Source organism: Carya illinoinensis, chromosome 7 (genome assembly GCF_018687715.1).
Source record: "Carya illinoinensis cultivar Pawnee chromosome 7, C.illinoinensisPawnee_v1, whole genome shotgun sequence".
Taxonomy (NCBI): domain Eukaryota; kingdom Viridiplantae; phylum Streptophyta; class Magnoliopsida; order Fagales; family Juglandaceae; genus Carya; species Carya illinoinensis.
Window position 1 is genome coordinate 15,940,467 of NC_056758.1, and position 144,179 is coordinate 16,084,645.

Consider the following 144,179-nt stretch of genomic DNA (forward strand, 5'->3'; position numbering starts at 1 on the left):
TAAGAAATCTGTTGCGTCCTTTCAAGCTAGAAAAAGAATAATTTAGACGTCGCGAGATTGAAAAATCGCTAGGCTTCAGAATCATCTCTTGTGCCACAATATCCAATTATTAAATTTCTAACCTAATTCTCGGGAAAATTTTAAAAACCATATATGGGAGAATTTATCATCATAAATCTCAACCATACTCTCACTATCTTAAGTAGTCATCTAGCCCTAGTCACATGTAAAGACATAACCTACTAAAACCGCAGTAACCTTTTGGGCTAGTCTACAAGGACAACTACCTAGACCATAGCAACCTGTTGGGCCAGTCTACAAAGACAACTAGACTACAAAGACAGCTAGACTACAACAACCTATTAGGCTAGCCTACAAAGATGGTTTATATAAGACTATTACAGTCTATTTTTCTTGTTCCATCAGTGCATTTACAGTTCTTACTGGGGCCACTGTAGTCTTTTTGGCTATACAGTGTATTTATAGTTCTTACTGGGGTCACTGCAATTCTTTCAGCCTATCATTCACAGTGACAATTCTAACTAAGATTACCTAGTTGGATTTTCTATTTTATCACTAAAAGAAATAAAGACTAATGTCTAAACATTCAAGTCTAACACTCATAGATGATAAAATAATCACATTTCCATATGTTCAATACACATATACATGTTATCACATTTAATCTAAAAAATTAAATAAAAGATCACACGTAATATAACATTATGGAAAAAAATAGCATGAATATAACCAAATATTCACATGTAATCACATTTAATCTAAAACATTAAATAAAAGATCATGTGTAATATAACAATATATCTAAGCATATATTAAAACATGCCCAAAAAAATTTTTTTTTTAAAACATTGCAGCACCACATGTGCGTGAAAAACATAAAAAAAATAAAATGGCACAATCACAGTTTACATGCATATGCAAAAAAAAACAAAAAACAAAAAAAAAACTAGAAGCAACTATAAAAGCTCTGATACTAATGTTAGAAAGCACAGCGGAAAGTATCTCAAACTCAACTTATAAAGTTAAGTTTCTCCAAATCGACAAATATCAAGTGTTTCCACTTAATGGTAAAGTGTACTACGTAATATAAAACTAAAGTAACATTTAATAAATCCACAGTCTAAATATTATTTTAAGAGAGAATAAAAGAAAGAGATTTTCACTATTCTGATGATTACCAAGAACCAAAAGCCCCCTACACGACTGGCCTTAAAGGTCAGCCTTAAACTGCCAATTAAATGGTAGTAACACATGACCTTTAAGCCATGCGTTAAACTGCCAATAACAGGTTGTTTGAATTCTGCTTAAAAGACAAGGTATTTCTTCTATGCCACTTTTTAGGACACCACTGCTATTTCCTCTAAGATATCATTTTCAGAATTAGAACCCATATCTTCTAAGAGCTCCACAAAGGTCATCCTGATGAGAGAACATTTTTCTATTTTTTTGGAGCATTGATTCTAGATATCTTGAGCTGCAGGATAGGTTCATAACGTAGGGATTACTAACTCCTCCCCCTCTAAGCAAATGGGATAGTTTGGATTATCCACAGCCTGCTTCTTAAGCAAGTCCAGATTAGCAGGAAGTCCTTTACAACAAACTCTCCATAAGAAAATTTTGTCAGCTGGGGGAATATTCAATTTCCACATAGCAGGCCAAAATTGTTTCCTGCTAGTACTGTTGGAAGACTGACCCTTAGATTGCTCTTTCAACTCTTTATGAAAACGGTAAGCACTCCTAATAGTGAATAGACCATTAGCTGAGCCATTACATAGCAGTTTGTCATAGTTGTTAATGTTGCAGCTTATAGGAACTTATCTAATGATGTCAACTTCCTCCCGTGAGAAGATTTCTCCAATAAGAGTAGTCTTCCATTACTCTGTGACAAGATCAATTACTCAATGTGTACTTGTAAAAAAAATTTCTTATTTAATTATTCAATCATGTGTACTTGTAAAAAGAGAACATAATACATCCTTAAAATTAGTTTTTTTTTTTTAATAATGTTGACATGGTGAAAATCAATAATAAAACAGTCATAAAGCAACTAAAGTCTCTTTGTAGCCTGCTCAATTCTAAAAGTTGTTTTGGTATTTTGTAATAAATACTAGGACTATTCACCTAACCCAACTCGAAAACCACTCTTCCAACCCGGCACGATCTAGAGCCATTCCGTTTGTCAATTAATTTATTAGTTGACTCGAAAATTTATTCAGGAAAATGGGTATTCCGACCTGACCCTTTTGTGTGTGTAATTTTGTGTAATATCTAGAAAAAAAATTGATTATAATTCTATACAAAAAATTTGAAATGGTTTGTTCCAATGCTCTTTTGTGATTTTGTGTAGGAGGTTGTGATCATGCACTAATTTGTAGAATCTATTTGTTTCTGAATTTCATTGTAATTGGAATTTACATTGTAACAAATGTCGTACTGTTCGTTGTATTTTCAACAGATGGCTATGTATTTCTTCTTGTTGTTAGACTTTAATTTTCTTGTCAATTATATGACTTTTGAGAATAGTTATAGGCTGAATTGCTATTAGATGTAATATTCCTGTTTTGTTCAACGTTTATGGGGAAATGAGATATAGATATTATCAATTTGAAATGAGATATAGATGATTACAACCTATTTATTACATCAAAATACTATTATAATCACATCATTTTCTATTTGATCTTTAGGTTTATTAATTTTCTAATTGAACTAGGAACCACACTTGCCCCATGAACATCCCTTATAAACCAAGAGCATGGGAAAGGAGAAGATCTTTGACTTGGTTGGATAACCCTTGATTGCAGTAACTTTGTATCGTTAAATACTAATGTTTATTTTCGGCCAATTTCTATTCAGGTATACTCATGCAAAGTATCATATGAAAGGCTTTCATTCAAGTCAAAAGATCATATGTAGAGATCCAAATGTGTACATATGAGATCCAACGAGTATCCAAGTCAAAAGTATTCAAGTCAAAACATTTCGGAACTAATAGATTCAAGCATGCTTAGCAACCTCAAGACCTCACATTTCATGCGTTAAAAATCAATCTCGAAAGATCCACAAGGAAAATCCATAGCTAAGCTCTCTCCAATTAGAGCAACAATCAACAGAAATCCACCGTCAACGTTCACCACATAATACTTAAAATCGAACTGCAAACAACAAGAAGATTATGCATCAATTATCTTGGAAGCATAAAAAACAAGCATCAAATGCATAATATTATAATACTATATAATCCAATCAATGACTTAACCAATCAACAAGCAAAAATGGTCTTATCCTTGGATTAGCTAGTTTTGGTCCAAAAGTACTTAAAGTAATCTTCAATCAATCTCATTCAAAATTGATAAGAACTCATGGGAATGGAATCCCTTGAACTCACAATCAATTTGAAGACTCACTCAAGCAAGCCAAAATCAAGTTCATAGAATAACCTAAATCCGTTGAGGAACTCCTTTCAAGAACCTATATTATATGAAAATCTAGACTTGTTGAAAAAACTGTCTCAAGAACCTAGATTACAAAGGAGGAATGCCACAAAAATTGTGATTTATCTTTAATAAGTTTAAAAGTTCATTAAAAAACAAAAGAAGATAAACTCAACTTACAATAAATAAAATTCATCAAATTTTATAAACTCTTAAAATGAGGCTACAAAGAGTATTTAAATATGCCTTCTCAAAACAAAATCCTAAAAAAAAAAAATGAGTCTTCCAAAAATACCCAAAGTGCATGACTACATTACCGCTACAGTAACTTAGCCTCTTGAAACCCTAGTTCAACAAAATAAAACATATGTGGGTTAAGTATCCCCAAGTCCAATTATTCTAGACTAATTCCTATAACTAATAAAAAAAAAACCTTTTAATGAGTTAAACAAATTCAAAGCCTCAATCACGTAAACTTAATAATTGGCCCAAATAATAAATCCTTAAATCCTAAGTCGTGTTGTTCATAACTCATATCACATGGATCAAAACTATATCTCTTTATCTCAAGCTCATCTTGAATATTGGTTTCTTGCTAGCTTTATTCCAAATGACTTGTACCAATACTTGCAAACTAGGTCCAATGGTGTCCACAAAAAATATTCTTCAAATTTATCTCTACATGAAAAAAAATATATGTTAAACATATAATTAATTGAAAGGACTATAAGAACCGGTTTTTAACTTGTAGCTTTTAGCATCTTTCATTATATTTTGGGAGTCATAATTAATGGAGGGAGCCATTAACCAATTTTGTGTAAATAAGAGTTTCAACTGTTGTTAGGGCCAATGAGCTATGAAATGAATCTAAGACACAATCTCTAAAGCTAAATGCCAACTTAGAAGCAACAATAGATAATGGAAATAGTTAACACATCTCGAGCTATATTGGCAATGATCGAATATCCGATTGAGTTCAACTTCTACCATATTAGAATATCAAAGTGGAGTGTCAATCCTTGATCACTTTCTATAAAATACTTATCCAATTCTGATTTAAACTATACCCCACATCTTGATGCTTGATATTGGTGATACATACTAAATAGATCATCCCCATCATTATAAGAAGTGCTGCTTTGGGTCTAACCAATATTTGACTAGCCCCTCCTTGAACTTACATTAGATTTTGAATATTACTTATACATCATTACTTATACATCCACTCAATCATCCTCCTTAACCAATCAACAAGTTCAAACGCTCACTCATGGCTAAGAATATTTGTAAAACAAAATTCTAAAACTTCCAACTTAAAGTGCGAATCAAGCATAGATGCAATTGTTGAACTCAAAGTTTCAAGTTTTATGTAATTATATATTTACACATTGATTTTGTTGATAACAAATGAATTCAAAGAATAAAGAAGTCTCAAATTCAAGTTGTCTACATAATGAAATCAAGCACATCAAGAAACAAAGCATGAGTAAGAATGGAGCAAGTTCATATTAAAACTCATAGAGTAATCTTGTAAATTTCTTAAAAATTCGAAATTAGGATTAAAACTCAAAATTAAAATTTTATCATAAAGCATTAAAATACATTTTCCACATGTGCAAGAATATTTTGAAAATTAAATTTGAAAATTTTGAAAGATTATTGATTGTTATATTTCACATGTGCATGACATGATTAAAGATTTGAATTTTGAAAATATTAAAAATGATTGATTGTCATCTTTTACATGTGCATGTTTTATTTGAATATTTTTAAAAGTGATTGATGCTCTTTTTGACTTATGTAAAAAGTAGATGATTTTGTTTGAAAATTTTAAAAATATTAAAAATGATTGATTGTCATCTTTCACATGTGCATATTTGAATATTTTCAAAAGTGATTGATGCTATTTTTGACTTATGCAAAATGTAGATAATTTTGTTTGAAAATTTTGAAAAGTAAATAATATTCCTTTTGTCATATGCAAAAAGTAAAAAAATTAGATTTGAAATTTTTGAAAAGTGAATGATGTTGTCTTTGACAAATGAAAAAGAAGAAATTTTTATTCGAATTTTTTGAAAAAGTGAATGATGTTGTCTTTGACATGTGAATTTTTTTAAATTTGAATATGAAGTTTTATATGCTTATAAATAGATCATTTGAGAGTTTCACATTTACAACACCAAGAGTATACAATATTCATTCAAAGTTTTTATTCTCTCATCTCTAAGCATTGAGCCTTAAACCTTATTCATTTTGAGAGAGATATATTTTGCGTTGTATTATTTTTATTTCACTCATTAATGAATGTTTTCTAATAACCTACTTACTATCAGCTCTTGTATTAGTAAAAATGTGTGTCTAATCCTTGTGCGTGTAGAAAGTATTCTACATAAGGAATAGTCGAATTACCACATGTAAGGTGATTGCAAGTGTAAAGGGTATTCTACATGGATCCTTTATAGCAGTTTTATTCAAATGTGTAATAGGTTTTTATCTTCACCTAAAAGAGGTTGAATAGTGAATTTTGGGATTCTCAAGAGGTAGCTTGAGGCGAGGATGTAGGCAGTGGGACCGAAACTCGTTAACATATTGAGTTTGCTTCTCTCTTACCCTTACTCTTTATATTTTTTGCTGCTTCGTATTTTATTTATATTTTATATTGTGTATTTGATTTATAATTGTTAATTTTTTAAATATAACTCAATTCACTCCCCCTCTTGTTTTACTCATCTGGGAAACAATAAATAACATTTTGTTCAATTTCTCAAAATTTTCCTAACACTTTACATATTTTAACAACATCCTTTCTGACATAGTTTTCAACATATTACTCTCAGTTATAGAAAATTTGTTCAAATGATTATAGATTGTAAATGTTTCTTTAATAAACAAATTTGAAGTTACGTAAGCTGAGTCTGGATCTCACAAAGTCACATTATAAAAAATATTCAAAAATCGTACAAAAACCTTAATAGTTTCTCAATCATGTAAAGTTGGTATTCTTTGTTCAACCTCACATAATACTTGAAAGCAGTACTTAACATTAGATACATTAAGTTCCACTTAGTTGGAACATCGAGACAAAGAAGCCCACAAGCCAAAATATTTTATTTTTCTACACATGATTTGAACTTGTTAAGTCTTACAGGGAAAAACTTCACATATTTCACTGCATTTCAAATTTTTACAATTAATTTATCAATTTTTTTCAATACATCTTGGATAATAAAATTCAAAATATATGCACAACATCTTATATGAATAAACTTATTATCTAATACCATACAATTTCTAAGTTTGACAATTTTTCTCAAATAATCTATGGCCCTAGTATTAGAGGATGCACTGTCGACTGTGATTGTAAATATTTTCTTTATGCCTCATCCAAGTACAGATGACTCAGTCTCTTTTCCTATTGTTATCCCTTTGTGATCAGAAACTTTGTTAAAATCTATAATTTTTTTATGCAAGATCCAATCATCATAAAAAAAATGGGTTATTATGCACATATAGTTAAGATTTTGAATTGATATCCACATGTCAATAGTGATGCAAATCTTTTAATCTGATGCCATGAACATATTTTTCAATTTTTCTTTTTCTAATATATACATCTTCATACAATCTCGCATAACAATAATGCGAGAGGGGATCAGAAATCTAGGCTCAACTATGGCTATAAAGTCTTTAAAATCTTATTTTTCTACAAATCTAAACAGTAGTCATCAACAATTCCAACACTAGGACCGCTAGTTGTACCATCCACCCCCGTTTTCCTAGTCTTGGTCATTTTTTATTGGGATTATTCCTTTCAACCCCATTAGTATTAAAGGCTTTATATGTTTGATTATAATACTTTGACCGGTGCAAAACTGCAAGTGCACAGTATCGTAGTTTTATAGTAAAGTAATAAGAAGAGTATCGTCCTCAGGGATTGGTACCTTACTCTTGCCAAATACCAAAATTATGCTAATCTCAATTCTATCTAGAGGAATCGCTAAGGTTTTTGTAGTAGCAAATAAAACTAGATCAACTCAAGAGAAATAAGCAAAGAAAGTAAAACTGATGTTTGAAGATCAAATTCAATAGGGAAGAAAACTTCTAGGAAATCGATTTCACCATAATTCTTCACTATGCTTTTCTCATCCAGCTAATTTAACTTAAACCTCTTTTGTCTATTAGCAAATCTCTAATTCATCCAAAAGCCTCTTTCGATAGTCAATTGGAATTGATTCTAGTTTATCAATTCACACAAGAGTATGCAAATTAAATAATCAAGAACGCAATAAGACCAATGATTTAATTACTACACAGGTTCATACAAGTCTTTCGATCTCTATACTTACCTATGCTGAAATATCCAAGATCTACCCTATGATTCCCTCTTTCGATAGCAAATCACAAGATTAATAATCATCTAATCAATGGCCAATTAATTAGAAGCATTAAACTCAGAATAAATCAGATAAACAAAGAGAGAATTGCATTAAATTAGCATGGACAAACAAGCATAGTTCGGAATTAGGTTACATCATTTTCCTAGAAAGAAGAAAATTTAGCTCATACTAGAATTGAAATTCAACATAAACGAATTCACCATAATTGTTCTGAGAAGATGGGAAGAAGAAAATAAACACTGAAAAATCCTCCTTGCAGCCTCAACTGGTCGTCAAAAGCTCAAGGGAACGATTCAACGCCTTTCTCCCGTCCGTGCTCGTGTATGAATCCAACGTACGTGCAATAAATTGGAATTCCGTCTCCAAAACAGATGAATTGAATCCCTCTAACTGTGTTTTTCTCTCCCAAGAAGTGTTCTCCAGTCAAAAACCGCGGCTCTAGAGTGAAGAATGGCCTTTTATATGGTCCCACGGCGGAAAATCTAAAATCTGTCAAAATACGATGTTCGCTCGAGCGGGGTGTCGAGCGCGCGTCGAGCGTTCGACTCTGCCTGATTTCGCTCGAGCGTCCTATCGAGCGCACATCGAGCGTTCGACTCTGCCTGATTTCGCTCGAGCGGCCAATGTCTCCGCTCGAGCGATCTTCGTTTTTCAGCAACCTGCTCGAGCTCCCTGTCGAGCGGCAGTCGAGCGTTTGAATCTGCCTGAATTCGCTCGAGCGGCCAAAAGCCTCCGCTCGAGCGAACTTGTAAAATCTGCAATATGAAATTTTGCAAGCCATCACTCGCATAACAATAATGCGAGAGGGGATCAGAAATCTAGGCTCAACTATGGCTATAAAGTCTTTAAAATCTTATTTTTCTACAAATCTAAACAGTAGTCATCAACAATTCCAACACTAGGACCGCTAGTTGTACCATCCACCCCCGTTTTCCTAGTCTTGGTCATTTTTTATTGGGATTATTCCTTTCAACCCCATTAGTATTAAAGGCTTTATATGTCTGATTATAATACTTTGACGATGAAGTACTTTGTTTTTTTATAATGACATAAAAATACCTTACCACAATAATCTCATAAGGCTTTGAGCTCATTGGGATCCTCAACTTTATCAATTCTCGCAAAATGTTGTCATACATCTGATCTACCCCATCTTCTTGTGATAGGAGGCCTCAAAGAGAGATTTTTGGTTCTTTTCCTTGAGATACTAAAAGACCATAAATTTGAACAATAATGTTCAGTTTCCATAAATATACAAACAGAGGAGTGAAGGATATTTAAGCAACATGCCTTGCCAAGGAAGTGAATGATCATTCGATAGTAAGAGACATGACAACGACAACACTGTAGACAATAGCAGAAATTGTCAATTGCAATGCCATAGATGCTACATGAACACAAATTTTTCTTTCTCTAAATGACAAAAAGGTAAAAAAAAGATGCACTTTGTACAACTTAAGCAATTATATTACCCAAAACAAATAGATCCAAAAATCATCAACCAAAAATCACAACAGTCAAACTCTAATACTTCAGAAACCAAAAATCCCACATAAAAAAAAAAACACTCATAGAAACCAAAAATCACAACTATTAGTGTTCCTTACCTTTGATCAGTGTTTTTCGATGCTTGTAGAGTGAGAACTATGACTTACAAGAGAGTGAGTTGCAAGAGAGAGCGAGAGCTGTGAGAGAGAGTGAGAACCAAAAAGAAAGTGAGACATAGAGAGTAGAGAGAGTGAGAGAGTTTCTGAGTTTTGTTCTTTTAAAAGTTAGGAGGGAGGAGAGACTACCTTAAACTAGGGAACGGCACTGTCGAATGAGAGAGAGGAGAAAGGAGTATTGTAACAATACTGTGATACCGTTGATTGACACCGTTTTTACCTAACGTGTAATGGTTAAAAAAAAAACTAAATGAGTTGGTCAATCCCGTTATTGTATTTGAGTGCAAATGGGTGGATTTTTTGGGTCGAGTCAAAAGAAGAGGCCAGGCTAGGTAAGCAGCTTTTTTGTTTAGTCTTAATAAATAGTATATTTGTAACCTTATTTCTATTACCGTTTCCTTTGTTTTAAAAATGTCAACCAAGTTAGCTCCAACGTCTTTATTATTATTTTTTTTTCCAGTTTCTCAGCAAGTCCAAATAAATCGAATTACCTTTAGGAGAGAACAATATATTCTATCTAAGACTAACCCGAGACATGCACTTTGATATTCTTGAACATATGACATTTCTACACCTTGATTTCCTCATAGATAACTAAGCAAATAATTTACAAGCCTAATATGAGTCCTTAAGCATCATATTATCCATAGAAACCCAACACTTTGGAGATCAACCTCATATCAACAATATTCAATCACCAAAATACTAACTGAGGCATGTATTAACTCTAGATGGCATTATAAACCCCAATACCTTGAATCTCATGCAAATATCTTTCATCCACACAAAAAACTCCATTTTGAAGCTTATAAAAGATCTTAATATGCCATTGAAGTTATAAAACTCCAATTTTTATCAAGCTTAGACTCAAACTAACAATACTAAACACATTGCTCACAACTGAAACCTAAAGAGATCATAAACACCACAAATTGACTTACTTCTTCCAGAAAATGCTTCCATTAGACCACTAACACAACCTCCTAATATCGATCTATTAAGAAAAGAAGCAGAGAAATATTACTCACCATCTTAAAAACTTTGAAGAGGAGGCTCTATTTGCACTGTTCTAACCAACAGTTCTCAGTTTTCACCATTTTTGTGTGATTTGCTCTTGATTTGAATGTGGTGCAACTAAAGCTTTTGTGTGTGTGTGAATAAAGAGAAAAACAAGGAACTAAGTGATTTTCATGTGCCCCCCAAAACAAAAGATAAGAAGGCGATTTTATACTAAAATTTGCCTCGAACTCTCTTTCTCCGTTGCTTCATAATTTAGTTGATGCATGTTGAACAAGTGGCGCATAGCATAAATTTAGCTTATACATGTCGAACAAGTGGCGCCTAACTAAACTTAGCTGATGCGTGTTGGACAAGTGGCATAAGTAAAACTTTAGCTGATGCATGTTGGGCAAGTAGCGCCCAGCTGTAGTTTTCCATGACTTCATTAATGACTCTTTATAAATGTTGTGCAATTTCTCACGAGCTCCATTATTGACTCATAAAGGTTCTATCAACCACCATTAAGCTTTAAATGCTCGAGTGCTATTGGGTGATGGTGGCGGCAATAGATGGGACCCTAGAGGATGGATTTCGCCCATCTCCTCGCATTCCATTTCTCAAATCTTGTCGAGCTTTCTTGTGAGAATATGTGAGATTTGACCTTAATAATTACATTGACCAAAAGCTCCTAATCTTATTAGTGACATGGGCAGCACACTAGGCTAGGGCATGGGGAACAAAAATCTAAAAAGTGTTCTTGAAAAGAATCCTTTTGCCAAGTGGTGTTCGTCCTTGGAAATCCGAAATCTTCTTCATATTTTTCATAATTGTTTTCCTAGGAAACCTAAGAAAACTTTGCATGCGTAGGAAGTGGCATTAGTCGAAACCCTTTAAAGCCTTCTTCAAGATTATCTTCTTGGGAAACCTAAGAGTTTCACATGAATGTGGCGCCAAGTGGCATGCTCTGCCATTACTAAAACTTATCTCTTACTCCTTCATCATTGCTTTCTTAAAAATGTAAGAAACATCCATACATGGGTGCCATGTGTCAAAGCCTTTCTATTCTCTCTTCTTCATGCCTTAGCCGAAATCCTTTTCTATTTCCCTCTCATCATTGTCTTTCTTGGAAACTTAAGGGACTTATTTGCATGGAGAAAAAGTGGTACCTTTCTTGAGGTGGCTAAAACCATAGGCATTATTTCATCCATTTTTGGTCTAGATGCAATGAACTTGCAGGGTTGAAAATGCATGACTGCCAAGTGGCATTGTGGGTGACATGTGCCCCAACAAAATAGAACTCCATCCTTTCTTCTTCCATCATTAGACCTTTCTTGAAAACTCAAAAAGTTCCTTTCATGTGTGCCATGTGGCACCCTCTTCACTCTTAGCCGAAAATGGCTTCTTCTAGAAGTTTTACTACATGTTTGCCAAGTGGCAAACCCTTGGCAAAACCGAAACTCTCATTTCCTAAATGTTTCATGATTATGGCCTTGAGAACGCAAAGGCCCCCTTCTTGCTTGGCTCCAAATAGTATCTGCCACTTACACACAGAACCCTAATGGCTTTTCTCAAATCCTAAGCCCCTTTATGGCCAAAATTCACTAGATCTTAGGCCTTCTCTTGGGCTTGGGTGCCTATCACACTAACAAAGATAAAGTCCACTTCACTCACATGGTTTTAGTCTTCATAATATTGGGCTTAAGTCCACTTAGGTCAAAACAGAAATTAGCCTTAACATCAAGAAGCTAACTTGGGCCGATATGTCACACAAAACATACATTCATAGTGCATAATAATCACTATTTATCTAGAAGCATCATATTTATATTATTTTTATTATTAAAAAATAGTAGAGGAATGTTGATATTTAAAAAAAAAAATTTATGTTTATAATGTTTTCTTTTAATCAATGTTGTTGTGATTCTTATTGCCATTATTGTTTCCTTTGTATTAAAAATGTCTACCAAGTTAGCTCCAATGTCCTTTTTTTTTTCTTTCTTTCTTTCTTTCTTTCTTTCAAGTTTTTTCTTTGGGTTTTTTAGAATAAAATTATTTTTTAAGGGATACTATCATCCCACTCCATACACTTTATATATTTTAAACTTATTATTTTATTTTTATTAAACTAATTTAATTGTTTTATTTATCATCTATACACCACATTCTTGTTATGAGAAAAATAAAAAATAAAATAAATTAAAAGAGGTGTTGTGTGTGATATGTAAGAATGATAAGTAGAATTATTCTTATCTTTTTGAAATTCAAGTGGGTAACTAAAGAAAACTAGAAGATCTTCAATGTTCACTGCATTTAGATGCATTCAAGAGAGATTGGATATGTCAAGGATCTATTGTTTATTCAAGTACGATGTTCTTTCTTTTTCATAAGAAAGAAGTGTTAAGTTTTTAGAAAAAAGAAAATCAAACTACGTAGATTATTCATTTGAGATTTTTCTGGACAAGAGAGAGATGTTTTTATTAGTAGAGTTTTAGACTCAACCTCTCATGTAAAGTTGATTCAAGCTATATGACTATCAGTTGGATAATTTTATCTTGAAGGAGATAAGTCGAGATGAAATTTACTGTACCGGTTAATTTAAAATTTTGTATACAGTTATATGACAATTAGTTGGACTATTATATCCTAAAAAAGACAAATTAAGATAAGGCCTTTTGTACCGATTCATTTGAAACTGAGTATACTAAAGATTGCAGATGACTTAAATCTTCTTACAGAGAATGATATTTATGTGCTTCAGTTCAAATTAATTTAATTTAAATGTTAATTTTATTATAATTTTTATTGTATTATTGTATATGTCACTTAGAAGTGGTTATTAAGTAAATTATTGTTTGGATTAATAGTTTTCAGGAAACTGCAATTACGATAAACCAACTGTCGTATGCTAAACAATCTTTGCTCGATGCTAACCGTTGCTCTGAATGGGGCGTGCTTTTTGTCAATATTTTACTTTTGAATACCAAGCATTTTGTTATCGAACACGGGAAGTCAAGACACGTGTTATCCAAAAACCCCAGCCCCGGCAGTCTCCCTGTTAAACCTCACTCTGCCCGATACTCCAATTCCTGAGACTTCTTATCCGACTGCTCATCAATGTCCTCCCTTTTCCTGATCCATACTGGGACTGCACTACCCTTCAAACCCCCACCACTCCTCTCTCCTCCTATCCCACGACGCGTTCTCGTCGTCGTTCGCTCTTCCGCAGTATCCTCTCCCGAAAAGCGAGCCAAAACTAGGAGGAGGAAGCAACATTCCAAGGACAATCATTCTTCATCCTCCGTCCCATCAGCGGTGGAAAAGAGTCTTCGCTTCACGTTCATGGAGGAGCTAATGGAGCGCGCCAGGAACCGCGACTGTCTCGGTGTCTCCCATGTCATCTATGACATGATTGCCGCTGGCCTCAACCCTGGCCCGCGCTCCTTCCACGGCTTGATTGTCTCTCACGCTCTCAACGCCGACCACCAAGGCGCCGTATGCCATCGGTTCAAACTACATTTCTTTTTTGGTTATTGTTTTCTTTATTAGAAAGAAAAATTCTATTTTCAGGTCGGTGTAGCGCATGCTTATATAACATAACTTCATTTAAAAAATAAAATTTAAAATTTGAATCTTACCAATCAAATTTTACTATTTAACCCAACTTGAGAATAGAGTAATCGTTTACGAATCGACTGCAATGTGAGGGGTAGATAAACTGCATCATCCCATATGGATTTACATTGCAATACTCCTGTTGTTAATAACCGTGACTTAATAATGACAAGCAGTGGGGCCAACTACGGTATTACTTTAAAATTTACTACAGCTTGTTATAACCTGACATCGAGGCAACATGTGTTGGGATAAAGTCTAGTGTGTAGCTTCTAATTGTCTGTGCTCTCTGCATCGGACTGTGGAGCTGTTTGATATGCATGATATGAGTGGCTACGTCAGTTTCTAGCAAAGCTATAGTTAAATTTCTGTAGTCCCCATGGAAGGTTCTTAGTTTCATCATTATATGTGTGATTATTCTTGTTGTGTTCCTGTTGATGAAGACAAATTCAATAACAACATTATCATTGCTGGCACCACTACATCATGTAAAAAAAATGGTATTCTTGTGTATTTTGCTCGATTATGAGTATTGAAGACTGAATTTGTTCTTACTCTGTTGCAGATGCAATCATTGAGGAGGGAGTTGAGTGCAGGTCTTCGTCCATTGCATGAAACATTTGTCGCATTGATTCGATTGTTTGGTTCTCAAGGACATGCCGCTAGAGGCCAAGAAATCCTCTCAGCAATGGAGAAATTAAACTATGATATTCGCCAGGCTTGGCTAGTTTTTGTTGGTACAAAATATAATCTTGTTTTGCTTATTTATCTCTATTTAGTTGAACTTTAGTCATTATCTAACTTGATCAAGTGCTTCTTTTGAGCAGAGGAGCTTGTTAGGAACAAGCATTTGGAAGATGCAAACAAAGTGTTTTTGAAGGGAGCCAAAGGTGGGCTGAGGGCTACTGATGAAATTTATGATCTTCTAATTGAGGAAGACTGTAAAGTTGGGGATCATTCAAATGCCTTGGAAATTTGCTATGAAATGGAAGCAGCTGGGCGGATGGCAACCACTTTTCATTTCAATTGTCTACTTAGTGTGCAGGTGACGCTTTTTAAATATTGGTTTCTCATTACACATTTCACCCCTGTTTGTGTGCTCACGTTAAAGGTTTTTGTGCATCTTTTTATTTTTTGTACAATATATGGCCCGCATGGTTTTTCTTGTAAACAGACTTGGTATTGAGCAAGGCTGTTTGTAAAATATTTTATGGCCATTCGGGGTTTAGCTTCTAACTTGTTGGTATTGAATGTGGTCTAGATCAGGTCTGCACTTTTTCACCTTGCCCATGTGTATAAATTGTAAGCTGTTTTAGATACAAATGGTTTGTAGCACAGAATATCGACACCCACCATTAATCTCTGAAAAAAGGAAGCAAAAAAAGAAAGATTGAAGGCTATTGACTTATCTTAGGGTGTGTTTTTTACTTTTATTAATTGCTTTTTATGGGTACCTTAGATTGGAAGACTTTATTGAGACTAACCAAATAGACTCTTCCTTAGATAGAAGATCTATTACATGATACTGTAATATCTTTTGGAGGTGCTTTTGTTACATGGAAAGTAAGAAACACATAATGATTTCACAATCATGTAGAAGTTGAGTAGGGCTGTGCATCCACATATGGATCCAGGTACATGGGAATACTCAGATCTGCATCATGATTTTTAAAACCGGGTAGATACCCCACCCGGGAAAAACCAATTAAAACCCGGGTGGGTATCAGGTTTTAGATTCTAAGCAAAAAACTGGTTAGCTGGATACGCGGGTTGTAACCGGGTATCCAGTTTTAACTTTTAATTTTAATTTTTAATTTTTTTTTGCAATATTTCATATGCAGCAAAATTTTAATGAGAAGAAAAATGGCACATTGAAAGTGCTAAAACAGGTATGAACATATACCTAAAAACTCTAATAAAAAAAAAAATACAAAAACAGATACTAAAATATCTAAAAAAAATTAAAAAAACAGATCTAAAATCGAAAAAAAAGTTCTAAAAAAGTAAAAGTGTAAAGATTAAAAGAATAAAAAACAAAAAATTTTACAGAAATATACAATCATTCTCTCTTCTTGTTGTTGTTGACTTCATAACCTTTTGCACATATACAATACTTGATGTTCTTCAAAGATTAAACAAAGAAAAGAAAGTCACATCCTCAGATTATGCAATATACAAAAAGGGCAATTCAAATTGTCTATATTGCATAGACAACCAAAATAATTCAATAAATTATCTACCTGTAATTGCACCACCACCTTCATCAAGTTCATAGCTCCACCATTTATCATCAACCCCGAGGGGTAGCTCAATTGGTCAGGCCTTGGGTTTGCTCCCCAATGGTCACTAGTTCGAGTCCCCTCAGGGCCACTGGAGGATTTACCTGGTCGTTAACTTCAGGGCCCCTTGGGATTAATCGAGGTGCGCGTAAGCTGGCCCGGACACCCAAGGTTATCAAAAAAAAAAAAATTTATCATCCAAAGCATCATGTCATTTTTACAACAGCAAGATGGCCATTCCTTCCAGTTTTGTCACATTGTAACTTCATCTGGAATTGTTGGAAATTAAGAAACATGTGCACATAGGAATTTCTAAATGTAGAGCTCAGAATGAAATAACTTGGAAACCAAATACCTCAAACAAAGCAAATCCAATCAATATGAACTTACCCAAAAGAAATTCACTCAATGTCTAACGTGAAAATTATTATCTTGTAGTTTCTCTTGTGAACATTAAAGCCAAGAGGCTTTGCAGCTTCCTCAATTTTAGACATGAAGGGAGATAAGTCAAATTTCCATATTAGAGCAATAAGCATGAAACTGCAAGTAGGAAAAAAGCATGTTGATTAGGACCAATTCTCTAAGAACTACTTATTAAGTTTGAAGTTCTGATCTGGATCAATAAAACAAAATTCACAAATATATGAAAGCAACGTGTAACAATTGAGATCATCAAACTCCACCTCAAACAAATAACAAACATTATGATAGAGAGGCGGCAGCGCCAAAGCTATCACTACGAGAGGCAAAGATATTTCCCACTTATCCCATCACATTCATAATTGCAAAATTTAATAACAAAATATAAGCATAATGAGACTACCAGCATAAAGAAAGACCCATCACATTCATGCAGTAACAAGGAAAACAGATAAGAGATACCCTTCCTATTGTGGCGAATGGGCTTGAAATTTTCCTCTTTGCTGAATCTGTCATCCGGTGCAGCAAATCTGTTCCCTTGGCTATTAATAGTAGGGTCTGCACTCCCTCTAATTGCATACATTTCCCAATGAGTGTTGTCATTGTTCACCACATGGAAGTACCCGTGCCTACATCTGCATATATATGTGAAAGAATATGTTCAACACAATATGAAAACAAAGGGCATATATGAATATTATTTACAATACAAGAACTACAGCATGAACAACATGAACACTCCATAAAATGTTTTCAGCATCTTCAGGCTTCCCAATGTCACTAGCACCAAAGATTGCTCAAAAAGCACCACAAACCACCGATGGAAAGACACAGGCATATTCTTAGATATAATAGTATCACTTGCTATAAATGATCAGTAGTTCATGTTCAGAATTGGCCCAGGCTCACTTACAGAGCTGTCAATGAAATTCTGGAACTTTGTCTTCCTCAAACACGAACCCTTCTCTGCAGTCAAATCAAAATATAAGCAAAATGAGATTACATGCATAAAGAAAGACCCATCCAATTTTGGTTCAATCCCATCCGAAAAATACCTATCCACCTCTGAGCCAAATACTGAACTGTTTTGCTCCTCAAAGTTTGCAAATTTTGAAAGAACTAGAAGTATTGTTTGCAAATTTTGCAAGTTGTGTACTGTATTTGCAAACAATACTAATTACACTACTAGAAGTATTGTTTGCAAGTTGCAAATTTTTATTTTTTTATTTTATCTTTTTTTTTTTTTTCTGGAAATATTTTAAAAATAATACTAATTACACTACTGTTTCTATTAAATTCTTCAATATACATCTATCATACTACTGCATTCCAAAACGACAACCCCTGATAGCAATAAACTTCTAATCATTTAGCCTATCAATATCCATCTTGATCCTTCTGGCTTATAATCATTTAGCAGAAAATACAGTCACAACTCAACCCAGAAATTCAAAAATCCCTATACAAGCATCATTTACATACAAAACCCAGCATTCATAATCAAACTTTAAACACAGAAACACAATTTTTTTTTTTTTTGATAAGTAAACAATTTTATTGCTCAATGAATAGGCATAGCCTAGTACACAATGAGATGTACAACGGTGTGCCCTTAACTATGTGGGCGCAATAGAGACAAGAAAATCATGTAAAGAGAGGCCATTAAATTCGAGACCTATAGCCTAAGTACAAAGAGTTGTAATCAAAAAGAGTTTCAGCTCCTCTATTGATGTCTCCTTGTCTTTAAATGTCCAGTCATTGCGCTCCTGCGACAAACACTAGATGATGCATATAGGGACCATCTTCCACACAACTCTGATTTGTTGAATGCCTCTTAGATTTTTCTAGCTCGCCATAACTGATGCTACTATTGCGGGCATAATCCAAGCTAGCTCCAGTTTGTACCTCATTCCATAACACTCTAGCTATCTCACAATGTAGTGGAAGATGGTCCAGAGACTCATCTCCTCTCTTGCACATGCAACACCAATCCGTTATGATCACCCTACGCTTCCTCAAGTTATCAGTTGTAAGGATCTTACCCAAGAATGGTAGTTGAGGATTTCCGCCCTATAAGCTTTGTGAGTGGAGTATACAAGATAATTTCGAAGGTTCTTACTAATAAGCTAAGCTCGGTAATGGAACAAATTATTTCTAAGCCTCAAAATGTATTTGTTCAGGGGAGACAAATCCTTGATTTGGTTCTCATTACCAATGAGTGCTTGGATTATAGGTTGAGGGAAGCAGTTCCAGGTATTCTATGTAAGCTTGACATGGAAAAGGCATATGATCATGTGAATTGGGAATTTCTTTTTTACTTGCTCGGGAGGTGTAGCTTTGGTGATAAGTGGATTTCATGGATTCAACATTGTGTTACTACCGTTCGCTTCTCGGTGCTAGTTAATGGCACCCCTGCTGGATTTTTTAACAGTTCCCTTGGATTGAGGCAAGGGGATCCATTATCTCATCTTATTTTTATTATTGTTATGAAGGCACTTGATCAAATGAAGGCTGCTGTTGGAGGAGGTTTTTTATTCGGATTTTCGATGGGTAATGGTACTAATTGCTTTATCATAATCTCACATCTCTTATTTGCATATGATACTCTCCTTTTTTGTGCATTAGATCATGGCCAGATTCAAGCTTTATGAGCACTTTTGTTATGCTTTGAAGCCGTCTCAGGGCTTAAGGTGAACCTTGGTAAGTCCGAGATGGTTGTGGTGGGTGTGGTGCCTAGTATCAACAGCCTGGCGAGCCTTCTAGGTTGTAAAGTGTCTTCTTTGCTTATGAAATATTTGGGTTTCCTGTTGGAGGTGACCTTTAAGGCTAGAGCTATTTGGCATCACAAGGTAATGTTTCATTCCCCAGGAAGAGTATTAGGAGGTCTCGCGTCCCTTCGAAAGCTACCAAGTTAATGTTCCTTTCCTGTGGAAGAGTATTTGGAGGTCTTGTGGCCCGAGAAAAAGTAGCTTTTTTCGTATAGACTGCTGCTCTTGGAAATATTTTGATCGCAGACAACTTGAGGAAGAGGGGGCTCATTGTGATGGATTGGTGCTATTTATGCAAAAAACATAGAGAATGAGTGGATCACTTTTTATTGCATTGTGAGGTGACAAGGGTGTTGTGGGATGAGATCTTTAGAAGAGTTGATGTTGCTTGGGTAATGCCATTGAGGGTGGTTGATTTATTGGCTTGCTGGAAGGAGATTCAAGGCTGTCCCTTAGTGGCGGCAATCTGGAAGATGATTCTGTCATGCATTATGTGGTGTACTTGGTCGGAAAGTTTTGAAGATAGGGAGCACACAATGGTGGAGATTCAGAATTTTTTTGTACACACGTTATTGCTTTGGTTTTCAGCCATTGTGCTTAATGGAAACAATGTTCATGACTTCCTGTCCTTAATCTATCAATCCTAAAATGTATTTAGGTGTTCTTTTGTGTACCTTCTGTGTACATGGGATATGCCCATTTCATTCGTATCAATAAAATTTACATCTTACGTATAAAAATGGGATTTTACCCTAGGAAGCTGTCCACACAAGAAATGCCGTTTTGGGAGGTGCCTTATGTCTCCAAATCCTTTTCCATGGGAACTGGCTATTTGGCTCTTGAGTGAGAGCCTTATAGAAAGTGTGCACCGAGAATGAGCCTTTACCTGCGGGTATTCACCACATTATATCTCGCTGATTGCTTGATTTTATGGAGTACAAAAGGCTGAAAAAGTCTTCAAAACTGCTCATTTCCCAATCTTGTGCCGTCCAAATAAAATTGATTTCCCAATCTTGCTCCCCCAATATCACCATGACTTCCGCCACTAATGCTTCCTTGGCATGTGCAACCCTAAAATTTGAAGGAAATAAATCCTTTAAAGCACAGTTTGCACACCATATGTGTGATACCTCATATGATAAGCATAATGGTAGGTGGTGTATGGGATCCCACATTGCTTGGGAATGAGAAGTTCTTGCTCTTTATAAGGTTCCAACGGGGCTCTAATTATATCATTGACTAATCCTTTTGGAATATAGATCATGTGGTTTGGACCTTTCATTGAGGCATTATAAATTATATCAAAACCTATCCCAACTAGAAATGTGGGATTTGAGCTGTGCCACATACGACGAACTGGTCTGACAAGGACGTTGGGAATTTAAGCGGGTAGATTATGATACCCCATATGATAAGGATAAGGGTAGGTGGTGTATGAGATCCCATATTGCTTGGGAAGAAGAAGTTCTTGCTCTTTATAAGGTTCCAATAGGGCTCAAATTATATCATTGACTAATTCTTTTGGAGTATAGGCAATGTAGTTTGGACCTTCTATTGGGGCATTACAATATGTCACTTCAAAATTTAATCCTTGAACCCTCACCCAGAACCAATCTAGTGTGGCGAGCAAAGACCCCCCATCCTATTCTTATATGCTTCCAAAATGCCACACCAAACGCCCCTCTCACTTCTACAGTACACCAGCCCCCCCCATAGGCCTCCAAGTAGCGCCCGTTTAAAAATTCTCATATTTCTAATGCCCAATCCACCAGTTGAGATAGAGGAACATACCTTGTCCCAATTGATTAGGTGGAATTTGAACTCCTCACCCACATCACTCCATAAAAGTCACGTTGGAGTTTCTCGATTCAGGATGCCACGCTTGCTGGGATTGGAAATATAGATAGATAGTAGGTTGGTAAATTAGACAATGTACTTTTAATCAAAGTGATCGTACCACCTTTTGACAGATACATCTTCTTCCATCCTACCAATCTTGTCTCTACTTTCTCAATCACCGTGTCCCATATTGAGGTATTTCTTGAAGCAGCCCCCAACGGGAGGCCCAGGTATGTTATAAGAAGAGATGCAATCTTACATCCCAATGTGCTAGCCAGTTGTCTTATATTATTAACATCTCCAATAGGCACCATCTCTGATTTATCAAAGTTCACATTCAACCCAGATTCTGCTTCGAAACATAGTAGAAGGGCCTTCAGTGCCATAATCTATTCTTGGTTTACTTCACAAAAGACAAGTGTGTCATTTGCAACAACAAATGAGATATATTAATATTTCCCCTATCCGGGGCTCCCATTGAGAAACCCTCCATGAAGCCATTATTAACCAAAGCCATTGTCATTTTGCTTAATGCCTCTATTACAATAAAAAAAAAAAAAGTAGTGGGGATAATGGATCTCCTTGTCTTAAGTCTCGTGTGCTATTAAAGAAACCAACTAGGCTTCTATTTATCAAAATTGAGAATTTCACCATTGATATGCTCCATCGGATCCACACCCGCCGCCTCTCCCCAAATCCACACCTCCCAAGAAGGTAAAGTAAAAAATCCCAGTTAACATGGTTGTATGCCTTCTCCATGTCCAGCTTACAAATGATCCTTGCAATGTCTGCTTTCAATCGACTGTCAAGACATTCATTGGCAATTAGAATTGCATCTAACATCTATCTATTTCTGACAAATGCATTCTGGGGTTTTGTAATTACCTTCCCCAATACCTTGCCTCGGCGATTCGTAAGCACCTTGGAGATTATCTTATATACCCCATTTACTAAATTAGCGGGCCGAAATTCTCTAATCTCCACTGCTCCAACCTTCTTCATTATCAATGCAATAAATGTGGCGTTGAGGCTTTTCTCAAAATTTCCAGCCGAGAACAACTCCTCAAATACTTTCATTAAATCATTCTTTACCACTTCCCAACATGTTTGAAAGAAGCCCATAGAAAAACCATCTGGGCCTGGTGCCTTGTCTTTGACCATTCTTCTCACCACTTCATGGACCTCCTCCTTCTCAAAAGGCCTCTTCAACCGAGAAACATCTTGTAGCCCAATTGAGTTGAAGCCGAGCCCATCAAGCGTAGGCCGTCATCCCTCCTGCTTAGTAAGTAAATGTTCAAAAAAATAAGCTACATGATTATTAATCACCTGAGCTTCCTTCCATTCAACACCATCAATTTTTAGAATATCAATGTTGTTGGTTCTCTCCTATGAGAGTTGGCAATCTTGTGGAAGAACTTTGTGCTTCTATCTCCTTCCTTCAACCACATTGCTATTGATTTTTCCCGCCAAGAAGTCTCTTCTAATAGAATGATCCTCTCCAAATCTGAGACCAACTCCGTCTTTCGAGCTAATTCTTCCTATGAGAGAGCCTGCTCCTCTTGTATCCTTCCTGCCTCTTGAATTTCCATCAACTTATTTTTCTTGCAATCCCCTATATCACCAAAAGACTAAATGTTCCAAAGCTTTAAATCTTTCTTCAAAGCTTTTAGTTTACCTGCAAATATGAAACTAGGGGTGCCTTTATATCTGATATGCTGCCCACCACTGTCTGATCCTGTTCACAAACCTTCTGATTTTAGCTACATGTTTTCAAACTTAAAGTACTGATGCCCTCTTTGGAGATCACCACAATCCAACATGATAGGCCAGTGATCTGAGCAGAGACGAGACATTCTCTTTTGACAAACATCTGGAAAATGACTTTCTCATTTTGGTGATATTAAGAATTTATCCAAGCGAGACCACGTCTAATTATTAGACCACGTGGATAAGCTCTCCACTATGGGGGAATGTTCCCTAGGTTCAAATAAAAACTGCACTCTGAGAATTCTGTCATTGCTAGCCGCAATCTTCTATTTCCGGACCATTCGCTTAAAAATCTTATAACATTAAAATCCCCTCCTATGCACAAAGGAAGGTCCTACCAACTATGTACTCCAGCCAATTCTTCCCATAGTAATTGTCTACTATCGTCTGAGTTTGGTCCATAGACTCCTTCAAATACCCACAAAAAATTATCTATCACACTCTTAAAGGAGCATGCCAACGTGTACTCCCCTATGAATTCCTCCATTTTCTCCACCACCCGCCTATCCCACATCACCAAAACACATTCTGACACTCCATTTGATGCCAAATACACCCGATCCACATGTACACAACTCCATACACTTCGCACAATTCTTCTAGTAATTAATTTCAGTTTTGTCTCTTGTAAACATACAATGTCTGCCTTCCACTCATGAAACAAGTTTCTTACTTGAGATGCTTATTGGCCTCATTGAGCCCGTGGACATTCCACGATATAATTTTGGGTTTCATATGGGGGAGGCCAGCGCCTTCCCTTTTGATATGTCCCTACTGGAGCTTCCCTCATAACTCAATGACCATGTTAGTCTTTTAAGCTCCCGTTGTTTTTTTGAGCCAACTTTCTTGAACTGCTAGTGCCCCACTTCAATGGTTGTAAGCAACACCATGAACTGTTCCTCGAAGCCTGCACACTCCATCCCCACACACTGTTGTATTTCCTTTATCTTGTGTAAAACCCAGTCTGAAACATTAGATTGATTTGGTAACATATAGTTCATAGGGATAGGCTCACCCTGTCTGAAACACAAAAATTACTATACAAACTGACATTCACATTCAAAACTCAGAAAAAGAGAGGAACATACTGATAGTAGCGAGAAAAAGCTAGGGCTTCTATGACATTAACGGACAATGACCTCTCAATGGCGGTGATGCTAGGGTTTCAGGGACTTGAGAGAGAGATGCATTGCTATAGTTTTGGCGACTTGATAGAGAGAGATGTATTGCTAGGGTTTGCTATTTCGAGGACTTGAGACTTTGAGAGAGAGAGATAGGGAAATTGCAAAGTGGAGAGAGAGAGAGAGAGAGAGAGAGAGAGAGAGAGAGAGAGAGAGAGAGAGAGAGAGAGAGAGAGAGAGAGAGAGAGAGAGAGAGAGAGAGAGAGAGAGAGGGGTTGGGGAAGTGGGGAGGAATTAAATTGGGGCTGGGGAAGTGGAGAGGAAGTATATTGGGGCTGGGGAAGTAATACAAAGCCATGTCGTTTTGTAACATAAAAAGTTTTTTATTTTTATTTTTTTTATTTTTATTTATTTAAAAAAAAAACCTGGTTATGGATACCTGATTATATATCTAGGTTCCATAACTGGATTCGGGAAGGTAAGATATGGACTTACCCACCTGGGTCCAATCCGGGTGGATGACTGCCCAGGTCCACCCGGATTTCTAGGTTCCGGCCTAGACCAGAAAACAAATCCGGTCCGAGTGAGATTCGAAATTGCATAAGTGATCATTGAAACTACACACCCTTAAAGTTGAGTATAGGGCAATGGCTAGCAGTTATGGTAAATCATATTGGTCACAAGTTTTTCTTCAAGGATTTTTTATTCACTTTAAAATCTGGTTTGGTTTGGCTTTGCTTTGTTTTTTTGACCATCAGGCTTCTCTTCATATGGTTTCATCTTATGGCTTATGAGAACCCAAGCATATTGAAGTTACTTTAATTTTATTCTGTATTAGATATTGAGTGGGAAGATCATTGCTCTATTTATTAAGTAAGAGAACCAGCTTGTCTTGTAGATGTGTTCATCAAGACTTTTGGTTTGCGCGGTTTTTTTTTTTTTTTTTTTTTTTTTTTTTTTTTCAGCTTGGGCATACATGACATATATTCTCCAACTTGAGGGGAAATGTTAGAGGTTATGACATTCTTGTAATAAGTATATCAAATACTGGTATAGACACGTATAAAAGTTAGTGTAGAGAGGTATAGGAAGTAATTTTTCTCCTCTCTAAGTTCTTTCACTAGCCCTACCATGAACAATTGTACTTATATCCTACATCTCCTAGAACTCTATCCCAATGTCTTCATTGTGGATTTTTCAGAGTGGCCCAAGATTGTAAAGTTGACGCCTTGACAGATTTCTTTTTTAATTTATTGTACACTGAGAATAAGGGGTGGAGGTGTAGACAAACTTCTTTGGATTCCATCCAAGAAAGGAAAGTTCATAATTTGCTCATACCAAGCACTAGTTATTCAAGATACAAATTCCTTCCCTTTTAAGAACATATTGAAGATTTGTGCCTCTAAGAGCAGCTTTCTTCATTTGGACAGCTTCTTTATGGGTTGGTGCTGTATGTGTAAAAGGGAGGGGTTATTATAGATCATCTTCTACTTCATTGTGAGATTGCCAGTGTCATGCGGTATGATTTCATTAGCAGAGTTGGTTTGACATGGGTTATGCCTAGAAATGTAGTAGATCTTCTTGCTACCTGGAGTGGATTAAATTATAGTACACAAATTTCTGTTGTGCGGAAGATGGCTCTGATTTATCTATTGTGGTGTGTTTGGAGGGAAAGGAACAATAGAAATTTCAAAGATTGTGAGCAGATATTTGATGAACTCAAAACTTCCATAAAACTTTGTTCCTTTGGGAAATCGCTATTGATTTCAATGGACGCCTCCATGATTTCCTTGTATTGGTCTATAATTCCAACTAGGTATTTCTTTTGTATACGACCCATGTACTTGGGCTATGACTGTTATTATTATCAATGAATTTTACATTTACTGATGGAAAAAAAAAATTTGTGCTGTGAAATATCTTTGCAGAGACAGACTGGTTTCATTATTATATGCCTTGGAATATATAACCTATACTTTGGATATGTTTTGAACTCTTGTCTATTGTGTCCCAAATTTTAAACTAGTCTCTCTCTCTCTCTTGCATTTTATACATGTTGATATGCAGCTGATAGGAATATGTATTGGACTTGTGTAAGGCCATGAGTGTTTTAATGTTTCCTATTTTCTCCTGCCAAAACACCCAAAGACCATGTCCTGCCTTCAATGCTTGAGTTCATTTACAACTTCATGTTTTCAAAAGTTTATGCTTTCTCTTGAATATGCCTTGTGTATTTGGGTTGCTCCCCTATATGCTTTTAATAAAATCAACTTACTTATTAAGGAAAATTCATTCGTGTTCATGAAACATACTTTAGTATGGTGGTTGAACTAACAGTAGAAGTATCAGCTGATATTTTTATCTTATAATAAAATATTTGAGAATGTTCTAATTCAATCTAGTTTTTGTGGTTTTCAGTTACAGATTCTGCAGTACTGATTGCTTCCATTTTTATTTTTTAGGCTACTTGTGGCATACCTGAAATTGCTTTTGCCACATTTGAGAACATGGAATATGGGGAAGGTTCGCATTCTCTCTTTCTCATTTCCTGCTTGTTTGCTAGAATGGTTATTGTTAGTCAGTATGCATTCACAATTAGTTGCACAGCATTTATTGTTTCAGATATTAGGGCAATTTAAAACTTTTTCAGTCTTTATTGCAGTATGGATACAATGAAGATGCACTTTGTATATTTCGCAATATGTTCAAATTAATTATTCTTAAGCTGTACTTTTCCACCTTTTCTCTGACTGATGTGGAACAAAAGTATTGATGCAAAAGAAGGAAAGACTACAGACAAAAGGTGAAATTCCTCACCAATACAATTGAAATGGAAAGAAAGTGAAAAGGGAAACAAAAACTATAACAACACAAGTCAATGTCATTTATGGGTCACTGGGTGAGAACTAAAATATTCAGTCCCAGTTCTTTCTCCTTTGCTAGCAGGTTGCTCTTCTTGTGAACTGATGGCACCGAGTAGTTTGTACTTTTGTTTTTCTTCTTCTTTTTTTTTGTTTGTGAAAAGGTGTAAGCTCTCTCTCTCTCTCTCTCTCTCTCTCTCTCTCTCTCTCTCTCTCTCTCGTTTGACTCTGGTTATTCTTTCTTTTTGTCTTTCTTTCATTGGGTGTTTTAGGGTATCAGTCTATTTCTTTTTTCTTTCCCTTGGAAACCTTTAACCACTTTGAAACACACATCAATAATTGGAGATGGAACAGCTTCATGGATTAATAATTAATCCCTTATTGACTTCCATAATGTCAACTGTACTTGATTCATTGTTTGAAACAAACTCCACAACCGATTTCTTTTTACCTTCACATTGTAGGTTTCCATTAGGTGAATGGATTCTCGAGCTTTTGTTTTCAATTATCCAAGGTTTATACTTGATTATATCTTTGCTTGTCTGGTGCTAAATTCTTACTGTTGTCTTTGCATACCAGATTATATGAAGCCCAATACTGAGACTTATAATTGGGTGATCCAAGCATATACAAGAGCTGAATCTTATGACAGGTGATCTTGTAGCACATCGGTATCAAAGACATGTACAACTATCCATAACTGAGTGGTTTTTGACTATCCTGGTTGTTTGTTGAAAGCATGCAATGATAACTTCATATTTTGGATAGCTCAAAATTGTTACTGAACCCTATCTGTAGTGGTGGGTCCCAAGAACATGGAACTCCTACCAATATGCAGATTAATGTCGCAATCAAGCTAACAACGTAACAATGACAATTTAACTCAATTTTGCTTGTTTAAACCCTGAAATGATTCTTACCACTAATAATCTAAGGAAAAGAAGGATCATTATCGCATACTGGTGTTGTATGTGTAAAGGAGGGGGAGAGTCGATAAATCATCTTCTGTTACATTGTGATGTAGCAAGGACTTTATGGAATGAAGTGTTCATTCGTTCGGCCATGGTCTAGGTGATGCCAAAAACGGTAGAGGCAGCGTTGGCCAGTTGGCCTAGCATAAGAGGCAGCGTTGGGGAAGATGATCCCTATTTGCATCTTGTGGAGTTTGTGGCGGGAGCTCAATGAGCGGACTTTTGAAGACAAGGAAAGATCTTTAGAGGAGCTTAAATTCTTATTTTTTAGAACTCTTTGTAGATGGGCCATAGCTGTAGATTTTAATGGCATGGCCCTTTGAGATTTTCTTGCCTCTAATGTGCCCACTTAGGTGGGGCATCAGAGTTGTAATTCAGGCGTTGCCATTCTTTGATCAATATAATTATTTATTTATCAAAAAAAAAAAAAAAAAAAAAATTTCTTATGTAGACTGTTTTCCCCTAATTATTAACAATGTCAGACTAAACTTGGGGGAAACCTTCCAGCCTCCCCTCATCCTGAAGCCCTCGCATCTTATAGTTTGAAACCTATGCCCCTTGCATTCTAGGGGAGACAGATTTGACTGCAAAGGCTGGTTGGTATTTCATACTTTAAGTACGAATTTATGCACAAGCAATTAGTGCTACCAGTGTTAAGAAAACAGTTTGTGATTGCAAACCAATTTGACATAAGATCATTGGACACAATAATCAGCCTCTCACAATTCCATACCATCCAATCCTTTACCACAACGATTGGGCAGTAGGTCATAAACGTGCACAGTTGTGCCTGTCAAGCTAGAATGCCATGGTTTGGGTGACTGGTGGCCAACGACCATAGACCTACTCATTACTGAACTTGTTGAAGAGATGGAATATAACCAAGGTACATCTTTTTAATTAGAGGTTTCATAATATTTTGCATAAAAATCACGAGTATGCCCCAGTGTGATAATGGCACGATCTGCCAATCCTTGGTTGGCATCTTTTGTGGTTGAGACTGGAACACAGTTTGCTTATATCCACTTCTAGACGGTCTAGTCTTTTGTTCATATTGGAAGCTTTGATTAAATCACTTTTGGCTTCTGTTTCCAGTAGTTTGATTAAATCACTTTTGGCTTCTGTTTCCAGTAGTTTGATTTTTCATTTGGAAGCTTCGATTCACTGATGTTGTTCATTAATTTTTTCTAGTTGGTTTTTAATAGTTATTATTGGTTGGTATTGTTTTGATAGCTGGCTAGTTACTTGGTGATACAAATGTTTTGGTTAGTTGCTGGTTCTATGTTGTTTGGGAGCATCCATTCTTGTGAATTACAATGGTTTCTCAGTGTAATGATGTTGGATCAATCTTTGGTTACCTTTGGTTGTGGTCTTTGTGGTTCTAGTAGTGGTTGATGAGGTCCCAATGTACATGGCGGACTTGTTTGAAATCTAAGCCAAAACTGAAAATGAAAATATATTGATGTTTTTTTCTTATTTCATGGAAGTACATTTTTGCTTGAATCTTCTTTGATAGTGGTATAGAACAATAGTATCATTGGAGTAGATACACAAATTACTTCAAACAAAAGAAGTTGAGTATGCGTAGTGGTCCAAGTAAAGTGAAAACAGAAAGGATTGAATTTGGAATATTTTATTAATATATCTGTTTTCTTGTTCTGGTTTAACTTCTTGATTCAGATACAATGAATATAGTTGTACATAAATTTGTTAAGCTTCTCTCACATGAATGAGCTATTGCTTCTCGCTGCATCTACTCTTTCTAACTTAGATGTGGCATCGTGTGTCTTACCATCCCCCTGATGCCCTTCAATCATCTTCTTGTCCCTTCTCTATATGGCATTCTCATTTAGGTCATCTCTCTCTTTGAAGTTGAGGTGTCAAGTTGCAAGTGTTAGTTATGTATTCTCTTTACTTTGTGAAGCATTTCAACTTATTTAAAATTGTTGTGTGTCTTCTAATCCTCAAGTTGCTAGTTGTGTTTCTAGTCCTTTTGACTTGATTTATTCTCATGTATGGACCCATTATGTTAAGTCCAATAAATTTCTATGAACTCTGCTTTTCTGTCTGTACACTTTCACGATGAGTTATTTGCTCTGGTGACCTTTGCCGGAACCATTCTTTGGGCCCTTTATCTTGAAAACAGTATCCCAACTTTTCCTCTGAGTAGCAGTGCCAGGTGCTTGCTCCATGTAGATTTTCTGCAATAAGCATTGGGGAGAAAAATACGTTTAGAGAGGCTGACACATAATATACTTGTAGTAGTCCATTAGTTGTGAAATATAGTTCAAACTATGGCTATACATGTTAGCTTTCATGTGCTCATCTGGGATTACACATCAAGGTATTATGTCATAATTATCGATGAAATCTGTGGATCACCTGGAACATCATTCTTGTTTACCACAAAAGGTCACTTTGAATGAAATCTTTGTGTGCCAGTAGAAAGTTTGGTGGTTGGAACATGGGACAATATAAAATCAATGGTGGATATATGGATATGAATATCAGAAATATAAAGATAATTGTCAACAGTGAAGATTGAGCCATTTAACTTCTAAGCAGGTTCTATTCCCTTTAATACCGAGTCAGAATAGGTTTTCTTCTCTTATACATTTGTAGTGGTAATGAAGCATTTCCATTAGATCCACCTAGTATTTAAGATAAGCCATTGTCGAATCCATGCCATGAGAGAACTATAAATATTTTAATTGCCACGAAGACCACCCAAAAAAGCTGAATTTGCTGATCCTCTGGGAACAATGCTTGGTCATGGCCACTGTTAATGAAATTACTACGACTGAAAGCTGTCTCTTGAGCTTTGGTAGATCCTTCTTAATTGATTGCCAAATGTTAATTAGATTTCCATTCTCTACTGAAGGCGTGACCAATGAAAAATAGAATTACAAGTTTGGAGTTTGGAGACATTAGAAGGACAAGCAGGATATATAAATCCTGGAGGATGCTTCATATAAACGCCTTTGTCAAGAAACCTATGAAGAATTTTATTTTTTTGATGTTCAACTGACATATAGGCCACTCTTTGGAAGCCACTAGAGCAAGAACAGTTCAAATAGATGCGGACTTGACAAGAGAGCTGATGCTCCAGCATGCTCTCTACATGAGATAACAAAATTTTAAAAATAGCAGATGGATGCAAATTCTGTTTGCTGACGAACAAAAACTCATCAACATATTCTCCACAATCTTCCTACACAGAAAAAAAAAAGAAAAAAAGAAAAAAGAACAGATAAGAAAACTCTCCACAAATTTCCTGACTTTATAATACTATCTATTTTATAATGAATGATATCTATGCTACGGTTTTGTCTAAAAAAGGGTTCAGTTTGGAAGCTTTTCTCTTGAAAGTTGTCTTGATTGTCCTGGTTTTAGTTACTATTTTCTTAATTAACTAACCTGAACTTGAATAATTTCAATAGCTTGTAATTTATAGTTTCAATATATTGGGCTGTATCAATTTATTTATCTTTGGGTTTTGGTATCACATGTAGGGTGCAAGATGTTGCTGAGTTACTAGGCATGATGGTTGAAGACCATAAGCGTTTGCAGCCTAATGTGAAGACCTATGCGTAAGCAGAGTCCTTTCCTATAAAGCTTATTTTTTATGGAAACCTTTTTCAATAATGGAGTTCAGACTCATAAATTGTTTTAGTGATTTATATTATTTCGGACTTTTCCCCCCCATCCTAGAGATGGATTTAGCTGTTAAATTCACCCAGTTACAGAAAACAATAGAGAATCACTCTTCATTGTCAGAAAATAATAAATGGATTTCTTTTGGTTAGGTTTGAATCTTGATAGACATCTTTACCTAACCTTCTTAACTGAATCAAAACTACTAATCTAGTCTCAGACAAATTTTCTGTGAGACCCCGTATGATAAGGGTACGTAGTGTATGGGTTCCTGCATTGCTTGGGAAGGAGTTCTTGCTCTTTATAAGGTTCCAATGGGGGCTCCACTTGTATCATTGATTAGTCCTTTTGGAGTATAGGCCATGTGGCTTGGGCTTTTTATTGGGGTGTTATAAATAGTATCAAAGCCTATCCCAACTAGAAATGTGGGACTTGAGCCGTGCCACCTACGACGGATTGGCCCGATGAGGACGTCGGCAATTTAAGAGAGGTAGATTGTGATACCCCATATGATAATGATAAGGGTAGGTGGTGTATGGGATTTTGCATTGCTTGGGAAGGAGAAGTTCTTGCTCTTTATAAGGTTCTAATAAGGCTTAAATTGTATCATTGACTAATCCTTTTGGAGTATAGGCCATGTGGTTTGGATCTTCCATTGGAGCGTTACATTTTTGCATACCAAAACTTTATTTAGAGTTGGTGTCAACCAACTTATAAAAAAAAAAGTTGGCGTCAACCAAAAATACACAATAGAAGAATTATCTAACAGAAAATTTTCGAATCTTTTCTAAGTGAGCGATCAGGGAAGTCTCGTATTAGTTCATAAATCATTAACAACCTTCTCCACAAAACCATCAGCTCCTAACCATATCTTTTCGAACCTCCACAATCCAAAAAAATAGGAAAATGATCCGGGCATAATTGATCATTTTATGATCTAGATAATGAGCATCCCAAGAAGCAGAAAGAAGGAACATGTCCAATCTCGACCAATCCCAATTGTTGGACCATGTGAACTCACCCCTGACAAGAGGAAGGTCCAAAAGATCCAAATAAAAGATGAACCTAGGAAACTCCTCTAGCGCCGAACTAATATGAGGCTCCCCAAATCACTCACTCGGGCAATTTAGGAAGAGATTTTTTTCGATAAGTAAATGATTGTATTCATAAGAATAGACATAACCCAAGTACACAAGATGACATACAAGAGGTAAAACCTATTTAGGAAGAAGAAATGGAAACAAGAAATTCATGAAAATCAAGGCCACTAAAATCTACAACTATGGCCCATAGAAATAAAGTGCTGACAAAGAGTAATGAAGGCCGCTTGTCTTCAAATGTCCAGTCATTTAGCTCATTCCATAGACACCACAGGATATAGATAAGAACCATTTTCCACACAGCTGTGATTTGTGAAATACCTTCTAAATTTGTTTTTCTTTTCTTTTCTTTTCTCAGGCCTTGGAGTTTTCTTTAATTTGGCTCAAATGTTAGTCACAATTTAGAGGAGAGTACCTATCAAAACCAATTTAGAGGAGTCATTTGTGGGGAGGGGGCAGGGGATTCAAAGATTAAGAATCCTGATATTTGTTCATGTATGTAACATTAATGACCTACGGGTAGGGGTGTTATAGTGTTCCCCCCCCCCCCCCCCCCCCCCCCCCAAAAAAAAAAAAAAGGGTGGGTCTTCTCCCTTGATTGGAGAGATGACTACTGGAATGCTGATCTTAATGGCCCAACAAGATAAAAGAAAAGAATTTGCATCCATAAAATAGATAGTCTGTTTTGAAGGCTTAAGGTTGGGTTTGGGTGTTGAGAAGTGTTGAAATATGTTGTAAATAGTAGTGAAAAAGTAGGTGAAAAGTAATAATATAATATTGCATAGTAGTAAAAAGTAATGAATAGTAATAAAAAGTAGGTGAAAAGTAATAATAAAGTAATGAATGGTAGTGGAGTATGTTGAGAAGTGTTGAGATACTAGAGTATCTCAACACTAAATCTGTTAAATTGAAGATAGAGTCTGTTATGAAGGCTTAAACCTGTTATATTGAAGAATAGGACCAGATACTTTAAATTTGAGAATATGTGGTTGAAGGTAGATGGGTTTATGGATAAGATTAGATCGTGGTGGTCCTCATATAAGATCTCGAGTGCTCCCAGTTTGGTTTTAGCTGGGAAACTTAAAGCCTTGAAAAATGATCTAAATGGAATATGGAAGTTTTTGGGAACTTAAATGACCAAAGGAATAACCTATTTCAGGAACTGCAACGTTTTGAGGAAAAAGAGGCAACTGGGGCCCTCCCGGTTGATGAGAAGGCAAGAAAAATTGTTGTAGTAGCTGAGCCGGAAAAAATACACTCATGGAAGAGATATCTTGGAGACAAAAATCTCGGGTCCTTTGGTTGAAGGAACGGGATAAGAGCACAAAGTTTTTTCATCGAGTAGCTAATTCCCATTGAAGAACCAATGCCATCGAAGTTCTTCATTCAGAAGGGAGAGTTCTTTCCGACAGAGTAGCTATAAAGGATCACATTGTCCACTTTTATGACCAGCTCCTAAGGAGAAATATCGTTGGAGGCCCAAGGTCGATGGGCTGATTTTGGATTCTATTGATCCACCAAGTGCAGCTTGGTTGGAGAGACTGTATGAAGAGGAGGAGATTCTTAAAGTGTTAAAGGGGATGGAAAAAGACAAGGCCCCAGGTCTAGATGGTTTCACAATGGCTTTCCTCTAGGCTAGTTGGGACATTCTCAAGGAGGACATCATGAAGGTCGTTCTCGAATTTCACTCATTAATGAAATTTGATAAAAGCCTCAATGTTTCATTTATTGCCCTTATTCTGAAAAGGGCAGGGCCGGTGGAGATGCAAGATTTTTGTCCCATAAGTTTGGTGAGTGGGGTTTACAAAATCATCTCCAAAGTGCTAGTCCAGCGGTTGAGCGCATTTATGGGGAAGATCATCTCAAAGTCCCAAAATGCCTTTGTAAAAGGAAGGCAAATACTAGACTTGGTCCTCATTGCTAATGAATGCTTGGAGAGTAGAGTCGGAGCTGACATTCTAGGTATCTTATGCAAATTGGATATGGAGAAAGCTTTTGATCATGTAAATTGGTATCTTATGCAAATTGGATATGGAGAAAGCTTTTGATCATGTAAATTGGGATTTCTTGGTGTATATACTTGGCAGGTATGGCTTTGGGGAAAGGTGGTGCCAGTGGATGAAGCGTTGTAGCACATAAGTGAAATTCTCTGTTTTGATTAATGGCACTCCCGATGGCTTCTTCAATAGCTCTCGTGGCTTGAGGCAAGGGGACCCTTTATCCCTTTTCTTGTTCATTTTAGTGATGGATGTTCTGAGTAGAATGTTGAAAGGGATGGCGGATACGGGTTTCATTGTCAAATGGATTGAATACCTCCATTGTGAGGATTTCCTTTCATTATAAAGGCACCAATGTGCAGTATACATGGCTAGAATTAAGCCTAAATTACAACAATCAAAATCTTTCTAAGTATGGAAACTAGGACTCTGTACAAATTCTAAGGAAGGAAATATATACAATTGTCTAAAACTAAATAAGGAAACAATGAGCGTATTATGCTAACATCCTCCCTCAAATTGATGCTGGTCAGTTAAGAAGCATCAAATTGCCCACAAGAAACTGATGACGTTGTCGTGTCATGTCCTTCGTAAACACATTTGCGATCTGGAGGTCAGTAGAAACATGAGGAAGTGTAATGATGTGAGTGTCCAATACTTCTTGAATGAAATGACAGTCCACCTCAATGTGTTTGGTACGTTCATGAAAAACGAGATTGGCAGCAATCTGAATGGCACTTGTATTGTCAGCATGTAGAGGTGTAGGAGCGGACTAAACACAACCAATTTTAGCAAGGAGACCATGAAGCCAGAGAATCTCAAAACAAGCAGCGGACATTGCACGGTATTTAGATTTAGTGGAAGATTTGGAGACACGATCCTGTTTCCTACTCTTTCAAGATATCAAGGAGTCACCAAGAAATACGCACCAACCCGTAACAGGTCGTCGCGTATCAGGACCTCCTGCCCAATCAGCATCACTGTAAACCACAAGACGAAGAGGAGTTCTAGTTGGGAAGAATAGGCCACGACTAGGAGAACCTCGAAGATATTGAATGATACGACGAACAGCAGCCAAGTGTAGATGACGTGGAGCCTGCATGAACTAACTAACGTGCTGTACAACAAATGAAATATTAGGTTGAGTAATAGTCAAATAGTTTAGGCTCCCAACTAATTGTTGATACATAGTGGGGTCAAGAGGAGATCACCCTCTTCCCGACGATACTTCGTGTTTACTTCCAAAGGAGTATCCACAGAAGAAGTATCTTGAAGATAAGCCAAAGTAATAAGATCCCGAGTGTATTTATGCTGATTCAAAAAAATGTCAGAAGGATCAGTATGGACTTCCAACCCCAAGAAGTAGGTAAGAGGACCAAGATCCTTCATATGAAATGAGGCTTGAAGATGCTGCTGCAATCAGGTGATCAGGGCAAAGTCCGTCCTAGTAATAACAATATCATCAACATATACTAGAAGAAGCACAATGCCAAGAGATGTCTTGCAGAAAATAAAGAAGAATCATAGTCACTCTGATTAAAAGAAATTGAAGCAAAATGGAGCGGAATTTATCAAACCATGCTTGGGGAGCCTGGTTCAGCTCATACAACGATCTTTTCAACTTACAGATATCTGAGGAAGAAGAAGAGGACAAACCAGGTAGAATGGTCACGTAGATCTCTTCTTTGAGATCACCATGAAGAAAGGCATATTTGACATCCATTTGATGAAGAGGCCAACCTTGGGAGGTAGCAACAGATAGAACAGTCCAAACCGTAGTCATCTTGGCAACCAGAGCAAAAGTCTCCTCATAGTCCACCCCATACTCTTGCTGATTGTCAAGTGCAACCAATTGGGCCTTATACCAATTCTAAGTCCCCTCAGAACGCAGCTTGATAGAATAGACCCATTTGCACCCAATGGCTTTCACCTGAGCAAGACAAGGAACAACATCCCATGTATGATTATCCTAAAGAGCTTGAAGTTCCTTAGCCATTGCCGCACGCCAACAGTCATGTTTAGCTGCCTTAGAATAACCTGACGGAATGGGAATGAAGGACAGAGTAACATGAAGAGAGGTATGAGAGAAACCATACCGGTCTGGTGGACGAGATACGCTGGTTGAATGGCGAGGAACTGTGATAGTATCTGGATCACCTGTAGAAGATTCAATCTAAATAGGCTTAGATGACGAACCAGGCTCAAGAAGGGGCAAAGTAGGTCTTTGTCTTTCATATACAAGTCCAGATTTGAATCGATCAGGGAAAGGAGTTGGGTCATCAAAATTAGGCAAAACATACATCTCAGGCAAAGACTCAACATGATAAGAAAAAAATGACTGATTTTCAAAGAACACAACATGACGAGAAATACGAAATCGGTTAGAGCATGGATCATAGCAAACATAGCCTTTATGAGAAGCACTATAACCCATAAAAGCGCACCTAACAGATTGAGCAGATAACTTATGACGGTCATGGGAAGGCAAATGAACAAAACAAATATAGCCAAAAGTATGCATATCAAGGTATGTAGGATGCTGATGATAAAGATGAAAGTAAGGACTTTCAAAATTCAAGACATTCGACGGCAATATATTAATTAAATAAACTACCATAGATAATGCTTCGACCCAGAATTTAGGTGGAACGGAGGATTGGAGCAGTAACGTACGAACAACATCCAACAAATGTCTATTTTTACGTTCAGAAACACTATTTTGCTGAGGCTTATATGGACAAGAACACTGAGAAATAATGCCTTTTTGTTGGAGAAAATTATGAAAGTCATGAGACATGTATTCACCACCTGAATTAGACCTCAGAATTTTAATGCCAGAAGAAAATTGTGCTTCAACATAAGCTGTGAATTGTTGAAAGACAGAGAAGACATCAGATTTTGAGCGGAGAAAATAAATCCAAGTATACTTCGTATAATTATCAATGAATGTAACAAAGTATTTATAATTTGCATGGGAGATAACAGGAGAAATTTCCCACACCACTATGAATCAAATCGAAACAACGTTCAGCATGACTACTATGAGAAGAAAAGGCAAGAGACTTACTTTTGCCTAATTTACATGTGGAACAATCAACAGAGAGAGGAGAAGAAAATTGATCTTTATTGCCCAACAAACCAAAATTTATGACATGAGATAAAATAACGGAATTAGGATGACCTAACTGTTTATGCCACATTTCACACTTATTGTTCATAGTGTTACAAGCAAATGAAATAACAACAGGAATGGAAAAATGCAGAGGAAATAAATGTCCAACTTTAGGCCTCCTCGCAAGTATCTTGCCCAACACCTGATCCTGCACAAGACAATCATCACGAGAAAAACGAACATCACGGTGGTTATCAATCAATTGATCTACTGAGATAAGATTAGTAGAAAGTTGAGGAGATACAAAAACATCTCTAACAGTGGAATCCACATCCCCAATAGCATGAATAGGTAATTGACTACCGTTAGCAATCTGAATGTGTGTCGAACCAAAGTCTGAAGATTGCTAAGTATATCAGAAGAACTAGTCATGTGATTAGATGCACCCAAATCAACAAGCCATGAGGGGGAAAAGGAACCGTTACCTTGCAGCCCTAAGGCTGAAAAAGCTGAAATAATCATCTACTGAACCTTCTCAGTAGTAAGAGTAGAGGAGTCATCAACAGTAGTAGAAGAAGTGGAACCCACAGCAGCCTGATAAGCATTAGCCTGACGATTTTGAGGACGAGTAGGACAATCTTTGATAATATGCCTAGGCTTCTTATAATAGTTGCATGGTTTCTGTGCACAGTTATTAGCAATATGGCCGTATTCTTTGCAGCTGAAACATTGAATTGTCCGCATTTCTTGTCCCTTGCATTTTCCTTGAGCAGTATAAGTCACTGCATTGGGTATCATTTTTTCATGCTGATAAGTGGCTTGGGTGGCAAGACGTTGCTCCTCACGAAGTAACTCCCCAAAACAAACATCCAAAGATGGCACGGGAGCATGATTTATCAAATTGGAGCAAGTGGCCTCAAATTTAGGGCGTAACTTCATTAAAAATTGATCTTGCTTGCTTTGCTCATCAACTTCCTAAGAGAGATTGTTCTGGTACGGCATAAATTATGTCAGTAAATTCTCCTTAGAGATTATTAAATCCAGAAAAATAATCCTGAATGGAGAGATCGCCTTGAGTATAACTAGCAATTTCGTACTCTAACTAAGACCGTCAGGCTGTATTGTCCTGATTATACAGCTTTTTAAAATATTCCCACATAGATTTAGCAGTCTTATAGGGCCTCAGATTAAGAACAATAAGAGGATCAACTGATGCTAAAATCCATGTCATCACCCTAGCATATTTGATCTTCCACTGAGCTAATTTAGGAAGCTCAGTAGGAACTGGATCACTCCCATCAATATGACCCCATAACTCATTTCCCATAACAAATAAACGGAATTGAAATTCCCATGTAGAATAGTTCTTACCCATGAATTTCACAGTGAAAGAATCGGAAGACATGATACTCGTAAGTGAGAAAAAAATTCACAAGTCCAAGAAAGAAGAATACCTGCCCAACTTAAATGTGCCGACAACCAGAAAAAAAACAAACTGCCGACACCCAAAGCTTCACAAGAACTTGCCGACGATAACCCACGAAGAAGAAACACGCACCAAGAGCACCGAATACCACAAAACAATCACGGAAATGGAAACAGAAATTGCCAACAAGAAGCCTGGAACCAGAAACGTGCAGTAAGGAAGCCAAAATCCAAAAAGGCACCAGACCCACGACCAGAATGCACCGAAAATAAGAGGAGAAACCGAAACTGAACCTAGATGGTGCTGAGTCACCATAATAGAACAAAAAAAAAGCATAGATGCCGTCGACAACCCAAAGATTGAAGCTCAAGAGAAAAAAAAATTCGAAAAATTCCTAAACCTAGTAACCTGCTCTTGATACCATGTCAAATGGATTCAATACCTCCATTGTAAGGATTTCCTTTCATTATAAAGGCACCAATGTACAGTATACACGGCTAGAATTAAGCCTAAATTACAATAATCAAAATCTGTCTAAGTATGGAAACTAGGACTCTGTACAGATTCTAAGGAAGGAAATATATACAATTGTCTAAAACTAAATAAGGAAACGATGAGCGTATTATGCTAACATTCACCTTGGGTTCCTCTGTAGGTGGCTCCTCATATGGTAGTCTATCAATCTCTCATCTACTTTTCGTTGACGACACACTGATTTTTTGTGAGCCAGATCCCGATCAGACTTGCTCTCTGAGAGCCCTCTTGCTTTGCTTTGAAGTTGTCTCCTATCTCAAGGTGAATCTATCAAAATCCAAGGCAATGTGGGATGGAATTGTTGAGAAGATTGAGTGCAAACTAGTGGGTTGGACGAGACTTTACTTGTCCAAAGGCGGCATAATCACTTAAGTTAAGAGCACACTTTCCAATCTCCTCACATACTTTCTATCTTTATTTCCTTTGCCTACAAGTGTGGCGTATAAATTGGAGAAGATTTTTCGTGATTTCCTATGTGGCAGTTTTGAGGATGTGAAAAAATTCCATTTGATCAAGTTGGATAAAGTATGCACACCTTTGTCTAATGGCGGATTTGGGGTTCGTAAATTGAGAACTTTCAACTAGGCTCTCATAGGAAAATGGTTATGGCGGTATCATAGGGAAAGAGATGCCTTTTGGAGGAAAATTATCGAGGTTAAATATGGGAGCATTTGGAGAGGTTGGTGCTCTAATGAAGTAAGAGGGGCCTAGGGCGTGGGTGTGTGGAAATTTATTCGCAATGGCTGGGAAGACTTGCTTCCTAATTGCATGTTTGCAGTGGGTAGGGGCACATAAGTCAGATTTTGGCACAACACTTGGTGTGGTGATGTTGCTTTGAAGATTGCTTTCCCCCCATTTTCAGGATTGCGTTCGATAAGGACGCCGTAGTTGCTGATAATATGACCTTCTCCTTTGACTCCACTCAATGGTTAGAAAGATTTATTAGAGCAGCACAGGACTACTGATAAAAAAAAATTAGAGCAGCACAGGACTGAGAAATGGGAGATATTGCTGATTTTTACAGCACGTTATACACTTTGAACTTCCATGTAGATGGAGAGGATCGTTTGCTTTGGACATCCACAACGAACAAGAACTTCTCAGTCCGATCCTTCCATAAGGTATTATCGACCCACCCCCCCAATGCATTCCCTTGGAAGTGCATATGGAGGAGTAATGCTCCCCTCAAAGTGGCTTTCTTTGGTTGGCTAGCATCTCATGGGAAAATTTTGAATATTGACAAACTGAGAAGGCGTGGCCTCTACTTAATAGATTGGTGCTTCATGTGCAAACATGACAGTGAATCAGTGGATCACCTATTTCTTCATTGCGAAGTAGTTAAGGTTTTATGGGATGAAATTTTCACAAGGCTTGGTAAGGCATGGGTAATTCCTAGAAGGGTGTTAGAGTTATTGGCACGTTGGAGAGGAATCCGGGGCAACGGGTAGATCGCGGCTATTTGGAAGATGGTGCCTCTTTGCCTAATGTGGTGCACATGGAATGAGAGGAATAGTCGTTGTTTCGAGGGCAAGGAGCGCACACTGGAAGGGTTTAGGGACTTTTTTTTTTTTTTTTTTATCACAATACCTTGTTACTTTGGACTTCTTCTATTGTATTGAACGGAACATCTTTTAATGACTTCTATGTTGCTTTTCGCAGCACTTAGCTTGTAATTAGGCTTTTTTTTGTATACTCTGTGTACTCAAGCCTTGCCTATTTACTTGGATTAATAACATCTTTTCTTGCTTATCAAAAAATAAAACATATATATTGAAGAATAGGTGTCTCCAAGGTTTTACACTGGGTCAATAATTAACATAAAATCTATTAATTGACTCAATAAAATTTAATTTTACCTGTCAATGAAGAAAATAATTAACATAGAATAATTAGTTCATCAGCTTATAGACTGAGTCTGTTGTACAATAATTATCTTTTCTTGGAATCATATGGCCATGATTGGTTAGTAGAATTTTTAAGGAATTTTTAGAAGTTTTGAAAAAAATTTTGAGACATTTTTTTATTGGATTTTGTGAAAGTAGTATGAAAAATGAGAAATCGTTTGGATTTTTTTTTAAATGTGTTTTTATTGGAGTTTGTGAAAGTGAATAGGTAGTTTGAAAATTGTCTAAATAAAATTTTTGTAAGATGTTTTTCAGGTTTTTTTAGGAAATATGAGAAAATTTGTATCTAGCGAGAAGCTGATTTATTTTTTTAGAATTAGAACTTTTTAAGACCATAGAATGTTCCTGCTAATTATGACCTTTTTGGGATTTAAAAGATGTTTGGATTGAAGTTGAAAAATTCTTGAATACAAGAATATTATTCATGCCCAAGGTCACAATTGTGAATTTAAATACAAGAACAATTAGGCACCTTTAATGTGATAAATAGGCTGCTATCAAGTTTCCATGTGATTTGGTATGATCACCATAGTTCTGTAAGTTGGGGTGAGACTAAAGCATCTATCTCCTCACTCAGGCAAAATACATGCTTTTACAATTGTAAAAATCCTGCTTTAGTTTAGATATAAAATTGAGTTATGCTCCTTACAAGCATTGGCGTTTAAAATACCAAGACTTTTTTATGTATGCTGATGTGGCAGACTTCCACATCAGCAGTCTTTTGTGTGTCAATAACGATGCTTGCAAATAGATTTATTATATATAATTTGAATTTAAAGTGCCTCCATATCCATTATGTTTCTTAGTGCTCTTATGGCCAAAGATGGAGTTATTTAGCTGGTTTTGCCTAAGATAATAACTTGCATTTGCTGTATAGAAATTTTGCATTTTGCGCAGATTAGAAATATATAGATTTTTTTTTGTAAGTATATCTTACAAATATATAGATATATTTTGTGTTAGAACTAAAACCTCTATAAGCTTTTTAACATTTTGATACAATTTTGAATTCAGCCATCATAATCTTTATAATTTAAATGATTAGTAAATAACATTGGGTTCTCATGTTCAGGTTGTTAGTGGAGTGCTTTGCCAAGTACTGTGTGGTACCTGAAGCTATTCGGCATTTCCGAGCCCTTAAAAACTTTGAGGGGGGAACAAAAGTTTTACATAATGAAGGAAACCATGGGGATCCACTATCTTTGTATCTTAGGGCTTTATGTCGAGAAGGTACACATGTTTTTTTCTTAGAATAAATTCCTTGGCCTTTAATTTGTTGCACTCTTTTTATTACATGTTGGCTACAGATTTTAAATCATACAAACCCCAAAATCCATGCAATTGTGTTGAAAAAAGGTTACTATCTGGAGCTATATCTGCAAGCAAGGTAGAATGGGAACTGTCATTCATATACTTCTTCAAAGACTTTATGCTTTTATGAGACCAAGAAGCAGATTCCTAAGATTCTTTATAGTGGGCATAACATTGTCCATCTAGTTCTTTTATATCGTCTCTAATGTCATCATTGTTAGGTCATTCATTAGTTGAATGAAGTGTAGAAATGCTTTCTTTTCTTAAGTTATCGTGTGTTATTAATCTGATACAAATAGGTTGGCAGACACTTTTTTCATGTTGTTTTCTGATGAGGCCATGAAGAAGAGTTCATGACTGTTAAAACTGTGTTATCTTCAATTTTGGCCTCAGAGCAGTAGCATTGGCTTGGCCAAATTCATCTTCAAATTTAGCCAATATCAACACTTTTTTATATTTGCCTATTCCATCAAAATTCAATCCCCACATTGGATTAGCCATTCATTCTATATATAATAAAATATTATTAATAATTATATTATAATTAAATTAATATTATAAAAACACATTTTCAAAGGTCATTTAATCCTAATAAAATTCTATCGAAATTTCTTAATTACTAAATATCTTAACCAAATATCTAGCAACATATGAGAATTCATGTAAAAAAAAAATCTTCACTTACATAAATCGAGATCAAGAAAACACCTTAATTACAAAACACCTACATAAACACCGAGAGGAAATCTATACTTCCAACACCATCTTAATTACAAAACACCTACATAAACACCTAGAGGAAATCTGCACTTCCAACACCATCTTAATTACAAAAAACACCTACATAAACACCTAGAGGAAATACATAAATCTGCACTTAGTTACCATGTACAGCAGCACAAAAAGAAACCCCTAGATTACACATAACAGCAGTTACAAGTGTCACCAAATACATCCAAAAAATCAGTCATGAAGTTCCAAAAAATAGTCTTCCATCCCAAAAATAGTCTTCCATCAAAAAATCAGTACCTGCTGCAAAACACAGAATTAAGCAATATTAATCTCAGGAATTTACCAAAAACAGCAACTACTAAGATTTCCAGGTGTGCAAAACCATCAACTCTTCAGTTTATTAACCAAAAACAGTAACTACCAAATATTTTTACAATGAACAATATATTACCAGGTGTGCAAAACAGCAACTCTTCAGTGCACTTCTCCCTCCTCCAGCTACTACATTTCATTCAATTCATTCCTATGTTTATCTAGGATTTCAATTTGAATTGACTTGAAGTATTCTCGCTGCACTGCATTCATGTTATCAACATTCAACATCATGATTTCCATCTCCATCTTCTTCTTCTTAAGTGAGATTATCTCAGCCTTGTCCCTATCAGCTCGGCTTGCCACCTCCCGTCGCTCAATCATCGTTATCCTCCTATCACTTTCCATGTTACTTAATTTTTCATCAAATTGACTAGGTGAAGATTCTTCGCGTTTCCTTTTCCTTTCCCTTTCTTTTTCAGATTTCTTGCTTAGTGGCCTCTCCAAATTGGTAGACATGCTCTCATTTTCCTCTACATCTATGGTGCCTCAATAAGTTCCAACAATGATCAAAATTATAGTTGCTTTTTTGTGTCAATCGTTACAATACCTTTGCCTTGTCAATCTAAACACCAATCATAAAAATATTAGTAGATATTACAATCCAAATTTATGATAATTAGAAACATACCTTGTCTTGTTCATTGGTACTGCTTGGATGCATTGATTTGACTTGGGCCAAGTAACCACAAAACTTGTTGTGGCTTTTTGGATAGTTGAGCATCGATTAGTCAACGACCCCACAGAATGTTTAGGCCAATTAGTTTTTTTATAAGTATTGAAGTAATTATGGATTCTTATCCACAATTGTTGGACTTTTGATCTGTCCCCCTAATAGCGTCTATACTAATATTGAGCCACCTTGATATAAGGAGGTTGTCTTCCTCCACGGTGAAGGACACACCATGTTGGGATAGTTTAGTTCATGCCCTTACTTGCCCTTCAGGTTGTGTCACTTCAACCTCAGCCTCAACATTATCAAGCAAGACACGAGCCATGGGGGGATTATTAATACCTTCTCCACCACTTTGCAATAGTGTGGTAAAAAAGGGATCTTCCAATAAGTGTGAATCCATCCTTCATAAAACAGTCAGCAAGTAATAAAGTCAACAGTTAGCAAGTAAGCAGGGGAGACAGTCAAAACAGTAAGCCAAAATGACTAAAAGAAATAGGTTGACTATTAACTATTTTGTTTAAACAGGTTCTGAATTCTACACACACACACACACACAACACTTTAAAAAAAGAAAGGTTGACTATTAACAATCAATAGTTTAAGCAGGTTCTGACTTCCACACACACACACACACAACATTTTAAAAAAAGAAAGGTTGGCTATTAACAATCAATAGTTTAAACAGGTTCTGACTTCTACACACACACACAACACTTTAAAAAAAGAAAGGTTGACTATTAACAGTCAATAGTTTAAGCAGGTTCTGACTTCTACACACACACACACACACAACACTTTAAAAAAAGAAAGGTTGACTATTAACAATCAATAGTTTAAACAGGTTCTGACTTCTACACACACACAACACTTTAAAAAAAGAAAGGTTGACTATTAACTATTTTGTTTAAATAGGTTCTGAAAACAATAGTTTTAACTTATAAAATATACTAAAAGGATAATACGATACAAGCTATAACATAAAACCAATATCAATACTTCTTTTGCATCTAGAGTTGATCTATTTATTAGAACTTCTCAATAATGCCAAAAGAGTGTGTAGTTAGAACATGTGAAATGTTTATAATAAGCTTGATCAACACCACCTATGGCTTCATAGAGTTGAACATGTATTGGTATATGCTTGAATTTGCCTAGTTAAGGTCCTTCATTAACTAGGGGTGAGGAGGGCCACAGGTCAAAGGCTGGAATAGCTTCCCTTAGAGCGGCTTTTACACAAGAGGTGGCTGTTTGGCACAAGCTTGACCCCCCTAATGTAACAAAAGTCATATTTCATGTCTTTTGCTCTCTCTCTCTCTCTCTCTCAATTTTTTCAACATTTCCATTGAGTTGTACTTGAACTAAAGTAGCGTGATAATGCATACCTTTTCCTGATGCATGCCATCACGGAATTGTTTTGAAGAAAAAGGAAAAATTAGTAGAAGTATGGCCATTCAACGGAGGTTCTATGAAATAGAGCTTGCCTGAATACATGTGAGCTTTTGTCCTAGTTTTGTTGCAGCTGACATTATTAACTTTATTTTTTAATTAAATCAATCTGTTAGGATTGGAATTTGGTTATTTATTCTCCACGTAGACTTACAGTTGCACCGGCAATACAATTACAAAGAACTGATTTCCATGGGTAGTTTCTGTGAAGCTTTTTGAATTCTAACATGCACATCACCCAAGTTTTGTTTTCAATTATCCTTTTTTTGTGCATCGTCTTGCACAAACAGAATAATTTCTTCCTAAGGTAGGGTACACTTTCTACACTCAATATATATATATATTTATCTGTAACAAGAATTCTATTGATACCCAAGTATACAAGACATATACAAGGGTGACTGTACACCTCCAAACTACCACAACTAATGCATTACACTCTCTAGTTCTTTATTATCTGTAAGTAGCTAAAGTTGCAAACATCTGACCTAATAGATGGGTGCACCTTATAACTTTTTGGTAGTTTGAGAGTAGATGTGTCAATTTTTGTAAATTAGGTTGAAAGTGTAAAAACCTGTTTGTTCAAGCGTGAAAGTGCATTTTCCTCTCTTTTCTTATTTATGAAATGTTAAATCTTTACCCAGCCAAGCTACTAAAATTTTGTTTCTTTCTAATGCTTTCACCTGTTACAATTTCTGGTTCTAGGATTCTCTGACATGTTAAAAGTATATCTTTTTCTTTTATAAATTCTTGAAATACTTGATTTTCAGTTTCCTCATCTTGAAGGCAAAACAATAAAGGGATGTACTAATAATAGAGGGTAGGTGACTGTGATTTGTGCTCTTAAACCCAGTCATCCCACACCTCAACCAAACTCAGCATTAAACCTTATCAAGAAGAGAGAGCGCAACCATTTTTCAATCCAAATCCAATCATCGAAAAACAGAGGAAATCAAGCAAACCCTAACTGTTAATCCCAAAATCAAAAACCCTAACTGTCAATCCCACTTCTACATCCGTGTTTTAGTATAGTAACAACCGAGAAATCGATAGAAAACAGGTGGGTAAGAACTGAGAAATCGATAGACATGAATCCAAGAAAAACCGAGAGCCTAAAAAAAAAATAATTTGAGAAAACTTACAGATCGAGAGTGGGAGTGAGAGAGAGAGAGAGTTGAGGGGCGCAGCCGTTAGAGTGGACGGATGCAGCTGTGGGTCGTGGAGGGGCACCGTCTATGCGAATCGAGAGAGAAGAGAGAAAAAGAGAGGAGAAAGGGAGTTCGGTACCGAAATGGAGGGACTAAATATTTCTTCCCACGTCTAGTAGTTTCCCATATCCCGCTTGGTTGGTTGGAGTGAGAAAACAATATTTTATTATTTGGTGAATGAAAATGATCTTTCATATTTGGCCACTCATTGTAGCAAAAGTCCATAATATTTTGAATTTGCCAAATTCAATGTGATGAGTTTTTGGGCCAAATTATGTAAAATTTGGCCAAGCACCTCATTTGGCCAAGCCAATGAGGATGCCCTCAGAGAGTTTGCTTCTGGAGCTCATATGTAGCCAGCACTGGAGATAAGGCTTATTGGTACAAAGTTTGGTCTAGATTTCTAGTAGTTTCTATGATGCTTGTGTGTGCTTTCTTAGGTTTTAAGCTACGAACTTGTTAGGAAAAAACTGAGTATGTTTAAATATAGAAAGATTTTACTTGCCAGGCAATTCTAGTAAGCTTATAAATTTGGTTTGTTACATCAATTCTGTTGAGTGTGATGTGCACATTTGACCCGTTTATCTAATGTGCTCTTGTCATTCAATTTCAAATGACCACGGGTTGGAAGTGATAAAGTTTTATATTCTCATAAATTCTTTTGGGAGAAGTGAGCTTGTACCAACCTTTTCATATTACTGAAATGTATGAAGTATAATGAGAGGGCATGAAATGTCCCAACCCTGATGTTATCCTTTTACACAGGAAGTATACATGAACTCACTAAACAAAAAGGGGGAAAAGAGCTGTAGAATCATAAAAATTAGAAATAGAAAAGGGAACACCATAATGGGCCCTTTTCCAATATACAATGTGTTTAAAACATAAAACTTAAACTCCGATACCAGTCTTTCAAGATCCTCAATGCTACGCTGGTTTATTTGACTCCATATGCACCAGAGAATGTGTAGTGGGACCATCTTTCACAATGAAACATGCTGATGATGGCCAAACTGTCTATTCCAACAAGTGAAAAGCTCCAAAACCTGTGAAGGCATCACCCACTTAATCCAGAAGAGACTGAAAAAGATGCTCCATAGAAAGCTAGCAACCTCACAATGTAAGAGTAAGTAATGCCACATCTCCTCATTTTTCCTATACAAGCCTCCTAATGATGATACTATTGTGCCACGCCTCCTCACGTTGTCCAAGGGAGGAATTTCTTTAGTGCTGCTATCCATGCGAAGAAAACCACTCTTGGAGGAACCATATTCTTCCAAATAAGCTTCCACAAGAAAGGCTCCTTTTTATTTCTTTGATAGGTAAAAGAGATTTTATTGATTCATGTAAATAGGCAAAGCCCGAGTACATGGGGAGTATACAATAAATCAATCACCCTCCTAGGCATAGCCCATGCGATACCAAGCCTCGAGAGGATTTCATCCCACAATACCTTAACTACTTCGCAATGAAGAAGAAGGTGGTCCACAGATTCATTGTTGTGTTTGCACATGAAGCACCAATCCATTATGTAGAGTCCATGCTTTCTTAACTTGTCTATAGTCAGTACTTTACCATAGGAAGCCACCCACCCGAAGAAACCAACCTTGAGGGGAACATTGCTCCTCCAAATTCTCTTCGAAGGGAAGGCATTGGAGGAGTGGGTTAGGAGTGGGTCATCAAGGCCTTGTAGTAAGAATGGACTGAAAAGTTCTTGTTCCCTGTGCATGTCCATAATAATCTATCCTCCCCTCCCGCCCTTAGCTTCAGCGCATATAACACGCTGTAGAAGTCAATGATGACTCCCACCTCCCAGTCCTTGGCTAGATTACATAGCATCTTTTAGTATGAACTCCATCAAAGTTGCCTCTCCTATATGGGATACAAACCATTTTATCAACACTATTATGTTCCACCCCACACGAATCCAACTTGTCAAAGAATGATGAGAAAAAAGGTCGCGTCCCTAGTAAAGACGACACCTGATTGAGCTGTGAAACATCCCGAGGATTATAGAGGTCTGCCACACATGCTTCCTTCATGCAAGTGATTCTATAAGGAATGGAAAGGTACTTCTCAAGGATTGATCACAGTTGAGTTGTAAAGTTGAGAGAAAAGTGAGGAAGAAGGAGAAAGGCACAAGGGAAAGGTGAAAAAAGGGAACCGCAATTGACTATCAACTTGCATGTTTTTATACTAAGGTGACATAGCATAATTACGACAATAACCTCATGCTATAAAAATAACTAAGTCCTTTATACAAATTACACTAACTCTAACACTCCCTCTCAAGCTGGAACATATAAATGAAACATGCCCAGTTTGTTGGAGAATCGTTGAAAGGATTTGCGGGCTAATGCTTGGTGAGAATATCACCTAGCTGATCTTCAGAGCGAACAAAGGGAGTGACAATCCCTTCTCACATTAATAAATCTTGAATAAGATGACAATAAACTTTGATATGTTTGGTACACTCATGGAAGATTGAATTGTTAGCAATCAAGATAGCGGCTTGATTGTTAGAGTGCATCTGCATAGGAGTAGGAGCATCAAGACCCAAGCCACGAAGGAAAGAGCGAACCCATAGCATCTCGGAAGCAGTGAGTCATTTCTCTATATTCAACTTTAGCACTAGAGTGGGCAACAACATTAAGCTTTTTTCTATGCCAAGTAACAAGATTACCACCACCAGCAAAGGTACAATAGCCAGAAGTGGACCGTCTATCAGACCGACTTCCAGCCCTATCAGAATCACTAAAACCAGTGATAGACAAATTAATAGCTGGTTTATATAACAAACCTCAACCAGGGGCACCCTTCCAATAACGCAAGATACGAAAAACTGCATCAAAGTGAGGTTGCTAGGGAGCATGCATATGTTGACTAACCACTCCAACAACATAAGTAATGTTAGGGCAAGTCACAGTAAGATAAATTAACTTCCCAACCAATCGATGATATTGACCGATATCCGTGAATAGAGAGCCAGCTAGAATGATCTGGTAGCTTTAAACTATTTTCTTTTTGCTATGTTCATTTTAATTCCTTGGACCAAAACTTAGAAATGTTTCTTAGCTAGAAGTCATTTTAATTTCAGGCAGGATTGTTGATTTGCTAGAAGCTTTAGAGGCCATGGTGAAAGATCACCAACTAATGCCACCACGAGCCATGATCATGAGCAGAAAGTACCGGACTTTGGTGAGCTCATGGATTGAACCACTACAAGAAGAAGCGGAACTTGGATACGAGATTGATTACATTGCTAGGTGTGCTTTATAATGAACATGCTACAATCGCTGAAAAGTCCATTTTTCTCTATTTATTTCTTAAGCAATTTCACTTTGGATTAAAAAGAAATTGTCATAAATTAAAAGCATTTGTTCCTGTGTACTGGGACTACAACCTTCCTGTCTTTATGAATAAAATTTCTTATGATTTGTCGAAATTATTAATAAGCATGCCTTATAATTCTCAACTTTCTGTTTTTCAAAATCTTATTTTCAGATCTGCTTAATCCTCTGGTTGGTCTTGCACAGCTACATTGTTTCTCATCTGCATCAGTATAATATCAACAAATTTTATTTTTTTGGAACTGCCTTCTTGTTCTCGTTAGCTTGTAAATTATTTATGTTTTGCTCATTCAAGTTTATAAGCTTTCTTTTTTACTATTGTTCTGAGTCTAACTAGGACCAAATAAAATGATTTTCGAACGATGGGATAGAAATGGACACACTCTCTCTCTCTCTCTCTCTCTATATATATATATATATATATATTCCGCTTTCTCTTTCTTGCTCCTGTTTCTTCCTTCCTATGTGTTAAAGCTTCCAACCCAAAAGCTATAGCTACTCAGTGGAGAGGCCCAACTGTAAGAGCCAGCTGTCAAGTCAGACCATAGCACCATTGTTTGTGCTGCAAATAGAGTCTTGATCTGTAATATTCATTCCATACTTGGTGGATATATTACTGTTGTATACCTAAAATTATGGATTCTAATTGATATTGTTGATCCCATAAGTGGGACCTAGATTTCATTATTTGTTCAGTTTTATTATATTTAAAGAGGATTGCTCTATGAGCATATGGAGAATTTCCAGTAACTCTCATCTTTGTTTTAACACCAAGTAAAGAAACCAGCACTACCCTACTAAGTTTGAGACAAAGACACTTAGACCTGACACTTGGAGTTGAAGAACAAGCAATTTGGGATCCAATATTATGTTAGAGCATTTAACCCAAAAGTGTAACCTAGTAGACAGAGAGGTCCAACAAATGCATATACCCCTAATCAAGTAGGCACTTGACTAATGTGGGATGACTAATGTGGGATGAGCCAATATCCTGGCAGCACATAATCATTTAAACGCTGCTCGGGCAAAATCCCTAATAGATTGTAGCTAAATTGCTACTTTTGGTTGTCAAAATTGACCTAATCCATTGTCCTGTGATGCATCCATGGGCCATGGACTTGGATCTACCCAACGATAAAAATGCCTGCGTGAGATCCAATTATAATGCACTTCCCTCGGTCACACGTAACCCAGGTAAAGAAGGGCTTTTGAGGTCCTATGATCCCCCCCCCCCCCTTCTCTGGGGGCTCTCTCTCTCTCTCTCTCTCTCTCTGTGATTGTAGTCCTAAACTCAAAAGTGTCCTCTGACACCAGCCATCCATATGGCAATAAGAGGCAAATTTCCAAATGTCATATTTTAAATATGTTCAGTGGTTCAGAAACATATTAATTTATACATATACATGCATTACCATATCTTTCTTCAATGTACTTTAGCGTATATATAGATGTATGCATACACAATCTCATACACAAGCCTATCTTTACTACTAATTCGTTGAGATAGATTTTTCTTTCTGTGGGAATAAATAGTGAAGAAATATGCTTATAAGAACTTTAGAAACGAAAAAGTGTGATAACTTGCTAGATTTGGATCATAGAATTGGGTCATGGAAAGTAAAAAGGGAAAATTGAGATTCTACAAGGTCTTTGGTGGAAACAAGTGATTCACTGTCGAAGAATCATAATTCAAATCTAGAACAGGAATGAAAGGATCTTGTCATTTTTTTCAAGTTAATTTTGCCTCTTTTTATCTTTTTATTTTTTACAGGCATGTGTTACCGCTTGTCTAATGCATATCCTGATACTAATTCTACTATTAAGGTATTAACTGTCTTTGCATGTTAATAGGTATATTGCAGAGGGTGGGCTTACAGGTGAGCGCAAACGATGGGTGCCTCGAAGGGGAAAAACTCCTCTTGATCCAGATGCTGATGGATTTATATACTCAAACCCCATGGAAACCTCCTTCAAGCAAAGATGTCTTGAGGATTGGAAGGCACACCATCGAAAGCTTTTGAAAACCTTACAGAATGAAGGAGTTGCTGCTTTAGGGGATGCATCAGAGTCTGATTATATCAGAGTGGAGGAGCAGTTAAAGAAAGTTATAAAGGGTCCCGACCAGAACATTTTAAAGCCCAAGGCTGCAAGTAAGATGATTGTATCTGAATTGAAGGAAGAACTTGAAGCACAAGATCTTCCGACTGACGGAACTAGAAATGTTCTTTATCAGCGTGTGCAGAAAGCAAGGAGAATAAACCGCTCTCGTGGTCGGCCCCTTTGGGTTCCTCCAGTTGAGGAGGAAGAAGAAGAAGTTAGTCTTGACTTATCACTCTGTTGTGCTATTTAGTCTTTTGTTTAATCTGATTAATGTTTCTTTATCTACATATTACATTTTATCCTTAGCATAATTCTTCTACCTGAGTACATTGCCATTCAAATTTTAATATGATTTGTTTGGCAGGTTGATGAAGAGCTGGATGAACTAATTTCTAGGATCAAACTTCATGAAGGAAATACAGAGTTCTGGAAACGCCGCTTTCTTGGAGAAGCCTTTAATGGTGATCATGGGAAGCCTTTGAAAAAGGAAGAATTAGAACCTACGGATGTGATGGACGATGTTGATGTAGAAGATGGTACAAAAGAGGTTGAAGATGATGAGGCTGATGAGGAGGAGGTAGAGCAAACTGAGAGCCAAGATGGAGAGAGGGTAAAGGAGAAGGAAGTCGAAGCCAAGAAGCCTCTTCAAATGATTGGAGTCCAATTATTGAAAGATTCTGACCAAACAACTACCTCATCCAAAAAGTCAAGGAGAAGAGCGTCTCGAATGTCAGTGGAGGTATGAAAGTCCATAATGGTTCTATTTCTAGTACTTCTTTTGGGCAGTGTCTCTACCCTCAGTTATTTGTTTAATAATTTAGCAGTTAAAATTACCTATAAAAAAAAAAAATTTAAGTCACAGATAAATCCCTATTTGGAGGTCAATTACCTTATTGTGATTATTCTGTCATGCAATAGGTTTTCTGGTTAATATGGATACTTGATTTGAAGTTGCCATAAGGATGGAAATGCTAACATCTTGCATGCCATGGTATAGTAGGGGTGGGGGAGAGGGCAACTGGACCTACCCTGCCCGCCCAGAGGGCTGGGGCTGGGGCTGGTGGCTTAAAGATATATCTCCAAGCGAGTGGGTTGCAGGTCGGGACTTGCTTGGGTGAAAACCCGGCCCCCCATGTAGAACATATAATGAAAAAAACCCTAATTTTACCCCTCCCCCTCATTTGGTTTACAGACACATGGCCCCTCCTTTCCTCTTCACTTCTTTTTATTCTACACATCAGAAATCACCAGCCCCGCGGCCAGGACTGGCTGTGGGTATCTGTGCAGACCCACAGAGCATCTGGGTGCAGATCTTTTTTATTTCTATCTTTTTAAAATCTATGAACATTTTTATTTTGGATCTATATACTGCTCGGATCCATTGATTTTGGATTTTCTGGTTTAGTGATTGAAATCTTTGGATGTGTGTTGGTTTAGCATATATTCTGGATCAGTTTTGTATTGTGGAGACCGGATGGTGGCCTGAAAAGTCTGCCTGCCCATATGGCAGGGGTGGACGGTCATGTTGTTTGGGCGGGGCTAGGGGAAGGTGGAAGGGGCCAGGTGAGGCTGCTACCCACCAGTATAGGGCGGGTAGCATCCCTAAAGTCTGTATAGAAGGAGCTTGATCGTGATACTGGAAGGCTCAGGTACCACTTGTATCAGGTGTTCGATTAAGCTTTTCACAAAACACCATGTTGTAGAAATAGATGCATATGGAATTCAATGTTACTGTAAAATTATGAAAAAAGACGAAGGTGTAATAGTAAGATCTTAGCATTATTTATTGTACATAAAGCTAATAATGGTTAATATGTTTAATAGTTGTACTTTTCTATTTGCATGTCTGGTTTTATTTATTTGGTTTATCAATCGGATGTTTTAGTTTATTTAATTAGAATTTTGAAGGCATGTGCTTGGTGTATTAATGTGTACACTAGTTTTTGGTTTTTGTTTCCACCAGCAGGGGAATAAAGATTTCCATTTTCGTTTAAGGGCCTTACCTCAGAATATGTTTTTGTGGATGGACACAGGATGATGCCGATGAAGACTGGTTTCCTGAGGATATTTTTGAGGCATTTAAGGAGCTGAGAAAAAGGAAGGTGTTTGATGTATCGGACATGTATACAATTGCTGATGTTTGGGGTTGGACATGGGAAAGAGAGCTAAGGAATGCACCTCCTCGAAGATGGTCGCAGGAATGGGAAGTTGAGTTGGCAATTAAAGTTATGCTGAAGGCAAGTTCCTTTATCTTTTCTCACTTCCTTTCACATGTGTTATGTCTAGAAATAGAAAAATAAAGACAGGAATTGTAGGGGTTGGAAGTTTATCTCTGACTGAGGTTCACTGTCATAATCTCCCAAGTCACAAGAATATCTCTACAAGATATAAAGATGAGGATAAAATAGTCTTACAAGATATCCCATCTTACATAAGCTCATCCTGGCTCAAGATAATCTTCTTTAACACTCCCACTCAAGTTGGAGACTATATCCCATCTTCAAGCGGATTGATTCTACCTGACCACAACCAAGGGCCTTGGTAAATAAATCTTCCAATTGAATTTCTGACTTTACACATGGAGTGGTGATTTCTTTAGTGATTAACTTGTCATGATCAAAGAGGCAATCTACTTCGATACGTAGTTTTGTTCATGTGTCTGTGGGTTGCTGCCTGATTATTACAAAAGAGCTTCATGGGTAGATAAATCTTCATGGGTATTTCTCAAAGAAAATCTCTCTACACATAACCTCACAATTTTTATTTTATTTTATTACCTCGGGTAATTCAAGGGGAAAATCTCTCAGTCCGATGACCCCTAGAGATTTTTTTCACCCAAGCGAATTTGACTTTAGACCTAGGGGGAGCATACCTCCAAGCCCAAGGCTTTTACCACTTTAGCCAACCCCTGGGGGTTATAACCTCACAAATTTTGTGGGATATACTTTAATATTCTGCTTCAGCACTAGACTTGGCACCAGGAATCTGTTTTTTACTCTTCCGTGTCACTAAATTATCTCCCAGAAATGTACAACATCCAGTCTTGGACCTTCTATTTGACGGTGAACCAGCCCAATATGCATTTGGGTACTTTTATATTCAAGTGTCAATTAGCTGCATAATCCAGTTTGAATGTAATCGTTTTGGATGTCCCTAAATGTCTCTCCATCTCTCAAGACTCCACCTATTATTTAATGTTCAATTGTTGCATAAAAGACTCTTTGATTTCTGATTCCCAAAAGACCTTTTAATTTCCATTTCTCAAAGGATCCTTTGGGGTTCCACTTCAATTGTAGTCATCACACAAAAAATAGGACCCTTTTTTTTTTCTTTTTTTCTTTTTTCCCTATAATGAATTTAGGGATTTTTTCCTATGCATATAGTGTGGGTGGGTGTGAGACCACTTTCCCCAAAAGTCGAAGCATCTATTATCAAAATATGCTTTGGCTTCTATATCAGCAACTCTTATCAATGTCTGTATTTTGTGACTTGATGTGACCATTTTAAAACTCCTCACGTAATAACATGCTAGTAACATGTTTGCCTAAACATATATTGCCATTCCATGCTCTCCATATTTGGCGGGATTTCCCAAGAATATAGTGAAAGGCTAAAGTATTTATTTGGTATCGTTTCATTGGTTTGGAAACTTTACTGCTCCAATAGAAGCATTTGCTTTAATTGTATTGTTCTCTTTGGAAGATTGAAATAATGAACATTCAGGTAATAGAGTTGGGTGGAACACCCACTATTGGGGACTGTGCCATGATCTTGCGTGCTGCAATAAGGGCTCCAGTGCCATCAGCATTCTTGAAGATATTGCAGACAACACATAGTCTTGGCTATGCATTTGGGAGGTGAGATAATGTTCTCTATTTGAGGAGAATGAAAAAAAAAATAGAGGTTTGATTTTCTTGATCTAAAAATTAGGCTGTCTACACAAGATTGTAATTTGATATTTTTATGGATTGTTTGTGCATCATATTGCAACACCGGGAGCTTTTATACTGCATTTAAGTTGAGTCTTGCCTCTTCCTAATAGCATACCATATATCTTTTTGAACATACAAACTTGGCAATTTCAACATGAAGTGTCATTCATCAGAAAATTTTTTCAACAAGAGAGCCTTAAATTATGTATATTTTTGTTGGCAAACTAAAACCACTCCAACAAGAACTCATATGTGGTTTCTTCTATTGCAGTCCCCTTTATGATGAAATCATCTTGCAATGTCTTGATCTTGGAGAGCTAGATGCAGCCATTGCAATTGTTGCAGACTTGGAGACATCTGGGATTACAGTTCCAGACCAAACCTTGGACAGATTGATTTCTGCTAGACAGACGATTGACATTACTGCCAATGATGTACCCTCCTAGCTGCGGTTTATAATTCTAGTTCCCTTTCAAATAGCCTGATTCTGGAAGAGCAAAACATTTTGTCATGGTGGCACAGCAGACAAATAGCCAGCTTCCGTTGCTACAAATCTGTGTAGAAGACGTCAGTATAGATGTCTCAACTTCTCTGATAATAGCAACAGTTATTAATAATGATAATAAAAAAAATTGTGCTTAGGTCTTCCAAGAGAGTAGTGTGGTCACTTACCCTGATCTAGTGGATTTTCAGTTTGTAATTGAGACTCATAAACGCATCAAATTAACCAAATCACTGATACTAATTATATAGAATCTTGCATAGATGTCTTTTACCTTTTTTCCTAGGATATTATTGGTATGAACTTCAAACCAAGCATGGATGTGCAAGCTGCTTATATGCAAATCAAATCCTGGACAGATTAAAGGAAAAAAAACAACTGATAAAGTTATTAGTTTTTATGTGTCTTCGGAGTCTCAATTTGATTTGAATCATTTTATTGTATCATTCTATAGGGATCCCTGAAAAGCTAAAAAGTCGAGAAATAATGAGCAGCAACGGCTCTCTCTTTGTTTGTACAAGAGTGTGAGCAGCAGTTTCTTCGATCCCTTTTGTTATTCAGTTAGTTTAATTAATTAGCCACCATGGTCTATAATAAAAATACAATAACAAAGTGATAAATTGTACGCTTAGAATATCAATCTCATGTACAAAGTTCCTAAGAATGATAGGGGAGTGAAAACAGGAACTCAAATAGAAATTAGTTCTATTTCAATTTCCTTTTCTTCAGCAAGATTACCTAATGTTAAATGAACTAAGAATGCTTTTATGTGTGGGCTCAATAGTTATGTTATTACTGTTCTCTCATCTATAGTGTTATGCCAGTTCAAAATTTGTAACGAGATTGTAATCATCTTCCATGAGGCTCGCTGATGTGTTATCTTAAGTGCTGTAATATATATATATATATATATGTTATAAAACTTAATAAAAATAAGAAAGTTTCAAGAGATTGAGAGAGAGCGAGAGAGGTTAAGAGAGAATGAGAGGAGATTCTCTTATTGATCTGTATATCAAACTTATGAATTTCTTAAAGAATTCAACGATATATATAGGCGTACAAAGGGGACTATGCTAGCTCACTATGCTAGCACTATGCACTATGCATTTGACGACTAGATAAATATGGTCATACAATTCAATATAGTTTATAACACTTCCCCTTTGGATGACCATATTTAAAGAATATGCCTCGTTAAAACCTTGCCAAGGAAAAACCCTGTGGGAAAAAACCAATGGCGAAGGAAAAAGAGTACATTATTCATATGTATCGCCGAGTGGTTTAGGATTGCTTCATTAAAACCTTGCAAAGGAAAACCCAGTGGGATAAAACCTTAGCGAAGGAAAAAGAGTACAATCAGCACAAGTCTTCAAGACATTACTTCCCCTGAAAAGTGCATGATAACAGGTCTTCAAACCTCCGCATTCCAATGTTCTGCATAATCTTCTTAAATGTTGCAGTTGGTAATGCTTTAGTGAATAAATCTGCCAGATTTTTTTTTTTTACTTGACCGTACCTTCTTGATATCAATTTTAACTTTCTTCTCATGAATTGCAATGATCTTCTTGTGTGTATCTGAAAGATAACTCGCATTTGTACATCCAACTAACTGTGGACTTGATCCATGTTGATAAAATAATCACAACTGGATCTTTCTGCTGATCACTACTCTTCTGGAGTTGTACTCTTCTGGAGTTCTTGTAAATAACACAATTAGTGGAGAATTCATCAACATTAAACCGCTAACCTCATTTTTAATAAAAACGGTGGTCAGCCTTTTGGCTTGAGTAACGCAAACATTGGTGAGAATCCAATGCCCCGAAAACCTAAGGGTTCAGAGATGTTGTATCATAATTTTCTTAATAAAAGAGATATTCAGCTCATCTTCATTCACATCTCATCTTCTTCCATTTTCTGTAATCATACTGCATTTTTACTCTGCAATCTCTTTCTGCATTTTTATTCTGCAATGGCTCAGCGATCTTCTCATGGCCAATATATGAGGTACTCTGCACCTTGTTCATCAGTTGTTCCTGCTTCTACCACAGGTGCTATCATGCAATATAATGATCTGACTCGTAGGGCAGATAATGAAGCTATCTATGAGCTTGTGAGTCTCGGTACCCGATACTCATCATCCATTGTCGCATTTTCTCAGCGACTGCAATCCAGAACTTGTGGAGTTGACGATCTCCACGAGAATATTGCTATACTTCAGCGACTTCTTCTGGAGTCCAACATGAAGATAGAATCAATAAAGCAAGAGAATAGGAATTTAAAATCCTTGCTTAAATCTTCTTTTCGATTGCCCACCGCTTTAGATAGGGATGCCATGCAGATTCTTGAAGAACAAGAGCATTTGAAGAATGAGGCAAAGTGCCTTAAATTTCTGTAATTCTTGTTTCAAGATAATAAAATAATATTTCACAAATATTCATATTTGTGTTTCTATCTTTTGGTAAATGTTCTGTGTGCTTTATTTCTTCTTTAATAATGCACATTTCATATCAAACACATAATATGAATCTGAAATACTAATTGTTATTAAAAGATGGCATTTCATGACTAATAACATCATCCATCTTCCCCTTGAAGCCGCAAGGGTTTCAGATTTATATTTCAAATATGTGCAGTTTTTATGAGCTCTTCTGGAGTTTCAATGACATTTAAATCATATATATAAACTGCAATAATAGCTTGTTTTCATTTGCGTTTGGATTGCTTTAGATCATATAAGGATCTTTGAAACTTGATAGAATACATATTTCCAGATGTATTCATATTAGAAGTTTCAGACATTTTCTATCCTTCAGGAATTTTCATATATATATATATATATATATATATCATGATCCAATGATCCATATAAATATGCAGTTAATCATGCATATCCAAACTCTCGGTAACTTTCAAGCTAATAAAAATCTCAATATGATTTTAACCACTTTAAAAACATATCAATATTGTTTCTTCGAGAAACTAACTTGTGATCTCTATATCACATTTTCATATTAAAAGCTTCAGGCTTTTTATATCATGTATATAAATATCCATTGATATTTAACAAAAATCACATCTTTAGGTATTTGGACTTCAAGTCAATATTTATCACATTTTACTTAGTGATATCAATTCTGCATATTAATTCTGCAGGAATTGAGAAACTGACTCGTGATTTATATATCACATTTTTATTTCCTTTCTATAAATACCTACTGACATTCAACAAGCATCACCTCTTTAGGTGTTTGGACTAAAAGTCCCGATGCATCATATTTTACTAGTGAATCAATTCTGCAGGAATTGTTTCTTTCAAATACTGGCCAATATTTTACGTCAGTATTCTTTGACGGTTCTTGATTCACTTGCTACATTACTTCTGGTAATGAATTGCCATCTCATATGGAAATACGTTGTTGACAACGATTTTATTTCTATCCATAATTTCTCCATTATTCATGAAATGTAACGAGATCTCGTTATTTTCAGGTACCTGTCCCTCTTCAAGGGAAGACATTTTCATGAAAAACCTCTTCAGGAGGCACTCTTCAAGAGTTTATATAGGAGAATTTTATACAGAGAATTTGGATGTACTTTATTACTTGTTTTGTGGGTATGGCCTCTTCAGGAGCACCAAATTATTTGTGCCTTTCTCTTTTGAGATACTCTATCTTTTGTATCGATAAGTCTCACATGCCTTTATACATGTTTTTAGACTGCTGAATTTCTTAATTGTCCTACAGGGACTTCAATCCTCGCTGGGATTTTAGCAGCTAGAATATGAGACATTTTTATCTTATTGCATCTAAAATTTAATTATCATCTGAACTTCTGGTTCACATATGATAATCAAGAAAGTTTCAAGAGATTGAGAGAGAGCGAGAGAGGTTAAGAGAGAATGAGAGGAGATTCTCTTATTGATCTGTATATCAAACTTATGAATTTCTTAAAGAATTCAACGATATATATAGGCGTACAAAGGGGACTATGCTAGTTTACTATGCTAGCACTATGCACTATGCATTTGACGACTAGATAAATATAGTCATACAATTTAATATAATTTATAACAATATATATATTGTAGATGGTCAAAATACATTCATTACTAAAGAAAAAAATAAATAAATAAAAAATGAGGGTTAGGGGTCCCAACAAATACTCTAAATCACTAGATAACATAGAATAAGATTCTGTAATAGGGAGATATGCATGAGTTGACTTGTCTCGAAGTAGTTGAAAGTCTCCAATTTTGTGCCTTTACGTACTTTTAGATAGGATAGACAAAAGTCACTACTTCTTGGCAATAGAAAGCACCAATAGACTTTTCATTAATTACTAAATTAAGAGTTAAAATCTTCATCTTAAATATTGCTTTAAATTTAAAATATATAATAATTACTCTACAAATTTTAATTTTTAGAAATTAGTATATTTAATTTATATGGAGATCAGAGCTCGGAATAAGAAAGACAGCATTATAGTATAAGAAGGGTTGGAGTATACTTGCTCAGATGACTGAGCATGCTACTTCGAACACTTGCTCAGAATGACCAAGCATATTGCTCGATGTGCTTGCTTGGTATGCTTATTCGGAATGGCCGAGTGTTCTTGTGGGGCATCTTTGCTCGGAATGGACAAGCATACTACTTGGCACACTTGCTCGGAGGCGTCGAGTAACTTACAGTGAAAAGAGACAATGTACAAGTGAAAGGAAAGTGCAAAAGTATGGAAGTAAAAGGCCAAGTTACCAATGAGGGTAAGAGTGAAAGGCATGGAACGGATGAGTAAAGGTGAAGTAAGAGTACTAGGAAGGCATTGATGAAAGTAGGCGAGATTGTAGTGAACAGGGACTGTGAGCAAGGAAAAGAAAAAGAAGCAGTATTTGATTGGGCGATACCCACCAGCGTTTATGAAATCTGAAGCTTCCTCGTACTTGCTAGATACTACTGAAGGTTCGTGGAAATTTTTTCAAAGATCCTAACTCCGCTGACGATGTTGACAGAAGAATATAAGGATCATATGGAGCAATGCATGTGAAGACAACTTTCAAAGTTAAAAAAACAATTAGTATTGAGACTTGACCTAACTCTCCCAGAGGGAACCAGAGGATTCACTATTACAGTGACGCGTCAAGGAGCGGGCTTGGATGCATACTAATGCAACATGGAAGAGTGATCGCCTATACCTCAAGGCAACCAAAACCCTATGAAAAAAAATACCTTACTCATGATCTTGAGTTAGCAGCAGTGGTGTTTGCTATAAAGATCTTGAGTTGGCAAGCCTAATTTTCCCAACCCCCTGCTAATCGCACCAAGGAGGCTCAAGGGAGGGACCCCCAGCTAGTTCAAATAAAGATGGAACTTCAAAAATGGGAAGTGAAGGGAATCTAACATACCGAGGAAGGATTTGCATCTCTAACGATGAAGAGATTAGGAAGACCATTTTGGATTAAGCCCATTGATCTATTTATTTGGTACATCTTGGAAGTATAAAAATGTACATAGACATAAAATTGAGTTTCTAGTGGAATAATATGAAAAGAGAGATTGCAAAATTCATAGCAAGGTGCATGACTTGCCAAAGAATCAAAGCGGAACACTAGAAATCAAGTTGTATAGCCTATTCAGATAGTTAAAACCGTTACAGCAACTCCACCCTTCCTTCTGCTACCAATCTACACACAGACTAATTACCCTTCTCCTCTTCATGAGCCTGCCCCCAAGCACTTGTGACAGCCACTATTGCTCCATCCCAAAGCCTGAAACCCCTCTGGCGTCCTCTCCCAAATTTGAAATCCTAAGAGCTCTGCCACATCCCCTCTGTTGGACTCTCCGAAGTTAAGGGTAGCAATATGTTATATTACCTGTTAACCCAACACGAACATAATACGATAATAGCGGGTTAGAGTTTAGTCTTAACGAGTATGGATCAAAATAAGTTGACCCATTAAGACACAATTACTTAACAGGTTGATAATAAGTCAACCTGTTTTGACCAGTTATGACACGTTAAGAAAGTTAAAGTTACAATTATATCTTTATACCTAAAAGTAAAATTGTTAGAATTTCAATTTCGATATTTTAATTGTTTGGATTGTAATTTTAGACTTGTAATTAGTTTTATAATTTTTATAAATATTGTGATTTTAATATTTATTTAAAATTATACTAAATTTAATAAGATGAAACGAGTTAATTTTGGGCCTATTCAATTTATTTACATAAACAATTTGAAACAGGTTGTATTGTGTCATGTTAACCTATTTAGTAATATTCACTAATGGTTCAAAACGGGTTGACACGACCTGACCTGTTATGTTAATGGGTCATGTTAAGGTTTGAGATTTTGATAAGATAAGCTTAACGGGTCAGGTTAGGGTTGATCTATATAGTATAATATACATACTTTGACATGACACGAACACGACCTGTTAATACGATTTGATACCCCTACTTAAAGCCTGAGGCCAACCCCGTCACCACTGAGCCTACCGTTGACGCTGATTGTTACCGTGGTGCAGATCTCCATCCAACCATGGTCTGGGTTTTCTCACGTAAAAATCAAGGTTGTTACTCTATGTCTATTTATCATGTAATTTCTTCTTTGTTTTAATTTTTGGTGCATGAATTGTCCCTTGAATTATTCTATGGATTTATGTTTGCTAAGATATGAATCATGCTCAATGCGATAGCTCAATCGAGCCTTGAAAATCCAACTAGAATGCAAAGTAGTTTATGAAATTGTCTTTTGAAATGGCCTTAGGATTATAGTAGTATATAAAATTATAGAATGTATATAAAGAGGAAAAAACAGTTTAGTTTTCTAAAATTAGATTAAAATTTAAGAAAGAATTCAACTTGTGCCATTGGCAATTTGGCCTTTAGGAAATTAAAGAATGTATTTGAAGTGGAGATAAACAGTTTAGTTTTATAAAATTGGATTAAAATTTAGGAAAGTATTTAACTTGAAATACATTGGCAATTTGGCATGCATTTAGGAAGTTATATGATGCATTTTAAGTGGAGAAAAACAGTTTAATTTAGGAAAGCATGAATCATAAAATATTTGTATTATATTACTGCACATTCACTTTACAGAAGAAGCAAAGCGGTCGGTATTTTTACTAAGAAAGAAGCAAGTGTATAGACTTTTTTAACTTTTCATAGTGCGAATTTGGGGCCAACTTGGGCTAGTTTTTGGTCTCTGGAATTTGGTTTGGGGCTAACTTGATTTCAATCTATACAAAGTCAGCCAGTTTAGAAACCATGGATTCAATGCCATCGGGCGAGATTAGACATGTTGTATGTGCTATGAGTTTATAATGCATAATATGCCTTAGCTCCTGCTATAAATGTCTTCAGAATCAAATGAAGGGTTAATCTTCTGCACTAGTAATCTCTTTTACGTATTGTCTCGATCTACCATCTTATCCTGATCTTTAAGTACTATTTAACTGGTAATGGTAATACTGGTTAAACTCTTATATATGTACAAAGACACAGACGAAAGATGCGTATGAGAGTAGGGAAAATAAAATGTGAATAAAGAAGGGGGAAAAAAAAGGAGCAGTCCAGGGCTTTTTGATAAAGCTATAGATCACGTTCACTAGTTGTTGGCTTGATTGTATTCTTTTAATTTGTAGATCATGGCAGATATCTCGTGTTTTGTTGACCATGACTCAACACATGATGCACGCGTTGGTCAGCAATACCTTTAGGAAGAATGCAGCATAGGGAGATATAATTTTCTTTCTTTTCTTTTTTTCTTTTTTTTTTTTCTTTTTATTTATTTATTTATTTATTTTTTAAGCAAACATATTCATTAAATTAGGCAAAATGATACATGAAGAAGGGGTGGAGTTCCCGACAATTACTCCGAAACAAACATATAACAGTTCTAAAACAATCAAAAAAATAATGTTTAGTCTTTTCCTTTATTTAATAGCCATGTTAATGCGCGCACACAGTACTCACTACTTATCATAACATTCATGACACTTATGATCAGAGAGACCAAACGAATTAAGGATAAGTATGATCATACCGTTATGATAATAGTTTTTTGAAGTTATGGTACTGCTCAGAGTAACTATACGAATTATTGGTACTGTTGTTTGCTAAGCAGTTATTGATGGTCTTGGTTAGCTAATATGTGTTCTTCGATTTTGCAGGCAAGGCATTTTTTCGGGTTTTTTTTGGTTGGTATGATATGGAAATACCACCCTATAGTGAAAAGATAATCAATCGACTAAAAACCGAACTTCAAAAAATACAACTAGAAATGAATATTGAAATATTTTGATATCGACAAGAAATAGAAACTGAAAGGCACAAGAGAAAACTTGAGTGTCAATTTAGTTATAATAATTTCAATGTTATGGGTACTTTGTTTAGGATTTTATTTTGGAAAATTCTGTGAAAACAATGTAATGAAGACGTAATTTGTTTAGGATTTTGTATTAAGTTTATTCTTTTTGGCTTAATTTTCAGCCTTTTAATTTTACTCGCATGTCACTCTTTGTATGAAACAGCTACTATTTCCTTTGTTCCAGATGTCACTGCCCTCTCAGCTTTCAGGAAAAAAGGGAATCTAGCGAAGCTCAATTTTTTCAATCAAAAAGATTTTTTGAATGTGATTTTATCAATCAAAAGTATTAACAAATTTGTAATCACCTATTTTCCACAGATTTCCTCAAATCCCGATAAGATGGGTATAATTTTTATCCAAAAAAAGAGGTGTCATGTGGATAAGTACCACTTCTGTCTTGTGGCTGCAATGCATCTTACGAAGACATGCCAGAAATGTCTGGGTTTGGGGTTCATTCAGTTTAGAATTTATACTGTTCCCAAATTTCTCATGCCAGCTGCCATCACTCCTTGCAGAGCAGAGATCACAATTTTCCTCAATCTGTTTTGCAACATCAGAGAGGGAAAATAATCGAACCAAGAATCAACAGCAATTCTCAGTAAGACAAATAAATTCTGAAAACCAAAAAATGTAACTTTTACAATAGCTGATGAATGGTACCATTCCAAAAATCTTCCATATAACAATCAAACACTCATCAGGAAAAAAAACTACTACCATTTAATAAATAATGTTATCATCTAATAAATATGCATTACAGGATCGGTGCCATGGCCACAATGTCTACAATTTACAATATCCACATGTTTATGGAGACAAAAAAATATGTCATCTCCACCAAAAATATGTCATCTGCACAAAAAATATGTCATCTCCACCATTAATACTTCTCCCATAAATAGCCATCTCCACCAATAACACACCACCAAAAACACAGTTATTTCCACCAATATTTAATCATCTTCACCAAAACTGCATCATTTAGAAATAATGTCTCGGATCATCATCCTGGTCCGAGAGATGCAATCCTAAATGAACAAAAAGTCACTACTATCCTTTAAAAAATGAAAAAGCAACCATATTTAAAGTCGACACAACATTCATTGAAGGAGCAGTCGGTCTAATATGAAGAGCCTCCTTTGTGTATACTTGATTAGATGTGTACTGTGAGTGGCATAAAAAAAATATATTAAAAGAACCAACACAATAAAAATATGTTATACCATAGTGTAGTTTAAAATACCTGTGAGTAAGAAGCAGCCCATGCGAGGGAAGTATAGAAAGCTGGTGTTAATGAAGTCCAAAAACTTTCTTCCAGAGAAACAGAAGCAAATGCAATGTAAGAAGAAAACTTATCCAACTGCCAAACCTAGACGGATAAAAGCCCCATATGCTCTGTGAATTTCACACATCTACTGCCTCTTTCAATCAACTATATCAAACAGAGACCAAGGGCCTTTATGGAGTAAACTCAAGTCCAACTTCTCATGCTTAACCTTACAATGCTTGCAGTGTGAAAAAACTACACCAAGAAGTAAATGTGATAGGATTTCTAATTCATCAAACAACCTTATGACATTGAGAACAAGCCATTTGTTTTGAGCCATATCATAATGGGGGCAGGGTGTCAACTAATTGAAACAAAAGCGCAAGATTCCAAGAAGAAGGTGTGTTTAGAGTTATTATGTTTATATTATGATTATAATATACCAATAAACAGAGAAATACAAAGAAGTCAACAAATCTAAATATAAATGCCCCATTTTTTTCACTAATTCATCTTCCAGTTTTTACCTAATATTGATTACAAAATTACTACTAAAAAGGCTTTTAACGAGCAGGGTTAAAGATGCAAATTCCTACTAAAAAGCACAGTGGCCAATTCCAAATGTATATTTATATTTTTCCCCAAACAAATTCCTGTTGTTCTCTTGGCCTCGATCGGACTTCCAAAACATGTTTTGCCTGTTGTTGTGAAGCCCAAAAAGCCAGAGAACATGTTCAATGGCAAGCCAAACCCATGAAACCAAAGCTTGATCAATTGCATGATCAGCAGAACATAAGCACCCAAAACACAGCAGGTGAGGAAGTTTAAGGACAGTGGGGGAGGTGAAAATTTACCATTCGGATTTCTGGGGAAGCGAAGCTGGATGGAGGGGAGCCGGAGGCGACGCCGGAAATTGAGGGCTGCTCTTGATACCCATTATAGATAACCTAACCCCCCCCCCCCCCCCCCCCACCCCCCCGGGATTTAAATTTCAAATCAATTTTCCTTTTTTAAAAAAAATAAATAAATAAATTACGTGGCATGCCACGTAGCATGACACTTCAGTCGGCACAGCAGTTCGGGACAAAACTTTGGTAACTGTAGAAGTACTCAATAGGAAGATTGGTTCATTTTTCCATCTTCCATATAGCATCTGGTAATTCTACAGTTGATTCCCAGCCCAGATCATCAATGGTTTCTAGATTCAAGGTCTCTAAGCATACTAAATTGCCTATGGAAGTAAACAAATGTGACCTAAGAGATCTTCATTTGACCAATCTTAGAAAATTGGTGCTGAATGACTCAAGACACTTCCACGAGTTCAGGGCAATCGTCAATCACCCCAACAAAAAATTATGTAACTTTCAGTCCTTGTCCATGAAGGCTGGATTGCTTTCATTCCCTCGTAAGGTAATAGATATACAACAAGTAGTGCAAGGATGTCCTCGTCCTTGGAAGCTGCACATAGAAGGATGGAGAGAGAAGCTACCAGATTGGCACAAATTTCCTTGGAACCTTACCAAGTTAACTTTGTGGGGATCCAGCCTAGTGGAAGACGTAATGCCAACACCAGGAAGCTGCCTAACTTGAGGGTCTTAAGTGGATGGGAAGTTTTTGTAGGGAAGCAGATGGTCTGCTTGGAAAATGGTTTTCCTAAACTAGAATCTTTACTCCTACGTGGCTTGCTCAATTTGGAGGAGTGGACAGTTGAGTCAGGTGCCATGCCCAGTCTTCACCATTTGAAGATTTCAAACTGCATCAAGTTGAATGAAGATGGTTCCAGATGGATTAAGGTTTGTCTCTACCCTTCAGGAACTGGAGATACGTTGGATGCCAAGGACATTCAAACTTAGACTTGAAGGAGAGGGTTTCTTCAAAGCCCAGCATGTGCCATCCATTATTTTTCTGAACTGAAATCAGAATATCAGGTTTGTATGGTCTTTTTTTGTTGCCACCTTCTCTAATAACTCTAATTCCTTAATCCCTGCTTCTTTTCACTGCATTAATATTTTTTTTTTTTTTTTTTTTTTTTTGTGCTATCAACTTCAACAAGTTCACTTCCAAATTGGATTTGGAGTTATAAATTCCAAACTGGGAAGCATAAAAGGGAAAAAACAAAAACCAATCTAAGGAAAAACAAAACAATTCCAAATAGAGACGGAGCTTTTACCTTGAAAACACAATTAAACGGGTAATAAATCATTGATCCAGAGAACAAAGATATCATCTATATGAGAAGATAGAAGGGAGTAAAATAAGGTGTAGTGCATAAATGTATATATATATATCTTTGTTTTATCCATCCCAACTCAAATCACCCAGAGGTACCTGTGACTCTCAAGGAAGCTATTACTAATGTGGTTGCTCCCAATAAATCATCCATGAAAAGAGTTCTTCATGTGCAGGCACCTTAATTGGAGCAGTCTCTAAAATCATCGTGGCAGCGCAAGAATGGTCTGGCGCCTAGAACATTGAAGTTTTCAGTGGCAAAGAGTTGCTGGGCATGGAGCAATTTTTTGGATTCTCTTGACTACATACTAAATTTGTAGTCCTTCATTGCTTAGTTTAGTACATTTTTAGTCCATATGTATTTATGATAGATTGTTGTGTTGTTGCTTGGCGCAGACTTGTAATCAGTGTGGGTCTTTCGAATTAAGAGAATCAGTATATATCTATTACATATTAAACAAATTTTAAAGCACGCAATAATTTTTAATTTTTTGGATTTAAAATATTTCTTAAATGAAGTTGAAAATTTAAGGAAAATATATATTAAAAAACGTTAAAAAAATATGGAGCCCAAACCTGAACTTTGATTTTAGGTAGCCGCATCATTAACTGTTTGAGGTAGACTTTGAGAGGAAATGCCCACCCCCGCTTGAAGGCCAGTGAAAGTAGTTTCACCTTGTTGAAAAAACATGCTCGGATTGAACATTCACAAATGCGAACTTGTATTCTTAGATGAAGATAAATTTCCAAATGATGGCCGACACCACACAACAAAGGCCAAAGGGTCCCTTTCCTCCAAAGACGTAGGACAAATTGCTTGGCTTCCAGGTCTCAATTATGCAGTGCAAATTACTTTAGTGTAGGGTCCACATATTAACGCGTGAAGTCTTCTGGGTCACAGTTTTTTATAGCCTTTTAGGTCAAGGATCCGGCTTGCCACCAGTTGCAGATAACGTTGCAAGTATTGACCCTTTGTTATGATAACCCTCAATTGGCGTTCTCCCCCTACCCATAGAAACCAGAGAAAGGAAAAACTCTTTTCTGTTGCCTGATCTTCTCACTTGCTTCTCTCTGCATCGATGTGGAATTCCTTCCCCCTACCTCCTTTTACACCTCTCTACCTTGTCTTCTTCTTCTTGCTGCACCACCTTATCTGCACGGTCTCCGTTGAATCGTCGTCTCCTTACACATCCATCGACCAAATTCTCCTCAATTGTGGCTCCTTTGGCAATTCAACTGCCTTAGATGGTCGGACCTGGATTGGAGACGCTAATTCAAAATTCCTCCCTCTTGAACAATCGCTGAACAACCACGCATCTCTGACTCTTATCGCAGCTAGACAGTCCCCCACTGCTGCCCAAGTGCCCTTTGCCACAGCTCGCATCTCTCTCTCCACGTTCACCTACGATTTCCCCGTCACCGCAGGACAAAAGTTCATTCGACTATACTTTTACCCAGCTTCGTACTCCGACTTTGATCGCTCTAAAGCCCTCTTCTCCGTCAGAGCTGGTCCTTTTACTCTTCTTAGCAACTTCAACGCTTCACTCACGGCAGATGCTGATGGGGATTCCGGCGATACCATATTCAGAGAATACTGTGTCAACATTGAGGAGGATCAGAGGTTGAACATAACCTTCACTCCATCTCCGACCGTTTCTGATTCCTATGCTTTTATCAACGGGATTGAAATCGTATCGATGCCTCCAAATCTCTATTACACTCGGGCGGAGGATCAAGGTTTTTCTTTTATCGGCCAGCACAACCTGTACAGCATCAAGAACAGCACTGCTCTCGAGACAGTATACAGATTCAATGTTGGAGGGCGCTCCATCTCACCCACTGAAGACACCGGAATGTTTCGGGGTTGGAGCCAGGATGACAAGTACTTGAAAGAATATAACGTACTTTTTCTACCTTTCAACGACACCATCAATCTAAGCTTTGCCACAGTACCTGCGTACGCTGCACCGGAATATGTCTATCGGACTGCCCGAACTCTGGGGAACGACACGGATATCAACTTGAGCTACAATCTAACTTGGGAATTCCCCGTTGATTCTGGATTTTATTATTTCATAAGGCTACACTTTTGCGAGTTTCAGCCAGAGATTGTCCAGCCGTCCGACAGAAGGTTCCGTATTTTCATAGCAAATCAAACCGCTGAGAAAGATGCCGACGTGATTCTCTGGAGTGGTGGAAATGGTGTGCCCGTATATAAAGACTACGCCGTTCCGATATTCACTAAAGAAAGAGACAAGAAGGTGAACCTCTACATTGCTATAGGAGCAGAACCGCGGAGGTGGATGACTTCTTACCAAGATGCAATCATGAACGGCATCGAAATCTTCAAAATAAGCGACTCTTCCAACGGCAATCTCGCCGGACCCAACCCCGACCCAATTCTGGTGACCCCTCCGACGATTGAGCCACCAAAACAATCGACGAACTCAAAGAACAGTAGAAGAACAACCATTTTCGTTGCTGCTGGTGGAGTAACCGGATTAATTATGGCTTCGATTCTCGGGTTCTTGATTTTCCGGACGGGTAAGAAGGAGAAGAATTTGTCGTGCTCCACCGACTGGACAACTTGGAGGGGTCCGTTTTCGCTCTCGACGACCAAGTCAACAAAGACTTGTAGATCGTCTCTGTGGGTAGCTCTGAGTCGTCCGATTTATTATGCCGCGGAATCCCAAATTCAGGACATTCAAGATGGAGAAGAGAGTCAAGGACTCCGACCCTACTGATGGGTACTGCATGGCTGGGACTAGTTTCTCTCTCTTGGGACAGATCAACCATGACCATTACGGAAGCAACTCATTTTACTCCAGACATAAAATTATAAATAGTATTTTGTGTTTATGAAGAATATTAGTTTAATTTTCTTTTGCTGAGTAATTTCTCATTATCACTTAGACTCTTTTTTCTCCCAAAGAGAATCATGTTTTGTCGATTTTAAACTTATTTAGAATAATGATATTTATAATCGTAGTTGTATAAATATTGTATAATCTTTTAAAAAAAATAAATTAATACCAAATTTATATAAAAAAAATTAAATCTTTTAATCGCGAATTTCACTTTTTTTTTTTTAAACGATTGTACGATATTTACACACTCAACGACGGTACGTAGCATTACCTTTTAATTTATCTCTTGTGGCTGCATTTTCCGGTTAGGGGTCCATACGCTATGATTTGATTATACTCTCTTTTCAATAGTAGTTAATGGTTTACAAATGATAATAAATTGTTTCTAAATAATAGTGTTCTCGAACATGCTCTTATATAGTTTGATATTAATGATTTATATATAGATGATTTGTAATATAAAGTTCGGTATTCAAATATTCATTCATAAAATTAGCTATAATACCATTTGCAAGCATTATAAGCATAACGATAATCTCTTCTGTAGGGAAGAAAAACTAAGGCATCCATAACCATTTCCATTTTAATCAAAAGTTGTGAAATAAGATTTTGGTGAGCTTCCATTAGATCATACCTAATGAATGTGCACGATCAGGATCGTTTAGAACAACAACACGAGGTTCATCTTTCTTCTTCCATCAAAAGTTGTCTACATATCTATAATTGTTTGTGAAGTATGAATCAAGAAGTGCTATTTTGCAAAAAAGGGAATGATCCTCTGGTACAAAATAAGTTTTAATCTGAAAAGGATATTGCATTGAAGTAAATAAAACTGATGAAAAAACTTGAGTGATTTTATACCGAAAGAATATGCTCATCAGCAATTTGAAAATTGAAATAGAAAAATTTTATTTATCATCTCTACACACCACACGTCACACTTTCTTTTCTTGTACCAAATATTTGATATATAGATAATGAGTAAAAGAATTAGATTAAAAAAGTAATGTGTAGATATGATGAGTAATAAACATCATTGAAATAATATCATCAATAGAGAATATAACCGTTGGAAGATTATAACCGTCAGATATGATCGTTGAAAGAAATCATGACCCTCGAGAATATGGATATGGATGTTGGAGAAAATATAATCGTTTCAAATTATAATGTTTTTATGTGTGTTTTTTTAAGTATACGTGGCTTAAGAAGAAGGAAAATACTAATTAGATAAATAAAAGTGATCGAAAAAATTGACTGATTGTTATTTTTATTTTTATATATTTAATATTTAAGAAAATAATTATTAGTGAATTTGTATTTTTTTTAGTTTTTAAAAATGATTAAAGATGTATAAAAAATAATTAAAATAAGAACAAAAAAATAAAAAAAGTACATTTGCATTTGTCAATCCAAACTATCGGTACCATAAAGTTACCGGTAGAAGGAATCTAAGGTATCGTTTGGTTATACAAATGAGATAGAGAGTTAAAAATTGAATAAAATATTATTAGAATATAATTTTTATTTTAAAATTTAAAAAAATTAAATTGTTTATTATATTTTTGTATAGAAGTTTCGAAAACTTAATAATGAAATGAGATGAGATGATTTATATAACCAAACGAACCCTTACAAGAATCCTTCATGTTCTCATGAGATTAAAATAATATAAAAGAAGAATAAAAATAAATATTTAAATATAGTAAAGAAATATTTATATATTTATATATTTATTTATAAACAGTTTGTTATATCATAATTTTGAAAAGGCGCCGGTTAAAATAGAAAAAGTGAATTTTGCAAAAGTTTAACTACTTCGCTCCAAGTGGTCTTAAAGATAATAGATTTGAGTTTGCAAGAATAATTTTTTATTTTAGCTCCCCAAAATCTTTTTATTTTTTATTTTTTATAATTTCTTTATTCAACCTTGCAAGACCTTCTAATTTATATTAGTTCTGGTTTAAATAATGAGGTGAGATAAGATAAAAGTTGAATAAAATATTATTAACATATTATTTTTATTTTAAGATTTGAAAAAGTTGAACTGTTTATTGTATTTTGTTTAAAAATTTTAAAAAATTATAATAATTAAATGAGATGAAATAGGATGAGTTGAGATGATTTTAGGCATGTTTTCCTCCGCAACTAGCTGTTGCATCTGTTGCTGCTGGAACATCAAACCTTTTATCATCATTTTTTATTTTAGAAATTCTTGATATCCTAAAGTTTCATCTCATGGACCGTATATCTAAAGAAAAAGAAATCGAAGAAGAAGCAGCTAGATTAAATAAATACTAGCTAGAGAAAGAACCCATTAGAGGTAAATTTTTGTTTTTTAAGGATAAAATACACTTCATTCATTCATAACAGACATTACAAACTGACTTGAAACATACATCCAAGCTAACAAAAATTTTTAACGCTCCCCAATACACAAAAATCTTTGTGTATTGACTTAGTCTTGTCCGTTGCTGTAATTCTCTACAGACAAACCGTCTGAGAGATAGCATTATATTCTAAAAAAGAGTTTACAAACACCCACTCTATCTGAAGACAGAGGGTACAAACTCCACACTCTATTTAAGACAGAGTTGGGGACACACTCTAGGAACCAACGTCTTAGAGAAAATGTGTGTGTGTGTGTGTGTGTGTGTTTTTTTTTTTTTTTTTTTTTTCAATAACCTAAAACAAAGTAAATGACAGAAAACACAGATTACATGAAAAAATAACAAATGTAGATCTGTGTTTTCTACCTTGCAGGAAATCAAAAATTTTAAAAAAAAATTAAGAAATTGTTGTGTTGCGTGGGGGACACATGCTGCCCTAAAATTATGGCGGGAGGTCGGGTCTAAAAAAATCGAAAGCCCTGGTCCCAGAAAAGCCGCACCTAGCGGCAGCTATGCTCCCCTAGCAGAGGCGCATGAAACCCATTGAATCGTGCGTGTTTCTCACGCGCCAATCCATACAGTGGACTTTTTCATCCATATGAAGAATCGGTGCATTGTAAATCTTGTGATGGGACACATGATGGCCTTTGGAAACCAGAGAGCAACAAATCAACATTTCGCTCTACTTTGACCTTTAAAACCAAAAAATTGAAAAAAGAAAGGGAAAAAACTAGGGAAATGAAGGAGAGAGGGAGGAGGAGGAAGGGGCGGAGCTTTATGCGCATGTTTGGTTTAGAGTTGGTTTCTAGAGCGAAGGAGGAGCCCAAAATATTAATTATTAAATTAAAATCTACATCTTCAATGTTAAATATTGCTTTGAAATTAAGATATATAATAATTACTCTATAAATTTTAATTTTTGAAAATTATTATCTTTTATTTTACATGTATAAAATGACACGTCGAGAGTCGGAGTTTTGACTAGGAATAAGCTCGAAAATTTAAAATACCGAGCATTAAAGCACAACAAATGTTTGAGCATACTTGCTAGAATGGCCTAGTATGTTGTTCGAAACACTTGCTCGGAATGACCGAGCATATTGCTAGGTATACTTGCTCGGTGTGCTTGCTTGATATACTTGGTTGGTATTCTTGCTTGGCGTGCTTGCTCAGAATGCTTGAGCATACCTACTCGACTTCTTTGCTCGTGATGGTCATCAATAATCTCGAGCAACTTGCTCAAAAGCTAAAGTTTTTTATCAACTCAAAGATTGCTATTGTCGATAATGGAGCACATAAAGTCTAGAGGAAATAATAGAATTTGTGGCATTGAGATTCCACCTAGACCTAGAGTGTCAGAGTTGGCACTAGGGTAACATAATTAGTTACAGTGAAAAGACAGAATGCACACATGAAAAGAAAGTGCAAAGTGTTGAAATAAAATGCAAAGTTACCAGTGAAGGTAAGAGTGAAAGGCAAGAAACAGGCAATCAAGTGAAAAATGAGTGTCAGTTTGACATACGTGAAAGTAGGCGAGATTGGGCAAAATTCTAGTGAATGAGGATTGTGAATGAAGAAAAGGAAAAGAAATGAGAAAAAAAAAATAAAAATAAAAAGTGAAATAAACCAACTCCAAATGACTGTTAAAAATTCTTACTAATCAAAATAAATGGGAATTGTGCCAAATCTATGAACAATCATGTGAATTATTTATTCATTATTGTGACGCCCCAGGTTATCGCTTTGGATGTAACGGAGACTTAGAGCATAAGGACATGCAACACATGATTACATACCTCCGTTCATGACAATTAATATATAATACATCCTAGTATTCAACTAGAAGTATGTAATAATCGTAGTGGAATAAAGGTGACTAAAATAAAACTTGTGTTGGAATGAACTAAACATCCCAATTACATTAATAATTATCAAGTTCAAACTTAAAGGTAGCACATCCTGAATACAACTACTTAAAATCAAGTCTCAACGGTTAGATCAACTCTTTCATACCCTCCAAGGTATGAAGAGTTTATTCCTATAAACATAATAATCTAATATAATCTTTGTTCAAGGTCTGACTCCTCCTCAACCAATTGTATCCATTGATCCATCCTAGTCTGTCTCCTTTGATACTGATACAACTTCTATCATTTTGAAGGGAATGGTAGTGGGACTATCATAGTGAGATTTCTTAAAATTTCAATAAGTTAACAATCAAAGATAAATTATGCATTACATATGATAAATATGACATGAATGCATGCAAGGAAATCTATATTAGTCTCCCATCTAGCTCTTTTCAAAAATTCTTTCAAGCCATACCAAGACATTTTGATGCACATTTTTTTACAGAGAACATTTTCCATTTCATCTTTAAAAAAATATAACCTTTCCTCATCATTAAAACTATCATTAACATTAACATCTTAACATATAGTATCATCACAGTTCCTCATATGCACTGTGAATACCTGCTGGTGACCATAATACAACTCATATTAAAACTACATTATCTGTAGCTTGTTCTCAATGCCTTGGTAACATAACAAAACATCATAACATATGCACCCATCAGTCTTAGGCACCATAAAATTGACTTCGCTCCGGTATTCTTTAAAAATAATTCATTCGAAACTCATTGACTGTTCTTTATCAACTCAAGTATTTACCACTCCATTGTTACTCACTTTAGAGTAGACAAAAGAGTTCTAGTAGGATAATTCCTCATTCTACCCTTTAGGGTTGTGACAAAATTTATATTTCCATGTTATGCTTGAAAATGTTTTTCATGACATGTTTGTGAAGTGTGAGATGACAATTTCACATAATATACTCATATGGTAGAAAAATTGCATATGTCATGTGAACAATTAATCAAATGCACAATGTTATGTTTCATGCTCAAAATGAAATTTATATAATGAATATGACATTTATCAATAATTCATAAATAAATTATGTACAAATTAGAGGTTAACTTACAAACTTTCTGAAGTTAGAGAATCGATGCAGCTGAAATCAAGTTATTATAAGTTAGGATTTGAACCACTAAGGAAGAAGTTCATAATCAAAAGGGTTTAAAAATTGATATTTGCAAAACTGTCCCTAAAATCTTCAAAATTGCCAATAAGGCCCTAAATTTTTACTATTTGCAATCGAGCCCCAAAATTCACTAAATTTCACAAATCAAATATTTTATATGTTCTTAAACCATCTATTCCCTTAGAAGTGCAATATTCAAATCACAACTATATCAAACTTACCCAACATGTGGCATGCATCTTTTAAGGCCTATATGTGATTTTAAGTTTCAAACCTCTATGGATGCATGTGTGTTCAAATTCATCAAGTGGCAACCATGATTATAATCTTAGGGACAATTTAAGAACTTAGATTCAGGTCATAAAAATTCATCCCAACACTTAAGTACTTGATTAAGGCCAAAACATCATTAAACCATCCATTAGGCATATGCGTGATGTTTTTAGCTTTTCTTTTACCAAGAAATGTTTTAAAACCTAACTAAATCATGAATCTCCATTCTTATCCCAATCACAAGGCTTTTATAAATGTTCATGATTCAATACTAGGAAATTTAAGCAAAACTCCACAAATTAAACTTAAATAAAGTAAAATCGATGCATGCTAGATTATCAACACAAGATATGAATATATAGCATATCATGGCATGCTTTCAACCTCAAATTTAAACCTTCAAAGTTTATTCCCATACATTATTGAATCATATAAAATCATATTAAGACATGTCATGGCTAAAAATTCAACCCAAAGTAATTTATTCATTCATTACTCCCACATTGACCCGATTTGCATTTAGCATGGTAATCTTCAATAAAGCTCAATTAAATTTCATTCCCATGCCATAAATTAAAGCCTAACATACTATGATAAAAAAGGATAGGGCAAGGTTACTTACAAAAATCATGGCCCTTGAGCTCCAAACACAACCTCTCTTCAAGGACTCTCTCAAACACACCCGACTGTCACTCTTTCTTTACACTAAGAGGAGATGGCTCTCAAGAACTCAAGAGAAATCTTTGAGGAGTTGTGTGAGGAAGTGAGGAGGTGAATGAGATATTTATAGGGCTTCATGGAGGATAAGGGGTGTGGGTTTGGATGAAGAAGAGGCTTGTGATTGGTGGAAGTGGGCGCCTAATGATAGAGGGTGGAGGTGCAAAAATTCAGTTTGTGACATCTTTGTGCAGGTGAATAGTATTCAAACTCCCATCATTTCTACATTTTCGGGTGCTGCATTGTGTGTAAGGGGGCAGGTGCTGCCATGGTTCAAAAAATCAAAACAAATTGCAATGGATGGCAAGTGAGTTCATGCTAGTTGCCATTAGGAAGGGGTCTTCAAAGGCTGGCTAGATTTCATCACCTATTTGTCCTATCTTCATGGCTTTGTTTTGCAGGTATGATGATTACTTTTGATGGCCTTTTCAGGTGGTGTAAGGTGGAGGGATTGGCTGTCAAGTGATAATTTAGGGATTGGGGGTGGTTGCCAAGTGACCTCTTGTGTTAATGCCAATTGGTTTTGGAATTTCTTTGGAGAAAAATTGGTCAATTATCTCATGAGTACTTGATGGACCTCTTAGGGATGGGAGGGAAAGAGCAAAAAGTTCTTGAATGGTTGAAGGTCTTCGTTTGGTTCCAACTAAACTCCCTAAGGACATGGTTGGGTTTTTAGCTAGATTTCTTGGAGACATTTCATCCAATGCTTAGTCTAAACCTTGAGTGAGGTGGTGAGGTGTGAATAGTGAAATTTCCCTTAAAATTTTGGTGGAAATGGTATGGGTTAGGGCTAGTTTGACGAAGTGCACATGGTGGTGCACCTAGGTGCTGATTGGTAGTTATTAGGGCATTGACATGGTTTGGTTCCAATTGACATGTGTTGGGTCAATCCTAACCTTCTAGGTTAGTCTAAGAACAATGAAAATTAATAATAAAAACAAAAAATTTTAGATAATAATGTGAAGACAATATTTTAAAGAAAACCATGCAAAAATCAAGATTTGAGGTTACTAATCATGGGTGAGATGAATAGTACTTCTTAACTCAAGTTAGAAGTTTAACCATAGTTGGGAGGGAACCGTAGGGGCATGTGCTTGATTTTGGACTTGAGGAAACCAATAGTATGGTGTATGTAGGATTCATTTGAAAGGCTAAAATGAAAGACAAGGTTTTTGGGCTTTATGGGTTGGGCTTGTTGGACCATTTGTGTAAGCCTTGGGTGTGGGCTTTGGTGTAGGTTATTGTATGGACCTTATGTCCAAATTTGTGGGACTTACCTATGAACTTAAAAGGCCTACTAAGTAGGATCCCAATCTTAGATTGGACCAATGACCTTTGCTCTCATTAAGTTAAACCCAATGGCTTCATGCCCATTACATATTAGGGCTAATTTCTAAGGTTCTTCAAGAAAGACCTAGAACTTAATAATTCCCAAATGGGGTCTAGGGCTTATGGTACCTATTCTTAGCCCATCTCATTCTTAGTGAATTAGGGCCCTAATAAAACATGTTTGGGCTACTTCTAAATCCATCCACACTAAGCCTTTTAGCCTAGCCCATCAATATGCCATGTGTCATCCTGTGATATCCGCTCATTCTTTTTTATTCTTTAAGTATGAGTCTCGATTTACGTGTTAAACTTTAATCTACGTGCTGAGCCTCGATCTACGTGTTAAGCTCTCACTCTTCCTCACTCTCATCACCACGACCTTCCCCAACAAATTTCATATCCAAAGGAGCTGTGTATAACTCTCACTCTCCCTCACTCTCCAAGGCATGAAAGTTACTTCTAATGGCCGATCCACCGCTGTGAACCACAGTCTGGCCACCACCTTGCCACCACAACTCCACCACATCTTCCTCTACCTTTTCCTAATTTTCCATGAAGTTTTATGACCTTCATCCACCTCAAGCAAACTCCCACCATTTCTGATTCATTGTTCACGGCGTGATGCCGCTGTGCTCCACCACCTTTGACCACCACGAGGCCACTTTGAACCTTTCCAAGGTCACGCCTAACTATTCTTAAGCCCAAACTTCCACTTTATGTGGTGGACAGCCATCGTAAGCGGTGTTACCGCCACATACGACTCCTCCAACGCATGATTGTGACGAGCAGTGAGCGACGCACGAGTTATCCCATCAATGGTATAACCCTTTATCTCTAGTTATTTATGTTCATAATAGTTGATTGGTTCGACTGTAGACTGTGTAGTTAGTATTTGTGGAGTTCGCTGCGTAGTTGTGAAGTGAAGTGTAGTTGTGAGGTATTTGGCTTGATGGTGTAGTATTGTGGACTGTGCTGTAAAGTATGGGCATGAGATGGATGCTGTAGTTGTGATACGGCGAGAAGTGTGAAGGGAGTACGCATGGAGCATACTCTGTGTAGTACAATGACGCGTTGTGTGACATGCGCTGTAGTGACGTGTGGCGTAGAATGAAGGGAGTGCGCGTGGAGTGTACTCCATGTTGTATGGTGATGTATCGTGTGTTTTGCGTCATGATAATAAGCGTTGTAACAAAAGGAGTACGCGTGGTGTGTACTATGTTGTGTAGCGATGTACCGTGAGACGTGCATCATAGTGATGTGTGTCGTAGTGTAGATGGAAGAGAGTTCACGTGAGTGTACTCTGTACTATGTCGTGATATACTGGATGGCGTGTCATGAAGGGTTGGATGGCATAGCAGAGAAGCGTGGAGTGTATGGTTTAGCATCGGGAACTGTGTAACAGTGTCCTAAAATAATGGTGTTGTGGCTGTAGTCCAAGGAAACGAGTGTTGCCTTGAGGCTAACTTGTGGTTGAAGGTATGTGAAGTAGTGGAAAAGTATCGGAGAATGTAGCGGAAGCATGATGGGCATCGTGCTGTAACTCGGGAAATGGTCTTGAGCTGCATAATATGATAGAGGCGCATTTGTGGATGCAGTCCTTTTGTTAAGTGACGGGAACTGTGTAACAGTATCCCGAAGTAATGGTGATTGGCCTATAGCCCGGGGTGACAAGTGTCACCTTGTGGTTGACTATGGCTAAGAGTATAAGGGAGTGGTGGAAAAGTATCAGAGCGTGCAGCTGAAGCATGATGGGCATCGTGACGTGACTCGGGATTAGTCTCAAGCTGTGTGGTGTGACAGAGGTGCATTTGTGGATGTAGTCATCTCCTATCAATTGTTTGGATGAACTTTTACGGGACCGGGAAGTAGGAAGAGTCCTATCGACAGGGTTTGAGCAAGTTGGTAGTAGAGTATGGAGCTTGTTTATACAAGCCGGCATTCATTGGAATTTAAAGTTACTCTTAGGTGATAAAAGGGGATGAGATATAGGTGTCTTTGGTGAGACATGTGTGTCGGATAGGTTTACCATACATAATGGGTAAGCTGTCCTCAGCATGGTTACATAGTGTTTTAGCCCCAGAGTTGGCTTGAATTCATGTAGTCTGACTGGTTGGAAATGAAGATTTAGGATGGGTTAGAATACATGAAGGTAGTGACGAGTATATAGTCTAAGGTTGGGATGCATAACTCTATCAGTCAGAATCATGCATCGGAATGTGAAAATAGAAGAATAAGACGGATGTCTTAGTGTCTTAACCCTAAGGTGAATCACGGAGGTTCACTTTAAGGAATAAGACCCCGAAGGTTTTAATATAGTAAATGACACGTAAGAGACAGGGATGGACGAAGAGTGTTCCAAGTGAGGCATAGTTCTAGTTTTAGAATAATTCCTTATGCATTAGATAGGTGATGACGTAAGGTTATGTGTATGCATGTAGGTTGCCATCTGACACGCACATGAATGAACTACATGGATTGAGTATGGCATGAAGTTCAGGTAAGTATTACGTTCATATTCTTTTAGAGTTTTCTTTATACAAACGAATAAGTAGATGAAAGCTTTTCTCTAAAAGGAAAATGAAACTTTTCTCTATGAGACATGCTTTACGAGAGAAAAAGAAAAGGAAACATAAGTTTTTAAGTATAAATATGTAGTGGCCTTCCTTGGCAGTCTCTTTTCACGCACCCAAAGTATGTACGTGTATGTATGTGAATGGATGCTATAAATATTACGTGTTGTATGATGTTCACGAAAAGAAAAGAAATGTAGCTTTAAAAGACGTAAGAATTGTTAATGATTGTAAGGACTAAAACTGTAATGGACTGTGCCTAAAACAACTCTTAAGAAAAAGAAAGAAAACTATGCTTTAAACGACGCGAAGAAAGTTTATTAAAATGTCCATTAGAAAGTGAGGCCTCAGCCCTCTGTTTTAAAGTGTCCCTATAAAAGTGTTTAAAAATGTCCCTATGAAAGACGATATTTTAAATGATGCCATGAAAGACGACTTTTTCTAAAATGACTTTTATGAAAATTATGTCCTTTTAGTATGACTTTTATAAAAGAAACGAACTGAAGAACCGTAAGAACTGTAAGGATTGAAATAAAAGAATGGACTGTAAAGGAAAGGAAATGATTGAAAATGAATGAACGAACTGAATGCATGATGTATGAAAATACGTAACGACCACATGGACTAGAATAAAAATGATACCAAATGAATGGATTGGACTGGGCAGATTGTAATACCGGGTAAGCAGTACTGGTAGTGCACCTAGTGTTACATCCTGACGGAATGGATTTCCAACTCGTGGCCACGGGCAGAATTTGGTCCAAAAGGCCGCTAACCCCAGCACACGGGGCATAACTGTTTGCTATGGCCAATGAAAGTGATAAGAAAGAATGGATGCATGTTAAGAAAAGATGCATGTATGTATGTATGCACTGTATGCATGAATGTAAGTAAGAAAAGAGGAATCTATGTATGTATGTATGTGTGACTGTATGTAAAAGAACAAATGCATGAAAAGACTCTTTAAGAAATGAAGGCAGCGATGCGTGGAGAATTGTTTTTAAGAAGAAAGCATGTTTATTAAGAAAAACCCTACATCGCAATGTTTTAAAACAAAAAGAAAGACGTATGCATGCTAACTATAATATGTATGTATAGAATGATAAATGCATGACTGAAAATTTATGTTATGACATTTTAACTGTATGAAGTAATATTTACGAGTCATCGACTCATTTTAGTTTTTATGTGTACTTTCCTAGGAACAAGATGAGCATTACAGGTCAGGACGAGCATAGTCAAGGAGATGAGCATGAAGGCCTAGGCAAGATATCTTGTACGAGAAACTTTAATTATGAAATTTAATATTTTCTGCTGTAATCTTTTAATTAAGAAAATGAATTTTATTTATAACATGGAGTCTTTTATATCCTGGCATGAATGGAAAAGAAATTTTAAAGGAATCGTAATTCTCGTCGATTTTTATCAAAATCGTTATGAAAATGACCCACAATAAGAACGGGTGTTACACATCCCACTATTGGCCACTTGGTAAATTACCATAAAGAAATATTTAAAAAATTAAATTCTTCCAATAATTCTAACTAAACTCAACGAGTGAATCTCGTGCCAACTTAAATTCTACAAAAAATAAAATAAAATAATCACATCTCAAACTAGTTAGGATCTTAGGTGCTAAACTCAAGTCCTAAAGTGATTTTTTTAAGTGGAGTGTTACAATTATCTATTATTTTATCATTGATTTGACTAACCATTTGGTGCTGATTTTGTTTTGGATTCAAAATTGAATGCTGAAATGTTAATTGCTTTGTGTTGTTATTCATTTGTCATTATAACTTCTATTTGCTAATATTTGAATCATTGAAGAATGGTTAAAATTGGCAAGCTTGTCTACTTTTTCCATCATTTATTAAATCATTCCTACAAAAAAACGCTGCTTCCAACATGTCTCTATATCAAGCTATATGCTTGGGCAAAAGACATTGAATTAATAATTGCTACAATCTTTGGGAATATTGCATGTGGACAAAATATTGTTGGGCAATAATTGCTCAATATAAATTGTTCATGATAATTTGCTTATTTATTCACATTATCTACACTGACCACACTTATTGAGTCGTTGAACTTACCCATTCCTTTCATTATTTCTTTTTAAATGGAACTATAGAGCATAAGGACCATTGAAAGTTTTACAAGTACAACAACTACTATCATCATAGATAATCATATACAATTACTAGACGTAAGAATGAGAGTTTATTCTTGGATGGTGACACGTCTGAAGATATTATATGGCCCATGGCAAGATATGTGGGGAAACCATTAGGTTTTCTCCAATCTCCCAATAGTGGAATTAAATCAACCAACTGTTGCCTCTACCATAATAATGCATTCCCCTACACTAGAGAATGAATACCTGAATTTTTCCATGGAGGACCTATCACATGAAGAAGAGGATTTGAGTGGGATTTATCCCTAAGAAGGTAAACATATTTTCCTGGCTGCCTAGGATGGAAGATTTTGTTATGTAATCCTTTTATGTTTCATAAGATTTTGTATCTTTTGTTAATCACTCAAAGAAAATCCACTTTTGATGAATGGTTGATCCTCGTATTCAGTTGTGATATTTATTGACATATTTACTTCCAATAGTGACTTGTGCAAAATGCTCACTACCAGCAGAGCATTATGGATGAAAGTGTTCACCATTTTGTGAACAACATAAGAAGAATATTACTCGATAGCTCAACGAAATAGTATAAGGAAGGGTGTTGCTCATGTATAAGCGAGCAATACGAGATCCAGTTGCTTGCCGCACGACAAGCAACATAGTGGACAATGGTGCTCACCATCTTGGCAACTGATAGCAAGTATAAGGTAGGCGAGCATTACCTATGGTAATGTGCCTTTCCCAATAAAAGTATTATGAGATTTGGTTGGTCACCCCTTGTTGAGCAACATTAAGGACACTAGTGCTCAACACCTCCACGAGCAATGTAAGTAGTAATAATGCTCGCTATCTCGGCGATTAGTGTAAGGTGAACTAATATTGGCCACCTTGACGAGCAACTAAATGAGTAATTATGCCAAGAACACAATTGAAGTGAAGTGTTCTTACCTGAGGCGAGTATTGATAAGTGTAATTTTTATTACTCTTTTATTTATGAAACTTTTTAGTTTTCCTTTAATTCTATTGATTTTATTTTATTTCTATACATTTTTCTTTATTTTCTTGGAATTGAAGGAATGAGAACATTTAGTGCAAAATAAGAGCATTTTGGTACAAAAGAATAGATTATGGATCCAAACCAACAAGAGTAAATATCAAAATCAATTGCTAACTTAAACATCAAAGGCGTCCCCTACTGGAAATCCTGAGTTATTCTTTCTGGTTGTAGGTTATTAGAGCATGCTGCAAGCATACTGAAAATTACATCAACAATGATTTCAATAGATAAATAGTTACTAAATAATAGGGTATAGTTTAAAGGAGATTGACATGTGGAAGGATTGAAAAAATAAAAAATAAAAAATAAAAAATAAAAAAAATATGAATTTGACCAGGTAGATTCCCTAAAATGGGTGTTGGCAGTAGACTAGCTTGGTGAACTGCGGATTGCAGCAACCCAAACTGATTTATTGTAGATGTTTTGTCTGAGTGAGGTAGATTGAGTAAGCAATCAGCTGTTACAATGCTCCGGAATAGCTGCAATACGAGAGAACGTCTCATCAACAGTGCTCGATTCACAGCATTCGATGAAAAGTTCTTGCCCTTGGTTGACTTCCAACCAGGTGGCTACCAACGACCTTAGACTTTTAAAGAACTAGTATTATTAGTCTTGGTTGTCAATGTAGCGGATGAATCAATGGTCTTACCAATTATGACTACCCTTTGTTTTTCTTCTTGTAATACTAGAGAAAGGACTTTGTAAATGGAATGAAAGGGTTCCATCAACTGAATCTGTCCACTAAATCGAGAATAGAAGTCATTAAGACAACATGGAAAACTGCAAAAATTATTCTTCTTGCTGATCTTCCATAAAATGCTTCTACGAAGCGCATGTACAAATTGGTTTACATCCCACAAACTGGTATAGGCTTCAAGTTTGACAGTTCATCCCAAAAACCTTTTACTTGGAAATGATAGATGCTCACAGAATTGTGCCCTTGAGTTAAAGTAGAAGCCAAGAGGTTATTATATCATTGCACTTGTCCACATAGGAAAGAAAGGATCAGCATCTGTTGGTTTAGCACTGATTGCCATTGACATTCATCGCTTCTATGTGCAAAAGTTATATTCGGTGAAGAATTGAGCGACTAGCACCATACAGCTAAAAGGAGCTATGAAGAAGATAGGGCAGAGTTTTAGAAAGAACAAAGTAAGACTGGAAGAGGAAAAAAAATGAGAGAATTGATTCCTGTAAATCTGTGGGGCACCAAGTTATTAACTATTTACTTGTTAGTATGGTTTCTTCTTTCATTTTCTTCTGTTGACTTCTCCATTATTCAAGATCACCAACACTCCCCCCTTTACTAAAACTCGAACTTTTTTTCCCAAAACATTCATTAAAAAAAAAAAAAATCAAAATCTAGCTCTAAAGTTCTAGTGATATTACAGTTCAACCCTTCTAATTCTAAAATTTATAACCGGTTCATCTAACTCCAAATTACCTCAAACTAATTTATTTTACCCTGGTATCTTTAAATACATACTAATTTTCACGTTTTTCTTGCCGTAAAACTAGAAATTCTAGACCCGAAAATATGTTAAGGCCTCTTTCCATACTCATAAATTTATGAAATTAAATATTGTTATATCCCTATTTACAACTCCATCAAATTTCATCACCTAAACTTAATAGAAATTGCTCGGAGAATTCCGAACTCTATTCAGGTCACTATTCTCCAAGTCAGGCGTGCACTAGGCATCCTCTCACAAGGGGCCGCAATTAGAATTATTCTTATTTTCTTGTTAGCTTTCCCAAAAACAAGGAGATCATCTGCAAAAAGAAAGGTGGGTAATTGAGGGAGATTGGCAACCGATCTTAATATCTGAAAGATGACCTTGCCCATTGGAGAAAAGCCAGAGCCGATGGGGCGAGCTATACAAGTCTGGAGTTTAACTAGACAATAGACATATTGTGCATGCACGGTCTCCGAGATTCCTCATCATTTAAAAAAGAAAAATGAATGTGTTTCCTACACAATTTTGGACACCTTGGCTGTGGGAAAAATGCTAAACCATAATAATGCACAAAATTTTTAAAAATTAAAAAAACTAATAGACAAATGATTTGCCAAATTGAAGGTTGGTTGTACAATGCTTCAAGCATGATTCCTCATCAGAATAGAAGTTTATTCTCTCCACTGAGAACAAAAAAGAGAAACCACGGTTCAATACATGCTGCCTCCAGAATTTGGAAGGCATGAGCAACCGCCTATGATATCGATCTTATGGTACACCACCAAGTTAAAAACTTAAATATGCACGTCTGTTTGTTGAGTTTGTTTCTGGGTCCGACTGTTCATTGGCTTCCAATTCATTAAATACAATACCTATGGAAAAGCACTCCATAGTCCACCTATGACATCATCATAATCACAAAACAATAACAAAAAACAACGAATCATGGTATTCCGCTGGTAGTACCCACCAATAATCTGCATTGTTGCATGTGCAGTGATAACTACAAAACAACGAATCATACCAAGTCCTAAAGTACCATATTGCAAGCATATAAAATGAGAAGTAGCAAAACCCAAGAGCCAGCACTCACCAATCAAAAATTCTGTGTAGTCTTTTTTGCATACTCATTGTGCACTCTATTAATGTGATTGGCTACATCACTTTTTTTAAGTGTAAAATAACTGTTTTGGCCAATCATATCAGTGATGTACGCAAGTGGTACGCAAAAATGACTTTATGTAACAGTTCTCCTCACCAAATAATCTGCATTATTGCATGTCCAATGTGCACTTCTGTAACACATAAATGTAGAGAATAGGTCTCATGAAGCCTTTCTCGTTGAATTAGTTTAATAAGGCACCCCCTTTAGGTCACTTGAACAGGCTCAAGCAGGAATGTGTTGTTTTGTTCATGTCGTTCTGTTCCTCTTTCTTGATGGGGTAAAATTATTGGACAGCTTTTCCTGCTTAAATTTTTGAACCATGATGTATGCCTGCATTAGGATAAAGATTTACTTGCAAGTAGTTGACAATGCAAACACATTCAATTCGATAACCAAATCGCACAACTCAAATACTACTTATAGAGAGGCAAAATGACAGAGAACAGAAAAAACTATTATGTCCAGCTCAAATTTAGAATAAGAATGAAAAAAAATCAATCCTGAGAATTAAGTTCAGGAATTTATAATAATATACTTTTGACTAAGAGCTCCCATTTTGCAACTGAGGGGTTTGAATCATAATATGCTTTTTCTTTTCATTCTAGCTGGAGCTTGGTAGAATACAATGCTCAAAATTGAACTATAAAATTAGCTCCGCAGTTTTCGACATCAGCCAACATGTATCTATCTCAGTGGCTTTGACATAAAAACCAACTGGAAAAATGGCCCAAGTAGTAAATAACTAAAAGGGAAGTGAGTGAGCAGTTAGTGTCAATTATAGAGTTCTTCAATAGGAGGTATTAAGTAGCACGAATTATATGTATATATATTTAGAAATGCAGATAGGAACATTTATATTACGTGTATTTACCTTTCTCACAGCAGATGTCAATCCCAAACTTGAAAGGGTATCGCCATCCACACATTTCCAATGCATAGCTTCTTTGTCTTGCTTTCCAAATAAGTCATTTTTCCTCCCTTCATGCCATTAGAAAGCAAACAAGGATTATGCAAAGACATGAACGTGTGTGTGAGCATATGAGTGGAGAAAGCTTGAGGAGATCCTCTTCACCAAAAGGAATAAAAAGAACTAAAACGGTTAAATATGTATGCCCTTCCAATAAAAGGTAATGCAGCTACCAGTCTAATGATATTGCCGTAAACATATGCCGTCACAATTTGTATCATTTTCCAAATATTCTTTTATAACTAAGATAAATATTATTAATAATGAAAAAGGGATAATATCCCCGGAGACAGTAAGTACACACGGATCCACTCAATGAACGAAAGGAAAAGAGCTATAAAGTATAAAGTCCCGAAAAATAGAAATATAAAAGGGAGCACCATAATGTGCCTTTTGTCCAATGATACAAGGTGTTAGAGAACAAAAAAAACTTTAACTCCAACACTGATATTTCGCAGTCCCTCAAAACTACGCTTGCTTTGATCATTTTGCAAATATGACTTCTCTTTGACATTGACCTACCCAGAAAAAGTAAGGTCATAATATAATACAAACATCTTCAACTATTCTGACTTCCCTTTCTATTATACCTTATCATACTGGAAAGTGTTCTCTCATTCCTCTCTCTTTCTCTCTCCTCACTCTATCTCTGATGGCTACCTCAGGTGATTCATGCTGGAGATACCTCCTTTCCTCATCGTTTCTCTCTCACAAATACTCTGCTCTGCTCTCAGCAGTTTATATAGTCTAGATGCTGTTTGGTTCAAAAAACTTAATATTTTCAATTGGATTGTCAAATTATTTATCGATTGAAGCAAAGTCATTTGTCTTCGAATCATCTAGGCCCAATAGAATCTATTTCCACTGCCCACGAGAGCAAAGTTTTCAAAGAAAGATTTTAACTCATCCATAGTGCGCTTGCAATCTTCAAAGCTTCTATCATTTCTCTCCCTCCAAATACAACAACACATACATATAGGAGCCATCTTCCGGATTACCGCCACTTGTGGGTTGCCATGAAAGCCTCCCCAACTTGCAAGAAAATCCACCAGTCTTCTAGGGATGACCCATGATATTCCAACTCTAGCAAAAAAATCATCTCACAAAAGCCTGGCCACCTCGCAAGGAGGTAGTCCCCATGAAAAAATTTGCTTTCAAGGGAGCTTTAGTTTTCCATATATTCCTCCACGGAAAGGCATACGTGCCTTGGCTAGTCAAGACCTGAAAAAAAGATCAGACAGTGAATCTACCTTTCTTGGAGGGGCTCTATATGATCTTGTCAATAGTTCCAACTGTCATTCTTGTGGAGTACAAAATAGAGTAAAAAACTCATTGACAACATCTAATTCCAAGTCTTGTGCTACTCTGATAATTAATGTTCCATTGAGGAGAGACTCTAGGGAAAATTCCAAGAGCTTATCTATTGAAGCTTCCGTCGACCGTGAAATATCAAATAATGCTGGAAATGTGTCTTTGAGGCTTCAATCACCACACAGTATCTATATGATCTTGTCAATAGTTCCAACTGTCATTCTTGTGGAGTACAAAATAGAGTAAAAAACTCAGTGACAACATCTAATTCCAAGTCTTGTGCTACTCTGATAAAGTTAACATTCCATTGAGGAGAGACTCTAGGGAAAATTCCAAGAGCTTATCTATTGAAGCTTCCGTCGACCGTGAAATATCAAATAATGCTGGAAATATGTCTTTGAGGCTTCAATCACCACACAGTATGCCATGCCAAAATTTGATTTGAGAGCCATCACCCAACTCAATACGAGTAGGCTTCCCATCCTCTTCTTATGTGCTTCCACACCCCATGTGGTCCACTTACCTCATTCGAACACCAGCTGCCCCCATGCTTTACTGACTTTGAATCTATAACGGTCTTCCATAAAGCCTCCCTTGCTTGTTGGTATTGCCACAAGCATTTTCCCAAGAGGGTTTGGTTGTACATCACCAAGTTATAAATACCCAATCCTCCACTAAATATTGGTGTAGATAACATTGACCAATTCACGAGATGAAATTTAAACTCATCCCCCATCCCACTCCACAAGAAATTTCATTGTAGCTTCTCAATACAGTTGGCGACTTTTATAGGAAGTGGAAAAAAGGATAAAAGCTATGTGGGCAAGTTCGAGAGTGTATTTGATTAAAGCAAGCCTACCCACTTTGGACAGTTAGCTAATCTACACTCCAGCCTTTTCAATCAAAGCATCCCAAAAACCTGCCGTCTTGAAAGTAGCACCTGAGGGGTAGACAAGGTACCTCATGTGTAAGGAAGATACCCTGCATCCCAAAAAAATAGCCAGGTTTACCACAGTAGGAACATTTCCCACTAGGACCACTTCGGACTTAGTTAACTTCAATTTCAGACCAAATACCGCTTCAAAACATAAAGAAGTGCCCTTAGATATCGAATTTGACCTTGGTCTGCCCCACAAAAGATGAGGGTATCATCAGCAAATAAGACATGAGGGATCTCAAGAGAACTGCCCTTCCTCACCGAGAAGCCTGAGAGAAAGCCAACATACACCAGACCTAATACCATCTCGGTAGAGCTTCCATGACAATAATGAAAAGTAGCGGGGAAAGCAAATCCACCTTTCTCAAGTTACAGGATAGAAAAGCGAACTATAGAGATACAATACACTATCCAAAAACGTCATTTCAACCCAATGCCAACTCTCGCAAGCGAATAGAACAAGAAATTCTAGTTGACATGGTCATAAGCTTTCTCAATGTCCAACTTGCAAATTAGCCCACGTTCTCTTGACTTGAATCTACTATCCAAACCTTCATTAGAAATTAATACTAAATCTAGAATTTGCCCACCTTTAACAAAAATGTTTTGAGGCTTCGATATTGGCTTCTCCATCATCATATCCAATCAGTTCACCAAAACATTAACAAGACTGATAGGGCAAGAGTCTTTCATATCCACTACCTAGGCTTTTTGGGAATATGAGCTATGAAGGTAGCATTAAGGGGATGTTTTGGAAAATATGAGAATTCTTAGAATTTTTAAAATTCTCAAAACTTCTAATAATTTCATTATCAAAAATCACTCAAATACAAAACACTTTTCAATTTCAAATTATCAACTTTTTCATCTAATCATTATTCAAACAAAAAAATCATTACAACTTTTACAAACTTTCAAAACAAAAATAATATTCAAACAATTTTTTAACTTTATAATATTTTTATTCAACTTTTTCTCTCTTATTTCTCAAAACCCAATAAAACATTTTCACTCAAATCATTTCACTACTATTCACAAAATTCTGAGATACTCCAAACATCCAAACATGCCCTAAGACTTTTTTCAAAACTTGCATTTGTATGGAAATCTTGGAATACCTTCATTAGGTCATCTTTAGCCACTTCCCAGCAAACTACTACAATTGACCATTAGAATAATTCTAGACAAGTTAGTTTTTTCAATAATAGGCATAGCGCATGTTCACATTACATATACAAGAGAGACACCAAAGTACGATTAAAAACCAATACAAGAAAATCATGGACACTTAGTCCATTAAAATATATTACAATTGACCATTGGAATAAAGTGTTATGGTAGAGAAAACTCCAAGTTCCATAGTAGTCTACTCACGTTCTTCAAAACTTCTATCATTTCTTTCCCTCCAAAGGCACTATTAGAAGAGAAGTGGGAGCCATCCTCCAAATTTCCATCCTCTCCAACTTGCTAAGAAATTTACCAACCTTCTAGGAATCACCCATGCTAATCCCATCCTATTGAAGAAATCATTCTGTAATATGTGAGTGGCAATCTCACAATGAAGAAGTAGGTGATTAATTGTCTCCCCGTTTGTTTTGCACATACAACACCAATCCATAATGATAATCCAAAGCTTCCTTAAGTTTTCGACGGTGAGAATCCTTCCTAATGATGCTATCCATACAAAAAGGGTTGCTTTGACTGGCACCTTAAGCCTCATTTGGATGTTGTGATGAGATGAAAAATCTATAAATAGGAGTGAAATAGTTTGAGTTAAGATGTTTTATGGAATTTTGGGAAATAAGAGAGAAAAAGTTGAATAAAAATATTATAAAATTAAAATATTATTAGAATATTATTTTTGTTTAGGGATTTGAAAATGATGAATTATTTTTTGTGTTTTGTTTGAAAGTTTGGAAAAATTGTAATGATTAGGTTAATGATTAGATGAAAAAATTAAAGATTTAAAATTGAAAAGTGTGTGTTTGAGTGATGTCTGAATGTTGAGATATGAAATTTCTCATCTTATCTCAACATCCAAATGAGCCCAGTCTTCCAAATACTCCTCCAAGGAAATGGATTTGCATTTTGAATGCTAATGGCGTGATAGAATGAAGGACGATGAACTTCTCTTATTTAAAGGCACTAGAACACCTTGTCTACATCCCCCATTCTCACACTAATAAAGTATAAAAGATTATAGAACTCTATGAAAGTATCAATTTCTCAATCTTGTGTTGCTCTAGAGAAACCGACATTCCATTGAGTAACACCATTGGACAGCTCCAAAACATCTGCTACAGAGGATTCCTTCACCCTTGCAAATTGTACACATCTGGAAAGGCATTCCTCAGGATCCTATCGTCATGCCAAAGGTCATACCATAACTTAATTCTAGGCCCATCACCTACCTCAAGCCAAGTATGCGTCGAGAAAAGTTTATGTGCTTCCAACCCACCAAGCTACCCCATGTGATCCTTGCACTTCATTAGAGCACCATCCACACCAAGCCCCACCAAATTGCCTTCCAAAAAGTCTCCATTTCTTGTTGATATCTCCAAAGCTGTTTACCTAATAGCATGGTTGAAAACCAACAAGTGACAAACTCCTAACCCTCCCTTGAGATTGGAGTGCATACCTTTGCCCAATTCAAAGGATGAAATTTGAGCTCACCATCCATTCCTCCACCCAAGAAATCATGATGTAGTTTCTTACTTTTGACTGTGAGAAACCAAGGCCTTGTAATCGTCATTGCATGTGCAAGATAAGTGGAGAATCAGTTGAGCCCCTTCTTGTACATTGTGAGTTTGCTAGCATTATCTGAAACATGTTCTTTTTGGCCTCTTTGGGATGTGTTGGGCAATGGCTTCTTTGGTGGTGGATCTCCTAAGGAGTTGAAAAGGGCAGTTTGGAAACCATCAATGATTCAATGCACACTTTTGTGGAGGATGAACTCATCGTGCTTATTATGTGTTTGTGGAAAGAAATAAGCGCAGCTTGGAGGGTCATGAAAGATCGTAACCAGAGCATAAGTGTTTCATTCTTAATACCTGTTATCATTGGATAATGGACCAATATGGTGTTGCCCTTTCTATTTCTACTTTTCAAGAATTTCTAGCACCTTTCCCATCAGTTAGTTAAGTGGATCTCTTTTACTTCCTGTGTATTGAAGTAACACCCTTTTTTGCCATAAAGAAAATATTTAGCTTACAAATGAAAAAAGCAACAGCATAAAATACAAGTCAAAATAACCTTATAGGTGATTAATTGAGTGTGTTAAATGCCCAACCATCATAGAAGAACAATTTATTGGTGTTGGCATGCATAAAGTTGCACGGAGTACATTATGACACTTCTTTCCACAAGTATCTAAAAATGGGGGAAAATATAGAGGGAGGATATCCAAACACACAAAAATTCAAATTATTTTGTTCCATTAATTTGCCTAACACAATGGTTTGAAAATTATATTGCTAAACCTTGGATGTTTCATATCAGTTTTAGATAAAACCAGCATTCTGTAAAATCCAATTAACATAATAGAATTTGCCTAACCTATGCTAATATAGTTTTGTAAATGGTTTAGAAATATATAGACAGGTAATTTTCAAAGTGCACATAGACCATACACTAAGAAAAACCCAATTAGATGGATGAAGGAAAAAGAGCAAAGTTCCATAAAATCTAGAAAGCTAGAGGAGTGAAGGTATTTGTGTCACCATCCAAACATACAGAGAATACAACATAATGGTTCTTAATTCTAACACCATACTCTCACAACCTTCAAAGCTTGAGAATTTCATTCCCACTGAATACACCACATCAAATGCAATGGGACCATGCTCCAAAAGAACTTAACCAAGAGTATGACCAGAAAACATGAAAAGTAAAATTTTATACACTTTCCAAAAAAGAATTATTATTAAAACCAGTTATTTAAATAAGCACACCTATTTGTCATATCAGAATATGAGAGAGAGAGAGAGAGAGAGAGAGAGAGAGAGAGAGAGAGAGCAAACCTTTTAGACGAACTACCAACAATTCCACAAAAATTTTTAGACGAATGTGAGTGAACATATGGACAAACTCTCCAATATCTTTCCTGAAAACTATGTTGCCGGTCTTTTTAGAATCAAGTCCAAACTTCTTGTCCAGAAAGTGATCAATTGCTTCTCTTCTAGTTGCCAAACCAGCATCTCCATCCAGCAAGACAGACGGGAACTCCCAGAGGCCAGCAAGCAGACCTTCATCCGGCCTTTTTACAAGAAGAAATCTACTGTCACTTTGGTTTCCCTCCAATGTTTTTTGACCTCCCAGTAGTTCCACCACACATACGGCAGAAAAATCATGTCTCTGTTTGACCTTCATTACCTTAGCAGGGAAATCTGTCACCTGTACCAAACTATCGTGTCCAGAGACTGACAGTGCATGGCAGTGTCCGGATGCAGGACATGAAGAGCAGCTTGGGTTCAATGGGGTGCATATGGTTGCACCAAATTCCATGAGAGCCTGATTTAAGTCTCCAGGCCGGATAGGATCAACTAGTTGAGCTGCTAGTTTCCTATTCCCACGCCACATAAAATCTAACCATTAGACTTCCAGGAAATATTATCTACTTATTACCACCTTGTAATCGCTTCAATTGAATCATGAATGCTGACGCAAATGTGACTGGTATGACCCATTATGCAAGTATTTTTTTTTTCTATGCCAAGAAACCCTGGAAATCATTACGCAAATTGCTCTATAGATGACTAATAAAAATGCATGGTTTCTTAAAAAAATACAATTAAGTCCGAAAAAAAATAAAAATAAAAATAAAAAGAAAAGAAAGAAAGAGAATAGATAAAGATATGCTAACTAAAATCCTCTATTCCACCAAATCAAAATGAAGTTTATACAACAAATGAAAATCAAAGAAAAAGTTGTAGGGGTCACTAGAGCTCACCATATTTTCTTGACAGTCACCAAGTCTTTTGGATTTGCAGAAATAGCCCTAAGTCTAGTAATCACCCTTATCACGTTCCCATCAACCACCGGCACTACCTGATGTAGTAAAACTTGAACAAGGGTTGAAACCAATCAAACAAAAAAATTCATAAGCTACTCACCTCCCCAAATGCAATTGAAGCAATAGCCCCAGCAGTATAGTCTCCAATTCCTTGAATCTTTCGCAGTTCAGAAACTGTTTTAGGAAATCTACCTCCTCCCGCAACAACCATCTTTGCTCCCTTACAACGAAAAAAAAAAAAAAATCGAGAAAGAGAGAATTAGGACATGGTTTATGGTCAAGATAACAATGGGAGTCTCTCCTTTTTAAATTAGATTGCTGTTCTTTCCTTTCAGATTGCAAGAACTCACCCTTCTCATCTCAAAGACACAAAACAGATCTTCAGTTGAGATCAAAGATATAAAAAAGACCGTTCACAATTGTCTAAAGGCCTTCATTATAGACCCTAAGCTCTTTGTGACAACACAAAGATGTTGCCAGTCCACCTATTAGGAATTCCACACACTTTAAGATGTCTAAGAACCATAATGTACCATATCACTAGTTTTCAGGAAGCTAGGGTAGGGAGAAGGGTGGATGGGGGAAGCAATACCTTGGTGGTATACCACATCAGCACCCCCCCATTAGGGTTAAACAAAACTAACAAGGGAACCATTTTTCAAAAAAGAGGAAAAAACCCTTAGAATTCCTCTAGGGCGGCTGGCCAATAATAAAGAAAAAGGAGAGGCAAGAGCGCAAGGTATGAGGAAGGGTGAGACTGGCTTTTTATGGAGGAGCTCCAGTCCTTTTCCATATCAGAGTTCAAATTCGTTTCCGAGGAGGGATCCTAGTCCTTTTGTTTCCCTTTCTTATAAGTAATAAGATTTCATGAGATAGGCACAAAAGACGCAATCCAAGTACACAAGAAGTATATAAGAAATACACCTTTCTAAAAGGAGAAAATCAAAGGGGAGTATAATCACTCTGATCAAAAGCACTTTATCTAACCTCCCTACATACTTTCTTTCTTTATTTCCTTTACCTGCAGGTGTAGCTTCTTGTATTGAGAAAATCTTCTGAAATTTTCTTTGAGGAAACTTAAGTTTCATCTTGTTTGTTGGGACAAAGCTTGTTCTCCGGTACCTTGTGGTGGTTTGGCGTGCATAACTTAGGACCTTCAATAGCTCTTGGGGAAGTGGTTATGGAGATATCACCACGAAGGGGAGGCTTTGTGGAGAGTACTTATAGATTCAAAATGCAGGAGTATTAGGGGGGCTAGTGTTCTAATGAAGTTAGGAGGACATATGCTATGGGGTTTGGGAAAAATATTCGTTTAGGATGGGAGAGGTTCTCCAGCTTTTTCAGATTTGAGGTTGGGAAGGGCCATGGTGTTTATTTTTGGCATGATGTTTGGTGTGGTGCATGGGCTCTTAAGTTTTTTTTTTCCCACTCTACCCAATTTCAAGTGACAAAGAGGCTGTGGTGGCTGACTTGTTGGTTTGTTCCAATGGCTCTATCCATTGGAATTTAAATTTTTTGAGAGTGGCTTGAGATTGGGAACTTGGAACATTTGCTGATTTCTTCAGTTCATTGTATGCTATGACTTTTGGTAATGTGGTGGAGGACAGGATGATTTGAACTCCTGGTGGGAGTAAAATATTTTCGGTGCATTCCTATTATACAGCCCTTTTGGGATTTTCTAATGATCATTGCTAACCCTGGAAGAGAATTTGGAAATGTAGGGTTCCTCCCAATATTGCTTTCTTTGAATGGACTGCATCCCTTGGGAGAAATCCTCACCACTAACAATTTGAGGAAACGAGGTCTAATCATTATGGATTGGTGCTTCTTGTGTAAGAAAAATGGGGAATCCGTGGATCATCTTGACAAACTTAGAGATCTTTGAGCAAAAATGTGTATCTCTCAGTGGAGAATTCCCATTTATATATATAAAAGACAAGCTAATCTTCTGCCCTTAAAATCAGCTAAACTACCATATACAGATTTGCCTAAAGATAGCCGACAGCTAGTATATCCTAATTAAGGAAAGAATAAAAGATTTACAAATATAGAAGATAGCTGTCAAAGCTGTACAAGGTATAGAATCTGCTGACTTTAAATGGATAGAATCTGCTGACTTTAAATGGCCAGCAGATTCCTTTGACATCCCCCCTCAAATTGATGCTGGCAAATCTACAAGCATCAATTTGCTAACAAGGAAATTATTGCGCTGATGTGTCATGGATTTGGTGAAGATATCCACGACCTGTAGAGTAGTGGAGATATGTGGGAGGGTGATAATATGGTGGTCATAGGCCTCCCGAATGAAGTGGCAGTCAACCTCTATGTGTTTAGCGCGTTCATGGTAACATGGCACTAGTGTTGTCAGCATGTAGTCGAATAGGTTGAACTTGGGAGAAACCAAGTTCTATAAGGAGACCATGTCGCCAAATGATCTTGGAGCATGCAGCAGGCATGGCTCAATACTCTGCTTCAGTTGATGATTTGGAGACATAGTCCTGTTTCTTGCATTTCCAAGAGATAAGTGCATCACCAAGAAACATACACCATCTGATAGTAGATTTCCTTGTGTCTGGGCAGCCAGCCCAATCAGCGTCACTATAGGCTTGTAGCTGGAGTGAAGAACCAATAGGGAAAAATAAGCCACAACTAGGTGTGCCAAGGATGTATCAAATGATACGTCGGATTGCAAATAGGTGGAGATGTCGAGGTTCTTGCATGAACTTGCTTACGATGTGGACAGCATAAGAGATGTCTAGTCAGGTGATGGTTAGATAGATAAGACTACCAACCAGCTTCCGATAGAGAGTAGGATCCTGAAGAAGCTCCCCTTCGTCCCGTCGATACTTCACAATAAGTTCCATGGGGGTGTCAACAGAAGTAGTGTCTTTGAGTCTGGCTAACTGAACCAAATCCTAAACATACCTGTGCTGACTCAAGAAAATACCTTGAGGTCGATGATGCACCTCTAACCCCAAGAGGTAGGTGAGCTGGTCAAGGTCTGTCATGTGGAAAGTAAAATGCAAAAATTTTTGAATCTCAAAAATGCCCTCCATCAGAACCAGTGACAACGATGTCATCCACATAAACAAGGAGAACAACTATGCCCTTAGATGTCTTCTGTAGAAAACGGGAGGACCCATTCTGACTCTGAGTGAAGGAAAAGCCAATGAGAGTGGATCGAAACTTTTCAAACCATACAAAGAGCGTTTTAGTTTGCAAACATCATTAGGTGAGGAAGTAGGCATACCAAAGGGAAGTTTCATGAAAACTTCCTCCTTGAGATCACGGTGTAGAAATGCGTTCTTAACATCCATTTGATGCAAAGACCATGATTGAGATGCAGCAAGAGCTAGTATGGTTCGCAAGATGGTCATCTTGGCTACCGGTAAGAAGGTTTCATCGTAGTCTTGGCCATACTCTGCTTGTTGCCAAGAACCACCAGCCGAGCCTTGTGACGATCTATGGATCCACTCGAATGAAGCTTGATAGAAAACACCAACTTACTGCCGAGGGGTTTCACAGTTAGGGGACATGGAACAACATCCCAGGTCTGGTTTTCTTCAAGTGCTAAAAGTTATGTTTCAATAGCTTTCTGCCAACACTCATGCTCCATTGGTTGCTTATAAGATGAGGGAATAGGAGTAGAAGACAAGATGGCTGTCAAGGATAAAGGAGGGGTGAAACCCCTATCTGGGGGTCTATGAATTTGAGTACTATGCCTGAGAGGAGCAGGTGCAGTTGCTGGAACAGGATCAGCAGTCTGAGAATGAACTTGAAGGAGATCGGGAGGTGCAAAAGTCTGATTTGATGTGGTGGAGGAGCGTCGTTGATACACTAGGAGAGGCTTAGTAGGTACGGGATTTGCATAAGAGTTAGTAAACAAGGGAAGAATAGAACATGAAGGAGAAAGGGGGTCGTGGTGAGTGGAGAAAAAATATGGGTTTTCTAGAAAGATGACATTTCTAGAAACCCGAATACGACACAAATTTGGATCATAGCAAAGAAAACCTTTATGGTGTACAGAATATCCTAAAAAAGCACATTGGACTGATTGAGCTGTGAGTTTTGTGCGTTTGTGTGCAGGAAGATGAACATAACACACACAACCAAAGGTACGAAGGTTAGAATAATTTGGAGTGTGACCAAATAACCAAGTGTAAGGAGAGATGTGGTTCAATGAGGGAGAAGGCAATATATTGATAAGGTGGACAGCATTGGAGAGAGCTTCACAACAAAATCAAGAGGGGACATATGACTCTAAAAGAAGGGTGCGAACAACATCTAGAAGGTGACGGTTCTTTCTTTCAACCACCCCATTTTGTTGGGGGGTTAAAGGACAAGACCGTTGAGAGAGTATGCCATTAGTTTGCAAAAACTCCTAAAACAAATGAGACGTACTCACCCCCATTGTCAGATCGAAGGATTTTGATATTGGCAGAAAATTGGGTCTGAATATGAGAATGAAAGAGCTTGAAAACAGAGTATACTTCATCTTTAGAATACAGGAAATAAATTCACGTGAAACGACTATAGTCATCAATAAAAGTGACGAAGTACTTGTAATTAGCATGAGAAGTAACCGGTGCCATACCCCACACATCACTATGTATCATATCAAAAGGCTGGACTACTTTTGGTGTGTGAGTGGGAAATAGTAGAGTTTTACTTTTGCCAAGTCGACAAAAATTGCAATCAAATTGAACAGCACTAAGAGATGGTAACTCTTTATTCCCAAGTAAACCAGAATTTAGCAAATCATGAAGTACATTAGAGTTTGGATGTCCAAGACGTTTATGCCATGCTCGATAATCAACATGAGCATAATTACAAGTGACAAAGGGCAAAGAAAAACATGGATACAAAGGAAATTGGAGAGGGAAAAGACATCCTATTTTAGGCCCACTCGCGATCATCTTCCCTGATTGTTGATCCTGCACAACACAACCAGATTTAGAGAATTCCACTTTACAATCATTGTCAACCAACTGACCAACAAAAACTAGATTAGTGGTAAGACCAGGAGAGACAAAGACATTGGTTAGAGAAGGAGAAACATCACCGGTGGCTGTGACAGGTAAATGGTTGCCATCAGCAGTATGAATCTTGAGATTTCCAAAATATTTGTTTATATTGGTAAGAAAATGAGCATTATTTGTCATATGATGGGAAGCCCTAGAATCAAAGTACCAAGGAGGTGATGTAGAGAAGGGTTTTACCTGAGAGTCCTAAAGCAGAGAATGTAGAAATAATCATTTGTTGAATCATTTCAGTGGTCAAGGGTTGAATAGGAGCAAGAGCACGTTGTGTCAAAAGTGTTGTATCCACAGAACTACCAATACTAGAAGAGCCAACTGAGGCAGTATATGCTGTTTCAGATCTCTTGGGGGGTCGGGTAGGGCATTCCTTGATAATATGGCCATCCTTTTTGCAATAGTTGCAGAATTTTTTGGGCAATTTGAAGCGAAATGGCCAAATCCTGTGCAACAAAAGCACTGAACAACGCTTATATCCCTGCCTCTTAGCTTGCCCTGTGCTGCATAAGCCACGGGAACAGAGGTGGATCTATTTTGTTCACTGGTGGTTTGAGTGAGAAGGCGCTGCTCCTCACAAAACAAATCATTAAGGCATGCATCCAAGGAGGGGACAGGTTCTCAGTTCATAAGATTAGACCTGGTGACTTCAAATTCAGATCTTAATTTCATAAGAAATCGATCCCTCTTAGTAGCTTCATGGACAGATTGAACAAAACTAAGACCTTCAGGAGGTAAGGTAGCACAGACTATATTAGTATATTCAGCCCAAATATTCATGAAGCTAGAGTAAAAATCAGAGATAGAGAGACTGTCCTGTTGGAGATTGGCCAAGTCATGTTCAAGCTAGAACCGATGAGCAGTGTTGTGCTGACTGTAGAGCTTCTTGAGGTAAGTCCACATCTGGGCTACGGTCTTGGAGGGTCGAAGGTTCAAGATGATGTTGGATTCAACAGATACTAGAATCCACACCATGATTTGAGCATCCTTGACCTCCCACTTGGCATGCTGATGGGTTGCTACCATCAACATGGCCCCATAGATTCTTGCCTTTGACAAATATCTTGAAGTGGCATGCCTAGGCTGAGTAGTTTTTGCCATTAAAACAAACCAGGAAAGCATCAAACTTATCTGAAGACATGAGGCCGAGAGAGCTTGATCAAGAATAACCCAGAACAAGAGACTGAACTAGGGCTGAGTTGGACTTGAGAACAAGAGACACATGAGAGGAACAAAGACAGAACTAGGGCTGAGTTGGACAAGAGACATGTGAGAATTCAGAATTGTGGCTCTGATGCCATGACAAACTTAGAGATCTTTGAGCAAAACTGTGTGTATCTCTCAGTGGAGATTTCCCATTTATATATACAAAATACAAGCTAATCTTCTGCCCTTAAAATCAGCTAGACTACCATATACAAATTTGCCTAAAGGTAGCCTACAGCTAGTATATCCTAATTAAGGAAAGAATAAAAGATTTACAAATATAGAAGATAGTTGTCAAAGCTGTACAAGGTATAGAATCTGCTAACTTTAAATGGATAGAATTTGCTGACTTTAAATGGATAGAATCTGCTGACTTTAAATGGCCAGCAAATTCCTTTGACACATCTATTGTTACATTGTGAGGTGGCTAAGTTTTTGTGGGATGAGATCCTTAACCAGACTGGTGTGGCATGGGTAATGCTTGGAAGAGTTATGGACATTTTTAAGTGTTGGACAGGTATTAGGGGTAATGTTACGTTGCAGCTTTGTGGAAAATGATCCCTCATTGTATTATGTACTGTTTGCGGATGGAGAGAATGAATTTTTTTTAATTGGCACCGGGTGTCTCGAAATAGCATCCATACTAATCCCGAGGGTGCACAGACCCTCGGCAAAGAGTTTTCCACAAGTGCACATTAGTTAATTCAAGGGGAAGATCCCCCAGTCTGATAGCCCCTAGAGATTATTTGCACCCAAGGAGATTTGAATATTAGACCTGGAAGGAGCATACGCCCAAACCCAAGGCCTTTACCACTTGAGCCAACCCCTAGGGATTATAATAGGCGTTTTAAAGACCAGGAGCATTCCTTGGACGAGCTGAAGAAATTCTTTTTCAACAAACTAGTTTCCTGGGCTTTGGTCATTATTTGTAATGGGGACAGCTTTCATAATTTGCCTGTATCCATCATCAATGCTTAGTGGTATTTAGGCGTATTCTGTGTATACTTCTTGTGTACTTGGGCTACAACTTTTTCTATTAATAAAGTTTTACTTTTACTTATAAAAACAAAGAGGAGAATATGATCATGAAAATAAAAGTTAAACCTGTTGAAGTCTATGGAAGATGTCCAAAGGGAGTGAGTGTTGAAGAAGAAAGTTTTGAGGTTCTCAAGGTATTTAAACTGTCCTAGTCATTTCCTACGTAGGAATCATAATCCTATTTCAACCAGGAATTCGAGTCTTCTTCCAAGTACAAGCCCTATCCTTTTCTAGGTAGGATTCCATATTATTTTGCTAGAATCCCAAAGAAATTTCTTTATGTTTCAAAATTAGGATGGTTTCATAATTTGAAACATCAAAAGTTCCTAATCCAAAACAACAAGAATTCCTAACCAGGTCTAGTTTCCTAATTAGAAACAACTAACTGTCCTAATTTAGAACCAGGTTACTAATCCAATACACCCCAAGTTTCATAATCCAAGGCTGCTTTCCTAATCTAGGACAACATCCTCTCTTTAATTCCACATAATAGATCTTTTCTAGTCTTCTTCCAAGTACAAGCCCTATCCTTTTCTAGGTAGGATTCCATATTATTTTGCTAGAATCCCAAGGAAATTTCTTTATGTGTCAAAATTAGGATGGTTTCATAACTTGAAACATCAAAAGTTCCTAATCCAAAACAACAAGAATTCCTAACCAGATCTACCTAATTAGAAACAACTAACTATCCTAATTTAGAACCAGGTTACTAATCCAATACACCCCAAGTTTCCTAATCCAAGGCTGCTTTCCTAATCTAGGACAACATCCTCTCTTTAATTCCACATAATAGATCTTATCAACTCTTGCCCAACATGGTAGTGCGAATCCATTAGGAGTACTAAGTTTGTGCTATAGTCCAGTAGCACTCAATCTGTTTAATAAGTAGAAAGAGTAACACTAGTCAGTCTGTCACACAGCACTTAAAGAAAACTCCATAACTTTGATGTTTAAGCAAATTGCTACATTCTTGTGGGGGAGGAATTGGCAATGAGTTCAAGTTCCACCTAGTTAGGTGGGATAAGATGCGCACCACAATTGTTGGTGTTGAATTGGTTATTAAAAATATGCTCTCATTCAATAAAGCCTATGAAGGAAATGGTTGCTGTGGTATACCATCGAGAGGGAAGCTTTGTGGTGATTTGTTGTGTAAACCAAAATATGATAACGTGTGGGGAGGATGGTGTTGAAATGAGGTCAGTGGGCCTTTTAGGGTGGGGTGACCTCTTGCTTTATTAAATTTAAGGTGGATGAGGAATCTAAATAATCAGATTTGGGTATGATGTGTGGTGTGAGGACCAACCTTTGAAGACCGTATAAGTAGAGTTGTTCCATTTATCTTATCATAAGGAGGTTTCGGCTATAGAACACTTGTAGATCTCAGATAATGTGCTCAAGTGGAATATTACTTTTATAGGATCAGCCCATTATTGGGAGTTAAGTGTTTTCTCTTCATTCTTCAACTGGTTGCACTCATTTTAGGTGGAGAAGCAGTAGTGTTGATCAAATATTTTGGACTCCATCCAAAAGATGGAAATTCGAGGTCATGTCCAATTTCAAAAAGCTCCTCCAATCATTGGCCCTTCTTTATCCTATAAGTGTATTTAGAGAAACAAGACATCCACCAGAGTAGCTATCTTTGTGTATGGCAACCTTGGGAAAGATTTGCACTTTTTTCATAAGTTGAGAATTTTTTTTTTTTATCAAGAGTTAAGCCTTGGGAAAGATTTTAACGATGGGTATCTTGAGAAAAAGGCATATTGTAGTATTGAAATGGTGCTGTATGTGCAAGCAAAACAGGGAAAATATTGATCACGTTTTACTGCATTGACAGTAAGTGAGGAGCTTATGGGTTGGGATTTTTAACACTTTTGGGATTGAGTGGGTTGTGCCCTAGAGGGTGGACTTATTGGTATGTTGGCAGTCTCCTTGTGATGACCACAAAAATTCAAAATTTGGAGGATGGCCCCTTTATGTTTGATGTGGTGCATTTGGCAAGAGTGTAATACCCAAGCTTTTGAAGACTCAGAGAGGACGATGAAGGAACTAAAAGCCATATTGCCTATCAATCTTTATGCTTGGACGAAAGCTCACAACAGTCCCCATGTTTCCAACCTTTTAGATTTTAAGGATTTTTGCTCTTAATCACAGTCTTGCTAGTTGGGTGTATCCTTTTGTATACTTCTTGTGTACTTGGAGTTGTAATACCCAAGCTTCTGAAGACTCAGAGAGAACGATGGCGGAACTAAAAGCCATATTGCTTAACAATCTTCATGCTTGGACGAAAGTTCACAACAGCCCCCATGTTTCCAACCTCTTAGATTTTAACAATTTTGCTCTTTTTCACCTTCTTGCTAGTTGGGTGTATCTTTTTGTATACTTCTTGTGTACTTAAAGTTGTGCCCCTTTGCACTTTCAATAAAATTTTGCATTACTTGCAAAAAAAAAAATTAAGTACGCATGCTCAATTTAATAGATACATTTATATATAGACATTTAGTAGCCAACCATGATGGGACTTAAAAGACTTTTTAAGTTTTGACTACTAAGCTCAACCTAGCAAAGAATAGAAACCATAAAATATAAAAATATAAGAGCGGTCCTGATGGTTTGCACTTGATAAGCTTGTGAAAAGATTGACAGCATGGATGAGAATAACATTCCACCACCAAATATGTAAAAGATTATTATAGAAGACTGAGAACTAGACAGTTCCAAGTCTTGATGAAAATTATAGGATAAAAACAATGGATGAACTTAAACGTCTCTATTTCAGCACTTGTTCCTTTGGGCAGTAGCTAAAGATTTCCATTGCATAAATATAAATACATACATCTTTTTCTCCCTACTCGTAGTTTTTCGTAACTTAAAACACATGCACATCATATGCATAATAGATGGATGCAACACAAAAACACGATAAACTTGTGAACATAACATATCAAGTAAGATAACTTAAAGTGGGCTTTGGAAGAAAAGGCAACAATTTATGGGTGTGGAAACTGATAAACACAATTTTTTTCACAACCCTTCTCGCAATCATAGTTTAAATGATGGCCATTTTTGTAAAATAACTCATAAAATAATTACAAAAGTATTTTAAATGATGGGTACTATTATTTTATAGAAGTACTCCCATTTAAAACTGAAAAGTGAAAAGAATTGTTTGTCCATCATTACTCCAATGGTAATCAAGCAGAGTAAATAATCTACCTTTGTTCAGGTGGCGCGTAGCCAAAACTGGTCATTAGAGTAGGTTTCATAAAAAGAAAACAAGAAATCGAGGCAATGCGTTTGATGCGTTCTAAATTGAGTCTTAAAAAAAAAATAGAACCGTCAATTAAAGAACGCGAGTTTTTTCTGCAAAGCAGGAAAAGCTAATTTTGAAAGGAAAGCAAGGACGAGACAATGGCAAATGATGAGAGAATACCTCCAACAGAAAACGTGCACGGCGGTAGTACCCCAAACCAGCCCACATTTCATTCACCTCCTGCTCACAAGATTAAAAGGACTAGAGTTCTCAATCTATGCATGAACCAACGAAACAAATAGAGACGGTTTTGTTTAAATTAGAGAAAAATAAAAATAAAAGGAGCCTTCTTTACCTCAAGAGAAGCCTGAGAGAGAAGGTGAAGGGTTGGCCATTTGTGCATCCAACGGTTGTAGTATTGAATGACAGTCTGAACCCTCGTCTGTTGAAGCATTACTTCCGAAACCCAAACCCCATAAGCCCTTTCTTCCGGTGGTTGTGATGGTGATGATGAATCTAATTTCTTTGAGCGCCAGGGCAGGTCCCTCTTGTTCAGGTCGTACCACTCCAACAAACATTCCCTAATTTTCTGGGTTTCATCCCCACTGAAACTCCACTTAACAATATCTTCTATGTCATCTTCTTCTTGTTTCTCTGTTGGTGAATGCGGTCGTTCTCTAGCCACTCGTCGGGGCCTCTCAACAACGACCGCTTTCTTACCTTGCTTCTTCTGCTTCCGTTTCTTATTATTTTCCTCGTCCTCCATGCTTGAAATGCAAAACCCGCTTGCCCTTTTTGATTTTGAAGCAGAAGTAGCAACCGATGCGTGGTGCTCAGTGAGTCCAACAAAGTGCTGGGCCGTCAACTTCCTGTCGTAAAAGACATTGATCTGCATGAGTATCAGCTTCCAATCGGCGTGTCGAATCTTATAACTCAGCAACCAACAACAGTTTCGCAGAAAATTGGATTTGAAAATTTGGGTCCCACAGCCACTTGAAAATTTGATTTTTTTTCCATTGAAATTTAAGTAACATTTAAGAAAAAGTAAGAAATATGTTTCTGTTGTGAACTAAATGAAAAATCGAGAAAGCTTCCGAGATATAGAGAATGAGAGAGAGGTTCATATTGATCCGTAATCTGAATTTAGAAACATTCATATATATAAGAGTATAAATGTTTTAATTGACGACTACGATCTGATTAATTATAACGGCTAAATGTAATTATACAATACAAATTCATTTATAATACATCTCATTTAGATGACCATATTTAAATAATATACTTTGTTAAAACATTATCAAAGAAAAACCCTGTGAAAAAAAAAAAAAAACTAATAACGAAAGAAAAAGAGTACAGTATTCATGTATACCGCCAAGTGTTTTAGGATTGCCTCATTAAAACCTTGCAAAGAAAAACCCAGTAGGATAAAACCTTAGCGAAAGAAAAAGAGTACAATCAGCGTAAATTTTCAAGACATTATTTCTCCTGAAAAGTGCATGATAATAGGTCTTCAAGTCTCTGCATTCCAATGTTCTATACAATCTTTTTAAATGTTGCAGTTGGTAATATTTTAGTGAATAAATCTGCCAGATTATTACTTGACCGTATCTTCTTGACATCAATTTCACATTTCTCCTTATGAATTGTAGTGATATTCTTATGTGGATCTAAAAGATAACCTGCATCCGTATATCCAACTAATTGTGAACTTGATCCATGTTGATAAAATAATCACATATGGTGAAATTCACCATATTGATTCAAGATCATTTTAATATTAAATTCATTACTCTTCTAGAGTTATGCTCTTCTGGAGTTCTTGTAAATAACACAGTTAGTGGAAAATTCATCAAAATTAAACCGCTAACCTCTTTTTTCAACAAAAACGGTGGCCAGCTTTTTAGATCAGACAAGCACTGCAGGATTTTCAACTCTTCTGTAACTGTCAGGCGCCGCAAAGTTATGATGCTACATCTCTTGTCTGTTGTAGAAAGATGCTTCACGAGAGATGCTGTGAAGTAAAGAAATGCTTTGTCATAATTTTCTCTATAAAAGAGATATTCAGCTCATCTTCATTTGCATTTCATTTTCTTCACTTTTCTGTAATTATACTGCATTCTTAATTTACAGTGGCTCGGCAATCTTCTCATGACCAATATATGAGGTAATATGCACCTCGTTCATCAGTTGTTTCTGCTTCTACCACAGGTGCTATAATGCAATACAATAATGATCTGACTAATAAGTCAGATAATGAAGCTATCTACGAGCTTGTGAGTCTCGGTACCAGATATTCATTATCTATTATTGTATTTTCTCAGCGACTGCAATTCAAAACTTGTGGGGTTGATAAACTCCACGAGAATATTTCTATCCTTCAGCGACTTCTTCTAGAGTCCAACATGAAGATAGGAGCAATAAAGTAAGAGAATAGGAATTTAAAATTATTGCTTAAATCTTCTTTTCGATTGCCTACTCATTTAGATAAGGATGTCATACAGATTCTTAAAGAACAAGAGCGTTCAAAGAATGAGGCGAAGTGCCTCAAATTTCTGTAATTTTTCTTCGATATAATAAAATAATATTTCACAAATATTCATATTTGTGTTTCTATCTTCTGGTAGATGTTCTGTGTGCTCTATTTTGTTTTTCCTTTTAATAATGCTCACTTCTTACAAAATCATAATATGAATCTGAAATACTAATTGCTTTTAAGAGATAATATTTCAGAATTAATAATATCATTCATCTCCCCCTTGAAGCCCAAGGGTTTCATATTTATATTTCAAATATGTGCAGTTTTCATGAGCTCTTCTGGAACATCAATGACATTTAAATCGTCTATATAAACTGAAATATAAATTAATATAGATACTGAAAATATATTAACAAGAGCTTGTACCACGTGTGTTTAGATTATTTTAGATCATATAAGGATTTTTGAAACTGGATATAATACATATTTCTGGATGTATTCAGATTAGAAGTTTCAGGCATTTTATATCTTTTAGGGATTTTCATATATATGTCATGATCCAATGATCCATATAAATAGCAGTTAATCATGCATAGGGGTGAGCATCGGCCGGTCTGGACCGGCAAAACCGACCGGACCGGCACTGTTTGGACCGGACCGGACCGGACCGGTCCAGTCCCATTTTTAAGGGACCGAAAAGATTCAGTCCGGTCCCGGTCCGGGAGTTTTTCACCCCGGACCGGACCGAATAGAAATAAAAAAAAATAAATATTATTTATATATATTATTTATATAATAGTATTAGCATATTACTAATATATATAATAGTATACTATATGTATATATATTAAATATATTACAATATAATTACATAAATATTAAAAAAAATGTCATTAAATATTAGCATATTATATAAATATATAGTTATCACTATTACTATTATTACATATAGTTATTAGTTATAGTATAGTTATTATTACATATATTTATTAGTTATAGTATTATTACTAATAGACTAATAGTATTAGCATATTACTAATATATATATAATACTATATGTATATATATTAAATATATTACAATATAATTACATAAATATTAAAAAAAATGTCATTAGATAAAAAAAAAAAAAAAAAAAAAAAAAAAAAAAAAAAAGTCAACCTTGGACCGACCGGATCGGACCGGACCGGACCGGACCGGTCCTGATGGAGTTCGGTCCGGTCCAGGGTTGGAAAACCCTGGACCGAATAGGTCCGGTCCACAAAACCTCCCCGGACCGGACCGAACTCACCCCTAATCATGCATATCCAAACTCTCGATAACTTTCAAGCTAATAAAAACCTCAATATAATTTCAACCACTTTAAAAGCATATCACTATTATTTCTGCAAGAAACCGACTCGTGATTTATATATCACATTTTCAGATTAGAAGTTTCAGGCATTTTATATAAATATCCACTGATATTTAACAAACATCACCTCTTTAGGTGTTTGGACTTCGAGTCCATATGTATCACATTTTACTAGTGATATTAATTTTGCAGGAATTGTCTGATAGAAACTGACCCGTGATTTATATATCATATTTTCATTTCCTTTATATAAATACCCACTGATATTCAACAAGCATAACCTCTTTAGGTGTTTGGACTACCAGTCCATATGCATTATATTTATTAGTGATATCAATTCTGCAGGAATTGTTTCTTTCAAATTTGGCCAATATTTTTACCTTGGTATTCTTCGACGGTTCTTGATTCATTTTATTCATTACTTCTGGTAATGTCAAGTGCCATTTTATATGAAAATACGTTGGCGACAACGGTTTTATTTCTATCCAAAATTTCTCCAATATTCATGAAATGTATAGAGATCTCGTTATTTTCAGGTACCTGTCCCTCTTCAAGGAAAGACATTTCATGAAAAACCGGAGGCACTCTTTCGGAGGTTTATACTTTTCAGGAGTTTATATGGGAGAATTTTATACAGAAAATTTGGATAGATCTTATTACTTATTTTGTGGGTACGGCCTTTTCAGGAGCACCAAATTATTTGTACTTTTCTCTTTCAAGATACTTTATCCTTTGTATCAATAGGTCTCTCATACTTTTAGACATGTCTTATGTTCATTAGACTCCTAATTTTCTTAATTGTCCTACAAGGACTTCAATCCTCACTTAGATTTTAGCAGCTAAAATATGAGACATTTTTATCTTATTACATCCATAAATTAATTATCATTTGAATTTCCAGTTCACCTATGATAATCGAGATAATATCGAATTATTTCATAATTTGCTTCTAGCAAATTTTTCTTTCCATTCCTGGTGGTAAGGATTTATAATAAAAGAATCTTCTGGTTCTTTTATGGACGTTCATATGAAAATTATTCGACTTATCGTAATTGATTTTGGATGATCAAGATAATCATAAAAAGATACAAATATTTTGAATCATATCGTTTTTTATGCGTCATAATATTTGATTCAATAGTTGTATAATATCATCTCAAAGAGAAAGCTGGTAGTTAACAAAAAACTCATTATTTTTCTCAACCACTAGAAGACCAGATATAAATTTAGAATATATTGTGAACTTTTGACTCGATATTGCTATTTCAGGAGCACATTCGAGACATTCATTTTAAACATATATTCTTTAGTGGCTTTTCTCTACACAATTTCAATTATGCAACTTCAGGTGTATTAATCATAATGAGATTTTGGTACACGTATCACTCATTTAAACTATGAGATACTCAATTAATTTAGAGCGATCCTTCAAAGATACTCAATTTCTATTTCAATATGAAACTTAACATCAATAATTCATAACAAGTATAAAAAATAAATAGAACTTTTATATAAACTATGAGAATAAAAATTTACCACAGGTATAATTAAAGTGTAAATTATGAAAATTTTAATTCACCATAGATATAACTGAGATGTAAACTATGTCAATAAACATAGAATTTTATCAAAATAATAATAATGAATATAATCTTTAATACTCACCTTGAATATTATAAATAATATATTGAAAAATTTACTTGAAGTAGAAGAACACTAATAGAATCAATAGTGAGTAAATTCCAATAAACTTACTTGACTTGTCTTGTGTAATCTTTGATAAAAAAATAGTAAGTAAATTTCAAAAAGAGGGGTCCACAGCCTTACACAACAACTTATCCAACTACCCGATGAAAACTTTGTCAAAGTCTTTATTGGGTAGTGTAGCCCACCAAAAGAATTGGATAGTGGCACATGCTGAGAGTGGGCCCGTGTATATATTTTTCTTGTGCTGTATTATTATATTAAAGTGCTACCGCCCGCCAGCAGAACATCAACAAAGTCCTACTTTCCCACCATACTGCTCCTACTCCCCTTGATCTTCTCATCCTCGTCTTTGTTTTTTATTCTCTCTATTTTTCCTTTCCTGTTAAATAAAACTTAAAACGGAAACAAAAAGGCACTAAAATTCGCTAAATATCCTTATCGAAATCAAACTTGGGTTTCCAACTTTTGTTGGAGATACCGGCCGTTAGAACAGATATAAACGCATGAATCCGTATCAAACTGACCAATGAGGATACCGTAATTAAAAGGCTGTAAGAATCATAGCAAATTACGGGATCGTAAACAGATTAATAATGAGAAAGCAAAATCAATGAGAGGTAGATATCTGGAGGGAGTCGTAGACGGGGTCACTGTGAACACCGAGGTCCTGTTTTGGGGTGGACCCTGCCGAACCAGGCAAGGACAACGCTGGACAGTCCTTGTTTCGAGTTCCTCTTCAAGGGACAAGAGCTAGTTTTCTCTATTACTGTTAGACCATGTTCTCTAGATCTGTATTTAGATCTGTTCCGAGGAGATCTGATCTCCATCATCAACGAGAGGACCAGTTTGGAGAGCGTTGGAGCTCACGTCAGCAAGGTCGATGATGGGGATCTACATTTGTAGCTGAAGGTTGCAGGTAGATCTACGTGAAAGAGAGAGAATCTGAAGAGGTTATAATTGGAGATTTCCTCACATAGCTTAGATCGTGCAACCGAGGCCAATGGAGTGGCGAGAGAGAGTAGAGGCCAATAGATGAAGATATGATCTAGGGTTATCAGAAATAAAGCGAAAGGGTGGAAACAATTGGACTTTTCCGCCGCCGAAGATTTGACCTCCTGGATCTTACCAGAAACGGTTCTTCTCTAAGAATCTCTACAATGACTTTCGTCATGCAATGGGCAGATCTCCATCAAGTGTCTCGAGTAGCTGTTGTTGGTCGCTTGAAGGAACTGCGACTTTCGGGTCCGATCTTCCTTCCACAGCAAGCTTCAAAATGTTCTCTGCCTTGTCTCAAGAATACTTTCTCAACGGACAATAGTTCCTTGTCCTCGCCAGCTTTTTTTTTTTTTTTTTCAGAAACGGTTATCGCATTGCTCAGATACTTTGCAATCTGATGAGCTTTTCGCACTCTGGCTCCATCCATGTGGTCATGAACCTATCGAGAGGCAAAGGTGGAGTGGACAGAGACGTCCGACTCTAATGTAGTTTTGGCCCGAATTCGTAGCCTTCTACCGTTTCCAGGCTTGGAGTTAAAACCACCTTCGTTGGCAAGCTTTCCAACCAAACCGAGTTGGAGGTCGAGCTGAGCTAATCGACTGGTGGACCGGTGACGAGCTTGGTCAGAGCAGTTATGGCTCGGACCTGCATCTCCAAAGCTGCATGTAATCGGTGGCTTCTTCCAGAAGGTTCGGGAATGAGATCTTCCAGCAACCGGGAACCAAACGGCTCAAAAGCCTTGCTTTTCTTTGCAGAGTTGATGAAAACTGGGTACGATCTGATAGATCCGAAACCAGCTAGAGTTCCGAACCTTAGGTTCCTGAGGTTCAAGTCATCGCCGACTTGTAGCCAGTTTCCGAAAAACCGGAGGAAGAGGCAGTGCAGAGAGATTTTCTCGCATCGTGCTGATAACGTGTTGTGAACTAAATGAAAAAGAGAGAAAGCTTCTAAGACAGAGAGAGAATGAGAGAGAGGTTCATATTGATCCGTAATCTGAACTTAGAAACACTCATATATATAGGGGTACAAAAGTCTTAATTGACGACTACGACCTGGTCAATTATGACAGCTAAATGTAGTTATACAATACAAGTTGGTTTATAACAGTTTCTATATTTTTAAGTCTTTAAATTTTGATTTTTCTAAAAAAAAATACAAAATCTCAAATCAATCTTAAAAAGGTACAAAAAACTGGATAAGGTGACAAGCTGAGTTTTACACCACCCAATAGAAAGAGAGAGGTCAATAGTCTCATGTACTTACATTAGATCCAGTTAGGAGTGGGCAAAAACCTCGACACTCCGACTCCGTCTGAATTTCGACAAGACATCGACTCCAACTCCTTTACTCGAAGTTGGAGTCAAAGTACACTTCTAGAGCAACTACCTCCTATGCATGTAGTCGAGTCTCAATAGATCTAGAAGATATTGATATGATTAAAAAGGAGAATGAGTTTATGAATGTTGAGATCAATCAACAACCACGACCTAGTAAAAAAATGTCATAGACATGAGAACATTTCACCAAAATTCCAGATAATCGTGAGAACCAGAATGCTTGATGCCACTACTATGGGCAACTATGTGGTTGTCATTCGAAGAAGCAATGCAGATTTGTATTAATAGAGCACATCTTACGGGCTACCAACGGTATAAGATACACAAAGGGTTGTGGCAACTGATTAGACAAAGTTGAGTTGCAAGACTTTTACAGCTACTGATGGCATGCAGATTAAGATTATGTCAATCTCTTAATACAGTGAGAAGCTATTGAGGGATATGCTTACAGAGATCAGCCACAGTTAATAAAGCAGGCTTCTGCAAATTTGTGTACATGATTGAGCCATAATTTCCCATGCCTTCACGGTATATGATGATGCCCGACTGTTTAAAGAGGCATGCCAAGAAGAAGGCAGAGATGCAGGAAATGCTTGTTGTTATTAGCCAGAGAGTGTCATTTTCGACTGATACATGGACCTCCATATAGAATATAGGCTACATGTGTATTACAACCCACTTTATTGACAATGAGTGGACGTTGTAGAAGCGAATTCTCGACTTTAAAGAAATTGTTGATCATAAGGGTTCATTCATTGGTAAGAAGATGGATGACTGGATGACTGTATAAAGGATTGAGGGATTAGAAAAGTACTTTGTATCATGGTTGACAATGCCAGTGCGAATGACATTGCTATTGATTGGTTCATGCAAAATATGACGGTAAAGGAGATATCATTCGTGAGTACCAGTTTATCCATGTTCGATATTGTGCTCATATTATTAACCTCATAATTTCTGAGGGGTTAAAGGACGTTGATGATTCCATTAATAAAGTCCAGAACCTTGTAAGATATGTGAGGGCTTCCCCCAAACGGCTCCACCAGTTTAACACAATAGTCGAATAGCTTGAGATCTCATCTTCCAATATGTTGCAACTGGACGTTCTGACTCAATGAAACTCTACATACATGACGTTGGATGTAAGTACCAAAATGGGTTTGAGTGGATGAAGGTCGAGAATAGAGGCATGAGGTATCCTTTGCTAGAGTTGGGGGAGAATGAGGCTCAATGCACCGGACACAATTGATTGGGCCAATACGGGTATTGTGTTCAATTTTTGAAGTTATTTTATGACATAACTATGAGATATCTAGGACAAAATATCCTACTGCTAACATGTACTTCCGAGGATCTTTCAGGGCTTTATGACCGCTAGCAACAAAGTTGTACTGATAGTGTGGGTTTGTTGAATGGTATAACTATAAAGATGAAATATAAATATAATAAATATTAGGAGAATATTGAGAAGATAAATAGATTATTATTTGTGGACGATCCTTGACTCCTAACATAAGTTGGCGATTGTAGAATTTTGGATTAGGGACATCCTTGGTGATGAGAATGATGGCCAGTTTAGTAGAGAACTTAAATGTGATATTGATGATTTATATAGTTAGTACAATAGTAGTGGTCACTCTTCAACCAAAGGTGCTAGCTCCTCACACTCGACCGACTCGACATATTCTTTAGATAACACACATGCACAGAGTTTAAATCTTTTTATGCTACGGTATCATCAAATCCATGTATCGAAGAATATTATGCAGTGTAAGTCTGAGGTTGAGTATTACTTTATGGAAGATGTCGAGGCACCTAGTGCAACATTCCAGACATTAACTTGGTAAAAGGTGAACTCTTGCAAGTTTCTAGTCCTTTCCCGAATAGCTAGGGATGTGCTAACCATTCCTATCACTACGATTGCCTCTAGGTTGATGTTTAGCACCAGAGATAGTGTCTTGGATGCTCATCGAGTTCATTGTCTCCTCGAGTTCATTGTCTCCGACCACTATCAGGACCCTTGTTTGTACACAAAACTGCTAAAGTTCAACGCCCATTGGAGTAGATATCGTTGATATTGAGAGCTATAGAATTGAATCATATAAGTTTATGATTTTAAATGATTACTTACATAATTTTAATGTTTTCATTATTTAACTTATAATTTATATGATTTTATAGATTAATTGTGGTTGACTAAGATGGCATTTTTGGAATGGAAAACCTCCTGACCTCTTTATTGGTGAGAAACTCAATATCTCATGCAAAACTCGCCAAAGTTAGAAGTAGAGATGAGTTCTATGTCATATTTTATGTCATGTATCACTTTGCTAATGGTTTAAAAGTCTATAATTAAATGACTTTTAAAAAGATAGTGTTTCTGATCAGTAAAACTTTATGCAAGAAATCACTATCAAGTCATCAACTCAAATGCATGGACTATCAGAACTGATGCAAGACTGTGTCTATTTGATTCAAATCTATGACATTATTTATATTTTGGTACTGTAAATTTAAATTTATTGTGAATTTGTAGGTTTAAATTTAAATTTATCATTTCCACACATTAAATCACTTGTTTTTGTATTGTACGTGATGTGCTCATCATATTTAAATTTTAACTTTTTTACTTATTTTTTACAATATTTTTATATTGGGTCATGGGCCCAGGCCCGATCTAATTAGGGCCATCAAGCCTGAAGCGGTGAAGCCCACTTCAACTCTAACACCAAACTTCGATAGGAGTTGAACTCCAACTCCAATTGAAGTTGGAGTGCATATTGATCTCTGATTCAAAGAGTCGGAAGTCGGATGTGGGCATTTTGACTTTGTTGAAGTCGGAGTCCATCCTTAGATCCAGTGACTATCCAATAAAACTCACTTTCACTTTTCCTCTGTTAAAGGCTAAGAACTCATCAGTCACAAACCTATCTCAGTTGCTTTCTCTCTCTCCTCGCTCTCAACAACCCCGATTCTTCCTAGTCTCTCTTTCTCTACCGGAAAACCTTCCAGCCAAGCTGTCAATCAAGTCTTCTAGAATCTTTTAGAAAGGAAATTAATAGAGTTTCAGCAATAGGATAACACTCTCGTGATGGTTTTTGTCAAATGTGTTAATTGTGCACAAATAGTCTCTATTTATAGACCATGAGACACTAGTTGACAAGGGGCACAACTATTGATAAGTGACAACTTTTTGACTAAATCAAATGTGAAAATGCGAAATGTAAGAGTTTGGCTAGGACTAGGTGACTAAAATGATAGACACAATCTTGTGTTGGAATTTATATTTTGGATGAATGTAAAATACTTTGAGTCTATCTAAAGCTTGTTTTGATTTTATCTAGAGTTTGTTAGTAAGTGTTTTAAATAATTCAAAACAGTTGAAGTCAAGTTCCAAGAGATTAATCTTATCCAGAAAAGAGTTTAAATGTGAAACTGCCATTGCTGAGAAAATAAGTGTCACAAGTGTCAACAAACCATTAGCAGAATCCTTTGTAACATAATCATTCCGTCATCAAAATTTCACTGTCTTACAAACTTCTTCCAAATAAGATAACGGAGCTATCCTATTAATTAGGATATGGAGTGATTCGGCCTTAGGGGTCATTGGAGAGTATTTTCCGAGTGCTTATGTGTGAGAAAATTCTCGAAATTTTCTAGTTGTTTTCTCTTGTTGAGTGTCATCATACTCCATGTTGGAGGTAGAGTAATCATGTTTCAGCCACTAGAGTTTCAATAGAAAAGCCAATATTTGAAGATCTTCAGAAGATCTGGGTACTACTGCAGTATAGACAAATGAGTCGTTTGTTGTGTCAAGTAAGATAGTCAATTGACAAAGATTTTGTAATTGGAACTTACTTGTAACAGATTTTTAAATAATAAAATTGACTTTTCTGAATTTGACTACTCCGTAGGGTTTTACTTTTAAAGAATTTTTTAAAGGTCTTCCCTTTGTTAACAATATTGGTGTTATACAATTAATTTATTTTATGTTGGTGTATTCTTATTATATAATTGCATGAGTGTCGACTAACCAATTTATTGATTGAATTAGTAGATCTTTGTATTACAATACAGTGATATTGAGGGAATTTCAATTGGCATCAGAGAGTGGTTCACTCATTCGAGTGTGATCCATGTTCCTGTAGATCATCTCGTCATCATTATTAGCTCCACCACACTTTGATGGGGAAAAATATGCTTATTAGAAAGTTCGTATAAGGGCTTTTCTCACGACTCTAGATGAACGTGTGTTGTATGCAGTTGAAAAATAATGGACTAAGTCCGAGACAACTCTGGATGCTTGGATTAGAGATGAGATCAACAATTGCAACTGGAATAGTAAATGACTTAATGCTATTTTCATAAATGTATATCCCAAAGAATTAAAAAGAATCTCTATGTACGAGATTACTAAAGAAGCCTGTGATATTTTGAAGGTCACACATGAAGGCACAATAATTATAAAACATTCGAAATTACAGATGTTAACCTCAAAATTTGAGGAAATTAAAATGCAGAAAGATGAGAGTTTTAATAATGTTTATACTAAACTTAATCTTAACAAGGAAATTTAGAAAATTTTTATTTAACAAGAAAGCTAGTGAAAAACAAAAATGAGGTAAGGAATTTATTACAAAGAAAAATGATACTAAAAAATAGAATAAAGAAAAATCTAAGAAAAAGGATAAAGTGAAGTATCATGAATGCTCCGAATATGGTCACATAAGAGTGGAGTGTCCAAATTTTAAGAAAAATAAGATAAAAGCACTGAATAATACATTTAGTGACAGTTCTGAATCTAAAATTTCTAGTTCATTATTGGATGATGAAAGTTCCTTTATGGCATTTATTACTATTGTTGAATATTTTCCTGAGATTATGCTAGCTAAATTTGAAAGTGAATTTGATGATAGTGACTCGGATATAACTCATGTTGATGCTGACCATAAGCTAAACATACAATAGGCTCGTAATGATTGATATGAAGAAGTGGTCAAGTTGAAAAAGATTAACAAGAAGTTGTACAATAAACTTACAATAGTGGAGGATATACAAAATAATCTTTTGGAGACACTAAAAATTCCTGAAGTTGAGATTTCGAGATTGAAGGCTCAAAATGATACACTAGACAAAGAATTGAAGAGTTTTTAAGATTGTCAACAAAAATCAGCAACTTACAAATTAGATGAGATGTTAAGTATACAAAAGTCCAGCTATGATCGTACTGGTTTGGGTATACAACTTCCCATGATAAAGATCCTCAAACCTCATCATCCGCTACCTCTATCTCTAAGAGTATCGTCTTTGTCAAATGAAGTCAAGTTGTGGATGCTCTAAAAGAATTCGCTTCAAAGTCAAACCATCTTGAAAAGCTACATGAAAGATCAACTTCAAAGAAGCTAAACAGATGTAAGTTTGAAAGGTAAGTTTATATCTATTTGTCATCATTGTGGTATTTCTGATCATATAAGGCCATATTGCTTTAATTTGAGTAAAGTGTAGAAAAATGGAGGTGTAAGAAAATCAAAGAAGAAGGCAAAGACTCTTGAAAATTAAGTTCAAGAATTAAGTCATCAAATAACCTCCATAAGCTTAAATTTAGGCGAATTATCTGAATTTTGCTTTTAGAACAAAGAAAAGATCATGTAAAGTGGTGATGATAAAAAGAATTGCTCCAAACTTAAAGCAAAATGGGTGATCAAAAAATATGTTGTATGCGTAGTTGCTCACACAACCCTTAAGTCGATGGACAATTACATTTGGTATATGGACAGTGCATGCTTGAGACATATGTCCAATGAAAAAATTTTGTTCAAGAAGATCAAGTTGAGTAATGGAGGCACCATGACCTTGGGAGATGGTAGCAAGTCCATTGTTGAAGGGAAAGAGAGTGTTGAAATACCTGGATTACCTATTCTTCATAATATTTTATTTGTTGATGATCTTAAAGCTAACTTACTAAGCATTAGTCAATTTTGTGATTATGATATTTTTGTGCAGTTTTCAATGATCAATGCAACATTTACAACAAAGCTGAAGAATGGATCTTGAAGAGCACTAGAACATCTGACGATTGCTATGTAGTCTCCTCAATATCCCAATTGTGTTGCCATAGAGTTCTATGGGATGAAGCCAAGCAATAGCACCAACGACTCGGTCATATTAATTTTAGAAACTTATCAAAACTCTCAAAAAGGGGAGTTGTTGCAAGTTTGCCAAAGTCTCCTAAAGTAAAAAAGATGGTTTGTAGACCATGCCAAGAGGGAAGAGTACAACACAAGAAAGTTTTATATATTCTTACATCTCGGCCACTTGAGCTACTTCACATGGATTTGATAGGTCCAACACAAACTGAAAGCTTGGGGGAAAAGAAGTCTATTATGGTCGTTGTGGATGATTTTTTTCATATTTACTTCGATCATCCTCTTAAGAGAAAAATCTGAAACATTTAACCTTGCCAAGAAACTGTTTAAGAGACTACAAATAGATAATGATCTTTCTATCTCTAGAATTTGTAGTGATCATGGTAATAAATTTGAGAATATTAATTTTTTCTCTTTTTGTGATGAACAGGATATTCACCAAGAGTTTTCTACTTCTATCACTCCTAAACAAAATGGAGTGGTTGAAAGGAAAAATAGGGCTATTCAAGAAATGGCACGAACCACGTTGAACAGCAAAAAAATGGCTTTATATTTTTTGGGAAAAACTGTAAACATGGCAAGTCACATCATAAATGGAGTTATTCTACAGCCCGTCACCAAACATACTTCTTATGGAATGTGGAAAAATAAAAAGCCCACTATCAAGTATTTTAGAGTATTCGATAGCAAATGCTCCATCTTGCGAGATTGTAAAAATTCACGTAAATTTGATAGCAAAAGTGATGAAGGGGTGTTCCTTGAATATTCATCTAATAGTAAGGCTTATAGAGTCTACAACCTATGGACAAAAACAGTCTTGAAATCTGTCGATATAGTTGTAGATAATGAGTTAGTCGAGACTATTAAAAAGGAACTTGAAAACTTAGAAGAGATAGGCCAAGCTATTGAAGAGTGTGCACAAGAGTAAAGTGATGAAAACCACATGGGACAAACTCCAAAATTCTTATTGTTTGAGCTAAAATATTGCATATTTTATATATATAAAACTAATGTATTTTAATTGCTTCATAACATTATTATTAATTTTAGATAAAAAAATTGTTAAAAAGTATAAAGTTGAGTTGTGATTTAAATTGGTTAATATCATGGTTTATTCTTAAATTTATAACCTCTAATTTAATTGAGCGATATTTCTTCACATGTATAATATATTTTTAATATTTTATTTTTTTCCTTTTTTTATTTGTTTTTAAACTCTGTGTGTGATTTCTTTTCCCTTTTTTTTTTCTCTACTGCTTGTGTTATTTGTTTTACTCATTTTTTACTGCTTTTAAATAAAAATTGCTCACTTTGACTCCTAACAAATGAAGAAAATGAAGTACTTCAAAAATCACATAGGACCACCAATTGAAGAGAAATATTAGGAAGCACAAGCACACACGACACTTGAAACATGCATGTTCACAAGGGACAAAAGACTTTCTGGCAAGACTTTTTGGTTGGGCACATTTTGGACGCATGCAAGGCTGCACCTTACAGCCTTTTGACTCTTCAATGGGAGCGGCTTCCTTCGGACATGAAATGAAAAAGAAAAAAAAGCTTTCGGCATGCAGGAAACGCAGGGGCTTTTTTTAGACGTTCTGTAGATGCTTTACACACGTAGGAAAAAGAGACGATCGATGGGATTGAGAAAAAGTCTGTTTATGGAAAGGGCTAGCTGTTTTTTCTGGATGGAACAAAAAGTAGAGGAGGGGCATTGGAACCAATATTTCTTGCAACTTTTCAGTTTGAACTCATATAGCACGCCTATAAAAAAAGGGCCTTTTATCATTTAGTGGGGGGAGAGCTCAATTCGAATTAGAATAGGAGTAGTGTAATTTAGTTTTCTCTCGGCTTTCTTTTATTTTTAAGAGAGCTCGGGCAGGAAGATGGAGATGGCACAGTTGAGTGATACCACTGTTATGGTTCACCATCCCTCCCCTGCTTATAGCCTCCTCTCCAGTTCTTGTTAATTTTGATTTGCTTATTTAACTTATGTCGTTTACTTTTCTAGCATTATACTGAGGTTAGAGGTAAAATATAATGATTTAGATATTGTTTCCAATCAACAATAGAGTTTATATTGTGAATTTGATCGATTGAATGGTTTTATTATTATAAATTTTGACTATCTATATATTTATCTTGATCCATTGTGATTTTCGAATATATTGGATGCTTGAAGAATTCATGATATTCAAATGAATTTGTAAATATTTTAATCATCAATTGTTTATGCTTAATCTTTAGTGATTAATTTTAACTTCTAAATCTTCCAATTAAATAGAATCATTATTTTAGTTTAATTGAAATAGATTAATCGGAGACAATATTCTACATTATTAGATGGATCCTTGAAACCGAAGTTGTTTTCCATATCTCTTTATTTTATTATTTTAGTTGTATTATGCTCCTTTCAAAATCTTCACCTTAGTAATTTTATCTTCCATTCATTATACATACTACCACTTTTATTTTCTCTTTGTAAATATCTTCCACCATTGTATGAGTTTGATTTTAAGCATACTTTCCTTGAGGAGATGATCTATGAATTTTATTCCTAATTATTACGTGACATCCTTTTGTATTTGGGATAGTCTTTGTGCTGCTTGTTTTGGAGCGAGTCACTCCTCCTCCATAGAACAAAGAACGCTCCTTAAGAGTTACACACAACCATTCAAGAGAGAACATTCTTGGTGAGCTGGATGAATGTATGAAATTTTGAAAAAGATTGCTAAATTAAGTTTCTTTCATGTGTTATTTGTCGCAGGTTGAACCCAAGAAAGTAGATGAAGCCTTAGATGATGAAAGTTGGGTCAATGTCATACACGAAGTACTTCATCAGTTCACAAGAAATGATGTTTGGGAGTTGGTACCTAGACCTGAAAATTACAACATTATTAGAACCAAGTAGATTTTCAAAAATAAGTCAGATAAACATGGAACCATTATAAGAAACAAGGCTAGGCTGGTTGCACAAGGCTACACACAAGTGGAAGAAATTGACTTTGATGAAACCTTTGCCCTAGTTGCTCGTTTCGCATAATTCTTGCCATTACTTGTCATCTAAATTTCAAGTTATATCAAATGGATATCAAGAGTGCATTTTCAAATGGCATTCTATAAGAAGAGGTATATGTTGAACAACTTAAAGATTTCATTAATCATCTCTATTATGTTCATGTTTACAAGTAGAAGAAAGCTCTCTATGGGCTTAAACAAGCACCTCGTGCTTGGTATGAAAGACTGACAGTTTATTTACTTGAACATGGCTTCACTAGAGGACAAGCTTATAGGACTCTCTTCATCAAAAGATCTAGCTATTCGGATGCGGATTGGGCTGGAAATGCTGATGATAGAAAGAGAACTCCGGGGGATGTTTCTATGTATGTGGAAATATTGTAACTTGGATGAGCAAAAAAAAAAAAAAATCAATTTCCTTGTCTACAGCTGAAGCTGAGTTTATAGCAATTGGAAGTTGTTGCACTCAACTGCTTTGGATGAAAAAGATACTTCAAGATTATGGGTTTTCTTAAGATACTATGACTATTTATTGTAATAACTCAAGTGCAGTTAGTATCTCCAAAAATCCTGTTCAGCACTCTTGGATCAAGTATATAGACATTAGACACCATTTTTATTAGAGACTTGGTTGAGTCCACTGAGCATCAATTGCTGACTTATTTACTAAACCATTAGATAGTTTAAGGTTTGAGTTTTTAAAAAAGAGTCATAGGTGTGTGTGACATTAAGTGATAAGCACACTTGCATTTTCTATTATTTTCTGCACATCATTAGTCTAGGACATGCATTTCACATATTTTTATTTTGCTTCATTTTACATTATTTTACATGATTTTGATTTGTTTTTCTGTTTTATTTTTGTTCAGTTGAGCAAAGTTCATGCTTGGTGTGCCAAGTCTTGAGTACTTGGGTCTTCACACTTCCTAAACTTGAAGCCGAAACATCTATCTATTTTTGTGCAATCTACAATGTGAGTGTAGATCCTATGACTCATTTTGCCAATATAAAACTCTAGTGCACTGTAAGGAACTTATTTTCCATATTATTTCATTATGTATGTTCTATAAAGTTGCATAGATTTTGTCTAAAGAGGGAGTTTATACCTTAAATTGACTAATAATACTTGAACTTAGTACTAAAAATCAAGAGGTATCTTCTTGCCGAACATAAAGATTTGATCCAAATAGAAAAAGTTGGTAGTTCACCATTGTGAAAAAAGGCCAAACACCATCTATCCCTTTAGTCCTTACAAAAAAAAATTATTACTCTATTCACTATGGAAAAAGATGAGCAATAAAATAGACATGTCAAGGGTTGAGCAACCATATGTTTAGAGAAGATATTCTTTCAAAGTATTTAGACCCTAGCATAAAATTTGACCTTTAAGGTGGGAGATAAACCACGTGGGAGTATTTATGCAAAATAAAATATATAAAGAAAAAGGAAAATAAAGTATATAAAAAAAATATAAAAATGAAATATTTCTTTATGGGAGTAAGTAACCTCACTCACACACCCACACAGACTTTGGTCATGATGAACAGACGGGGAGTTCACATTCATTTTACTTTGTTGCAAATGAGAGAGTGTATTTTTTATGTTGGTTGTGTGACTGATATTTATGCTTGGACATGTGATGCACTTAGGCAAGTGCTTTGACTTGATTGAATTTGATTTTCTTAAATTTTATTTTTGGCTCAATCTTAAGCTTTTATTATTTTGAGAATTTTGTGGTTTTGTTTTTGGTTTATTATTCTTTTGGCATTTTTTTACATAGGTACTTTTTTACATTTTTTGTTCATGAATATATGTCTAGGAGTCATATTAGTAAGGTCATTTTAAGTCCCAGTGGGACTCTGAGTCGTAGGCTCATGTGCGTGGTAAATTCACTTACTAAGTCTAAGACTTAGTTGGCCAGCACCATTGCCCCCAATAGTCAATCATCCACTCTCCCACATCTCTCACTCTGTGTGCCCTAGCAGAATACAAGTTACTACCTTTACTCGTGTTTTAGATCACTTCGTTACTTAGAAATCACATAGACATCATCCTCTAAGCGATTCTCGGTCACGATAAGTTCTCTTTTCTCCTCTTCCCTTTTTTCCTAGGGTTTGGTTCTCATCCATTTGAATTTAGTTTCGGGTTTACATGGGCATTTAGTGTTTCGGTTTGAATCTCTTGGTTTGGAGCTGTGAGTTGTCTTGCATGATGATTGGGTTCTGAGTTTCTTTTAAACTTTATGTATTAAGGATGGATTTTGGTGGGTAACGATATTATGCCTTTCCAATTTGATGGGTTGCCCACCAGGTGCTTGACCTTTTGTCTCTACTAAAAGTTTTAGGCATTTTGTCAAGTCTTTTTCATGCATTCATGCACATATCTCATCCTAATCATATTGCATTATAGAGTTGAGATCATTGGCCATTTTGGCCATGTCAAATAAAGGAGGATCATATTGCCTTTTACACGGCGTACATAGGTTTCATCTCTATTTCTTCTAATTATGACAGTATCACTGACTATTCACAGATGAAATTCAAGGACTGTGCCAAAAGGAAGTTCACAAATGTTCCAACACCCGAAAATTCTTCAAGTGAGGAAGAGCCTCCAATGGAGAAAGGGCTTCCTGCTACCACTCCTGCACCTCCACGGTTTGGTGCTGCATATGAGCGTTTCACTTCACCAAAAGCTTAAGTTGCATATAAAATTGTACACCCAAGAAGTGCATAATTTTCCTAGGTCGTGAACCCAAAAAACAAACCAGCAAGTCAACGACAAAAGCCGATGAAAATGCTATATAGTACTCAGCTACTAATGGAAGATACAGCTTGCAAACATAACCATAGAAGGTGGATACTGAATCTGGCATTAAACTATAATTATATTCTGCAATTAAAATAAAAAACTCCAAAGCATACTTTCCCTAGCATATCCTTGGGGGAATATAAGAAACATCGAACACTATCTAGCTTAGTTTGATTTTAGGCTGTCAACCTCCGATCTTAGCAACCTTTCTGTGCTCAATTTGGGCTGTTAATGGGCATTGCATCTCGGTCCAACTTATTGGAACCATCGTTGCACCTACAGGGAAACATCAAAAGTTGGGGGCATCATGCACAGATATTATAGGCTAAAGCACATGCTAGCTGAAAAAAAAAAAAACGGTTGCAAACAGGTATGCAATAATCATTGATGCCATGAATGTTTATACTTTCATCTAAAGAATCACACAATACATAAAAACAAAATTGTTCAACCAGGCTTGGTTCTCTACTACATCCAAACAGAAGCAAGTTGGTCAGTAGCTAGGATTATCAAAGTTTATATTCAAGTACAATTGTAGCTATTTCAGCTGGAAAGAGAACGAAGTATTTTATATAAATCATTGACGTTGCTGATAGAAGCAAAAACTGATTAAGATTGCCACAAAGAGACTCGTTGAAGGAGCAAAGGAAGGCTAGATGCCTACTAATAAACAAAATCCATGTGAACTCAAGCCGACAAATATGTCCAAAACATGTAAGTTTGAACAGACTCTCCCAAATACACTACAATTGCAAGATAATGCATTAAGGGCAAGTTGGGACAGGAGAGAAACAAATAATATATGATTCAATTGACCAGCCTAACAACAAATAGGTCCTGAGATCTATTAATGACTTGAAGCAACGGTTTAATCATATACATTTGGTTGTATTCGGTCCACAACCCAAAACTATGTAGGGGTATTAGAACTTACACTATGTCATACTTTGGGGTGAGCACCAACTTATTCAGAGTTGGATTCCCCTAAATCCGACTCCGACTTGTTTGGGCGGGGGGGAGTCAGTGGAGTCGGATTTGAGCTTTCAGGTTTTGATTTCTTTTTTTTAGATTTATATTTAGCTCATTTAAAAAAGAATTTTTTCGGGGCTTTCAAATATCAATTTTTTGAAAAAATTAAAAACTAAAACTAAATCATTTACTACTAATTTACTTCTATACTAATATCTAACTTATTTTCATACTAAACATATACTATAGTGTCTAATTACATGTTATCATACTAAAGTATTACATATTATTTTTAGTGTCTAATTACATGTTATTATACTATAGTATTACATGCTATTATATTATACTAGTGTAACTTATTTATAATTTATTTCTATACTAGTCTTATTTATAGTGTCTAATTACATGTTATTATACTTTAGTAAATTGGTATTATGTGTTATTAGCATATTATACTAGTGTCTAATTTATTTCTATACAAGACTTATACTATAGTGTTTAATTACATCTTATTATACTAATGTCTAACTTATTTCTAACTCAATTATATACTAGACTTTCTAGTGTCTAATTACATGTTATTATACTTTAGTAATTTAGTATTATGTATTATTAACTTATTATACTAGGCTTATTTAAATAATAGTGTCTAACTTATTTCTATATTGATTATGTATAGTAGTAAAACTATAATGTTTAGAAATACTAAACTATCATTAGTCTATTTATATTATAGTATAAGTATATTATTTTATAATAATTAGCTCATACTAGTATATTATTGAATTCAACTATACAAGTTCTAGTTATATAACTATATAATTATACTAATATATATGATAAATATATAGATAAATACATATTTTTATAACATATATACAATATTGGAGTTAGAGTCGGAGGGCAAAGTCAGAGTCGGATCAGGTTGGAGTTGGAGTCGGTCTAGCGACACCTCCAACTCCAACTTAAAAATTAAAAAAGAAATCCACTCTGACTCTATTTTGTTAGAGTCAGAGTGGAGCTGGAGTGGAGTCAGATTTTTGGATTTTTGCTCAACCCTAGTCATACTCATTATGCTTGCCATCGAACAGCTTACACATTATCTACACCCTGTTCACACAGATAAAAAGGCAGCAGAAAAAGGAAAAGGGAAAAAAAAAAAAAGGTAACCAGTGATAGTAACACATTCGGCAAAGCATGAGCAAAGCTAACGGTGTATTAGATGCTATACCACTATCCCAATTTGGTCACTGTCTATTTTCGCACACAATTCGTGCAATGCATGGCTATGGTGATGATTTCAAGACACAGTGGGTAATATTGCAGGTAAATTCATTGAAACAATAAATACAATGCAAGCAATAGCTGCTGGTTGAAAGGTCAACCAATATGCCCAGGGGAGTACCTAACTGAGTAAAGCTAATGTAGGGGCTAGGCTTGTACTACAGACCAGTGTTGGCGAAAGCATTAGGCACGCTTAAGCGCATATGCTGTCTAGAGTCTAGGCGCAAAGCACACCTGATTGAAGTAGCGCACTTCTTTAAAGTTGATGAAAATTCATATGATAAAAAGTGTTCAAAGAAGCAAGGTGGTAGTATGTTGAGCGTATTAAATCAATTTGTTAGATTATTAAGCAACATAAAAATCAAGTTCAACTAATTACATAAGATTTTTACAATTCTGTCATGCTTTACTAAATATACACACAATGATACTAAATATTCACAATAAATTAAAGTACATGGTTCAATAAAATACTAAAAAGGCCATGACCAAAAGCTCAAGCGTTGTGGGTATTGACTTCTAACATAAGCAATCAAATATCATTCCATCTAGAAAACCAACTTGAGCTATTATATCAGGTTCAAAGCATTTTTTAGAAGATCTTTATTAATGAGAGCAATGGCATAAACCAAGTCCAAAGCATATATTATTAATAGCAGTGTTCAAAGTATATACATCACATACGACAACATGTGGAGCAATGGTATGTAAACAATCCTTAATATCAACCAAATACTTGAGAATATTTGTTTTTATCATTTTCCGGATCTTGAACTGATATATATATATATATATATATATATATATATATATTTAAGTTCAAAAGCACGGTTTTGTAAATGTGCTTCACTTTTGGTAAGAGAAGTGCTTCAGCCTTGGAACTAAACACTTGAAGTGTGTTTTTACCAACACCGTTAAAAATTGATGACCAAATACAGTTGTTTTTTACACCAATGGCCACCAACGCACCATTTTTTCTAATTTTCAGTTGGCACCTTAAATTTATGTGCTAATTGTTCCCTAGTTCCACAATTTCTAAGAGTATCCCAAGTCAGCAAATGCAAAGTTACATCAAAGGAATGCACATGGGAATGTAAACTTTAAAAAGAAACAAAGTGTGAAAGAGGCAAAGATTTTAAATGATAGAATAAGAGATGAAGAGTAATAGATGGAAAGCCAAATAAAATAAATAAAATAGAGTTAGGTGAACAGTAGACTCTAACATTCTCTCTATCTGTACCTAGGGGTGTCAAATCGTGTTAACGGGTTGTGTTCGTGTCGTGTCAAAGCATATATATTATATTATATAGCTCAACCCTAACCCGATCCGTTAAGCTTATCGTGTCAAAATCTCATATCCTAACACGACCCATTAACATAACGGGTCGTGTCGTGTCAACCCGTTTTGACCTATTAGTGAATATTATGAAATATAACACGATACAATTCGACTAATTTCAAAATGTTTATGTAAATGAGTTGAATATGTCCGAAATTAACTAGTTTGACCTTATTAAATTTAGCATAATTTTATATAAATTTTAAAATCACAGTATTTATAAAAATTATAAAGCTAACTACAAGTCTAAAATTACAATTCAAACAATAAAAATATCGAAATTGAAATTCTAACAATTTTACTTTTAAGTATAAGGGTATAATTGTAATTTTAACTTTCTTAACGTGTTATAACGGGTTGACCGGTTATCAACCCGTTAAGCAATCGTATCTTAATGGGTCAACCCGTTTTGACCCAAACCCGTTATGACTAAATCCTAACCCGCTATTATCATGTCGTGTTCGTGTTGGATTAACGGGTCGTGTAACATATCGCCACCCCTATCTGTACTAGATAGAAATTGAAGTCCACCTGCAAGACGTGTTTTAAAAAATGGGCTCAATGGGTTTGCTGTATGCTAATTGGAGATGAAACAGTGTGAATTTAGATTTCTTAGAACAGCCATCCAAAGCTTTGAGTTCTCTTCACTGTTTCACCCCCAAGCCAATTTCTTTCTTCTTACCTGATACAGCACACCTTGATTCAGGCAAGGAGAAGTCAACTTTATTTTCTTTTTCACTTTGTTTTGTTTATTTGAAGAGACAGGCGTATTTCTGTAAACTTAGATTGGTTTAAGGTGTGTTAAAAAGGGGCCTGTGATCTTGAAGTAGAAACAGACTTTTTACTTGCAGTAAATTGGTTTCATCAACTGCAGAAACCTCCTTGAAGCTATATAGTGCATGTTTGGGATTGTGGTGGGAAATCTAGCTTTAACTTAGTAATTAGTTCTACTATTAAAAAATTATTTATTGTTTGGTAACTATATATTTAAAACACTTTCAAACATGTTACGTTTGTTTGGAAATAGATTAAAAAAGTGTATTCTGATGTAGAAATTATGATTATTTGAATTTTTAAAGATTATGACCATAGCCTTAAAAGTTTGAAAGTTGTAATTACTTGAAAATTATATGGGTATTTTCGTCCATTAACAGTCTTTTTAAAATTCGAATTACGTTCCGTATTATCTGGAAAAGTACGTTTGAGGAAAAGCATCAAAATTGGACGACAAAATGATGTTTTTCCTCAAACATACTTTTTAACTTATTTGAGATAAAAAGTGTTTTAATATGTAACACCCAAACAACCTAATTTTTCCATTAAAGAGCTTTTAAGACTATTTAAGCACTTTTTAAGACTCCTACTGCAACATCAAACAGGCCCATAGATATTTGGGAGGATATCCTTATACTTATATTGGCAACCAATGGCTCACTGGGAGGCTAATGGAGTAGCTGATGGACTTGCAAACCTTGGTGCAGCTGGTCACAACTTATCTTTCTCCTCAACTTGTCATCTAACTCATAATCTGTATGGTATTTTGATGGTTGGCAAAGCAGGTTTACCATATTTTAGATGGGGTTAATTTTCTATGTCATCCATCTGTTAATACTTTAGCTGTCTGATAGAATGAGGTTTTAAAGCTTTGTTTGGGATTTTTTTTTGTAACCCTGGGCTTTTTTTGTAATATGGTATTCCTCTGCCATACGTAAAGGCATGTCAATAAAATTGGGATACTGTCCTCTTCCTTTAAAAAAAAGATCGGGGCCTTTTCATCAAGTCTAATGGATAGAACATGACAGGGGGCTGACTACCATTGTGTCACAAGACTGTCCGCCATGCTCAAGTTCCTTCCTCCTTTTTAGTAAATTTATAAACAAATCCAGTGACTCTTGAGTGCATGACCTTGCCCTTCATCCCATTGTTAAGAACAGATAATGTTCTAATGAGCGCAGGTAATATTATTTGGGCTAGATCTTATCGAGTTCAATTTATAAGAAAACTAATATAAAACAAGAACAATATAATGCACTTGAATGTGAAAGGAGTGGAAAAACACACTATAATGGAAAAAGATGCATGAAAACTCTGATCAAAATATGGAAAAGCATATAACTGTACCATGAAATTGAAAATTCTACTCGTTTATAGTGCAAATAAAATCAAATTATTGTAAAATTCCAATAAATTCAAACAAACAAAAATTCTTAGTTGATTAAATTTTCATAAGAAAACATTAAAAAAAGCTTCTTACCTGCTGTACTCTCCGCAGACACAACACCCAATTCATTCTTTGCGGTTGATAGATAATAGGCCCGTGCATCTCCAAGGGATAGCTTATAAAAAAACTATCTTAAGGAGAACTCCCTTTTTCAAAATATCAATTTAAAAAGTCAATGGGAATTAAAAAATATACCGATGCAGGACTAACAAAAAAGACAGATTTCTAAGTTGCTACCAAGTACCAACTTCATTCAATTTTGCTCTTAGAAACTACATTGATGACTTAGAAGTTTCCCCCAAACAATGAACTAATAAGAATCTATCCATCATTGCCTAGAAAGAAAAATTGATAAGACTCACATTTAACAAAGTTCTCATGACTTTTCTTTTTATGGGTAAATTTAAATTTGATTGAATCAAAGTAAATAGGCATAGCACAAGTAAATAGGAAGTATACAACTGAGAACACCTAGTTACAAGTTAGGAGCTAGAAAATGATAAAAAATAAAAATAAAAAATAAAAAGGTCATGAAAGCTTGGCTCCATTGAAAATACTAGCAGAAGCCCAAAGAAATAAAGTGTGGAAAAGAAACTTCTAAGCTCATCCAGAGAGCGCTACCCATAAAGGAAGCATTCTCCATACATACAGCAATTTGGGGATTGCCCTAAAGGTCTTTCCAGCAAGCAAACAAGTCGACCACCCTCCTAGGCATCACCATTATAAGTCTGGTCCTGTTAAAGATCTCAGCCCATAACACCCTTGCCACCTCACAGTTAAGCAATAGATGATCCACAGATTCACCACTCTTCTGGCACATGTAGCACCAATCCATCACAATAAGTCCACACTTTCTCAAGTTGTCCATAATCAATATTTCCCAAGAGATGCAGTTCAACAAAGAAAGCAATTTTGGGAGACACCTTACTCAAATACACTTCCAGGGAAACAGAGTAGGGTTCTGACATGACAAAGCCTTATACAAAGATTGCCTAATGAACTTCCTATCCCCAATAACCATTCCAAGCATCCTGTCCTCCTCAATACTACCAGTGCTTGAGGTATACAAGAAGCTGAAAAAAGTCAGCAATACCTCCAATTTCCCAATCCTGGGCAGTTCTAAGAAAACATTCCATTGTGAACATCCACTATAGCTGTCCAAAAGATCCAACACCAAAGCCTCCTGATCAAGAACAATCCAGAAAAGGGAAGGAAACACAACCTTGAGGGCTGAATTACCGCACCAAGTATCACACCAAAATCTGACCTTGGATCCCTCTCCAACCGCAATTCTAATGCAACGAGCAAAAACCTCCCATCCATATTTAATATTCTTCCACAAACCAACACCATGTGCGCCCCTCACTTCATTGGACTTAGCAATAGCCCTCCACAAAGACCTCCCTTCCTGATGGTATTGCCATAACCATTACCCAAGAATTGCCTTATTAAAGATCCCCTGATTTTGAACCCCAACCCTCCACTTGAAACCGGGGAGTAGACCTTGTTCCAACTAACCAAGTGGAACCTAGCCTCCTCTCCAATTCCTCCCCACAAGAAAGCTCAAAAATCTTCTCAATCTGATTAGCCACACCTGCAGGGAAGGGATACAAAGACAGAAAATATGTGGGAAGATTAGAAAGAGTGCTCTTGATTAATGTGATTCATCCCCCTTTTGACAAGTACATCCTTTTCCAACCTCTCAACCTCCTCTCAGTCTTTGCCTTGAAAGTAGCCCCAAGACGAAGACCCATGTATTTCATAGGCAACGAGGCTGCCTTGCACAACCCAAAATACTTGCCAAGCCTCTAATGTTTCTTACTTCACCCACCCGCACCATCTTAGACTTCCCTAAATTCACCTTTAGGCCAGAGACTACTTCAAAACAGCAAGAGAACCCTCATTGACTAAATATAGCCAGGGTCCAAATCACAAAAAAGTAATGTGTCATATGCAAAAAGAAGATGGGAGACATTGATAAAACCGTTGTTAGTGCTTCTCACCGAGAAGCCTGAGAGAGAACCCCTCTCAATAGAAGCCTCCAACATCTGACTAAGCGTATCCATAGTAATCGCAAAGAGAAAGGGGGACAAAGGATTCCCTTGTCTCACTATGCGAGAGCTGTTGAAGAAACCAAGAGTGCCATTTACAAAAATGGAGAAAAGCAGATAGTGCTTATACAATGCTTGATCCACCTACACCATCTCTCCACAAAACCACACCTCCCAAGCAAGTAAAATAGGAAAGTTCAATTCACATGGTCATAAGCCTTTTCCATGTCCAGCTTGCATTAAATGCGGGGCACTCTAGTTTTGATTCTACTCTCCAAACAGTATAGAATTTTAAAATTCACACAAATTGCTTCTAGGTAAACTAAGCTTTGCTTTCAATGGTCCAAGCCAATTTCACTTCGCCTTCCTAGTCTAACTTTGCGCCTGCTAAGGTTTATTCCGCTATATTTTGCCACCAAGATAGATGAAATATGCCCTTAAACCTTTGACATGAATGCATTCCATCCTTGTATTTTCTTCTACTTCAAATCACCTAGTGACAAAGACATACTTTTTTTATCAAATGGCACAAACCGAAGAAAGGCCAAAAGAAAAAGAGGGCAGAAGGTTAAATTCATTTGGACAATTTTTTTGTATGATGCGAATCTTGAACTGTGCAAACACGACATTTCTTTTACCCAGTTAAATCCTTGACTTGTGTAATGCGCCTCCATCATACAGATAAGGTAAATCATTGGCTTTTCACCAATCAATTTTAAAAATGCACAAGTACATGTTTTTTCTAATCCACTAAATCTTTTTCTCATCCTTCTTGTCAAGTCAACCATGCCAGGACCCAATAGTTTACCCATGATCAGTATAAGGTCCAGTCTTTTTTGAAAAATAAAGTAGTTTAACTAATTGAAGAAGGAGAATATCTTAAAAATTTCAGTCTCAAATTCAAAAGATTTTTTTTTTTTTATAAAAGCCATTGAATGAATGATTTACCCCACCAAATCTCCACCCACACTCCCCTCTGCCTCACCAAAACAATGCATGTAAGGGTATTGGTGATGTTTCTTTTGCAAAATGCCCCAAATGAATATATTATTATAATTTTGTATAAGTGCTCCAAATAAATATTATAAATTAGATAAAACATTGAAATCGCTCATGGTATCAGAGGCCAACCAAGCATTAAGGATACCACAATAGCTTTGACAATGTCACCAGGCCGAAAGGACAAGTGCATATCCACTTTGTCAATCTCAGTCGCTCTTACATCTTGTTGCCTGCAAAGATAAAGAAAGAATGGGTGCAACAATAATCAAAGCTTGGTCTAAATGTCTATTGCATAGATCAATCAAGTACAACTTCCATATAGATTAGATTATACAGCGAAGCACAATAATATCAATGAAAATATTTGCTCTTGTATATGTCCCGTGTACTTGGGCTATGCATATTCCTTAACAATAAAAATTTTAGCCTCCAAAAATTGTTTGCACCCAAGAGGATTCAAACCTTAAACGTGGAGGGAGCATACCACCAAGACCAAGACCCTTACCACTTGAGCCTTGTCAATCGTGCTTAATTGTATTAGAGGTGCTGGTTCGTATTATTACAATTGCTGATTTGCTTTATTTATGGCCTTAATTAGCTATAGAAGGCAAGGTAAACAGAACTTGCTAAAATTGGATCCAATCTAGACAGTTGCATAGCAGGAAAACTGCTTAAATGGGACTGCTATGCAAACTGCCAACTCCATGTAGATAGGAACCATTGACCTAGCTGTAATTAAGGTAAAAGAGGCTTCTAGAACCCAAAGAGAGTATACTGGGCCTCCAATTAACATAGGAAATCCCTGAACAGCCAAGAATCTGCAGGCAATTAGGATGGCTGTCAGCTAATTCCTTTTTTTTTTTTTTTTAAATTATAAGTAAGAAGAAATATTATTAAATCATGAAAGTAGGCAAGACCCGAGTACACAGGGGGTATACAAAAGAGCCTAGATACAAGCTAAGAACTGCGAAAAACAGCGTAGAGATCATTGAAAGAAGTTCCATTCAGTACAATAGAAAAAGCCCAAACTAGCGAGGTATGATAAAAAAAAAAAAAAAAAGTCCCTAAACCCTTCCGGTGACTGCTCCTTCTCCTCAAAACAACGACTATTCCTTTCATTTCAAGTGCACCACATCAGGCAAAGAGGCACCATCTTCCAAATAGCCGCTATCTACCCCTTACCTAGGATTCTTCTCTAGCATGTTAATAACTATATCACCCTTCTAGGCATTGCCCATGCCACACCGAGCCTTGTGAAGATGTCATCCGATAAAACCTTAACTATTTCGCAATGAAGAAGTAGGTGATCCATTGACTCGCTGTCATGTTTGCACATGAAACACTAGTCTGTTAAGTAAAGGCTGTGCCTTCTCAGCTTATCGATAGTCAGAATTTTCACGTGGGACGCTAGCCAAACCAAAAGAAGCCACTTTTAGGGGAGCCTCTAGTCCTCTATATGCACTTCCAAGGGAATGCATTGGGAGAGTGTGCCGATAATACCTTGTAAAAGGAACAGACTGAGAAGCTCGTGTACACTGAAGATGACCAAGGCAAACGATCCTCTCCATCAGCATGGAGATTCAGCGCATGTAATGCTCTGTAAAAATCAGCAATATCTCCTAATTCCCAATCATGTGCCACTCTAGTGAATCTCACTGACCATTGGGTGGAGTTGGAGGAGAGGGCCATATTATCAGCAACTGCAACGTCCTTATCGAATGCGACCTGAAAAGAGACGGAAAAGTAACCCTCAAAGCAACCTTGCCACACCAAGTGTCGTGCCAAAATCTGACTTGTGTGTCCCTACCTGCCACAAACCCACGCCATAGGTCCCTCTTACTTCATTCGAACACCAACCTTCCTGCATGCTCCCATATTTAACGTCGATAATTTCCCTCCAAAGGGAATCTCTTTAGCTATTATACCACCATAAACATTTTCCTAGGAGGGCCTTGTCAAAAGTTCTCAAGTTGCGAACCCCAATACACCAGTAGACAAAGGTGTGCATACCTTTTCCCACTTGATCAAATGGAATTTTTTCACGTCCTCAAGACTGCCCCATAGGAAATCACAAAAGGTCTTCTCCAGTCTATGCGCCACACCTACAGACAAGGGGAATAAAGAGAGAATATATGTGGGTAGATTGGAGAGTGTGCTCTTAATAAGAGTGATTCTGCCACCTTTGGATAGGTGAAGTCTCTTCCAACCCGCTAGTTTGCACTCAATCTTCTCGACAATCTCATCCCACATTACCTTGGATTTATGAAGGAGTCCCAGAGGGAGATCAAGGTACTTCATAGGCAAGGATGACACCTTGCAGCCCAAAAAATCAGCCAAGTCACTTAAGTTATCAACCGCGCCAACTTGCACAATTTCAGATTTTGAAAGATTCACCTTGAGACCAAAGACGGCTTCAAAACAAAGCAAGAGGGCTCTCAGGGAGCGAATATGATCAAGATCTGGCTCACAAAAAATTAGCATGTCATCAGCAAAGAGTAGATGAGAGATTACCAAGAGTGGAGCCACCTACTGAGAAGCCCACGATGAAACCCCCATCCGCCATTCCATTCAACATTTTACTCAGCACATCCATTACTAAGATAAAAAGGAGAGGGCATAAAGGGTCCCCTTGCCTCAAACCCTGAGAGCTATTAAAGAAGCCTTCAGGAGTGCCATTAACCAAAACAAAGAATCTAACTGTAGTGATACAATGCTTCATCCATTGGCACCACCTTTCCCCAAAGTCGTACCTGCCAAGTATGTACATCAAGAAATCCCAATTTACATGATCAAAATCTTTCTCCATATCCAACTTGCATAAGATACCTAGAATGCTAGCTTTGACTCTACTTTCCAAACATTCATTAGCAATGAGGACCAAGTCAAGAATTTGCCTTTCTTTTACGAAGGCATTTTGGGACTTCGAGATGATCTTCCCCATTACTGAGCTCATCCGCTGGGCTAGCACTTTGGAGATGATTTTATAAACCCCACTCACCAAACTTATGGGGCGAAAATCTTGCAATTCCACTGACCTTGTCCTTTTTGGAATAAGGGCGATAAATGAAGCATTGAGGCTTTTCTCAAATTTCAAGAAAGAGTGAAATTCAAGAAACACCTTTATGATATCCTCCTTGACAATGTCCTAGCTAGCCTGAAAGAAAGCCATTATGAGACCATTTGGGTTTGGGGCCTTGTCTTTTTCCATCCCCTTTAGCACTTTAAACACCTCCTTGTCTTCAAATGGACTGTCCAACCAAACTGCACTTGGTGGATCAATAGAATAAAAAATCAGCCCAACGACCTTGGGCCACCAAGGGTGTTGCTCTTTGAGGAGCAGGTCATAAAAGTGTACAATGTGATCCTTTATGGCTACCATTTCTGATAGAATCCTCCCTTCGGAATGAAGAACCTCAATGGCATTGGTTCTTTGATGATAATTAGGTACATGATGGAAAACTTTTGTGCTCTTCTCCCCTTCCTTCAACCAAAGGGCACGAGCTTTTTGTCTCCAAGATATCTCCTCCATAAGAGTATTTTTTCCAATTCAGCTACTACAACCATTTTCCTTTCCTTTTCATCAGCCAATAGGGCCATAGTCACCTCTTTATCCTCAAATTGTTGTAGTTCCTGAAAAAAGTTATACCCTTGGTCATTTAGGTTCCCAAAGACTTCAATGTTCCATATCCTCAAGTCATTTTTCAAGGCTTTGAGTTTCCCGGCTAAGACGAAACTGGGAGTGCCCGAGATCTGATTGGAGAACCACCACGATATAATTTTATCCATGAACCCATCCACCTTCAACCATATATTCTCAAATTTGAAATATCTCCGCCCCTCATGAAGACCCCCACAGTCCAGCAAGAGTGGGAAGTGGTCTGAGCAAAGCCTGGGGAGGCATTTCTGGTATAGGGTGGGAAAGTGTGCCTCCTAGGAAGGAGAAACAATGAATCTCTCCAGCCTAGACCATGCCCTCTCATTTGACCAAGTGTAGTCACCCCCCACTAGCGGTAGGTCTATCAAGTCCAGCTCAAACAATAAAGCTGAAAAGCCAGCCACCCCGAGTTAGAAACCCTCGAGCTTGCACTCAAAAACCAAGTGATGTTGAAATTGCCTCCAATGCACCAAGGACCTTGCCACCAGCTACACCAACCAGTAATCTCATCCCAAAGAAGCTTCCTGCTGTTGTCATTGTTAAGTCCATAAACACCTACAAAACCCCGAAACCATCATCCAAATTAATGAAAGAACATGCAACCACAAACTCACCAATAAACTCCTCTACCAAATCAACAACTCTCTTGTCCCACATCGCTATAATGCCCCTTGATGCACCCTTTGAAGCAAGGCTAGTCCATCACACATACGAACAATTCCATAAACTTCTTATAATTTTCCTGTCAACGTACTTCAATTTAGTCTCCTGCAAACAAATAATGTCTGCCTTCCAATCCCGGATTAAGTTCTTCACTCTAAGGCGTTTGTTCGAGTTATTCAAACCCCGAACATTCCATGAAAGGATCTTGGGCTTCATGGATCACCTAGATTCACCCTGTCAATAATCCTCCCCCTGCTAGCGCTTTCTTCCCTTGATTCATAATTTATGGAACAAGATAGCCTCTTAAGCTCCCTTTCTCTTTTATTGGCAGATCTATTTAAGTGGGGTTGTCCTGCTACAATGGCTGTGAATAATGCTGTAAGTTGATCCTCAAAACCAACACAGGAGATCCATGCGCAATGCCAAATCTCTTCAACCTTCTTCAATACCCAATCTGACTATGGATCATACCGCAGAAAAGCTACAGGCAGAGAACAAATAGGACTGGGATCAACCTCAATGTCCCCCAATTCAGCAAAAGGCACAATGTCTCCATACGCTTTGCAAGCCAAGTAAGAATCAGACCCAATTGAAGGCTTACCATCAAAGAAAGCCTCCTTTTCAGAAACAATTTCCTCTTCTTCCTCAAATGTGCAAAGGACCCTGGAAGGGATCTCAGAAATTGCCATTGAGAGAGGACCCTTGGCAGAGTGTTTTGTGCCCATGATTGTTGCCGCCGTTGGAAAAAGATCCGGGGTCCTAGGGTGTTGGTGACGCTGGAGACCAGTGGGGGCTTTGAATGGGGGTTGACCAGCATGGGCTTCAACCATAGGGATCATGGAAGCTTCCTCCCGAGCCGAGAAGTGGTCCAAGTTGCAACCCAAGGGTGCGACTAGGAAGGACAACCCACTCTGTGTCGACATCGAGCCTTCAATGGCCTGAGAACAAACGACGGCATCATTCAGATCCAGCCCTATCAACGTCATAGCCACCGTGCCCTTTAGGTGAGCACTATTTGTGCCGAAAGGGTCGATGGGGGCCAGCGACATTATCTGTGGTGCCAGTGGGTTTATGGCACTCGAGCCTGAGGAGGAGGCTCAGGCCCAAGAGGGATCCTTTGCCCACCAGACAGGGTTGATGGGCCTAGTGGGCTTCCCGTTCATGGGCCTAGCCCTGGAAGGAAGGTCAAGTCCCTTCCTATGCAGGCCCGGTCCAGCGGCCTCTTCAAACTTCTCAACCTCTTCAGAATGAACAACCCCACTTCCTTAGCCAATTACCACACTTATGCCCAATCAACTTTCCTCATTAGAGCAAAAATTTCTTTTGAAAGACCTAACAGATGGCCTCTGACCTCCCACAGCACCCCTTTTACGTCGCCCAACATAGTACTTGCGGCAGAGGCTCCCCTACCACCCATGTCAGTCGTAGGTTTGCTAAAGAGGTTTCCTATGCTACCCCGCCTTTCTCCCTTTGCCTGGGTTCTGTCAGCCACCGTATTAGGAACACTTCTTGCCGACAAACTCAGTGCCGATGCATATGATGCCCCATTGAAGGGTGGAAAACTCTATTCCTCCAAGTCCCCAGCTGTCTCCCTTCTTGAACGGTGGCCAGCAACTTGCCCAGGTGGTAAGCAAAATCCTCTCAACCAGTGCCCTTCAAGCCTTCAGGAACCATTACCGATTCCTTCTTCTTTTCGTACCCGAGTTCTGTCAAGTGCAAGAAGCACCACCTAGCGTTTACGTGCCTTTGAATAGCAAAGACTCCATTTCCCATCCTCTTTTGCTTAAAGAAAGTATCACGTTGACGAGAGGCTAACCCTTCCTCCACCATCTGTACCACCCATGTAGCCAAAGCCCTGCTTATTACGATGGACGTGACCAATCTTCTGCTACATTTAGTGATTCAAATACTACTACCCCCCTCCAATGAGAAAGCAAAAGATTTTGCTTCCACCTTGAACTGCCTAACATACTCCATAGATGAAAACAAAATTGACTAAACAGATACCAAAAAATGAAATCACCTTGGAAACAGGTGACTCAACTCTGACAAGAAGCACCGGAGGTGAGGTTACGGGTGTGCATGAAAAAGTTGTGCGGAGAGAAAACTTACTTAGTTGGTCAGAGCCATGGAATCAAGGAGACTATCTTAGTTAGTTAGTTGTTGACGGAAAATCAATCTAAGTATTCCCTAAGTCTGATGCCTTCTCTGCCATTTTACCCTAATATTCTAATAAATAAATAAAGTCAATGAGAATCATAGGAGACTAACCTCCAAGTCCTCTGACCTTTTTGCAGCCACTTTCCTCATATTTTCATCACCAATTCAAGGTAGCAGCCATGAAAATTCTTCCCAGAATCTGCCACAGCCATAGGTAAGCAGGAACTTTCAAGTTTCAACACTCTTCTTCATAAAAAATTCAGAAAACAGCCACCAGCTGCCCTTTTATGCAGCTGTGCAGATTAGGAGCTTCAATTTTGAAGATCCTAAATTACAGTCCTCTTCTCTCCCTGGTGACACTGCTTCATAAGCAATTCAGACTATTCTACACTACAATGTTGAATGAATCATCCCTAATTTTTGTTTTCTTTTTTTATTTTTATTTTTTGCAGCAGTGAAGTCATTGCACTCACCTTGTGTTTTCCACCATTTTAACATCTTTTTCTTTTTTCTTTTTTTAATCGTTAAACAAAATTTTGTTGAAAATAAGAGTAGGCAAGAGACCAAGTACACAGGACGTATACAAGAGAATCACCTATGCATGATAATCTAAAGGCTTTGTTTTAAGTGCAACCTATAATTTTAATTGAAGGCAAGTGTCAGTAGGTATCCTCTCTAGAATTTCCAAATAACCTGTCTATTATAGGTCTAAATTGTTTCATACTACAAAAGTACGTAACACTCCTAACCTACGGGAGCAGCCACCTTGTATTGTATGTTAGGATTTGAGTGTGCCTAGTTTATCAAGTGATGGCCATATCTTAGACTGATAAAAAATAAATAAATAAAAAAATTTGTGCCTGCCACGGAAAGGGAACCAGGATCTTTTATTAGTAAACCTTACCCACGGGATGTAGGTTTGTGTTGGCCACTTAAGAGGTTAAAGAAAAAATGTTTGTGATATGTGTGAATATTATTTGAAAAGGAAACTTGCTTTAACCTATTTACTGTGTGATGGATCTATTTACTAAGTATTTGGTTCACTTTGCTTTTATATTTTAAATGTCATGAGTGAGGTTGAGGATGAGAATGCAAGCTAGAACTAGCAAAGGAGACCATGTCCTAGTCAATAAGTGTCCATCAAATAGTTTAGACTTTTATTTACGTTGGAACAAAGTGACATTGAGGATCTTTCCCAAAGATTCAGCTTTTGTATTCTTCTAAAAGTATCAGTAAGTTTTAATAAAATTTTCAGTTTACTTGGAGGTATTTGTGGACCTCTTATAGCCTGGCTCAATGTAATGTTATGAAAGTGAGATTTCTGACCCTATGGGAAGGGGTGCTACAATCAAGCTATAAGCTTCCATGCAAGTACACATACCTGATCATGAGAAATCAATAGCTTGCAAAAGTATGTGTGAACAAAATGAAGCATATAGATAAACACATTGTCCCTTAAAAGAAATAGGCGTTACATAAAAATCATAACCAGATAACTGATGAGGTAGAATCAGCAGTGGAAAGAAGAGAAATGGAAATGGACATGATTGTTTTCCCCAATACAAACCACAACAGAATTAAAACTACTCTTTAATTTAAAATCATTCATGCAATCTAGCACCTCTGAAAATGAAATTCCCAGTTAAACGCTTTGAGCCACATGTAGTTAGCCTCCGTTCCATTGGAATACCACCCAATTGAAAGAGATTCATTATGTAACACCCAAGGAAAGGCATTTTTCAAGCGCTAAAATCTCAAGTTTAGAATAAGGATAGGCTCCATTTGGTCCCCAGAAAGAACAAGGAGAATGGAAATTCAACTTACAAATCTTTATGTGTCTGAACTCATGACTCTA

At 36.5% G+C, this 144,179-nt stretch overlaps 5 protein-coding genes and 1 long non-coding RNA gene across 6 annotated transcripts in view; 3 read left to right on the forward strand and 3 right to left on the reverse strand.

The window, feature by feature from the left end:
- The first annotated feature begins 13,506 nt into the window (after nucleotides 1-13,506).
- Nucleotides 13,507-57,782, forward strand: LOC122315937. The gene is made up of 13 exons (XM_043132296.1): nucleotides 13,507-14,007; nucleotides 14,693-14,864; nucleotides 14,955-15,172; nucleotides 26,784-26,844; nucleotides 27,762-27,834; nucleotides 31,666-31,743; nucleotides 42,953-43,110; nucleotides 50,723-50,891; nucleotides 52,827-53,289; nucleotides 53,440-53,814; nucleotides 55,109-55,312; nucleotides 56,799-56,932; nucleotides 57,279-57,782. The coding sequence occupies exons 1-13, from the start codon at nucleotides 13,630-13,632 to the stop codon at nucleotides 57,451-57,453; spliced, it is 2,658 nt and encodes an 885-aa protein (XP_042988230.1). The 5' UTR covers nucleotides 13,507-13,629; the 3' UTR covers nucleotides 57,454-57,782.
- Nucleotides 57,783-66,110: 8,328 nt separating this feature from the next.
- LOC122315597 lies at nucleotides 66,111-70,082 on the reverse strand. Its single transcript, XM_043131600.1, has 3 exons — nucleotides 69,952-70,082; nucleotides 67,123-67,248; nucleotides 66,111-66,419 (listed from the first exon to the last, which is right to left on the reverse strand). Exons 1-3 carry the CDS (start codon nucleotides 69,979-69,981, stop codon nucleotides 66,204-66,206), a joined length of 372 nt encoding a protein of 123 aa, XP_042987534.1. The 5' UTR covers nucleotides 69,982-70,082; the 3' UTR covers nucleotides 66,111-66,203.
- A 372-nt stretch (nucleotides 70,083-70,454) lies between these two features.
- On the forward strand, nucleotides 70,455-72,119 carry LOC122316205 (receptor-like protein kinase FERONIA). The gene has a single exon (XM_043132739.1). The coding sequence runs from the start codon at nucleotides 70,455-70,457 to the stop codon at nucleotides 72,117-72,119; it is 1,665 nt and encodes a 554-aa protein (XP_042988673.1).
- Nucleotides 72,120-88,140: 16,021 nt separating this feature from the next.
- On the reverse strand, nucleotides 88,141-108,225 carry LOC122316467 (adenine DNA glycosylase). Its single transcript, XM_043132997.1, has 7 exons — nucleotides 107,488-108,225; nucleotides 107,313-107,372; nucleotides 96,706-96,825; nucleotides 96,543-96,640; nucleotides 95,614-96,155; nucleotides 89,251-89,357; nucleotides 88,141-88,709 (listed from the first exon to the last, which is right to left on the reverse strand). Exons 1-7 carry the CDS (start codon nucleotides 108,025-108,027, stop codon nucleotides 88,626-88,628), a joined length of 1,551 nt encoding a protein of 516 aa, XP_042988931.1. The 5' UTR covers nucleotides 108,028-108,225; the 3' UTR covers nucleotides 88,141-88,625.
- Nucleotides 108,226-123,505: 15,280 nt separating this feature from the next.
- On the forward strand, nucleotides 123,506-124,794 carry LOC122314697. Its single transcript, XR_006243861.1, has 2 exons — nucleotides 123,506-124,283; nucleotides 124,433-124,794. It is a non-coding gene; the product is annotated as an uncharacterized LOC122314697 (long non-coding RNA).
- Nucleotides 124,795-126,853: 2,059 nt separating this feature from the next.
- The window catches only part of LOC122316717 (exosome complex component CSL4), a 20,863-nt gene continuing 3,537 nt past the window's right edge, over nucleotides 126,854-144,179 (reverse strand). The window contains exons 4-6 of the mRNA XM_043133457.1: nucleotides 135,992-136,076; nucleotides 132,827-132,908; nucleotides 126,854-127,256 (exon numbers count right to left, since the gene is read on the reverse strand). Of these exons, the coding sequence (XP_042989391.1) occupies nucleotides 127,165-127,256; nucleotides 132,827-132,908; nucleotides 135,992-136,076 (259 nt within the window). The 3' untranslated portion in view covers nucleotides 126,854-127,164. The remainder of the gene's footprint in view (nucleotides 127,257-132,826; nucleotides 132,909-135,991; nucleotides 136,077-144,179) is intronic.

Bases quoted from the DNA above. Each gene is read 5' to 3' on its own strand.
- LOC122315597 (XM_043131600.1), bottom strand. From the start codon at position 69,981: ATGATGCGGCTACCTAAAATCAAAGTTCAG. The intron at 67,249-69,951 runs GTTTGGGCTCCA...TTATCCGTCTAG, and splicing joins TACCTAAAATCAAAGTTCAG to GTTTGGCAGTTGGATAAGTT. The intron at 66,420-67,122 runs GTATTTTAAACT...GTTGCAAAACAG, and splicing joins GGGCTGCTTCTTACTCACAG to ATTGAGGAAAATTGTGATCT.
- LOC122315937 (XM_043132296.1), top strand. From the start codon at position 13,630: ATGTCCTCCCTTTTCCTGATCCATACTGGGACTGCACTACCCTTCAAA. The intron at 43,111-50,722 runs GTACACATGTTT...TTTTAATTTCAG, and splicing joins TAGGGCTTTATGTCGAGAAG to GCAGGATTGTTGATTTGCTA. The intron at 53,290-53,439 runs GTTAGTCTTGAC...TTTGTTTGGCAG, and splicing joins TTGAGGAGGAAGAAGAAGAA to GTTGATGAAGAGCTGGATGA.
- LOC122316467 (XM_043132997.1), bottom strand. From the start codon at position 108,027: ATGCAGATCAATGTCTTTTACGACAGGAAGTTGACGGCCCAGCACTTT. The intron at 96,826-107,312 runs GTATTCTCTCAT...TTTCGTTGTAAG, and splicing joins GTGCACGTTTTCTGTTGGAG to GGAGCAAAGATGGTTGTTGC. The intron at 88,710-89,250 runs GTAAATACACGT...ATCCTAATGCAG, and splicing joins TGACATCTGCTGTGAGAAAG to GCATACATCATGGTTCAAAA.
- LOC122316205 (XM_043132739.1), top strand. From the start codon at position 70,455: ATGTGGAATTCCTTCCCCCTACCTCCTTTTACACCTCTCTACCTTGTC.